Raw genomic sequence first — 144179 nt, 5'->3', positions numbered from 1 at the left:
CTTAATCCTCATTAGACCTACTGGCTAACCAGATAATACTCTATCTATACATGGGTTAGGAGAGGCCCAAGGGCACAAGCAGAACATGTGAGCCTTCAAAGCTTGCACTAAGATCCAGAACACTCACTTCCTCTTTATTTTTTATTCTTTTGATCAAATTCAAGCATCAGGAAAATATATTTTTCCCTTTAGTGGGAGAGACTGAAAAGTCACACGATGAAAGGAGGGGTGAAAAACTTAACCCAATAATGCAACCTACTACTCACACGATGGGCCAGCCTCCTTTGTTAGCATGTTACATAACATCATCTCATTTAGTTTTCAGAGCAATACCATGTATTATTATCATTATTTTACAAATAAGAAGTTGAGGTTCAGAATGATTGAGTAACTTGTGTAGGACCACACTGCTAGGAAATGATAAAGCAATGACTGACATCTAAGCAGATTTTAAACACTGCAATTTTCTCAAATGTTCTATTCTACCTGGTTTCAAAGAATATTTCTATATTTAGTATAAAGATTATAAAGATATGGGATATAATATTCAGTCATCATTATAATGATAATGACTAAGGATAGAACATAACAAAAATTCTGCTGGGATAATACTATTCATTTCTAAGTCAGTCTTAAAATTCATTTATACATGAGACAGAATAAAGATAATATATCCTCAGCAGGGAAGAACCACAGGCAAATTAATAAATTTACATTTATAGTTCTTCTGTGATCAATAATTATTTCTTAACACAAGAAAGACCCTCTTCTTTGACAATAAATACCACATATAAAAATTATAACTGGATCTATTTTATCAAAAAATGTGTACCACATAAGTATAGTTTTGTAGATTCAAATACCATTAATCAAAAGCCACAAATGGCTATAATAACCACAGAACTTTAGTGACTGGAAGTTAGCTGTTTTAGTGCCAGCAGAAATATAAGTATACTCCTAATTAAAGTATTTCCTAATTGCCTTCTTGGCAATTAATAACAATGCACTAGGTTCTTCATTTTGCAGATTTCCATTTTTTATTTAACAACATTTGTTTTCAAAAACCTCAAGAAGTTGGGCACCTGGGTGGCTCAGTGGTTGAGCATCTGCCTTCGGCTCAGATCAAGATCCTTGGGTCCTGGGATCGAGTTCCGCGTCAGGCTCCCCACAGGGAGCCTGCTCCTCCCTCTGCCTATATCTCTGCCTCTCTCTGTGTCTCTCATGAATAAATAAATAAAATCTTTTTAAAAAAACTGAAGGGCAGCCCCAGTGGCTCAGCGGTTTAGCACCGCCTTCGGCCTGGGGCGTGATCCTGGAGACCCAGGATCGAGTCCCATGTCGGGCTCCCTGCATGGAGCCTGCTTCTCCCTCTGCCTGTCTCTGCCTCTCTCTCTCTCTCTCTCTGTGTGTGTGTGTGTGTGTGTGTGTGTCTTTCATGAATAAATAAATAAAATCTTTAAAAAAAATCTGAAGAAGTTTAGTTGAATAAAAAAGTAAATGTGTACCATAGGACTTAATGATAATTCTATATTGTTTGCCTACTATTCCTTATTGTGTAAAGTTTGGCTTAGTAAATACCGCTAATTATTAACATTCTGGAATAACCATGAAAATAACATGGTAAAATTAAATAAGATGGGCTCTGACATAAATCCAACCTTCATGTCACAAGATTCCTCCCTAAGGTTAAGCCATGCACAAAGAAAAGATGGATTTTATTTGGGAGCAAGATTAGCATTCATAGAATTGGAATACCAATGCATTGAAATGAAAGTCTATGTGTAGAATGTGAAATAATACATAGACTCCATGACTTAGACACTATTATGTTTTTCAAGATTAATAATTGTACTGAATCTCACACTTGGTGTACTTCCCTCACTTCACACTAAAAACATCTCAGAATCTCATTAAATGCACACTAGAAGCTAGAAAGCTGAGAGCATTTCTGTGGGTTTGTTCTGCGGAGGAGAGTATATGGTATATAATAAATACTCAATAATTTTAAAGAAGCAGTATTATGAGCTTGTACACCAATAGACTGAAACAAAACTGGATTCTTAATAGTTGAATGATCCCAGTCAAGTTATTTAATACTACAAAGCCATGTTTTGTTTTGTTTGTATCCATAGACATGGTGATACAATCTAGGTCACAAAGTTATTTAGAGGAGGAAATGAAAGCATTTATTTACAATCAAATTTCCCCACCCTTCATCAACTTATGATGACTTAAAATGGAATCACACTATTAATTCAGAACTTAATAATTCTGGTCCCCACCTGCTGAGGTAGAACTTCAGTCCCTACCCCCTAAATTTCTCCCTGTCATATCTGAATGTCTGTGAAATGGGCTCATGAGAGGCCCTCTCTCATTTCTCCACCTCAAACCCTTCATTGATGCTCATGGCCTACTTGAGGATCCACTTTCTCCCAGCTGGCCGAAGCTGCCATTTGGCCCTCAGAGAAAGGCTGATACCAAATCCTATGCTGCTATTTCTTGTTCTGATGTTGCAACCTCTTGGAGTACCCAAACAATACTGTGTTCTCTGGAGTCCTCATTGAGTTGAAGCTCTTGTGTATCAATGCACAAGTAGAAGAATCATCCTTGTCTGTCAGCCTGTAGTCCCTCTTTCTCTAAAGTTGAATTACTAAAATAAATAAATAAATAAATAAATAAATAAATAAATAAATAAATTTCAATTACTTATCAAGTTGCTGAGATAGGGGAAGTCAATATCTGAGTCAGAAACTGTGCTCTCTCTCTCTCTCTCTCTCTATATATATATATATATATATATATAATCAGATGAATTATATAGTATATATAGAGTCACATATATATAGTCATATATATATAGTCAGATGAATTAATTCACACACACACACACACACACACACACACACACACACACACCACCTCCTAATCTCCCTAAGTTTCTCTCCTCAAGGTTGGATTTCAGCACACATGAGAAAAGGAAACTCACCTATATCTTGCTGCCAATCATAACCCTTTGCAATGGACTATTTGGAGGAAATAAGACTCTGTACTGCCAGGGGTTTGCACATCTGGTGCCTTGTGGCTCACCATTAATATAGACTCCATCACCTAGAATGGATCTTTTAAGATTTTTCTGAATATGGGCCCCTTAAGACATCCATTCCCATAGATCACTATTTGGTCTGGGATGAGTTGCTGGCATCAGTAATTTCTAAAAGTTCCTGAGAAACTACTAATGTGTAGCTCAAAGTTAAGAATAACTGGTTCAGAAAATCTGATGAAAACCTATTTAATCACATAGAATGTTTATTTGCTTTTGTTTATAGTTTTAGTAAAATGTCTGTGAACACCCTGAAATCTAGTTTAAGGATAATTGACTTAGAATCAATAAATTTGGTTGTTTCTCCAGAAGAGGGAGTAGTCATGGTGGGCAAGCTGCTAGAAGAGTTACTAATAAGGCTTTGTCTTAGAATGAAGCAATAATCAGCTTTATCTAATACAGTGGACTTTTCCTATTTATCTCTGTTTCCCCAGTGTTTCTGGTATTATGTGGTGTTCTTGTAGTAGGCAATTAATGTTATTAAAGCCCATATTACCATCAAAATTAAGGAGAATATTTAGATATGATAAATCAGAATGAGAATAATAAAAAGAGATTTGTAAGTACTTCACTTTGGGGAAATAGAAAGTTTCATTGACCAGTAAATTAACATTGAAAAAAAAATCTATCCTAAATCTAGAGAAAAGGTAATAACCATTCCCCATACAAGAGACGAAAGTATCAGTAACAAATGTTTCACTAATTGTGTGGCAAAAGGGTTAGAGAAATACTGTGAGGGTTTTTAGTAAATAACTACTTCCTAAGATGTCTGGAAATATACATGAGACTCAGTTTTTATTAATCTGTAATAAAATCAGGGACGCCTGGGTGGCTCAGCGGTTGAGTGCCTGCCTTTGGCCCAGGGAGTGATCCTGCGGTCCCGGGACTGAGTCTCACATCAGGCTCCCTGCGTGGAGCCTGCTTCTCTCTCTGTTTGTGTCTCTGCCTCTCTGTCTGTGTCTATCATGTATAAATAAATTTTAAAAAATCTTTAAAAAAACTAATAAAATCAGCAAGAGTGTTTTCTAGCTAAGTCAATGTGGGGAAATTAAATTGCAATTAAGACCAGTAATGGGAATGTTTAATTATACCAGAAATAGAATAAATGTTTTCAAATTCTGACAGCTCCAAAATGAAGTGTCAAGTGTAAGAAATATTTAGGATACTTGGAGCTAGATATTATGACCCATTTTGGGGATTTTGACTATTTTTATGATAGGCTGAAGAGAAGTACAGAAAGGGAAGAAAGATGAAAGGGAAAGGAAAAGAGGAAGAGTGGAAGGGAAGGAGAGGGAAAGTGTGTTTAAGGTCTGTGATTATTTGTCTCTGTAGGGAAAAAGATTTATAAACAATTTTATAAGGAACCCTATGGAGGAATATGAAATAAAATGGCCTTTATAAAATATCAAAACAAAAAAATTAGTCTATTGTCAGAAAGAATGGATATATACATATGCAATAAAATGTGGATAATTTTTCAATTTTTTATCAATATTACCATCTAAAGGTAACCACTTTGTTTTTTTTTTAATTGGAGTTCAATTTGCCAATATATAGCATACCACCCAGTGCTCATCCCGCCAAGTGCCCTCCTCAGTGCCCATCACCCAGTCACCCCAACCCCCTGCCCACCTCCCCTTCCACTACCCCTTGTTCATTTCCCAGAGTTAGGTGTCTTTCATATTTTGTCACCCTCACTGATATTTTCACTCCTTTCCCTTTATTCCCTTTCACTAATTTTTATATTCCCCAAATGAATGAGACCATATAATGTTTGTCCTTTTCCGATGGACTTATTTCATTCAGCATAATACCCTCCAGTTCCATCCACGTTGAAGCAAATGGTGGGTATTTGTCATTTCTAATGCCTGAGGAATATTCCATTGTATACATAGACCACAGCTTCTTTATCCATTCATCTTTTGATGGACACTGAGGCTCCTTCCACAGTTTGGCTATTGTGGACATTGCTGCTATAAACATTAGCAGGTGGGGTGCAGGTGTCCTGGCGTTTCACTGCATCTGTATCTTTGGGGTAAATCCCCAGCAGTGCAATTGCTGGGTCGGAGGGCAGATCTATTTTTAACTCTTTGAGGAACCTCCACACAGTTTTCCAGAGTGGCTGCACCAGTTCACATTCCCACCAACAGTGCAAGAGGGTTCCCCTTTCTCCACATCCTCTCCAACATTTGTGGTTTCCTCTCTTGTTCATTTTCCCCATTCTCACTGGTGTGAGGTGGTATCTCACTGTGGCTTTGATTTGTATTTCCCTGATGGCCAGTGATGCGGAGCATTTTCTCATGTGCTTGTTGGCCATGTCTATGTCTTCCTCTGTGAAATTTCTGTTCATGTCTTTTCCCCATTTCATGATTGGATTGTTTGTTTCTCGGCTGTTGAGTTTAATAAGTTCTTTATAGATCTTGGATACTAGCCCTTTATCTGATAGATCATTTGCAAATATCTTCTCCCATTCTGTAGGTTGTCTTTTAGTTTTGTTGACTGTTTCTTTTGCTGTGCAAAACTTCTTATCCTGATGAAGTCCCAATAATTCATTTTTGCTTTTGTTTCTCTTGCCTTCATGGATGTATCTTGCAAGAAGTTGCTGTGGCCAAGTTCAAAAAGGGTGTTGCCTGTGTGCTCCTCTAGGATTTTGATGGAATCTTGTCTCACATTTAGATGTTTCATCCATTTTGAGTTTATCTTTGTGTATGGTGTAAGAGAATGGTCTAGTTTCATTCTTCTGCATGTGGATGTCCAATTTTCCCAGCACCATTTATTGAAGAGACTGTCTTTTTTTTCCAGTGGATAGTCTTTCCTGCTTTGTCAAATATTAGTTGACCATAAGGTTGAGGGTCCACTTCTGGATTCTCTATTCTGTTCCATTGATCTATGTGTTTGTTTTTGTGCCAGTACCACACTGTCTTGATGACCACAGCTTTGTAGTACAACCTGAAATCTGGCATTGTGATGCCCCCAGCTATGGTTTTCTTTTTTAAAATTCCCCTGGCTATTCGGGGTTAAAGGTAACCACTTTGAATATATATATATACATATATATATGTATATGTATATATATATACATATATATATTCATATACACACACATAAACATGCATACACTGACACAGTTTGACATTTTCTGCACACGTACATCTTTTCTTTCAATATGATAATGTCCGTTTTAATTCGTAATTTTTTAATTTGATGTGTTATTTATATCTTTCATTGCTATTAAATATGTTTCACAGCATCATCTTAAAGGCAGAGTACTATCGTGTAGTTGTAGCATTGTCTCATTATCATAGCAGTACCTGAGCAAATATTCTTGTACATATATCTTTGTGTACACATTTGTTATCTAGGGAAATTCCTAGATGTGGAACTGCTGGTTTAAAACAAATGATTTAAACTGTCAATTCGAACCACTTGTGGTAATATGCCCCCACATCTTACAACATGGTTATATGAATTTATATACTCTCCGAACTGTGTACAAGTTTTAGAGATTACTCCTAACACTGTATTACAGAGAATAAGGAAAGAGAAATTGATCTGATGCATAGAATTTCAGTGTCTTCATGTGTTCCTTATTTGCTTATAATGATCTGAGGCTTCAGATTGGCAAGGGTGTTTTTCCAGTAACAATTGCATTTTTACTTGTCCTTCATCTCCAATTAGAGTCTGAGTTGTTGTGGATAGAGACCATATTTTATTTAGTACTGCACTTCCAATATAAAATCTACATTCTTTAAAAAAAACCCTACATTTTTCATGTATTAGGCATTCAAATATTTGTTGAAGGAATATTAGCAGATAGTATATGAAAATAATTCTGGTCACCTCAACTTTCCGGACCTAGGATAGGATAATGGCAATCATATTGATAGATTTATTTCACCATAAGGTGAAAGTAATGCAATTAAAGCAATATATTTGCTTTAATGAACAAAATTAATTAAAGGTAGGGATTCTCAGGAAATATGTACTATTAAGAAAAAAACATGTATTATGTGTTTAAAATAATTATATAAATAACAAAAGTGAGTGATACCTACTTTCATCAATAATTTTATATTTATTGTGATTTGACTCTAGTGTCCTTTTAAGCAAATATTAAAATTGTGAATGTTTACAAAATATGTATTAAAATTTGCAATAAAAAATCTTCTCTTGAGTATGTAACTTCTGTAGAGCCTGTAACATTTTAGACAAGAAGAATAAATACAATTTTTATTTAATAAAGACCTTCAAAAAAAACTGGTTGTTTTATTTTACAACTGTTTTTTCTGGAAAGGTCAGAATTATATTTGAATTCATTTGGTTGCTTTAACAGACACTACTTTATAAAATAGTATAAGAAGTAGCTACTTAACCTTACAAATAAACACCTTATCTGATTTTAGGTCATATCTATCCAGGTAACAGATATCATTTTTTTGCTTGGATGGAAAATATTCTACAGTGTGAAAGTGTCAAAACAGTCTGAATAATTTAGATCTTTCTAACTCAGACAAACCTTACTGGTAACACAGCATATTTGTTTTTCAGTATTATTTTGTGGAATATGCTTTGTGGGCAACTGAAAGATGAAAATCTTTTTTTGAATTCTGGTTTAAAAGATAATCTTGTTTTCTAGGCTTCTATGATATGAAGCAAAAATCCTATTCAATTTGTAACAGACATAGTTGTTTTCAGCATGCACCACCTTTTATCTCTACAGTGTATTTTTGCCTTAAATGAATGGCATTTTAGAAAGAATACAAGTCCAATGCTATTTCTTTTCATTGTAACGTACTACCCACACAGGAGATGAAAAGGGCTAATTGCTTTCAACAATAAACAGTATAGCCTGTTCTCTACACCACTGCTTCTCAAACTTTAATGTACATATGAATCTACTGGAGAGTCTTGTTAAAATTTAGATCCTGATTCAGTAAGTCTAGGGAAGGCACAATTGCCCAGCAGTTTCCTGATGATACTTCCAGATGCTACTGGTCCAAGGACTACACGTGGAGTAGCCAGCATCAGAGAAATACAAATACCATATGATTTCACTCATATGTGGAATTAAAGAAACAAAATAAACAAGCAAAGTGGAAAAATAAGAGTGAGAAAGAGAGACAAATCCAGAAACAGACTCTTAACTACAGAGAACAAACAATGGTCACCAGAGAAGAAGTGGGTGGGGGGAATGGGTAAAATAGTTGATGGGGACTAAGGAGGGCACTTGCTGTGAGAGCACAGGGTGTCATATGGAAGTGATGAATTACTATATTCTACACCTGAAACTAATATAATATTGTATGTTAACTAACTGGAATTAAAATAAAAACTTTAAAAAAAGGTCCATGATGGGGGAATTGGGGAGGAGAGGGGTAATAAAGGAAAGATACAAGGCAACTGAAAAAAAGTTATAACTTTCCCTTGAAAGGTACAGGTATTGATCTGATGATTTTTATGCTGTGAATCGTTGTTTGTTTGTTTTGTTTTAAATTATTTTATTACTAGGAATAAGCTGGTAAACTATGACTAGATTAAGTTATACATGAGGTTCAGTGAAAGAATGTGTAAGCAAGCCATCTTTTAAAAACCTTGAAAAAATAAACTAATGAACTGAGCAAAAAGAGAGGAACCAAGATTAATTATAAGGGAAAAAATGAGCCCAACAGTAGTTTCAAAGGTCTGTTTTATAATATAAAGGAGAGTCAGGCAGAGAAGGACACAGTACTAGATAGCTTATATGCAGCTCAGTCCTGAGAGAGCAAAGACAACACGGAGCTAGCAAAGTCTAGTTCATCTAAATCAAATTCTGACAAACTCAAATATTTGGGTAGTAAGTAGTTGTTTGGAGTTACGTTTTTTTTTTTAATACAAATAATAATGCAGTTTGAAAAGGAGGATATTAGCTTGTCAAAGTACTTAAAAATTATTTTTCTTTTTCTGTGAGCATTTTATGGTATGAAAGAGAATTCCCAAGAATTCTTTTCTTGAATAATCATTACCAAATTTGTTAATAAGTTTCGCTTCAAATATTCCTGTTTGGTTTATTTTACATATGAAAGATACAGACTTCTGTGGCACGAATTAGTGCTCCAGAGTATAAAATTGAATTGACAGAAATCAAGATGTTCTTTCACTGAAAAAGAATGGAGTTGCAAGACATATCTTATCAGTTTGGAGTAGTCTTTCTAAAGGTGATGACTGTGGCTCTCAAAGCTTTCAAGTTAAAGAAGTAGTTCCAATTGGTAAGGCTCCTTCCCAAGCAGAGAAAAAGGTCCTCATCTGTGTGATCAGTCATCGCATTTTTACCGATATAAAAATCACAAGATTACTGGACATGCGGAAAAAACATCTTTATTTGGGACAAATAGTTTCCATGAAATACTATCATAAGGAAAAAAAAACTACAACTGAATCTTGGATATGTCCTGACAGCTAACATATTGTCAGCCTGTAAGATGCATCCTGTCCTCAGTTTGATCTCCCAGAAGCAGACCCCCAAGATCGGATTTTCATGAAAGTGGTTTATTAGGAAGTCTTTTCAGTGGAAAAACAAATAAGCAAAGGAACAACGAAAAAAATGGTAAATGAATAGAAAAAAGTGGGGCAGGGAAAAACAAAAGACAAAAAAAAAAGTATCAAAAAGAAATATATCAAAGTCCCACAGAGGGTAACTGAATTAGTGTCAAAGTTACTGTCCTTGGGACACACTGTAGATCACACCTCCAGTTGTCTCAACCAGAGGGCAAAGAAGCTGGAGTATTTATACTCCTGTGACTAGCCGACTAGCCTTCAGTAGTTAAGGACTGTGCCTTGAGGATCATAAATTACCAGGAACTTCTGGCTGTCTCTGTGCAGGTAAAGCAGTTCTGAGGCTTGAAGGAAGTTTCCAGACAACACAGGGGCGGGTGCACAGGAGTGAAAGCTTACAAGGAAGCCATGTGCACACAAATAGTCAAAAGGGCAGATAGGACATGAGCAGAACACAGAATATTCTTCCCTTTCCAATTATACAAAATGAGACCATAAGAGAAATGCTTATTTTAAAAAATTAATATTTGTGTTGTCTTGGTCTATCAAAAGAAGGTGATATTGCTAAATGAAAAAGGGAAAATATATGCATGTGCCAAGTTAGTAAGGGGAACCCTTTACAGTTACTGTTTAACATAATTTTGTTTATCTACAGAGTTTTCTAGTAACAAGTTATCCCTGGTCTTGGACCTTCCCATCCCAAAAGTAATTTGTGTCTCTGTGTCAGAGTCTCTTTCAATGATGAGCTGCATTCAAAGCACTTTACTGTTTTATTTTTTTTTCTTGAAGAATGATTATTTAATGACCCAGGGTTGCTTAGTCTACATCACTTAACCAATATCTTTAAAAAGAAACCAAGAAGCATTTTGTCCCTCAATTCCATAACTCTTCCATCTTTGTTTCATAATGGTTTTTACAATTTTGCTGGCTTTATAGCTACCACACTTCCTGAGTTTGGTTTTGTTTCTTCGTCTAATGCTTCTTAACATCTTTCCCAATGTCTTAGACTGTTTCCAAATTGCTTGGTTTAGTCAGGACTTTGACTGCAAGTAACAAACACAGGACTGAACCATGCTTGTGCTCATGTTTATTGGCTAGACTATCTGGGGAAGGTGGAATTTGAGCTGGCTGGAGAGCACTAGAATTAGTAAGCAAAATGCCAATGGGCTTCCCCTCCATCTCTTATCTCTGCCAGTCTCCATCTGCTAAATTATCCTCTCCACACAATATCTCCACTTGAAGCAGGATGTTGCTGTAGGCTCTTCTGAGTTTACAGTCTGTTACTGCTGTGACCAGTGCTGAAAGGATTGCTTTCTTTTTCACAGCCCCAGTTTGAAGACTATCTGGGAAGGAATCTACGTTCCCAGCTTAGAGTGTTCTTTAGATCAGACACACTGGGGAGAGGGAGTTGTGAGTTTCTGAGATTGCTCAATGTTCTCAGTCATGAGTCCAGAGGTTTCTACTATATTAACATAGTCTCAGACACGACCACTTGGCAAACTAATCCAAGTGGGTCAGACTAATTTGGCTCACATCACAATAGCAGAGCAAACTCAACTATTTAGTTACTTTGGAGAATCTCACTAAATCTTATAACATTAAACAATAAATTTAAACCTCCCATTTTTTCTTTTTCTTTTTTTTTAAGATTTAATGTATTTATTCATGAGAGACACACAGAGAGAGGCAGAGACATAGGCAGAGGGAGAAGCAGACTCCTGGCTGGGAGCCAGATGTGGGACTCAATCCCTGGACTCCGGGATCACACCCTGAGCCAAAGGCAGATGCTCAACCATGGAGCCACCCAGGCATCCCAAACTTTCTATTTTTTTTCTGATAACTTTTATGTTTTCACTGAAATCATCCTCATCCTGCCCCAAACACTGCAATGTGTTTCCTATTTACTTACTAAATCCTTAGGTAACATTAAGTAACACTGCATGAGTCTTTAGTCAGAATTATCTACGAGAAATTTCTAGAATGCTTCCAAGTTTAGGCCTCTCTTCTTCTCGTCCATACTCCAAATTTGCAGCCCCAAAGGGGAAACACTCCTGAGTACACAAAAAAGAATCTGTTTCTAAACATTATAATGAACATTTTTATTTACCCAACATCTATTCCAAATCTATTCCATTTTATTTACCCAACATCTATCCATCTATTCCATCATATTTATATACCCAACATCTATTTACCCAACATCTTCCTTTGATTATAGTTTCTCATCCTCAGTGGGGTGAGAACCTACTTTCAATGAGGAAGGAGAACCAAGTGACTACAAGAGGGAATCCAAGGCCCAGAGATATTTCCAAGTCCCTGAAAAGCCATACTTGGTCTTTGCACTTTCTTGAGACTGTGCATTTCTCTTTGCTAAGGCCAATTTTGGCTCTTTTCTGTTACTTCCAAATGAAATAATTCTGAGATAGACAATTACTCAGTAGTGTTATATATTTAGGGTGCATCATTTTCAAAATGTCAGGAACCAAGTTTACTGAAACCTCAAAACTTGTCCATTTTTAGAGCAATGAACCCAGAATGAGGCAGTGAATTTTATGCTATGGTAAAGGAAGATTAGTGAGCTCATAAACTATCTATCTTAATATAAGACTAAAATCTTCAGAATGAAAGTAACTTCCAAAAGGAAAACAAAATTATGTATACAATGTTAGAAACTGTCATGACCTAGAAAAAAGCATGTTGAAATATTATATCAAAATAACTTTAACCTGTATAAAGATTCCATATTGGGGATCCCTGGGTGGCTCAGTGGTTTAGCGCCTGCCTTCGGCCGAGGGTGTGATCCCAGAGACTTGGGATTGAGTCCCACATCGGGCTCCCTGCATGGAGCCTGCTTCTCCCTCTGCCTGTGTCTCTGCCTCTCTCTCTCTCTCTCTCTGTGTCTCTCATGAATAAATAAATAAATAAATCTTAAAAAAAGATTCCATATCACATGGAGTGTTTGCTTTTGCTTGAATTGCTGTAAAATAATCTGTTATTATTGATGTGGAAACATTCTTTGAAAGCTCTAGTGTGTACAGATTAGCTTATCAAAAGTAGTAATGGAACTGAGGTAATGCAAACTACAGGGCCTGGGTTACTTGGGCAATCACTTTTAAAGATTGCCTTGGCTGGGGTTTCTAGCCTATTCTAATTAATTATTCAGTGACATTCACATCATTTTCCCTGGCTTGAGATCAGTAAAAATACAACATCTGCCAAGCAAACCACTCAAGAAGATGAAGAACACTACATTTTCTTAAAGACTCCTAACATTATGTTGGAGCAATTTCATTAGATCTCATACTTTCATTTTTAAGAAACTACAAATTCAAGTTTTCCCAGCTACTACTTATTTGTTGCTTCACAGAAAGGGGAAAGTAGTGCAATGCATTACAACAGGGGAGCCTAAGAAGGATAAATGGATTGAGTACTACTGCCAGTTAATTACTTTGAGAAAATGGCCTTCACCTATAGCAGGAATAACATGGTTGGCACAAAGGTACTTCTGACTAATGCAATCTGAAGACTTGAGGCCAAGACTACTACAGGATAAACCTTTATTTATTCATTTGGTTATTTATTTATTTATTTGGGATTTATTTTTTATTTACTTATTTTAGAGATAGTGCAGAGGGAGAGGGAAAGAATCTCAAGCAGATTCCCCACTGAGCACAGAGCCCAAGGCGGGGTTCAATCTCGGGATACTGAGATCATGATCTGAGCCAAAATCAAGATTGGCGCACTCAACTGATTGAACCACCCAGGTGTCCTCACGGTAAAATTTTATATTTGATAAATAAAATCCCTCAATTTCAGATGAAGTGTAATTCATGGTTATTTCCTCAAAATCTCTCAAGTTGCCTTTCCATTAATCAAATTTGGATTTCAAATTGGAGTGATAAGAAAAAAAAGTCTCTGCATATTATTTGAATCAGTTATAAAGCTAGCGACTGCTTTTATACTGTTTTAGTTTGAAGAGAATAGAAACTTCTTGTCAGGATATCTTGACTTAACTATACAATTGAGGCCTGTCAAGAATCCCCATAAGCCACGGAGAAATTTTGGGTAACTTTGTCCTCTCCTCTTGCCTCCACAGACACACACACACATATTCATGCCATTCCTTTTTTTTTTTTTTTTTTAAGATTTTTTATTTACTTATTTGAGAGTGAAAGAAAGCACAAGCAGAGGGAGGGGCAGAGGAAGAGGGAGGAGCAGACTCCCTGCTGAGCAGGGAGCCCAACTCTGGGCTCCATCTTAGGACCCTAGGATCATGACCTGAGCTAAAAGCAGACACTTAACCACCTGAGTCACCCAGGAACCCCACACATGGCATTCCTAAAGCAACACAGCTCAGAAGTATTCTCATATATATCAGTTATATTTATAGGACTATAATTTATTTTCTTGCAAGTTCTAAAGAATCCAAAGATCAACTTGAGCTTCAGATAAGACTTTGGCATAGGAGTAAGATTAGTAATCATAATAATGATGATGATGGTAGTAATAATAACAATATTTACTTTTACTGAATCCTTTCCATATGTCAAAGATTTCTGAACTACTCTATATGTATTACATCATTACTATATGTCAAGTATTTTTCTGAATGCATCACATGTAATTAACTAATTTATTTTTCATAACTAGCCTTTCAAGAGATACAATATTCTATTTTTATTCCTGTTTTTAAGAAAAGGTAGCTGAGGCATAGTGTTTAAAGGCCTTGCTGAGGATTGTACAATTAGAAAGTAGAAGACTTTAAATATCATCGCACACCCAAAATCACTTATCTTAACTCACAATTTTTTTTCCAAATGTTTCCAAATATGGTTGCTTATTAGAATCAAATTAGTTATTTACTTAATCAGTCTAGCATAGTAGTTAAAAGGATGGGCTTTGAGTCAGACATACTTTCCCACTTAGTATGTTGAGTGACATTCAGCAAGTTAACTTCTCTGTGCCTTGGTTTAATAATTTAATTTTCCATAAATTGGAATAAAATGTATTATTATGTAAGAGATTAATTAAAGAATATATATGTATATATGGGTATGTGTTTGTATGTCTGTATGTGTTTGTGTAACAGCACACTTCTAAGCATTTATTATTTTCAACATATGGTATGCATTTTATTTATTATGTCCTTTCTGCCAATTTCCAGAAGAATATAAGTTACATTAGTCAAAAATATTAATTATATCAGCTTTATCTGCTGAGGCAAAGTTAGAAAGAATATAATCCAAGAAAACTAGGTTCTTGGGTAGGGAACAGAGGCTGAAGAAATAGAATGTATCATGTCTGCCAAAGGAAAGACAAAGACCTAGCAGGAGCACTTCACACACATGGACTTTCTCACATTCAGGCTGAGAAAGCATGCAACCACTGTACAATAATGCCAGTCAGGAAAGACCTTTCTTATTTCCCTTACTGTTTATCTCTACCAATGCTTTGACACTGGCCGCTTTTAAGAAATCTGAGTAGTGCAAATGTTAGGCTATAGAAAGGTTTGAGAAGATTTTTCTACAAAATGAAATGGAAGGGCTAAATAATAATTTGGATTGGATGCTTTCAATTGCAGAATTGAGCCTTTGATTTTGACTTGGACCACAGAACTTTATGCCTCTGAAAAGCTGAGAGATCAAGAAACCTGTCCTTTTTAACATCCTGTGGTAAGAGGACCAACTACACTGAACAGGTTTGCGGGCAATGAAGAAGACAAACATGGAATTACTTTTATGAATATTTCATGTGATTCTTTCTTGTTCCAAATATTATTTTTCGGCCACTTAAAGTCTCAAAATGTAAAATGTAGGATATTGATCTGAAAAAGAGTAACATTTCAGTCAATGTAAAGGTAAGATTTAGGGATCCCTGGGTGGCGCAGCGGTTTGGCGCCTGCCTTTGGCCCAGGGCGCGATCCTGGAGACCCGGGATCAAATCCCACATCGGGCTCCCGGTGCATGGAGCCTGCTTCTCCCTCTGCCTGTGTCTCTGCCTCTCTCTCTCTGTGACTATCATAAAAAAAAAAAAATTAAAAAAAAATGTAAAGGTAAGATTTAGAAGATGTAGAAAACTCAGACTATCCAAAACACCCTCCCAAATCCCATTATCTAATCTTTGCCACAGGAAGCAGTCCTCTATCTCTTAGCAGAGGACATTAGCAAGTCCTCATTGTTACTTGCCTAGGTATTAACATCCATATTCAACATGGCCTGTGGGGGTGGGGGAAGAGACAGTGAAGTGTAGAGTAAAAATAGTGAAAAGAACCATTCAGTAAAAATATTTTAGGAAGTTTGTTAAAAACATCAATAATTTGTTAAATAATCGTGGAAATGAATTGTGACAATGCTAGACCAAGGAATGTATAATAAATCTTTAGATCAGACTGATTATTTTACATGTATTAATTTAGTTAGAGATGTATCCAATGTGCTAGTTGGGCAGATGGCTGAAGTTTTTAGTTTTCTAGGTGACTAATGCAATAGGATGCAATTATGTTAAACATCTTAAATGACATATATAGACAGCAGAGTATTTGTAGAATAGGAATGCTGAGTGGTACTCATACCATGTGACCCATACATCCATCCTCACACTCAAAGAGCCTTGCTTCACCAAGGTCTTGAAGAAGATAACAGATGATGACAATACACAAATATTTAAAGAGTGCTTTATTGGCTTTCGGCCAGGATCCTGGTAGGATGAAATGCAATTTTATTGGCTCCAGATTTCCATGGGATCAAAAGGTTGCAGAATGCAGTTAACCACCAGAAACAAAGTGGACATCATTAACACAACAGGCAGCAAAGAAAGTATGGCAATCACCTGTCAAAGGATGCCTTGACTTGCAAGGATCTCTAGTTATGCCTAATTAATCATAAAATACCTTAAGTCTGACTTAATTTGCATAATCAAATGCGGAACAAAATGAAACAAAACTTTAGTCCTGCCTTAAGACAACATGAGAGAGTGTCACATTTTATCATCCTATTTCCATCCTTGAGTTAGTTCCCAAGCCCAGAGCAGTATGGGATACCACTGAAGTCTCTCCCATAATGCCAGGAGTAGTCTCTGTCTCTTCCTAGGCTTCCCAAAGTGACTTACACTAATTAATCTGAGTCATTAGGTGCTAAGAAAGTGAAATTCAAATATTTCAGGTACACTTGTAGAAGATATTGATTAAAATTTATTTATTTTTTAAAGATTTTGTTTATTTATTCATGAGAGACACACACAGAGAGAGAGAGAGAGAGAGAGAGAGGCAGAGACACAGGCAGAGGGAGAAGCAGGCTCCATGCAGGGAGCCTGATGTGGGACTCGATTCCGGGACTCCAGGATCATGCCCGGACCGAAGGCAGGTGCTAGACCACTGAGCCCCCCAAGGATCCCTGATTAAAATTTATTTTTGAAGGCACAAATGTCACTGTACTCTGGAGTAGGATCTTTAGTGCTCAGATTTCAAAGGAAGTTTCAATTAAAGTTTAGTTTCATATAGAAGTATATATAAGTTTTTATGCACATATGTATATATGCATAAATGCACAACTACTTATACAATAGCAGAATTTTAACATCAATGCTTTGTTAGCTTAGGAAGTTTCAAGTAGAATCCTCTGAACCTCCTGGTTCCTGCTAAAATAGTGAATATAACATCCCCAGGGGAATGGCAGAGGTTAGAACTACCACGAATAAATCAAAAGAAGCAGAAGTGGTAATTGTCAGCACATCACCATTGTTTCTTCAGTTTGGTCAGCACAGAATGTTTATGGACTTGGAGAAGGATAATAGATTAACATGACCTTAATGAGGCAATGACTCCAAATGTACCTGCTGTTGCAAATGTGTTTTCTTAACTAGAAAGAAGCAGTATAGTTCTTGGCATTCAGCATTTATCTATTGATTTTGTGAATGCATTTTTCTCCATTTCAACAAATTGAGAAAACCAGAAATAGTTTCCATTCACACTGGGACAAGTTTGTCTAGACACTTTCTCTTTCCCAGCTCTCCCTAGGCTTTTTTTCACTGCTTGTCTTCATCTCCTGCCTAAACAAAATGCTGTACTCTTCCTCTAGGACAAGAAAAAGAGCCAACTACTCTACAAAAGAAAGGTGACATAGTTTATGGGATATTCTTAAAGAGAGGGGTAAAAACACAACTGTGGATAAGGGTATGCTTCTGGCTAATTCTAAAAGCTCTGTTGACCTTGGAATTGTGGTGTTCAGCTCAGCAAATATGACTGATCCCTAAATGCCCAAGATGCAGGGGATATCAACATGGATAAAGCAATGCCAGACCTTTACCTGGATAAGGAGCTTCAATTCTGATGAAGGACACAAAGGTGTAACTCGATTCATTTCTTGATCCCTCAAGTACTAAGTATCTACTCTGTGCCAGGAACTATGCTATCTATTAGATAGATAAAGGTTTGAAAAAGGAGACATGATGATGCACTACTGAGACTTATTTTCTAAGTAGATAGATTTCAATAAACAACCCAAACAAAAATTGGAAATGTTTCTATGATAAGTTGTTAGGAAAAAGAGAAATGTATTAGTGAGAGCCTATGAAAAGAAGTTTAACCTAATCTTAGAGATGAAGGAGAGCTTCCATATGGTGATGATAACAAATGGCAGGTTCCTAGTTAGAGTGAATATCATTTACCATGTCTCTGTTCTAGGTAGTGATGATTCATTAAAAACCCAAGTACATTCAGCATGATGGGAGATGAGAGAAAGAGGCAGACTTTGTCTGAGGTGAAGCTTAGGAAGTGGGGCTCAGATGATGCATGGCCTTGCCAGCCACATTAAGAATTGTGTTCTTTATCCTAAAAATGTGAAACTGTTGAATACTTTTCAGCAGATGGGTAACATGATTGTATATGAACTTTCTGACCATACTGTGGACAGTATATGTAAGGAGGTAAGACTGGATACAGGTAAACCAGTTAGGAGGCTATTCCAATAATCAAAATGATAATGAGAATTCTGTCTACAGAAATGGTAAATAGGAATAGAAAAAAATAAGTGGATTTAAGGAGTGTATCAGAGTTAAAACTGAGAAGACAATTATATGAAAGGTGAAGAAGAGAGTTATATTAAAGGTGATTTATTTTTTTTAGAGATTTTATTTATTTATTCATGAGAGACAAAGAGAGAGAGAGGCAGAAACACAGGAAGAGGGAGAAACTCGATCCCAGGACTCTGGAATCACGTCTGAGCCGAAGGCAGATGCTTAACCGCTGAGCCACCCAGGAGCCCCTTAAAGGTGATTTTTTATGGTCTGGTTTATATACCAGCCTGGTTGGTAGTTCTATTCTCTAAGGAAATACTTGCAAAGGACCATATTTTTGGGAAAAGATGAAATATTTTATTTTATTTTTAAGAGTCTATGTCACATGCAAATGAAGAAGGTATATCAAAGGTTTATATTATGGAAGTTCCTCAAAAAATTAAACAGGGAATTACCATGTGATCCAGCAATTTTACTTCTGAGTGTAACCCAGAAGAACTGAAAGCAGAAACCTTGAACAAATATTTATACACCAATGTTCATAGTAACATTTTTCACAATAGCCAAAAAGTGGAAACAATATAAATGTCCATTGACAGATGAACTGATAAACAAAATGTGTTATATATACATATATAATATTATTAGAATATTATTCAGCCTCAAAAATGAATAAAATTCTCACATGCCACAAAATGGATGGACACTGAAAACACTAGGCTAAGTGAAATAAGACAGGTACAAAAAGACAAATACTGTGTGATTCCACTTATATGAAGTACACAGAATGGGAAAATTCACAGAGACACAAAATTGGTGGTTTCCAGGGGCAAGAAGGAGAAAGTAGTGGGGGGTTATGGTTTAATAGGTCTGGAGTTTCTGTTTGGGAAGATGAAAATAAATTCTGGAAATGGATGGTGATGATGGCTGCACAATAATGTGAATGCATTTAATGCTACTGAACCCTACGTTTTAAAATAGTTAAAACAGTAAATTTTATGTCATGTATATTTTGTCAAAACCAAAAGATGCATATGAATCTAGAGCTCCAAGTCCTAGGCTAGTGATGTAAATGAAGGAGTCATTGAGGCATCTATGACAATTGAAGCCATGTAAAGTTGCCTGGTTTGAATGTAGGATGGAAAGAAAAGACAGTATATAATTAAATCTGATGAAACCATCCATTAATTCTACACAGAGAAGGATGGTCTTCAAAAGAGACAGAAACAGGGATCCCTGGGTGGCACAGCAGTTTGGCGGCCTGCCTTTGGCCCAGGGCGCGATCCTGGAGACCCGGGTTCGAATCCCATGTCGGGCTCCCGGTGCATGGAGCCTGCTTCTTCCTCTGCCTCTCTCTCTCTCTCTCTCTCTGGCTATCATAAATAAATAAAAATTAAAAAAATAAAAAAACAAAACAAAAACAAAAGAGACAGAAACAGGATGACTAGAAATTTGAGAGGAAGGCAAAAAGAGAATATCAGAGGAGTTAAGGGAGAAAATGTTTCTAGAAGCCAGTGATCAATACTGTTTTATCATTTCTCATGAATCTTAAAGGTTCCTTCTGGGGCTGTACTGCTATATAGTAGTTCATTTTTACTATATGGCAGAGGTCTCTATAATTCCGATTTGAGCTTTACTCTTGACTTAATATGTCATAGGGAAATCCCTATCAGGCCACCCAAATGTGGTTTGAAAAAGAAATAAAAAGAAGTAATTTGGTGGGATTAGGGGACTCTGAATATATGAATTATATCCTTATGAAAATTATGTCTTTAGAACCTGCTCAGCCACAGTGCCATATATAAATATTTTCATTTGGTATTTAAGTGCTTCTAAGTATACAAGACTTTATGGCTCGGTGCAACGATTGTATTTGGTTAATCATAGTGGCTGGGGTCAGATATTCCCATGTTTTCCTGGACCAGGAATTCAGCTTCTGTAAACTGATCCACGTGAGCTGTGAGCTGAGAACTGAGAGGTTCTTCTCAAGAAGGGAATAGTGCCATAGTAAAACACGCATAATTCTGCTCCAAAAGTCTTAGATATTCCTCCATGATTCTTCTTTCATAGATTACAATAGGCTTGATTGCACATCCCCATCTGCCTCTGACTGTTAAAGCACCACAGCATGTACTGTTTTATAATGGCCAGTTGACAAAATTACTTGTCCTGTACTTTGGACCAGCTAGGAAGTCCTTCCTCCTTGCTCCAGGACTCCAGGGCTCCACTAAAAATGAGAAGTTTTTGCTTTATCCAGTAAGAATATCTAATTAGAACAACATAATGTGGTATACTTTCTTAAATATCTCTAGAGATTGCTTAAGTATATTTAGTAGCAAGAAAATTAAGATGTATAAACATACCTTTTATTTTGCACCAGATCACTGAGACTCCCCCAAAATTTCCTAGGTAGTAAAAACCTATCCCTCTCAGTCTCTGGTGCCATACTCAGGCATTTAGGACATTGTTTTCTTCCTATTTCCTAGATCCTATTGCAAGAAGCCATCACTGTAGAGGTTTATCCTGACCTACAGGAAGATGAGTTATTTGAAGTCCCCATGGACTGAACAGTGGCACAGAACTTTAAGAGTGGACATATCTCTATGGCAAGATTATGAAAGTTTATTCCTGCTCTGCAGATCCCAAGATAATAAAACTGATCTACAACGAATGTGGTTGAGTTAGGAAAAATAAACTTCATAAAGTACCAATATCATTGTTGGCAGTCGTGCAGGGTCTTAGTAGTGGTAAACTAAGTATAAGTAAGAAAGTTTATGAGAAAAACCCATAATGACACTCTGTAAATCATGTCTTCCCTTTTGCACAGAGGTAAACAATAATGAAAAAAATCTCTTAAATACTGGAAATTGTATTCAATTTTTGTGACTCTTGGTCTTTCTTTTCAATATTTTTTTTCTACTCTTCACAGGCTGTCTACTGTCTACTCCCTTCTCTGTTTTTCTGTCCATCTAATCCCTAGTGTTTAGTTCCTCTCTGAAACAGAGAAGTATCAAAATTCAAGCATTTAGAGTAGTTGAACAATTGGCTAATTGACCTCCCTGCATTATCTCAGCCAAGAATGTGTACTTTAATGCTTTCAATTATAAAGTTCCATAATAGAGGAATTTCAGACATTGCCAAGCAAGTGGAAATACATTTTGAGTTAATACATTTAAAAACTCTTTATCTATGTAAATAAACTGATTTAGTCAGTTTCAGGTGACTGAATAGCTGGAATCGGAATGTGAAATCTGAATTCTCATTATCTACCTAGAAATACACCCTGGGGAGGTGAGGTCAGTAAAGTATGGCTGGAGGAGAAGCAACAGCTTCTGTGAGCCAAGTTTATTACGCAAAGATGGGGCCCTGTCTTCAAAGTCTATAAATTAACTAGTAATCTTGTACTCAATAGCACTAGCTTTTGTATTTACCAATGAATAAGCGAATCCTTTGTGTAAGTTTAAATGGGAATGACAGAGCTGTCACGGCAAAGGCAGAAACACACACACACACACACACACATACACACACTCTACACATGTCAGTTAGCAGAAGCAGTAGCTAGCAATGAAGAGTAGAAGCATAGAGTGGTGGCAAAAGCAGAGACAAAAAGTAGGAGTAGAGACAGAATTGTTCTGGCATAATGTTGTATCCCTAGATTGTGAAACACTACTTCTCCTCAATGGAGTGACAAGGCAACCTAATCATTAGAGCTGCACCATCCTGAATTACATGACTGTTCTTTGGAAGGTCCAGTCTAATAATTAAATCCTGTTAACTAAAGCAAACTGAAAAAAAATACAGTACATTGATTTCAGTCAGATCAATCCTTTATCATATGGCCTTTCACCATGTAAACAATCTCAGTCATTGGCAATTCACTACACTAAAAGAAGCTGTATATTTACCTTATGTGATTGAGTTAAAATCCTATAATCATAGCTGAAATGGTTTACCAATTCCCTGAACAATTTGCTGTTGAAATATCTTTCAGGCATGATCCACATTTTAAGCCTTTACTCTGAATCTTTCTTGAATTTAGTTTTCTTATTTTGTAAGATAAGTGGCTTATCTTATAAAATAAGAAATGATTGCTCAGACTCTAGATATTTTTTAATCTGAAACGCCCAGAGTCTATGATTATATTACAAAAATTAATTTTACGAAATAACTAACATAGAAATCCAAATAATTATTTCCAGTTATAGAATACCACAACAAAACCACATCGTTTTTGTTTTGTTTTGTTTTAACTTTAAAATGAGACTTGCCAGACCTTAATAATATTTTAATAAGGTCAAATTGCTGCTATGTATAGTAAAAAATTCCAAGAATTGTCTCTGAATATAGGAATTTCCTACAAAAATAGGGAAGGGAAAGGCCAGTATTGAGAAAAATACACAAGAAAGCAAAATACAATAATTTACTTAAAGAGTGTCCAATAAAAATGGATTATTGCCTTTTACTTTAGAATGACTTATTTTATATGAGAGATCTGCTTAAAATTTTTTCTGTCTTTGTTTAATGAGTAAACACCTTGTATTTATCACTAATTTCATTTGTATAATAGAATTTTATTGTTTGTAGTTGTGGATAATAGAGAGTAAATTTCCATGTGACAGAAGATTATGGGTCATTGTGATTCAGGTCAATGGAAGTTCACTATATTGGCAAAATGAGTATTTTTATATGTTGTTGAAGCTGCCAGGAGTCTTCCCAGAGTCCTTTATTTAAAGGAAGAAGACTGTATTTCTCAAGAAAAAAATCCTGTAAAGTTTTATGTACTTTATATTGACTCTTTGTCTTCCTGACATATTTAATAGTTCCTGTTAAAGCCACAAGAGATTGGTTGAGAGGCTCTGAGTTGAGCCACTGCTCCATTTGAATAACCTTTAAAGCTTTAGTCTTCACAAACTGGCAGTTATTACAATAAGACCCATCTCACATGCAAGTAACATCTAACAGTTTGTTCTAAGATCATTATAATCACATATGAGACTTCTTTGACACTAAAGTCTTAAAAAGGACTAATTACTAGCCAAAGATTGAGTCTTTCTAATTTTGTCACCCCAGTTTTAAGCATGCCTGATATTTTGATTTTATACTGGAAAACCTTTCTTTTTGGACCACACATCAAATGTAAAGGTGATTGGCTTTATCTGTGTTAATTTGCCAGTAGTGGCTGTTGAGAACATCAAATGGCCTTTCCACTGGCAGTCCCTGCTCTCCACCAAGGTGCTCCAGATTATTCATTCAACAGGCATGAAGTGGTGTGTGGCAACTGTGAGAGTCAAACTTTCCAACCAACAAGTTTTGGGAATTGAATAGCATTTGTTCACCATGAATTCAGTTTTAGTTTCACCTTCCTAATTAGGTTTCTATAAACTTCTTAAACTTGTATTTATTATTTCAGGTTTAGTGGCATATGCAATAGCAACAAAGCTTTCCAATAATCACTTTATAGATACCGTGTGGCTATTAATGTTCATGCTCTAACCAGCCTCATTCAAATCCCTATTTTTTTTTTTTTTGGCACACTTCATTTTCCTTTTCCTTCCAAGCATGAGTACTAGTATGCAACTCTTTTATCTTCAAGCTCCTGGAGCTGCTTTTGCCCACAGATTTTGAAGCATGTGGGAGTTAATGTGCCCAAACCTCAGGATGGCCCTAACCAATGACTGTACAGTGTAGCAGCATGAAAGACCAGCACCCTTGCTTGGGATAAGGATAAACCTGAGACATAACGTACTCTCTAGAGTTCCCCAGCAGGACCAGACTAAAGTTAACTTAACTTTAACAGTTAAATTAAAGTTAAGGGGTTTTTACCTGAAAATGCTCTCTTCTTTGGCTTCCACCATCTTATAACCCCCAACCCCAGGAACACTTCCTTAAATTATTTTTTTGTTAGCATAGATTTTTAGAAGTTTTGTTATTTTCCTTTTTATTTAAATTCATTTGTCAACATATAGTATAACACCCAGTGCTCATCCCATCAAGTGCCCTCCTTAGTGCCTGTCACCCAGTCATCCCATCCCCCCATCCTCCTCCCTTTCTGTGACTGTTTGTTTGTTTCCCAGAGTTAGAAGTCTCTCATGGTTTGTCTCCCTCTCTAATTTTTCCCCACTCAGGTTCCCTTCTTACCCTTATAATTCCTTTCACTATTTCTTATATTCCACATATGAGTGAAATCTTATGATGGCTGTCTTTCTCCAATTGACTTAATTCATTCAGCAATAATACCTTCTGTTTCCACTCACGTCGAAGCGAATGGTGGTTATTTGTCCTTTCTGATGGCTGAGTAATATTCCATTCTATATATATGCCACATCTTATTTATCCATTCATTTGTCGAAGGACATTGTGGCTCCTTCCACAATTTGGCTATTGTGAACATTGCTGCTATGAACATTGGGTTGCAGGTGTCCCAGTGCTTCACTACATCAGTATCTTTGGGGTAAATACCCATTAGTACAATTGCTGAGTCATGGGGTAGCTCTACTTTTAACTTCTTGAGGAACCTCCACACAGTTTTCCAGAGTCGCTGCACCAGTTCACATTCCCACCAACAGTGCAAGAGGGTTCCCCTTTCTCCACATCCTCTCCAACATTTGTTGTTTCCTGTCATGCTAGTTTTAGCCATTCTTACTGGTGTGAGGTGGTATCTCATTGTGGTTTTGATTTGTATTTCCCTGATGGGAAGTGATGCAGAGCATTTTTTCATGTGCTTGTTGGCCATGTGTAGGTCTTCTTCTTTGGTGAAATTTCTGTTCATGTCTTTTGCCCATTTTATGACTGGATTGTTTTTTTCTTGGGTGTCGAGTATAATAAGTTCCTTATAGATTGGATACTAGCCCTTTATCTGATACATCATTTGCAAATATCTTCTCCCATTCTGTAGGTTGTCTTTTAGTTTTGTTGATTGTTTCCTTTGCTGTGCAGAAGCTTTTTATCTTGATGAAGTTCCCATAGTTCATTTTTGCTTTTGTTTCCCTTGCCTTCATAGATGTATCTTGCAAGAAGTTGCTGTGGCCAAGTTCAAGAAGGTTGTTGCCTGTGTTCTCTAGGATTTTGATGAATTCTTGTCTTACATTTAGATCTTTCAACCATTTTGAGTTTATCTTTGTGTATAGTGTAAGAGAATGGTCTAGTTTCATTCTTCTGCATGTGGCTGTCCAATTATCCCAATAGCATATATTGAAGAGACTATCCTTTTTCCAGTGGATATTCTTTCCTGCTTTGTCAAAGATTAGTTGACCATGGGCAGCCCTGGTGGTCCCGTGGTTTAGCACAGCTTTCAGCCCAGGACGTGCTCCTGGAGACCCTGGATCGAGTCCCATGTCGGGCTCCCTGCATGGAGCTTGCTTCTCCCTCTGCCTGTGTCTCTGCCTCCCTCTCTCTGTGCCTCTCATGAATAAATAAATAAAATCTTTAAAAAAAGATTAGTTGAACATAGAGTTGAGGGTCCATTTCTGGGTTCTCTCTTCTGTTCCATTGATCTATGTGTCTGTTTTTGTGCCAGTACCATACTGTCTTGACGATCATAGCTTTGTAATACAACTTGAAGTCAGGCATTGTGATACCCCCAGCTTTGGTTTTCTTTTTCAACATTCCTCTGGCTAGTTGAGGTTTTTTTCTAGTTTCATAAAAATCATAAGATTATTTGTTCCAACTCTGTGAAGAAAGTCCATGGTATTTTGATAGGGATTGCATTGAATGTGTAAATTTCTCTGGGTATCATAGACATTTTCACAGTATTTTTTCTTCCAATCCATGAGCACGTAATGTTTTTTCCATCTCTTTATGTCTTCCTTGATTTCTTTCAGAAGCGTTCTGTAGTTTTTGGAGTATAGATCCTTTACCTCTTTGGCTAGGTTTATTCCTAGATCTCTTATGGTTTTTGATGCAATTGTAAATGGGACTGATTCCTTAATTTCTCTTTCTTCAGTCTCATTGTTTGTGTATAAAAATGCCACTGATTTCTGGGCATTGATTTTGTATCCTGCCACATTACTGAATTGATGTATAAGTTCTGGCAATTTTGGGGTGGAGTCTTTTGGGTTTTCTACGTACAGTTTCATGTCATCTGCAAAGAGGGACAGTTTGACTTCTTCTTTGTCAATTTGAATGCCTTTTATTTCTTTTTGCTGTCTGATTGCTGAGGCTAGGACTTCTAATACTATGTTGAATAACAATAGTGAGAGTGGACATCCCTGTTGTGGTCCTGATCTTAGGGGAAAGGTTCTCAGTTTTTTCCCATTGAGAATGATATTTGCTGTGGGCTTTTCATAAATGGCTTTTATGATATCCTTAAATTATTTTGACACACATCCTCATCTCAGAGTCTATGTCTAATTTAAGACACACCTACAATAGAGAGCTCACTGTCATGCCAAATATCTCCTCCTGGTGGCAACACTAAGTATCAGAGTTCCTTGCTTTCACTGCCTGAACTTTTCAATGAATACCTGCTCTATAAAGGTACTGACAGTGATTTAAAAAAAAAAAAAAGGCAGTGGCATGATCTCTACCTCAAATAGCTGACAATGCCTAGATCCAGAAGAGAAGAAATAACAACAAATGTGACCACAAGATCACATTTGGTAAGATCTGCACAGCTATCATTAGAAAAAAAGGAAGAAGCAGCATGGGAAGAAGACCAGTTTTCTGAGCATCAGATTCACGGAATCTCATCATTTGAGACAGATCAGACACTTACACGCTCTTTCTCAGTGTCTCATCACCAGAAGAGGCTACAGAAGAATTTTCGATGTATTAAAACTCAATAAATAGTTGCAAATTTGAATTACAAAGACTGGCTTATGCCCACTTAAAATAGGCCCCAGAATAGCAAAAATGAATGAAGTACACAGCTAGACAATAAAAGGAAGGTTGAAACACTAGTCCAGAGACTGCTTGCTAGCAAGTAAAATCCCCTTAAGGTCAGAGCCATAAATATGCTACTTATAGGACATTCAGAATTTAATAGTGAATCCTATTATGTTAGATGGGACTATGCATCATTAATGTAGGTCAAAATTATTAAAAAAGTAATCAATTTCATATGGTTCTAATACAATATTCTATGTGATAGCACATCTTTGATATGAGCTAAATGTACAGAATCGTATAGGTCATCTAGTATAAGCTATACATCTGAAACAAAGGTAAGAGTCCTTATACTTAATTCTACAGACTTGCTTTCAGCATTTCAGTGATGTAAGCTTACTTGCTTATGAGATTAGTGATCTATTGTAGGCATGATTAATTATAAACATTGTAACTTTCATCCATTAATCCTATGTATGATATTGGGAGTTAACAGCTGGATTCCTCTTTAATTTTCTTAAATTACAAAATCATGTTTCTTTAACATCCTTTTTTGATGGGACGCTCTGATCAATCTTCTCTGGAATCAATGTAGCTGATCAGTTTTAGAACAGGATGTAATTGCCCTATATTATCAGTGTTGTGCACTGAGCTTGTATGTCATGGTATTTTCCTTGCATTTGAGGGCATTGTAAAGCTACCTCATGCTTTCCAGTTGATGCCTCATGAATAAGTCAAGAATTTTTGTTTTCCAATTTCTAACTGAAGATAATATAACAAAATAATCTAGGTAGGAAGACAAAAGTGGTTAGTTAAGGAAGTTTGGTATTACTTCTATCGCTTTTAAGTAAGCAGAATGGGCAAAAGACATGAACAGAAATCTCACGGAGGAAGACATAGACATGGCCAATAAGCACATGAGAAAATGCTCTGCATCACTTGCCATCAGGGAAATACAAATCAAAACCACAATGAGATAGCACCTCACACCAGTGAGAATGGGGAAAATTAACAAGACAGGAAACAACAAATGTTGAAGAGGATGTGGAGGAAAGACGAACCCTCTTGCACTGTTGGTGGGAATGTGAACTGGTGCAGCCACTCTGGAAAACTGTGTGGAGGTTCCTCAAAGAGTTAAAAATAGACCTGCCCTACAACCCAGCAATTGCATTGCTGGGGATTTACCCCAAAGATACAGATGCAGTGAAACGCCGGGACACCTGCACCCCGATGTTTATAGCAGCAATGTCCACAGTAGCCAAACTGTGGAAGGAGCCTTGGTGTCCATCAAAAGATGAATGGATAAAGAAGATGTGGTTTATGTATACAATGGAATATTACTCAGCCATGAGAAATGACAAATACCCACCATTTGCTTCGACGGGGATGGAGCTGGAGGGTATTGTGCTGAGTGAAATAAGTCAATCGGAGAAGGACAAACATTATATGGGCTCATTTATTTGGGGAATATAAAAAATAGTGAAAGGGAATAAAGGGGAAAGGAGAGAAAATAAGTGAGAAATATCAGAAAGGGAGACAGAACATGAGAGACTCCTAACTCTGAGAAACGAACTAGGGGTGGTAGAAAGGGAGGTGGGCAGGGGGTGGGGGTGACTGGGTGACGGGCACTGAGAGGGCACTTGATGGGATGAGCACTGAGTGTTATTCTATATGTTGGCAAATTGAACACCAAAAATAAATAAATAAATAAATAAATTAATTAATTAATTAATTAATTAAAAGAAACTAAAGTAAGCAGAACACTAGGGGCAGGCCACACCAAGAGGATATCTGTCAAGAGTTTGACAATAATTTTTTTGACAAAAAATAAAATAATTTGTGGGTTACAAGACTTTGTCCCACAAGATGATTTCATTCAATGACTAAATTAAATAACTATATAAAGGAAATAAAATAGAACTGTCAAATTTCTTGATCACATCCTCATTTTTAGATTAAAACATACTTAAATAATTAGGGCAAAAACTTGTTTAAGTGGCTTTTTTTTAATGTATTTTTTATTGGTGTTCAATTTACTAACATACAGAATAACACCCAGAGCCCGTCACCCATTCACTCCCACCCCCCGCCCTCCTCCCCTTCTACCACCCCTAGTTCGTTTCCCAGAGTTAGCAGTCTTTACGTTCTGTCTCCCTTTCTGATATTTCCCACACATTTCTCTCCCTTCCCTTATATTCCCTTTCACTATTATTTATATTCCCCAAATGAATGAGAACATATAATGTTTGTCCTTCTCCGACTGACTTACTTCACTCAGCATAATACCCTCCAGTTCCATCCACGTTGAAGCAAATGGTGGGTATTTGTCATTTCTAATAGCTGAGTAATATTCCATTGTATACATAAACCACATCTTCTTTATCCATTCATCTTTCGTTGGACACCGAGGCTCCTTCCACAGTTTGGCTATCGTGGCCATTGCTGCTAGAAACATCGGGGTGCAGGTGTCCCGGCGTTTCATTGCATTTGTATCTTTGGGGTAAATCCCCAACAGTGCAATTGCTGGGTCGTAGGGCAGGTCTATTTTTAACTGTTTGAGACACCTCCACACAGTTTTCCAGAGTGGCTGCACCAGTTCACATTCCCACCAACAGTGTAAGAGGGTTCCCTTTTCTCCGCATCCTCTCCAACATTTGTTGTTTCCTGCCTTGTTAATTTTCCCCATTCTCACTGGAACAGGAAGAAATAGAAAACCTGAACAGGCCAATAACCAGGGAGGAAATTGAAGCAGTCATCAAAAACCTCCCAAGACACAAGAGTCCAGGGCCAGATGGCTTCCCAGGGGAATTTTATCAAACGTTTAAAGAAGAAATCATACCTATTCTCCTAAAGCTGTTTGGAAAGATAGAAAGAGATGGAGTACTTCCAAATTCGTTCTATGAAGCCAGCATCACCTTAATTCCAAAGCCAGACAAAGACCCCACCAAAAAGGAGAATTACAGACCAATATCCCTGATGAACATGGATGCAAAAATTCTCAACAAGATACTGGCCAATAGGATCCAACAGTACATTAAGAAAATTATTCACCATGACCAAGTAGGATTTATCCCTGGGACACAAGGCTGGTTCAACACCCGTAAAACAATCAATGTGATTCATCATATCAGCAAGAGAAAAACCAAGAACCATATGATCCTCTCATTGGATGCAGAGAAAGCATTTGACAAAATACAGCATCCATTCCTGATCAAAACTCTTCAGAGTGTAGGGATAGAGGGAACATTCCTCGACATCTTAAAAGCCATCTATGAAAAGCCCACAGCAAATATCATTCTCAATGGGGAAGCACTAGGAGCCTTTCCCCTAAGATCAGGAACAAGACAGGGATGTCCACTCTCACCACTGCTGTTCAACATAGTACTGGAAGTCCTAGCCTCAGCAATCAGACAACAAAAAGACATTAAAGGCATTCAAATTGGCAAAGAAGAAGTCAAACTCTCCCTCTTCGCCGATGACATGATACTCTACATAGAAAACCCAAAAGTCTCCACCCCAAGATTGCTAGAACTCATACAGCAATTCGGTAGCGTGGCAGGATACAAAATCAATGCCCAGAAGTCAGTGGCATTTCTATACACTAACAATGAGACTAAAGAAAGAGAAATGAAGGAGTCAATCCCATTTACAATTGCACCCAAAAGCATAAGATACCTAGGAATAAACCTAACCAAAGATGTAAAGGATCTATACCCTCAAAACTATAGAACACTTCTGAAAGAAATTGAGGAGGACACAAAGAGATGGAAAAATATTCCATGCTCATGGATTGGCAGAATTAATATTGTGAAAATGTCAATGTTACCCAGGGCAATATACACGTTTAATGCAATCCCTATCAAAATACCATGGACTTTCTTCAGAGAGTTAGAACAAATTATTTTAAGATTTGTGTGGAATCAGAAAAGACCCCGAATAGCCAGGGGAATTTTAAAAAAGAAAACCATATCTGGGGGCATCACAATGCCAGATTTCAGGTTGTACTACAAAGCTGTGGTCATCAAGACAGTGTGGTACTGGCACAAAAACAGACACATAGATCAGTGGAACAGAATAGAGAACCCAGAAGTGGACCCTGAACTTTATGGGCAACTAATATTCGATAAAGGAGGAAAGACTATCCATTGGAAGAAAGACAGTCTCTTCAATAAATGGTGCTGGGAAAATTGGACATCCACATGCATAAGAATGAAACTAGACCACTCTCTTTCACCATACACAAAGATAAACTCAAAATGGATGAAAGATCTAAATGTGAGACAAGATTCCATCAAAATCCTAGAGAAGAACACAGGCAACACCCTTTTTGAACTCGGCCATAGTAACTTCTTGCAAGATACATCCACGAAGGCAAAAGAAACAAAAGCAAAAATGAACTATTGGGACTTCATCAAGATAAGAAGCTTTTGCACAGCAAAGGATACAGTCAACAAAACTCAAAGACAACCTACAGAATGGGAGAAGATATTTGCCAATGACATATCAGATAAAGGGCTAGTTTCCAAGATCTATAAAGAACTTATTAAACTCAACACCAGGGATCCCTGGATGGCGCAGCGGTTTGGCGCCTGCCTTTGGCCCAGGGCGCGATCCTGGAGACCCGGGATCGAATCCCACGTCGGGCTCCCGGTGCATGGAGCCTGCTTCTCCCTCTGCCTGTGTCTCTGCCTCTCTCTCTCTCTCTGTGACTATCATAAATAAATAAAAATTAAAAAAAAAAATTAAAAAAATAAAGGCTAAATTTTTTGCCTACTCAGAAAATGTAATAAAAAGAATGAATTAGTTGTTTTTGAATGGAACACTGTTTTGTCTGAAGAACAAATAAAAGGAAAATTTGCTTAAATGAAATAGAGAAAGATTCAGTCATACATGAAGATGAACTTGTTAATTATCTAATTAATGAAGAGTAGAATGGGCTCATCATATAAGGTTTAGAATAGTTTTTTCATCAATTACATTTACAAATCTAGAACTTCAGGGGAACATATGACCACCCTCTCTCTCCTTTTTTTATATCAGGAAATATAAACATAGAAATTAAATTGCTCAATTCACTTCAGCAAATCAGCAAGGACTAGAACTCACAGTTTCTAACTTCTAGGCTAGCTCCATGACTTTGAATAAGGTACTTAATTAAAACTTTTGTGTATAAGTTTGTTTTGTTTTGTTTTTCATTTGTACATTGGAAATAATAATGTATAACTCAAAAGAAGAATTATGGGCATCAAATAAATATTTGGAAAGCACTTAGCATAATGATCATATATAGTAACCGCTCAAAAAGTAGGAGGTTGTTTTTGTTGATCACCTTGTACTTTTTCTTCTAAAAACAAAGCATCCAACAATAACAAATGATAATCTCGAACAATCTTATGAGCCATCTTTTATGTAAAAGTCCAGTTCAGGACACTTTAAAATGTCAAAAGTATATAATTTTCCCACAAGGGAAAATGTACTGTTTTAAATTATGCAAATGAAAAAACTGCTATTAAAATATTAGTATATTTAACATTAATTACATGAAGATCATTTTCTCATTTTCATTTATTATTTTTTTCAAATCCAAAGACAAGTTTCTATCTTTGAAACCACACTCAAGGTAGGTTTTTTTTTTTAAGGCAGGTTTTATTATCATCTCTACATTACAGATTAATAAACCCAAATCTCCAAGAAGTAAAATATCTCACTACTGTTCTCTCTGATGTGTTCCAGTTTACTCTTGGTGTATGAGGCCCCAAGATGATGATCAGAAAGGGTATCGAAAAACACACTGTTTTGCCAGATTCTAAATTAGCACCCTCTCTTAGGAGTACAATTTGGCCCTACCTAGCCAATTTAAAAGCACACACACTTTGAACAATTTTCCTTTTAAGGATTCATCTAATAAATGTACTCAAAATACATATATAACAGATGTACTCATAAACACATAAAGATAGCTGTACAAAAAATATGTTGCCACATTATAGTCTTTATAACCAGCAACTAAAAGATGGTAACATAAATGTTACTTGTATAGTGGAATACCATGTAATTATTAAGAAGAATGGATAGGAGAATATGGGCTGACATGGGACAATATAAATGATTCATTCATTAGTATATTTGGCAAATACTTGAGCTCATACTAAGTTCCTGGCACTAGTTATGCAGCCACGAACAAGCCACGAACAAGACAACATTCCTGCCTTTATAAATTTTACAATGTAGTGAGAAAAGCAGATGTTAAACAGAAAAACAAGCAAATATATAACATATGTCATGTAATGCAATGTAGGGATAAGTGTCATAAAGAAAAATTTAAAATATATACAAAAAGTATATATATTGCTCAGAAAAACAAATAAATAAGCAAAATACTCTATTATAGTCCTATTTGTGTTAAAAGTACAGGGAATATACATATGTAATTACATATATGCATATATGCCTGAGACTTTTTTGGGGAGATGCATAAGACACTGTTGATAGTGGATACTTCTGGAGATAGACTAAGGTACTAAATTATGACAGAAAAATATTAAAATATTAATGTTATTAACTTATAACTTTCTGTGGTATATATAAATTGTGTGCATATGACTTTTTATCATGTGGATATGTTATTTTCCCAATAATAAGACAAGATAGATGAGAGGAGGTCAGAAGCCTTGAATACAAGCTATGATCAATAGAATGGTCTTCATGGGTTTGAATATTTATCCGGTTGCAAGCTCAAATGCCACGAGCAAACTTCCAATAATATAAACATGTTAATCAAGCTGGAAAAAATGTATAGGGGATTATAGGCCACTTGATGATGTGAAGAATGCATGATCTAACTACAGACATTAAAATTTTTTTCAGACAAATTTAAAAATGTAGAAAGAGATACAAATTTTCAATTCTCTGACCTCATCTTACTAGAACTGTCAGTACTACTTGGCACCTTTGCCCACTAAGGTCCACCCATCAGGTTTTTGTAAGATGATCTGGCTGACATGTAAATTACATGGGATTTTTCACTGTTAAAAGAAAAATACTATTTGACAGTCTTTTACTGTAAGCACAATAAAATGCCAGGTTGTTATATTGGTTTACAAAATCCTCTGTGATATGGCCATGCCCACCTCTCTCTTCTCATTTTTTCCACTCTGCCCTTTACTGGTTATCATACAACAAATAGGAGTTTTGCTCTTTTTCTCTCTTGAACCTGCATATTAGCATCCTCTCTGATATAAACTATTTGCAACTCAGTTGAATTGATACAAAAAGTCATTCAATTTAGAACAACTAATATCCCTAAAATATAACTACTTTGAAGTTTTTCTTGACTTAGATGGGAACTACAAATTGAAAGCATAAAGGCTCATGCCATTTATATTCCCATGTGTCATCAAGTACCACTGAAATAAGCATTTTTTAAAATGAAGGACAAAAACACATTTTCCTGTGCCAAGCAATTTTTTCTGTGTTTCTTTGCACATTTACCTGAAACTTCTTTAGATATATGCACATTTATCATTCTATCTGAATGACATTTAATATATTAAGGAAAAAAGCTTTAAAAATCACATTTAAGATCCAAATCAAATTGTAGCAATTCATTAATTTTATGAATCTAACAAGGTTATACCTCTTTGTAAAGTAGCTGATTTTATACTATAAATTATTTGTATGTTAAAAGGATGTGGATTTTTTTGCTTCATTTACTTCTGGAAACTTATTTTAAGAGAAATATGGCTATGATATTCCAGGTTCCCTAAGCATTTATAGAGTGAATGTAAATCCATGTCAGAAAGAGGGAAAAAAAAGATATAATTGCAATTCACTAAAGTAAAATCAAACTTCAAATTTCTATATAACTCATTAATACATGCTGAAAGTAGAGTATTGGTTGTTGGAATAAAAAGATGTAGTATTTCTGTGACAAATAAAAAAATGAATAAGTAATGGTATAATCTTTGTTGAGACATCTATTTGTTTCTTTGTCCTGTTTCATTACAATTATAAATGTTATTATTAAGATACTGGGTAAGGGAAATTCCAAGGAATTTGCATGTGATAATCCTCAGAATAAGCTTATGATACAGGTACTATTAAAGACAATAGTCTTATTTATTTCATAAATAAGGAAGGTCTCAGGAAATTGTGTCTATAATTTGTCAAAAACAGCGTGCCAACAAATGACATAAATTGAACTCATTCTCAGATTGTCAAAATCTAAAACCCATGCTACTATGGGAACAGAGTGAGCAAGGGTAGGTAGTAAGAGAAAGTGAGCAAAATGCTCTTTTTAGACTTGAAACCTAGGAGATTAAAATATGGAGTTGTCACTAGTAGAAATAAGATAATTTTGAAAAAGAGAGGTTTGGATTTGAGTTTGGAGGAACATTAATTCCATTATCAACACGCTGATTGTAGTGAGCTTCTAAATCGAAGATATAGTTAATACAGTTGATATAGTTTAAGAATTTTCAAGTAGCTGGAAATGTAGAAGTACTGATTTAGAATATCATTCGGGGGGGGGGAAGGTGTGGTTTATTTTAAGAACTGACATCTTCCAAATATCTTCCAAATAGCATAGCTCTTCTCTTTGGTTTATTTGTATGGACATACCTAGGTTTACCACAAAATTGCTTGTCACTGAAGGTGTTACATTCAGATTTCTGGTTTCTGGGAGATAGATATTTAAAGTTGAACATTAATTTAATATGAATGTTGAGGGGAAAAAGTAACAGCCTGACATAGGGCTTTCAATGGTACTGTGAGAAAGACAAGATATACTTACCTAAAGACATGTAGGATGTGACTTGATTGGCAGCTAAAATGAATCCTTGATGTACCAAGGTGTTCTGTAAGAGGATTTAATGTGTGAGGTGCCTAAAAATATGCATTTTCTCAATTTGTTCTTTCTTTTCATTTAAATATATTATTTAGAAATATTGTCCAGACTAGATGTTTTAAACAAAAGAGCACGAATGGACCTGAAGAGTCCTTATCACCAAGACGTAATACAAAAAATCCTGTTTCTGCATGAAATTTTTTTAGCATGGTCAGTTAGACTCTTAAATGGGTCCATGACCTAAACAGTGAAGAATCAGAGGCACAGAGAAAAGTTTACTTTGGTGAGATATTTTATACCCAGTAGTCTCAACCAGAGGAGATTATATCCTCCAGGGGATATTCGGCAAATGTCTGTAGACACTCTTCAATTGTTATGACATCAGGAAGGGAAGGGGAGTTCCACTGGCATTTAGTGAGTGGAGGCCAGGGAGGCTGGCTAAACACCCCACATTGTACAGGATAGTCTCCAACAACAGAATTATCCAGTCTCAAATGTCCATAGTTTTGAGCCTGAGAAACCTTGCTTCATCCTATGCCAGGTCCTAGGATAATATATGAGATAGACTCCAATATTGTTATGTAACATATGTACCAATTGTAGGAAACAATTATTTTAACTAGATCATTGATAGCTATATTTCATGCATGAGTTGCATTATAAGCCATAAATGAGAAACCTATCACTTTACTAGAATTTTCTAGCCCCAAACAACCTTCTCCCTTTAAAAAAAAAAAAAAAACATACTAAGATATTTGAGAGAATCTTTTTGAATCTGTTTAAAATACATGGAAATTAAACTTCCATGTGCTTAGCTTCATCAGTAAAACTATAGAACCCATTAATAAATAGCTACAGAAACTTAGCTCTATAAATCAGGAAAGTTATCAAGTGTAGCTACTATTGCATGTCTGTGTCTGAATTAACTAAAAATCAAAGATTGGGGGAGGGGGAAGAAAGCCAGCTTTTCATAAATTATTCATTTCTTTCTCCCATCTTCATATTAGGATGACTTAGATTTTCACCTAATTTTTAAGTTTTATTTCCTTCTATTCTACCCTTGTTAAGAAATATAATTAAAAAATAATTATTTTTCCGTGTTTGTTATGCTCCTGTTCACACAAAAACTTGTCCTACAAGTTTATCATTATACTTTTAATAATTTCATTTTATGTTTAAATACCTCAATTTAATTATGCTTACATTTGTTTGAAAACTTTAAAAATGTTAACATTTCTCTCAAACTGATCTTTTTGTAAGATAAACTCAAATTTTAAAATAATATTCTACAGATAACTTTCAGGTATTCAAAGATATCAACTACACTGGCAATAGTTACATACATTATTTCTTGTCATGTATCTATGAGGTTTTAAGCCTCCCATGCTAGCCTTGTTTCTCATTATTATGACAACAGAAACATGACTGTACTTGAAATATAAACATGCCTAGTATAATAACACTTCAGCTACACTGAAGACATTTTTATTCAGGAAGAGCCACCTCACAGAGTTGAATTTTGCCTATACAATGGGTTTTAAATTGCTCTTTTTTTCTCTTTTCCTTCCTCAACCACACATTTGTACAGTACACACAGCAGACAGAAGAGTCTGGAGATGTCATTTTCCAGACCTTGCTTTCAGTGTGAGCACATACCCTTCTGAAATCTAAATGGCTTCATGATCCTTCATATTAATAGGTCTCAGTTTCCCCTTGTGAAAATTATTGGTTTATATTTGATAAACTCTAAGGATATCTCTTGCTATAAAATTCTGTGTTTACTTAAGAGCAGACTAAGGGATGACGTCACAATTTTGTTTTTTATGAAAATTACTATTATTTTTACAAGTTGGATTTACGTAATGCATAAACATTTATTTTATTTTATTTTATTTTTTTATTGGAGTTAGATTTGCCAACATATAGTATAACACCCAGTGTGCATAAAAGTTTAATGCAGAGCAACTTTACTTGCCAATAGAAAACAAAATTATATAAACACATTTTATTTTATTCTATTTTATTTTATTTTATTGTCTTTTATTTTATTTTATTATTATTTGTAAAGGAGATAGAAGTTTATTGAATACACTGTAAGGGGGAGGCAGGCAGAACAGCAGAGGAAAGGCTGTCTGCCCATATAAACTAATTCTAAATTACACAGAAGAGAAATAGTTTTGATTCATCATTGGAATGGGCTACAGAGAAAAACATTTTGGAGTTATCCAAATGGATAAGAGCTTATGCTTTGAAATCAAACAAATCTGTAATGGAATCAGTCCTATGTTGTTAATTAACTAGGTATCCTTGAGAAGTCCTTTACCTTTTTGAGTGCCAATGTCCTTATGTAAAATATGTGTACAACAGTGCCTACTCCTCAAGATCAAATATGTTTACTGTCTGGCATATAATATAATCGTAGTGAATAACTGAATAACACTTATAAATATTATAACTCTCTCTACAATTAAGACCGTAATCAACATTTATGTCCTCATTAATATAGATATTTTAATGTCTACACGTAAGACTTTATAAAGGAAGCTCTGCAGCTTATTTTCAGTGTACTGGGAAGTATTATTCAAATTTTAAATATTACATTTTAAAATTTACATTTGAATTTGCATGTAAATGTAAGTTTGTAATTCAATATAAGTAGGCTAGTGTTGCTATCCAAAATTAAAATGTAGGGCACTGGGTGGCATACTACAACGGATACAGCCAAGACTGGCTCTAGCTGTGGAGCCTTGAACAACAGGTTTCAGCTGCATATTTTTCAATAAAAGATGGTTTAGACTGGCTATCTAAACAGTCCTCTTTCTGTTGTAATTCCATCATCCCTAGTCTTATTTACTATGTGAGAAATAATGTCGGTTTACCAAAATTTATATGAAAATGTTTCCTTCACAATAAGAAATACTTTAAGGCACATAAGCATAGACAAGTTATGAGCAAATAGCTCTCAAGATTTGCCTTACTTTTATTTCTAGTTTTCCAAACAAAAGGCCTCCAGATGATTGATAACTCACTTCCTGTCAAGTGTAACAGCAAATCTTTCTGAGAGACTGTCAGTGGGTCTGATTCTTGAATCTCTCTTTAAATAGACTTCATAGGCCAGCCAACACAAAGAACACAATGGTAGGGAAGACATTTAGAGTCAAGTTGGGAAGCCTTGCATCCTTTAGAAGTAGTAGTATTTTTTTAGTATAAAATTAATAATATCCCAAAAGATTTCCATAACTACACTGAGAACCTCAATCTGGCATTATCAGTTTGTCAGGTCATGAAGGGTCGAGGAGGGCACCACTGCATGTGCTATGAAGAGTTTGAAATATTTTCTTTTAAAAAGTGTATACTATATTCTCTTAACCTGACCTAACCCCTGATACTTGGTTAAAAGCTGAATGGCACTCCTTTTCAGGTAAAAATTTCCATTAAAATAAACAGAGGTCATATCTTGCACTAGTCTGATTGACAGGAAAAGGCCTAGTAAGAACTTTATAGAGGTGAAAAAATAGGCAGTGGTTAAGTTATTAAATAAATGCTAAAGCAAATCTACTTATGTCAACTTTAATATTTGTACTGTGCAACATTTTCCACCATTAATATAATTCTCTCCCTGAAAACCAGAGGTCTGGATATATGTAGTCTTTATGTTTCCTGATAGCTTTTGGAGTTGAGAAAATGACAGTAATGTTCAATAATGTATGACAAAATTAGATACACACATATTCTATATACTTTTCAGTAAGAGTTCTTAGTGCTCACCTAAATGTTTATACTAACTGCAGATAGTATTTTTCACGAACTCTATAAAACTTGAATTGAAACAGAACAAAAGCAGGTAAATTTTACACTAGTTTACCAATTATTCTGTTTTTTACTTATCCTTTACTAAACATAATTAAATATTAGCTATTAATTTGTCAATTTCCACCAAAAAGAACCTGCTGGAATTTTTACTGGGATTTTATTGAATATTAGATACATTTTAATGCAATTAGTAGATTATCCATTTTGAGCCTTCCAATCCAGAATTATCCTATATTTCTTAATTAAATATTCTAATTTCCTTCTCAATGTTCTCTAGTTTTAATGGTTGTGTCTTACACATCTTTTATTGAATTTATTCCTAAATATATAGTGATTTGGGGCACCACTGTAAATACAATATTTTTTGAATTTTATTTTCTTTCAAGTTTTTACTTAAAGTCCAGTTAGTTAACATACAGTATAATATTAATTTCAGGTACAAAATTTAGTGATTCATTACTTACATACAATACTCAATGCTCATCACAAGTGCCCACCCAAAGGACAGAAAAATACTGATTTGAAGAAATACATGCACCCCGATGTTTATAGCAATGTTGTTAACAAAATAGCCAACCTATGGAAAGAGCCCAAATGCCCTTTGACTGATGAATGGTTAAAGAACATGCAGTATGTATATACAAAGGAATATTACTGAGCCATCAAAAATAATGAAATCTTGCCATTTGCAGTGATGTGGATGGAACTAGTGTTATATGCTAAGTGAAATAAATAAAAGAAAGACAATTACCATATGATTTTACTTATGTGTGAAATTTAAGTAAATATAATCTCTTAAATGTTATTGTTTGTGTACATATAATCTCTTAAATGTTATTGTTTGTGTACATTAACTTTCTACCCTGTGATCTTACTAAATTCACTTATGTTTTTTCCTACTAGTTTTTTGTGGACTCTCCATAATCTTAGGGGAAAGCACTCACTCCTTCACTATTAAGTATGATGTTAACTGCAGGATTTCTGTTTTTTGTAGATGCCCTTTATCAAATTGAGGCAGTTCTATTTCTAGTTTGAGGAGTATTTTTATCATGAACAAATATTTGTCTTTGTAATTTTTCTGTATGTCTTAAAGTGATGAAATTATTTTTCTCCCTTGTTCTTGTAGTGTGTTTTTGAATTACATGAATGAGTTATTTTAATATTAAACAAAACTTGCATTCTGGAGATAAATTCTATTTAGCCATGATATATTATCTTTTTCTATGTTGCTGGAACAGATGTGCTAATACTTTGTTTAGGATTTTGCATCTTATCTGGGGGCATCACAATGCCAGATTTCAGATTGTACTACAAAGCTCTGGTCATCAAGACAGTGTGGTACTGGCACAAAAACAGACACATAGATCAATGGAACAGAATAGAGAATCCAGAAGTGGACCCTCAACTTTATGGTCAACTAATATTCGATAAAGAAGGAAAGACTATCCACTGGAAGAAAGACAGTCTCTTCAATAGATGGTTCTGGGAAAATTGGACATCCACATGCATAAGAATGAAACTAGACCACTCTCTTTCACCATACACAAAGATGAACTCAAAATGGATGAAAGATCTAAATGTGAGACAAGAGTCCATCAAAATCCTAGAGGAGAACACAGGCAACACCCTTTTTGAACTTGGCCACAGCAACTTCTTGCAAGATACATCCACGAAAGCAAAAGAAACAAAAGCAAAAATGAACTATTGGGACTTCATCAAGATAAGAAGTTTTTGCACAGCAAAGGATACAGTCAACAAAACTAAAAGACAACCTACAGAATGGGAGAAGATATTTGCAAATGACGTATCAGATAAAGGGCTAGTTTCCAAGATCTATAAAGAACTTATTTAACTCAACACCAAAGAAACAAACAATCCATTCATGAAATGGGCAAAAGACATGAAGAGAAATTTCACAGAGGAAGACGTAGACATGGCCAACATGCACATGAGAAAATGCTCTGCATCACTTGCCATCAGGGAAATACAAATCAAAACCACAATGAGATACCACCTCACACCAGTGAGAATGGGGAAAATTAATAAGACAGGAAACCACAAATGTTGGCGAGGATGCGGAGAAAAGGGAACCCTCTTACACTGTTGGTGGGAATGTGAACTGGTGCAGCCACTCTGGAAAACTGTGTGGAGGTGCCTCAAAGAGTTAAAAATAGACCTGCCCTATGACCCAGCAATTGCACTGTTGGGGATTTACCCCAAAGATTCAGATGCAATGAAATGCCGGGACACCTGCACCCCGATCTTTATAGCAGCAATGTCCACAATAGCCAAACTGCGGAAGGAGCCTCGGTGTCCATCGAAAGATGAATGGAAAAAGAAGATGTGGTTTATCTATACAATGGAATATTACTCAGCCATTAGAAACGACAAATACCCACCATTTGCTTCGACGTGGATGGAACTGGAGGGTATTATGCTGAGTGAAATAAGTCAATCGGAGAAGGACAAACATTATATGGTCTCATTCATTTGGGGAATATAAATAATAGTGAAAGGGAATAGAGGGGAAGGGAGAAGAAATGGGTAGGAAATATCAGAAAGGGAGACAGAACATGGAAGACTCCTAACTCTGGGAAACGAACTAGGGGTGGTGGAAGGGGAGGAGGGCAGGGGGTGGGGGTGACTGGGTGGCAGGCACTGACGGGGGCACTTGACAGGATGAGCACTGGGTGTTATTCTGTATGTTGGAAAATTGAACACCAATAAAAAATAAATTTATTATTTAAAAAAAGGATTTTGCATCTAAATTCATAAGGGATATTGATCTGTAGTTTTCTCGTAATATCTTTGTTTGGTGTTGGCATCAGTATAATGCTGGCCTCATAAAATGAATATAAAAAGTGTTCCCTCTCCTATTTTCTGAAAGTGTTTGTAATTGCTATCACGTCTTTCTTTAATGTTGGTTTGGATTCAATAGTGAAACCATCAGAGCCCGGAGTTTTCTTTTGGGGAAGACTGTTAACTTTTTTTTTTGTTTTAATGTCTAAAGGATCTGTGGTGATATTCATTTTTGTATTTATGATATTGGTGATTTGCACTGGATCTTTTAAAATTCTTTATCATTGTAGCTACAGGTTGTTAATTTCGTTATTCTTTTCCAAGATCCAGATTTTGACCTTATTATCTCCAACTATTTAATCTGTTTTACTATCCTTTGATTGTTGCATATAACTTTATAATTTGTTTCTAACAGTTTTGGACTTTTTCTTAGTTTTCTGTCTTCTTGAGATGGAATCTTAGATCAAGGAATGTAAGTAAATTCGAGTTAAATTCTTTACTCATTTTCTTACTAAAAAATGTATATGTGGCTATCAAATTTCCTCTAAGCATTGTTGTGTGTGTGTATGTGTGTGCAGCTTACCTACATGTGCTCTCATTATTGATTTCTAATTTAATTCTGTTATGGTTAGAGAATATATTCAGTATGATTTCAATCTATTTGATTTGTATGAGGCTTATTTTATGGCTTACCATAGAGTTTACCTTTGTTAATTTATGTTGCACTTGAAAAAAAATGAGTATCCTGTAGCAGTCTGATATACTGTTCTATAGGTATAAGTTAGGTTACAGTGGTTTTTAGAGTATTGTTCCAAATATCCATGATTCAATTAAATTTTGGCTAGTTATTCTGTTTTTATTTTTTATTGACAAAAGGTATTAAAATACCCTTCCATTAATCTAGAATTGTCTTTTTTTCTCCCTAGTGCTCTCAACTTTTATTTTGAGGCTCTGTAATTAAGAATATACATGTTAATAATTTTTATGTCTTCCTGATAAATTGACCATTTTATATTTATAAAATGTACTTTTTTAATTTCTAGAAAAAGCTGTCTCATATTTTATCTAATATAAATATTATAGTTCCAGATATCCTAGATTTACTCTTTGCATGCTATATCTGTTCCTTTTTATTTAATTTAAATCTGTTTATTCATATTTAAGGCATCTCTTATATATATTTTTTTATTGCAGTTCAATTTGCCAACATATAGCATAATACCCAGTGCTCATCCTGCCAATTCCCCCACTCAGTGCCCATCACCCAGTCACCCCAACCCCCCACCCACTTCCCCTTCATTTCCCAGAGTTAGGTGTCTCTCATGTTTTGTCACAAGGCATCTCTTATAGATGGCATATAACTGGGTCTTACTTTTTACCTTATATCATACTATGTACTTTTATTTGGAGTATTTAATCCAATAGACATAATTCCATTATTGGGCCTGTTGATTGCCTTTTCCTTTGAGTAGTTAATTTGATTACATTCAAACTGAAAAGTGCCCTGACTAAAGAGTTAAGTGGCTCAGCCTTCAATTTTATTCTTTTAGCCTTAGCGGGGACCTGTTTCCACTTTGCCATACATGTGTATGTTTCACAGGTTTGGGCTGAGTTTAAACACAAAATTTAAGATTTTCTTTCTCTGGATCTCTCCAGGATTCCTTGCTTGCTTTTCTACCAGAAAAACATCATATTTACTGTAAGAGTTTTAGCTGACCCTATGCTGCCACAACTGCTATAAAAAATACGGAATTCACTTTGTGCTGTTCACTTGGTCCAAGTTTTGATCCTCCTTAACAAATATGGTTGTAATTGTGAAGTCCCCAGAGTTCCAGGTATTTTGGCTTGTTTGCTTGCTCTTGTCTAAAGTTCATAACTAGTATTTGGACTGGTATTCATACTAGGCCCTTACTCCTCCCTACTGGAAGCAGAAACCCTTAGCAGAAGCTTTAAAATAGATAATCATCTGTTTCTATAAAGGCAGACTGTGTTTACTTGGAATTTACCAAAGGCATGAGCCTCAGTAAAGTGGATTCTTCAGAAAATGTGCATAAAGAGTTCTGTCTTGGGCAAATTAACAGTAAGATGCCTATTTATGATCTAAGTATATCCAAATTATAGCAGAGGCAGTTAGGTGTCTGGAATTTGAGAATGAGGTCCTAAGTTAGAAACACGGTTTTGGGAATTATCAGTGTATAGAATATATGGTATTTAAATTAATGATACTGGATACAATTATGAAGGGGATAATTGTAGATAAAAGTCTAAGGACTGAATCTTGGCATACTTTGGAGTTCAGGAGCCATAAAATGAGGAACCAGTAAAGGTGACTGAGAAGAGAAAAACTGGTGTACAAGGTATTAGAAGAATCAACTAAATGTTCCCCCAAAATTGGGTGAAAATAATATGTCAAAAGCTGCTAATGAATAAGATGAGGACTGAAAATTGGCCAGTGAAATTGGAATCACATGTATTACTAATGACCTTAAAAGAGCAGTTTTAAAACATGGTTAAAAGAAACTCTTCATTGGATTCAAGTGAAAAATGGACAATGAAAAGTGGAAGAGCTAGGATATACACAGGCTTTTTGAGTATATTTTCTATAAGGGGGAAGGAATAGAGAAATGGGACAGTCATTGGAGGAAAGTAGCAAGTTACAACAGATATCACCTTTAATGAGAAATATTACAAATTTGTTAATTGTAATAATTGTAATAATCTAACCAAGAAGAAAAAAATATATTGAGGATGTTGGACATCAGCACGCATTTTCTCTAAATAACCAGATACTAAATATTTCAGACTTTCTGTGCCATGTGGTCTCTGTCACGGCTATTGAATTCTGTCACTGTAGTACATAAGCAGCCAGAGACAACATGTAAGTGAACAGGCGTAACTGTATTCCAATACGATTTATTTACTAATAGAGAAAAGGCAGGATTTGGATTGTGGGCCATCGTTTACTGGCCCTGGATGTAGAAAAAAAAAAAACAGGATAATGTAAACAATTAATTTCTTGAGTAGGCAATCCTTGAAAGGATCCAGTGTATAAGTATATAGATTATCATTTGATAAAAAAACAGGAAACTCATCCAATTTAATCAAATGTAAAGTAGAATATGGGTTCTGATGATAACAGAATGGAAGACCATGGTTGTAAAAGCATGTAGAACTTTTCTGATTGCTTCTATTTTCCCATGTACACAAAAGGTTAGGTCATCCACGTGACCTTAATTAACCATTCTATCTCTGGATTGAACATCTTCAGCTTTATCTCCCCCAATTCCATACACTGCTACCAGTAACATTATCACTACTTTCTCCTTAAAAATGTCTTTTCTCTACCTGTAAAGCTGTTAATCATGAGTATGGCTTTATCAAAATGATAAATGAATACCCTTTTCTCTACATCTAAGCTCTAATTTCCTTTGTATTAATTTCAATATTAGGCACAGAATAAATAGTGGCAAACATGGCCGCTGGCAAGTAGCTCTAACTTATATCATCGTTAAAGGAAGTGGTTTCAAAAATTAATGCCTTTTTCCTTTTACCTCAAAAATAAGTTTAGGATGGGGATGAGTGGCTTGTCCCAAGGGATGGTGATGGAATACGCATATTTCTTGTTTGGGTCCTGTGACCTCTAATTTTTTAACTGATATTAATTAATTGATGTTTTTTGGGTACATGCTTCACACATTGCTAATTATAATTAATGTATATGCTAAATTTAATTGATTAAGAGAATTTACAGGTGTGTACTTTGATATTGACACCTATTTGTATTTCAATAAAATGACAGTGACTTGGCCATTTCTGGCCTGGAAACCTATTTATGCGCCTGAGTAGTCAAGAGGAAATATTGATGGTGATCCAGTGACAGTATTTAATGCAATTAAAATGTGAAAACTAAATTTTCAATTTGTTACCTCCTAGAAAGCAAATTCATTTTATACCAGGGGAAAGACAGGAAAATGCAAAATAATGGCTTTCCATGGGTTTTCCTATAACCCTAATTCTGCTTTTTATTGATTAAATACTTAAAAAGATAGATTGGTCTAACAAATCAAGCTGTTAGAATTATTTTGAACTCTTAATTGTACCAAACCAGATTCTAAATATATGCTAATCCCTTGTTTTATTTTCCACTTGAGATTGTTCTAACAGCGTGCTTACCACTTCTTTCTCCTAAGTTTATATAGTCTAAGAGGACAAAGAAGCCTACCCAGGAGTTCCTTTCCTAGCCACTTGTTTTCAACTCCAAAGAACTGTTCTCTATGTATGCTTAGTTTAGTAGAGAAATATTTATTTCTATTGTATAAAATGACTGTATTTCAATATCACTAAGATTTAGGAAGTATTTTATTTTTGTAAAGGAGTACATTTTGGGCAGCCAACATCTTTACAGAAGATGCTGTGAACTATGGAGATTGTGAAACTAATAGCAGTGAGGATACAGATATTTGAGAAAATCATGTTTTCTGAGAGATTGAATATGTTGACAAATAATTTCCAACCTGCCCATCTCCCCTATTCCTCCAAATTTTGAAGTAATTCCAAATGTTGGTGCCCTGCATTCTATTGGGTTTGAGGCCATATTACCACAGTTTTATTGGTAAAAAGCCTTCAGCCACCTTACAAAGCATGTTTAAAGTAGAAAAACAGAGATTTAAAAAAACTTCAAAGGCATATGTTTCTGGATACAGACAGAATTTTCTGAAAATAGCTCCTCACCTGCATGTTAGTAGGGACTTAAAATATTTTTACCATGGCACCAATATTTTCCCCTCCCTAAGTTATGATGCTCCATAACGCCTAAGGAAAATAACATATATGGGGGGAAATGGGAGTCATAAGTAACTAATATCAGATCTATTCTTGGTGAAATTTGGAAAAAGTAATAAAACAATAATAAATTCTATCCCTTTCTACCAGGAAGGATAGAAAAATTTTTGCTTTTCTATCACAGAACTTTTCCTCTGTTATTGCTGGACATTTTAAAAATCACATATTGTATAACCTTAAATGTTATGTTAAACGTGTTATGTTCCTTCTTTATTGGTATCAGATAAACTGGAATGCCAATAAGTCAGTTACTTCTTATCTTCATTAAGAAATCTCATTAGACTTGCACTGAAACAATTTATTTTATCCTGTTAGGAAGTTGCACTATTCAAGAGGTCCATTAACTCTTTCATGATGTTGTGGAATCAGTGGGGAAATCTCTAATTGCTACAGGCACAGGTGAGTGCCATGAGTACCAAATTATGCATGGAAGCAGCAATTTCCTAAAAGATCCATGATTTCTTAGTGGTTAAAAGCTTTAATGCGCCTCCAGTGAGTGCCTAAGTCATTAAGAGAGAATGATTTAGGCACGGGAAGAATCTAACTAAAATGTAAAACTGTGAGGCCCTAAAAAAAAAAAAACCAAAACAGCAACAACAACAACAACAACAAAAACAAACTGTGAGGCCCTTACAAATAATAGTATACCCAATAAAAAGGCTTGAATAGTTGTGTCAGATGCAAGCATTTTTCCCATTAATTCTCATGTTGTGAGATATACAAAGCAACCAAAAAGCACAAAGAGAAATCTTGTCATAAAAATGGGACAAGAACAATCAGAAACAAACCAAAAATCTTTTTCTTTATATATTAGCATCTTCTTCACATTTATAAGATCTTCACTTTGGAAGAATTTAAAATAACCATAGCCTCTATATTATTTGCATTCCTCCCTTTACTATAAGCTCCTTTGGGAAATGTGTCATTCAGTTTTTAAAGTGGGGAAAACTGAGACTAGATGTATTTCTGTGGCTGTGGGACTTGTGATATTCAATTATTTTATTTTTCTTTAGACTGTATTTATTCTTATAAAAATATAAATAAAAATTTTAAATATTATATTTTTTTCTTAACTATTTCTAAATGTCCAAGTTCTCCTTTTAGTGTATATTGAAATGTGATTTTTAAATAGTTTCAGTCATAACATACCAGCCATGTATGATTCAAAATACATTTTCAATTCCACCCTTTTCACGAGTGCATAATATTTCATTCAATTGAAATGCTGTAACTTAATCATTTCTTTATTTTGAAATATTCTACTGAGTGCCTGAGTAGCTTAGTCAGTTAAGCATCTGCCTTCGGCTCAGGTCATGATTTCAGGCCCTGGGATCCAGCCCCATGATTTCAGGTCCTGGGATCCAGCCCTAAGCAGGGAGCCTGCTTCTCCCTCTGCCTCTGCCCCTCCCCCTGCTTACGCTGTGTGCTCTCTCAGTCAAATGAATAAAATCGTAAAAAACAAGAAATATTCTACTCCCATAAATAATGCTGTAATTAACATCCTCTTTTTCTCTGGCTTCACTGGGAAAAATTTACATACAATAAAATCAGTCCATATTAAGTGTACAGTTTGGTAAGTTTTGGCAATTGTTTGTATTTGTGTAGCCATCTCCATGAACATGTTTTAGAACTTCTAAATCAATCCCCCATATTTCTTAGTGACTCTTTGCATTTATTCCCCCCATCCTTTGCCCCAAGCAACCACAGCTTTGCTTTATGACACCATAATTTAACCTTTCCTAAATTTTATACAAACAGAATCATACATCATGTAGTCTTCTGTGTCTCACTTTCTAACTTAGTATCATGTTTTTGAGATTCACCCATGTTATTGTGTATATTAGTATTTTTTCCTTTTCATTACTGAGTAATATCCCATAATATGGATATACCAAATTTGTTTATTCATTCCCCAGTTATGGGAAACTTATTTCTTCCAATTTGGGGATGATATAAATAATGCTACTTTGGAAATGTGTATATAACTCTGTGTTAGTTAATTTTATGTGTCATCTTGACTGGGCCATGGGATGCCCAGATTTATGATGAAATGTTATCTTGGGTGTGTCTGTGAAGGTAGTTTTAGATGAGATTGACATTTGAATCAGCAGACTGAGTAAGGCAGATAGGTCTCCTTAATGTGGGTGGCCCTTATGTAATCACATGAAGGCCTTAATATAACAAAAAGCCTGACCCTTTTTCAAGTAAGAGGAAACTCTGCCTGCTTGGCTGTTTGAGCTGGAACATAGACCTCTACCATCCTTCAGATTCAGATGGAAACATCAGCTTTTCTTGGGTCTCAAGCCTGCCAACTTTCCAACTGAAACACACAGCATTGGCTTTCCTGTATCTCTAGCTTGCTGACTGAAGACATGGGGACTTTTCAGCCTCTGTAATACTCTGAGCCAATTCCTTATAATATCTTTATATAAACACATACACAGACATACACACATTCTAATGGCTCAGTTTCTCTGGAGAACCCTAATTAATACAAAGTCTTTGTATGGACCTATTTTTAAAATTTATCGTGAGTAAATACCTAGATGTGGGATTGCTGGGTATGAGATGAGAACATATTTAATGCTCATGTTTAAGTGACAAAATGCTTTTTCAAAATGGCAGCACCATTTTGCATCTCCACCAGCAATGTATAAGAAATGTAGTTGCTTCATATGCTTGTCAAAACTTAGTATTTCAGGGTTTTTATTTTTTTAGGTCTTAGCAATTCTAGTGTCTGTATTGATTGTGGTTTTAATTTGAATTACTCTGTTGACCAGTGATGTTGAGCATCTTTTCATGTGATTACTGGCTATACATGTTATCTTCTTTGGTTAAGTAAATCTTTAAATCTTTTGCCCAGCTAAAAAAAAAAACAGTTTTCTTAATATTGAATTAAATTTGTTCTGTATATTTTCTAGATACATGCCTTTTGTCAAATAGAAGACTTCCAAATATCTTTTCCCATTTTGTGGCTAGAGATTTCATTTTCTTAACCATGTTTATCAAAGAACAAGAGTTTTTTTTTTTTTATTTTCTTTTATGGATAATGCCTTTTTGTCCTGCTTTAGAAACTTTGTCAAAGACAATATGGCAAAAATTTTATCCTATGTTTTCTCCAAGAGGTTTTATATCTTTATCTAATAGGTCTATAATTCTCTTAATGCTAAATTTTGCATATGATATAAAGAGGCAGCTATATATATTTTTTTTAACCATACAAATGACCAATTATTCCAGTAACATTTATTGAAAAGAATATCTTTCCCTGATTCAGTTGCCTGAATTTTACCTACAGCAAAAACCAAGTGATCATATATATGTGGATCTATTACAGAAATCTTCATTTTGTTTAATTAAGTTTGATGTCTTCTATTATGCCAATACCACACTATATTAGTCATTTTAGCATTATATTAAGTCTTGAATCAGGTAATGTAAGTTTCTCAATGTCATTCTTTATCACGCTGTTTTGACTATTGAAGATTCTATTTTCATATATTGTTGTAATCAACCTATCAATTTTCTAGGATTTTATTGAATCTATAGATCAATCAAATTCAGCAGGCCAATTAAACTCAGCAATGAATGTTTTGCAATTTTTCAGTATTCAGACCTTGCATATCTATATTTAAACATATTTCTAAATAGTTTATATTTTCACATGATTTAAGATGGAATTTAAATATTATTTCTTGGGACACGTCCCAGCAGTTGAGCATCTATCTGCCTTTGGCTTAGGGTGTGATCCCGGGGTCTAGGAATCAAGTCCCACATGGGGTTTCCTGCATGGAGCCTGCTTCTCCTTCTGCCTGTGTCTCTGCCTCTCTCTCTCTATGTCTCTCATGAATAAGTAAACAAAACCTTTAAAAAATAGATTATTTCTTAAATATGCATTTCCATTTTTTAAAAGATTTTATTTATTTGAGAGAGAGACAGCGAGCATGCACACAAAAGCAGGGAGGGGGAGAGGGAGAAACAGCTCCCTCTGAGCAAGAAGCCCGATGTAGGACTCAATCCCAGAACCCCAAGATCATGACCTGAGCCAAAGGCAGACGCACTGATTGAGGCACCCAGTTGCCCTGAATTTCCATTTTATAGAAATAAAATTAATTTTTGTGTACTGGCCTCGTAAATTGCAACTTTGCTAAATGTACTATTTATAGTAACTTTTTTTTCAGTTATTTTCCCAAGTTTTCCATGTACATAATTAGATCTGCAAATACAGTTTTACTTCTTTATTTCCCAGTCAAAAGGTGTCCCTTTTTTCATCCAATCATTCAGTTTCATGTTTTTGCACTGTCTGGGTCTTTTAGTATAATGTTGAACATAATGGTGGTATTATAAAAGGTAATACTATTGAACAAACTGAACATAGGAGGAGAAGGAAAAGAAGGAAAATTTATAAGCTAATTAATTTTACTGTTGCTCATAATGAGGTACCAACAGATATTTTCTAAAGAGAAAGAAAACTAAGGATATTATGTAAATATATACGTTTAATGGTAACCACTAGAACAAAGTTTTTTTTTTTTTATTCCAAATACTAAGAGGGTCTATAAAACACTAAACATATGTAAATATGTTTTTTAAGTCAGACGAATCAGAGAGCAAAAAAAAAAAATCAGTGAAAGAAATCATTAGCATCCTTAGTAAAGACAAAAATAAAGAGTAAAACACAAGATGAGAAGTAATATAGATAAATAATCAAAGTCCCAAAAGGAATTTAAAAAGTCGTTTACAAACTACTTTAGGTAAGTAGGATTTTATTGAATCCTATGCAAAAAAAAAAAAAAAAAAAAAAATCTAAATGAAATAGATAATTATCTAGAAAAATAAAATCTACCAGAAGTATTACCAGAAGAGAAAGTGGAAATAGATTAATTTCTCTAGAGAACTAGAGAAATTTGTAAATGATATAATACCCCCTTCTCTGCAAATACCACTAAGCACAGATAGGTTAGCATGAAATTCTACCAAATCCATAAAGAACATAACATTTGGATAGCAAGTCCCCTATTCAAGAATATATACCAGAAGGAATTCTTAAAATTATTTTCATAAAATATAAGTAATATTTTATCCATAACTAGAAAAAAAAGGACAAAATGTGAAAACTATGGAGTAAATTCTCATTTATTTTTCACTAATGCATCTCATTGATGCAACTCGACGCAAATTCATATGATTGATTTTTTAAAATGCTGAAAGGGCATTTTTGACTTGATTTAAACTTGTTGCTTTTATTTTTTTAAGATTTTATTATTTATTCATGAGAGACACACGGAGAGAGAGAGGCAGAGACACAGGCAGAGGGAGAAGCAGTCTCCATGCAGGGAGCCCAAGGTGGGACTCAATCCCAGGTCTCCAGGATCACGCCCTGAGCTGAAGGCGGCGCTAAACCGCTGAGTCACCCAGGCTGCCCAAACCTGTTGCTTTTAAAACGAAACGAAAACACCTTGATAAAATAAGATTCAATAGATATTTCATTAAAATGAACACACAGATATAAATGTATTATTTTTTTGCAGTATCAGTGTCCTCCAGTATAATGTTAAACATATATATAATATATATGTAATATTTTATTTAATTAGGATACATTTCAGTTACAATCAGTAAGAGAAAATAATGCTCACCACCACCACTGATATTTAACATTATATAAAATGCATCAGCCAGTGAGATTAACAAGGGAAAGAAATTAGAGGTATAACAACGTAAAATGAAAATATGAATGTATTTCAGATGACAGAAGGTAATAAAGTGTTTTCTGTAGTTCCGGGAAAATGATCTGAAAATCTACTAAAAACAATGTTACTGGGATATAAAATTAGAACTGAGAAATCAATAGACACCTTCTGCATAAATAAAATCTATTTAATTAAAAAAAAACTCTGCTCATTAAAATAGCAACAAAAAATAATATATCTAGAAACAAAATCTAAAATGAAACCTATAGGGATGCCTGGGTGGCTTAGCAGCTGAGCATCTGCCTTGGCTCCAGTCGTGATCCCGCGGTCAAGGGATCGAGTCCTATATCGGGCTCTCTGTATGGAGCCTGCTTCTCCCTCTGACTCTGTCTCTGCCTCTCTCTGTGTCTCTCATAAAAAAAAATAAAATCTTTAAAAAACGAAAAATTTTAAAAATTAAAAAATGAAACCTATAAGTTTTCTGAAGAACCTACATAGAGTTGAACAGAAAACTGCATTATGCCTTAGCTAAGGAGAATCAATAATAAAAATGTTTATTCCTCCTTAAGTAAATATGTATATCATAAAATCTAAAAGTACCAAATTAATCCTTTCTATCAACAGTGTCGTTGCTACTATTGTTTTGTTCTCTAAAATTAAGCAAATATGGTTGAAAATTTATACAGGAAAGGAACCAGTCAAAAGTAGATACCAAAACATTGTTTTAAAAAGACAACTAAGGGGCACTAGCCAAACAAAATTTAAAGTATATCATAAGATTTTAATAATTGCTGAGGAGGGCATTTGATGGGATGAGCACTGTTGTTATACTACATGTTGGCAAACTGAATTTAAATGAAAAATATATAAAAAAAATTTAATAGTTAAAAGGATGTTATATTTGTATATAGAGACAAGAATGGAATAGGATGGAAAGTTCAAAAATAGAGTGGTATGAATATGGAAATTAGTATGTGATAATGGTGGATTCTAAAAATCAGTAGGTAAAACGGATTTTTTTTTAAATAAATCATTTGGGGGGTCAGGGCAAGAAGGCGGAAGAGTAGGGTCCCCAAGTCACCGGTCCCCACCAACTTACCTAGATAACTTTCAAATCATCCTGAAAACCTACGAATTCGGTCTGAGATTTAAAGAGAGAACAGCTGGAACCCTACAGTGAGAAGAGTTCGTGCTTCTACCAAGGTAGAAAGACGGAAAAAAATAAAGAAATAAAAAAGCATCCAACGGGGAGGGGCCCCCCAGGAGCCGGGCTAAGGCCGGGGCGAGTGTCCCCAGGACAGGAAAGCCCCGTCCCGGAGAAGCAGGAGCTGCACCAACCTTCCTGGACAGAAAGGCGCTCGGAGGGAGTTGGAGCAGGAACCCAGGAGGGCCCGGGGATGCCCTCAGGCTCCCGGGGTCACTACAGACACCTGCGCCCCGGGGGTGAGCCCCACAGCCCGCGGCCGAGCTCCCTGAAGGGCTGCAGCGCGCGCACGGCTGGACGCGGGAGCAGCTCAGGCGGCTCAGGTGGCGGCTCCCCGCGGAGGGGGCTGCACGGATCTGGGAGCGCGAGTCCAGCGGCGCAGGCCCCGGAGCCCAGGGCGCCAGGGGACACAGCCCGGGATCTGGCGCTCCCCCCGGGACAGGCAGACGCGGGGAGGACACAGGACAGCGAGGATGCTATCCCGAGCTGTGCAGATCGGCACCCCCGCCACCCCAGCATCCAGGCCCCTGCAGACTGGGAGCTGTGGTAGTTACTGCGGAGCTGACTCCAGAGCTCGACAGCTGGCCCCCGCCGATGTTGTTCCTCCTGGCGTCACCTTGTACCTGGGACTGAGCAGGGGTCTCACAGGATAAACAACTCCCACTGAGCCGTGCATGTAGCAGGGGGCTGGGCAGCTCCCCCAGGTGCACACACCTGAGAGTCAGCACAGCAGGCCCCTCCCCCAGAAGACCAGCAGGAAGGACAGGGGAAAAGCAAGTTATTGACCAAGCAGCGCTGGAAAGTTCCAGGGGAAGTCGAGGGATTTACAGTACATAGAATCAGAGGATATTCCCCCTTGTTTTTTGTTTTCTGTTTCTTTACCCCCCCCCCTTTTTTTTCTTTTTTTTTCTCTCTTTTTCTCCTTTTTCCAGTACAACTTGTTTTTGGCCACTCTGCACTGAGCAAAATGGCTAGAAGAAAAACTCACCTCAAAAGAAAGAATCAGAAACAGTCCTCTTTCCCACAGTTACAAAATTTGGATTACAATTCAGTGTCAGAAATCCAATCCAGAAGCACAATTATAAAGCTACTGGTGGCTCTAGAAAAAAGCCTAAAGGATTCAAGAGACTTCATGACTGCAGAATTTAGATCTAATCAGGCAGAAATTAAAAATCAATTAAATGAGATGCAATCCAAATTGGAGGTCCAAACGACGAGGGTTAACGAGGTAGAAGAACAAGTGAGTGACATAGAAGACAAGTTGATGGCAAGGAGGGAAACTGAAGAAAAAAATGAAAAACAATTAAAAGATCATGAGGATAGGTTAAGGGAAATAAATGACAGCCTCAGAAGGAAAAATCTACGTTTAATTGTGGTTCCCGAGGGCGCCGAAAGGGACAGAGGTCCAGAATATATTGAACAAATCATAGCTAAAAACTTCCCTAATTTGGGAAGGGAAGCAGGCATTCAGATCCAGGAGATAGAGAGATCCCCCCCTTAAATCAATAAAAACCGCTCAACACCTCGACATTTAATAGTGAAACTTGCAAATTCCAAAGATAAGGAGAAGATCCTTAAAGCAGCAAGAGACAAGAAATCTCTAGCTTTTATGGGGAGAAGCATTAGGATAACAGCAGACCTCTCCACAGAGACCTGGCAGCCAGAAAGGGATGGCAGGATATATTCAGGGTCTTAAATGAGAAGAACCTGCAGCCAACAATACTTTATCCAGCAAGGCTCTCATTCAGAATAGAAGAAGACATAAAGAGCTTCCAAGATAGGCAGAAACTGAAAGAATATGTGACCACCAAACCGGCTCTCCAAGAAATACTAAGGAGGACTCTGTAATAGAAAGAGGAAGTCCAAGGAAACAATCCACAAAAACAGGGACTGAATAGGTATCATGATGACACTAAATTCATATCTTTCAATAGTAACTCTGAACGTGAATGGGCTTAATGACCCCATCAAAAGGCGCAGGTTTTCAGACTGGATAAAAAGGCAAGACCCATCAATTTTCTGTTTACAAGAGACTCATTTTAGACATAAGGACACCTACAGTCTGAAAATAAAAGGTTGGAGAACCACTTACGATTCAAATGGTCTTAAAAAGAAAGCAGGGGTAGCCATCCTTATATCAGACAAATTGAACTTTATCCCAAAGACTGTAGTAAGAGGTGAAGAGGGATACTATATCATACTTAAAGGATCTATCCAACAAGAGGACCTAACAATCATGAGTATTTATGCCCCGAATGTGGGAGTTGCCAAATATATCAATCAATTAATAACCAAAGTTAGGACATACTTAGATAATAATACACTTATACTTGGTGACTTGAGTGTAGCACTTTCTACAATCGACAGATAATCTGAGCACAACATCTCTAAAGAAACAAGAGCTTTAAATGATACACTGGACCAGATGGATATCACAGATATTTACAGAACTTTACATCCAAACGCAACTGAATACACATTCTTCTCAAGTGCACATGGAACTTTCTCCAGAATAGACCACATACTGGGTCACAAATCAGCTCTTAACCGATACCAAAAGATTGGGATCGTCCCCGGCATATTTTAAGACCGTAATGCTTTGAAATTAGAACTAAATCACAAGAATAAGTTTGGAAGGATTCTAAGCACGTGGAGGTTAAGGACCATCCTGCTAAAAGATGAAAGGGTCAACCAGGAAATTAGGGAAGAATTAAAAAGATTTATAGAAACTAATGAGAATGAAGATACAACCGTTCAAAATCTTTGGGATACAACAAAAGCAGTCCTGAGGGGGAAATACATCGCAATACAAGCATCCATCCAAAAAACTGGAAATAACTCAAATACAAAAGCTAAACTTACACCCAAAGAAGCTGGAGAAAAAACAGCAAATAGATCCTACACCCAGCAGAAGAAGACAGTTAATAAAGATTCGAGCAGAACTCAATGAAATAGAGACCAAAAGAAGTGTGGAAGAGATCAACAAAACCAGGAGTTGGTTCTTTGATAGCATTCATGAGATAGATAAACCATTAGCCAGCCTTACTAAAAAGAAGAGATAAAAGACTCAATAAAATCATGAATGAAAAAGGAGAGATCACCACCAATACCAAGGAAATACAAAGGATCTTAAAAACTTATTATGAGCAGCTTTACGCCAATAAATTAGGCAATCTAAAAGAAATGGAGATATTTCTAGAAAACCACAAACTACCAAAACTGGAACAGGAAGAAACAGAAAACCTGAACAGGCCAATAACCAGAGAGGAAATTGAAGCAGTCATCAAAAACCTCCCAAGACACAAAAGTCCAGGGCCAGATGGCTTCCCAGGGGAATTCTGTCAAACGTTTAAAGAAGAAACCATATCTATTCTACTAAAGCTGTTCAGCAAGATAGAAAGAGATGGAATACTTCCAAACTTACTCTATGAGGCCAGCATCACCTTAATTGCAAAACCAGACAAAGACCCAACCAAAAAGGAGAATTATAGACCAATATCCCTGATGAACATGGATGCAAAAATTCTCAACAAGATACTAGCCAATAGGATCCAACAATACATTACGAAGATTATTCACCATGACCAAGTGGGATTTATCCCTGGGATGCAGGGCTGGTTCAACACTCATAAAGCAATCAATGTGATTGATCATAACAGCGAAAGAGAAAACAAGAATCATATGATCATCTCAATAGATGCAGAGAAAGCATTTGGCAAAATACAGAATCCATTCCTGATCAAAACTCTTGAGAGTGTAGAGATAGAGGGAACATTCCTCAGCATCTTAAAAGCCATCTACAAAAAGCCCACAGCAAATATCATTCTCAATGGGGAAACACTGGGAGCCTTTCCCCTAAGATCAGGAACAAGACAGGGATGTCCACTCTCACCACTGCTATTCAGCATAGTACGAGAAGTCCTAGCCTCAGCAGTCAGGCAACAAAAAGAAATAAAAGGCATCAAATTGGCAAAGAAGAAGTCAAACTCTCCCTCTTTGAGGATGGCATGATACTGGACATAGAGAACCCAAAAGACTCCACCCCAAGATTGCTAGAACTCATACAGCAATTCGGCAGTGTGGCAGGATACAAAATCAATGCCCAGAAGGCAGTGGCATTTCTATACAATAACAATGAGACTGAAGAAAGAGATATTAAGGAGTCAATCCCATTTACAATTGTACCCAAAGGCATAAGATACATAGGAATAAACCTAACCGAAGAGGTAAAGGATCTATACCTTAAAAACTACAGAACACTTCTGAAAGAAATTGAGGAAGACACAAAGAGATGGAAAAATATTCCATGCTTATGAATTGGAAGAATTAATATTGTGAAAATGTCAATGCTACCCAGGGCAATTTACTTATTTAATGCAATCCCTATCAAAATACCATGGACTTTCTTCAGAGAGTTTTAACAAATCATCTTAAGATTTGTGTGGAATCAGAAAAGACCCCAAATAGCCAGGGGAATATTAAAAAAGAAAACCATAGCTGGGGGCATCACAATGCCAGATTTCAGGTTGTACTACAAAGCTCTGGTCATCAAGACAGTGTGGTACTGGCACAAAAACAGACACATAGATCAATGGAACAGAATAGAGAATCCAGAAGTGGACCCTCAACTTTATGGTCAACTAATATTCGACAAAGCAGGAAAGACTATCCACTGGAAAAAAATGACAGTCTCTTCAATAAATGGTGCTGAGAAAATTGGACAGCCACATGCAGAAGAATGAAACTGGACCATTCTCTTACACCATACACAAAGATAAACTCAAAATGGATGAAACATCTAAATGTGAGACAGGATTCCATCAAAATCCTAGAGGAGCACACAGGCAACACCCTTTTTGAACTTGGCCACAGCAACTTCTTGCAAGATACATCCATGAAGGCAAGAGAGACAAAAGGAAAAATGAATTATTGGGACTTCGTCAAGATAAGAAGCTTCTGCACAGCAAAAGAAACAGTCAACCAAACTAAAAGACAACCTACAGAATGGGAGAAGATATTTGCAAATGATCTATCAGAGAAAGGGCTAGTATCCAAGATCTATAAAGAACTTATTAAACTCAACAGCAAAGAAACAATCTAATAATGAAATGGGCAAAAGACATGAATAGAAATTTCACAGAGGAAGACATAGACATGGCCAATAAGCACATGAGAAAATGCTCCGCATCACTGGCCATCAGGGAAATACACATCAAAACCACAGTGAGATACCACCTCACACCAGTGAAAATGGGGAAAATTAAGAAGACAGGAAACAACAACTGTTGGATAAGATGTGGAGAAAGAGGAACCCTCTTACACTGTTGGTGGGAATGTGAACTGGTGCGACTCTGGAAAACTGTGTGGAGGTTCCTCAAAGAGTTAAAAATAGATCTTCCCTACGACCCAGCAATTGCACTGCTGGGGATTTACCCCAAAGATACAGATGCAGTGAAATGCCGGGACACCTGAACCCCAATGTTTATAGCAGCAATGTCCACAATAGCCAAACTGTGGAAGGAGCCTCGGTGTCCATCGAAAGATGAATGGATAAAGAAGATGTGGTCTATGTATACAATGGAATATTACCTAGCCATGAGAAAGGACAAATACCCACCATTTGCTTCGACGTGGATGGAACTGGAGGGTATTATGCTGAGTGAAATAAGTCAATCGGAGAAGGACAAACATTATATGGTCTCATTCATTTGGGGTATATAAGAAATAGTGAAAGAGAATAAAGGGGAAAGGAGAGAAAATAAGTGGGAAATATCAGAGAGGGTGACAGAACATGAGAGACACCTAACTCTGGGAAAAGAACAAGGGGTAGTGGAAAGGTAGGTGGGCGAGAGGTTGGGGTGACTGGGTGACGGGCACTGAGGTGGGCACTTGATGGGATGAGAACTGGGTGTTATGCTGTATGTTGGCAAATTTAACTCCAATAAAAAGAAATTTAAAAAAATAAATCATTTGGACAGCTGGGAAGCATTTAGAATAAATAAGTTTTAGAACTCTCCCAGTATGCATCAGGGTTAATTTCAACTGGTTTAAAGATTAAAAAAAAGAAACCCCACAAATATTAGAAGTAAATATAAGTGTAGTTTTTAGAAGTCTGTTGTTGGGTAGTACTTGCTAAGAAAAGAGTCAAAATCCAGAAAGCTTAAATAAACAGAGTAATACATTTTACTAAATTATTTTTTAAGTCACAAGCAAAGTAAAAGACAAATGAAAAATAGTGAAACATCTTTACAGTTTGTACCACAGACAAACAGACAAAAGACTAGCCTTCTTAAGACATGTAGAGCTTTTCGAAATAGAGAATAATAAGATGAAGAATCCAATAGAAAAATTAGCAAGGAATATGAATTTGGCAATTCTCAGGAAGACATATACAAATGGCCTTTTTTTTTAAGAGAGAAAGAGAGAAAAAAAAAACAAAAGAGAGAAAGAGAGAGCAAAACAGCAGGGCTGGGGGAGGGGGTAAGCAGAGAGAATCTTAAGCAGGCTCCATGCCCAGCACAGAGCTTATGCAGGGTTTGATCTCATGACCCTGAGATCATGACCTGAGCCAAAATCAAGAGTCAGATGCTTAATTCACTGAGTCAAATGCCCCACAAATAGTCTTTAAAAATAGAAAATAATTTTCTGATTTTTCAATTATAATAAGAGAAATGGAAACACACTACAGAGATGCCTTTTCTCACCTATCATATTCCATTTTTTTAATGCATAGTTGGTGAGGCTGTGGGAAAACAACATTCCCATACATTGCTAGTGAGACTGATAAATGGTATAATTCCTATGCAGAGGAATCTGACATTATATATCAAAATACAAATACAATTATCCTTTAACCCATGATACCCACTTCTGTGTATTTGTCCTACAAAAATGCCTTCTACGTGAATTCTAAATGTCATATGAATGATCTTACTCATCAAGGGAGTGTAATAGTAAACAACTGGAAACAAACCATATGTATATCAATAGAAAATTGATTAAATAACTTAGGCTACACCTACACAATAAAATATTATGTATTTGTAAAAAGAATGAATATAGTCTTTATGTACCAAAATAGAGTGATCTTCAATAAAATTTTACTTTTTTACAATTAAATTTTAAAGTAAAAAAGAGATGAAATAGTATATACGCTATCAATTTTCTAAGAAATAAAGCTAGTGAATATATTTTTATATTTGTACATATTTGCATGAAATACTGAGGAGATAAGAAAATTCTAATAAAAATACTTGTCAGTACGATGGAGCAGAATGGGTTGGAGAGTGGTATGGTAAGAAGACTTCCAGAGCATGTATTTTATATTATTTTGATTTTTGAATCATATACATAATATTTAGTCAAAAATATTTAAATGTAAAAAATAATCAATAGGCGTATGTCTCTGATCTCTACATTTGAAGTACATTTTAAGTAACAGTTTAGGGCAGCCCCCATGGCCCAGCGGTTTGGCGCCACCTTCAGCCTGGTGTATGATCCTGGAGACCTGGGATCGAGTCCCATGTCAGGCTCCCTGCATAGAGCCTGCTTCTCCCTCTGCCTGTCTCTCTGCCTCTCTCTCTCTGTGTCTGTCATGAATAAATAAAATAATAAAATCTTAAAAAAATAAATAATAGTTTACATGGATTTTTGTACTTGATTTTAAGTCATATGATTATATGTGGAAAGAAGTTAGTGATAAATTTGATATTAGAGGATTTACATATCTCCCATATATAAGACAAGAGTGTTCTATTAATTATTGTTTCTATTTTTGTGAGGAACAGTGTCTCTTGTTTACTTTGCTGGGATAAACTGTTGGGAAACTGAGTTTGTAACAGGTTGGAAGATAGAAATTGTTTAAATGTCTGCTAGGAAGAACAAGGGGGAAATAAAAGTTTTTACTTCATCTATAATTGAAGTATAATTGAATAGGTTACTGGCCTACTAACTGCAAGAATATATGAAGTTAATCAGGAAACGGAAGCAGGTTATAAAAATTCACTGTGTTAATTCATTTTTAAAATCACAAAGGATATTTAATTCTTCACTGATACAAAATGGATTCTCCAAGTAACAGGACTATATTCATATTCATTAACAACATGATAGATCGTTGCCTAATTTTAACTAAATGCAGTTGATCTGCTTGCACATTCTAGGTATATTTCTTTTTTATATATTTCTTTTTTTGAAGATTTTATTTATTTATTTGACAGAGAGAGCACAAAAAGGGGAACAGCAGGTGAAGGGAGAAGGAGAATCAGGCTCCCTGCTCAGCAGGGAGTCCAACGCGGGGCTGGATTCCCGGACCTTGGGATCATGACCTCAGCTGAAAGCAGACGCTTAACTGACTGAGTCACTCAGGTGCCCTGCTATATTTCTATTTTAAATTAATCCATCTCACATACGGTATAAAATGGGAAAAAACAATAGTTTAGCCAGAAGGAACCATCTTGGAAATAAGTATATATACTCTGTTTCTGAGAAAATGGAATAACACCTTGTATATTTAAACATATTTAACATTAAATAATTATTAAGGGAAACAAAATATTAATGTTGTTATAGGATTCAAACCAAATACTGCATTTAGATTCCATGTTTGAAACTCCATGTTTTTAAAAATAAGAGTCATGGTAATAAGTTGTACCATATGCGAATTGCAGGACAGAAAGACTCTAGCCACAAGGACAAACTGCATGAATTGAGGTAGAATCCTTCGTTGTATCTTTCAGTAGCCCTGTAAGATTCATTCTGTGACAATTAAATTTGTAATATGTAGGAAAATGCAATCAAATACTAATCTAATTTCTAAAGGATGTGCAAACTGTTTAAGCAATGCATTCTCCTTCTAACATACTTAGAAATACTCTTTAGTATTAAAATAAAAGCTCAGATCAGCAATCCTCAAATGAAGACTACACTAAGAGTAAACAGCAGCCAGGACTGAAAATTTGTTTTTCTTCACCCAAGACCGAACTTATCTGCAATAATTATAAATAATAAATTTGACCTGCTGAATGCAGATGCTGGCATTTTAACAAGGTTAATATATTTACAATATCTTTATATTCAGATTTTATGTTTTATAAAGATCACACACTGCACTTTAAATGCCACTGAAAACCCACAGACACACGCGTACACACTGGCAGTGTTACAGATAGAATAATATAACTTGCCAATTAAAATTATCATAAATGAACTACATTTAATGTTAAATATAAATTTATAGGAATAATACAAAGTATATTATGAAATTGCTCAACAAAATGTCATTAATCCTTTAAGTATAAATATATAAGGTTAATATTTATATATAATAATAAATGTAAATCAGGACCTCTGTTGAAAAATAAAATACTGCAAATATAAATGTCCTTTCCACTTATTTCCCAACTATAATGTAGCTACTCTTGACAAGAACAAGAAGAAAGAGTTAGCAGCCTATCCTAGTGTTTTGTATTACCTACATCACTATAGTGTTAGCCTCTGCTTGTGTACTTTACTCAGTCTAACCAAAGCTTGATAACTTACAATCATCAAGAAACCAAAGACCACCCTCTACCATCCCATGCCAGTGGCCCTTAGGACATCCTTCTCTTCTATCTCTCTCCAAATAAATTTTCTCAGGGGCAGCTAAGTGATATTCTCTCTTTTATCAGTTCTCATAATCTCTTATTTTTAATCTGAATGAGACTTGGGGGATCAGTTCTTAACAGATTTTTCCAGACTAATTCACTAGCCCCTTCTTTTATGCCATTAGCTAATATCAATTATGTACTTCCTTCAAGCCAGTCATGAGACATATATCATCTCATGTATTTTGAAAAATGCATTTAGGTAGGCACAAATTTTAAAGAAAATTAAAATTTTTAACTATTTCTTAAAACTGAACTCCTATGTGAACAGTATTAGTTATTCACAAAATGAATATCTACCTAAAGCACACAGAGCCAGAAATAATGTTTCCATCACTCAGAGGCCATATTCCCTGACTTTTCCTAAAAAGACAATGAATATCTTGACTTTCAACAAAAGATTATTTGCTTGTTTTGGAACATTTTACAAATGGAATTACACAGTATGTATTCTTTTATATATGGCTTCTAATCTGCTCAAAGTGTTTGTTATATTTATCAGTGGTGTTTTGTGCAGTAGCAGTGCCTTTTTCTTTGTAATATAGCACGCCATTATCTGAATAGATGACTCATTTATCCATTTTATTGTTGAGTGGTATTTGGGTCGTTTCCAAGCTTGGGCATTGATCAGAGGATATGCATATCTGCAAATTTAGTGGATACTGCCAAATAACTTTTCAAAGTAATTCTATCAACATACACCCTAATAAGGAGTATATGAAAGCTCCATTTCTCCACATCCTTGTCAATAATATTGGACATTTTCAAGTCTTTTCAATTGTATTCATGCTAGTGAACATATATATATGGTAGATTTAATTTGAATTTCCCTGGTTACTAGTGAAATTGAGAATCTTTTCATAGATTATAAGCTACTTTTATATTCCCCTTTTCAAAGGTTATTAAAAAATCTCTTGTTCCTTTTGTTACTTGGATTTTCTATCTTTTTTTCATTTATTGATCTTCTTTGTGTATTGTGGATATGTTACTTTGTCAGTTACTACATAGATTGTATTATTTTTATTTTTCTTTCTTTTTTTAAATAAATTTATTTTTTTATTGGTGTTCAACTTGTCAACATACAGAATAACACCCAGGACTCATCCCGTCAAGTGCCCACCTCAGTGCCCGTCACCCAGTCACCCCAACCCCCCGCTCACCTCCACTTCCACCACCCCTAGTTCGTTTCCCAGAGTTAGGAGTCTTTCATGTTCTGTCTCCCTTTCTGATATTTCCCACTTATTTTTTCTCCTTTCTCCTTTCTCCTTTACTCCCTTTCACTATTTTTTATATTCTCCAAATGAATGAGACCATATAATGTTTGTCCTTCTCTGATTGACTTATTTTACTCAGCATAATACCCTCCAGTTCCATCCATGTCGAAGCAAATGGTGGGTATTCATCATTCCTAATGGCTGAGTAATATTCCATTGTATACATAAACCACATCTTCTTTATCCATTCATCTTTCGATGGACACCGAGGCTCCTTCCACAGTTTGGCTATTGTGGACATTGCTGCTATAAACATCGGGGTGCAGGTGTCCCGGCGTTTCACTGCATTTTTATCTTTGGGGTAAATCCCCAACAGTGCAATTGCTGGGTCGTAGGGCAGGTCTATTTTTAACTTTTTGAGGATCCTCCACACAGTTTTCCAGAGTGGCTGCACCAGTTCACATTCCCACCAACAGTGCAGGAGGGTTCCCTTTTCTCTGCGTCCTCTCCATATACTGGCTTCTTAAGTATTAAATGGTGTCTTTTGAGAAGAGAATTTCCTTCTTGTAAAATAGCCCAACATGTCGATCTTTTCCTTTATAGTTGGAACAATCTTCCCCTTTCCCCAAGCACATGAATATATTCTCCTATGACATATTTAGTGATAACTTTTTCATAATTTCAGCCCTTACTGTGTGGTTATGTTTCTGGCCTTTCTGTTTTGTTCCACTGATATATTTGTTTCCATACCAACACCACACTATCTTAATCATAATCTTAATATCTATCTTAATATCTAATCCAACTTTCTTCTTCAAAGTTTTTTAGCTATACTTGAATTCTTCATAAATTTTAGACTCATTCATCAATTTCCACATTCCCCTTAACCCCTACACACACACACACCCCTTGCTGGAATTTTATTTTGATTGTATTGATTTTATACATCAAATTTGGGAAAATTGACATATTTTTGATAATAAATTTTCCTATCTATGAACATGTGTTCTTTCATTTCACTTTCATCTCCCAGATGAACGCCTCTGGGGAACATTTGCTGCAGTTTTTCAGATGATACTATGGATGGAGCAGCCAGCCAGTCACTTGTAGTAATGGCCAGATCAATAATATATTTTTTTAAACTGTTTTTTTCCTCTCCTGTCTTCTCTGCTTGGATTCCTCTCTTCCTCACTGCTATTTCCTGAGGTACATTCCCTAATAAAGAACTCACACATAAGCCTTTTTTCCAAAGTCGGCTTTCTTGCCAAGAAATCTCAACATCATGTGTAAGGGAAAGCCACAGACTTTTCCAACAGGCCATGCAGTTCTAAATAGACTGGCATCTTGCTACCTGCCTGACCTCATCTTTCTCTCCTGCTTAATTTTTTGACGTAGCATATCACCTAATATTAATATATCAGGACATGGGTTTTTGTTTCCTCATTCTTTTATCTGTTGCATCTATAACACTGCCTGACATTTAGTGACATTTGGTAAATATTTTGTTGAGTGAAATATTTTGATAAACCTGTGAAGAACATGCTTCCATTTTTGTAAAGAGAGGAGATAAAGAGGGGAGAGTAAGAAAATGTCTGAGTTAATAACTATTGAAAGAGTAATTTTTTAAATTTAAATTAAAACATAAATTCTAAAATAGAATATTAAGCTACCTGGAGATAGAGAGTTCTATAACACACTTCAAGTTTAGCAAGATGAAAATGAGGAGTACTCAGGTCTCTAGGGTGAGAGAATAAAGGAGAATGGAAGGAAGCAGCTTTAGGGAGGTATAATTTATATGCAATACAAATCATCCATTTAAGTCTATGGTGTGATGAGTTTTAACAAATGTATTCAGTCATATAACTATCACAGAAATCATAATATAGATTATTTCCATCACCTTCCAAAATTTCCCTCATGCTACCTTGCACTCAATCCTCTCCCATGACCCTGGCTCTAGGCAAGAGAGGACTGGTATTTTTTTTATTATTATTTTTTCAATCACTGTCCTAAACCAATTTTGTGGCTGTACTCCTAGCTGGGTATGAGATGAAAAATACTGAGTCCTAAGAAGTATATCCACAGGTACCCAAAACAGAGGACTCCATGGTTGGGCTAAGCACTGCAGCCTTCCTTGAAGATTCTCACTGGTGACTTTTGTAGGGATTAGCTATAAGATTGTAAGATTAGTTGTCAAAAATGTCTCTATATGGTGGTGGGGAAACAAACACTAAGGAACTTATCGGATAATCCTTATTTGGATTTAGAAGTTGGACTGACCCTCTCTCCCCATGACACCTGCGAACATTTAGGTCTTTATAAGCCATATGTTTCTAATGAATTAGACATGGGAGTTGGTTAGGGCAAGGAGAAAGATAGAGTGTTCTGTTAATTTAGTCCTATGATATATAAAACTGCACATTTTACTTTTGAAAAAAAAAAACTTTAACTGTATTTGTAATTCATGCTGCAGAACATGATCACAAAATGATACATATTTAAAGTAAATTTATCATGATGATGGTGAATATTTGGGATGTAAACCTTTGATTTTGAACCTAAATATATTTCATTTCATTGGCTTTAACCTGGCATTCGATTTTAACTTTCAATTTTATATCACTAGTTTTTTTTTCTTTTTCTTTATTTTTTTTTAAGATTTTATTTATTTATTCACGAGAGACACACAGAGAGAGGCAGAGACATAGGCAGAGGGAGAAGCAGACTCCCAGCGGGGAGCCCGATGTGGGACTTGATCCCAGAACTCCAGGATCACGCCCTGAGCCAAAGGCATATGCTCAACCACTGAGCCACCCAGGTGCCCCTATATCACTGGTTTTTAATGTCATTATTCAATACATTGATACAAGTGCTGAAATGTGTTGAATCAAGTACAGAAGTTTGAAACTTGTGATCACAAAATTTACTTTAGGCTGGCACTAATAATAATGACAACTAACATTTACATAGGGCTCACTATGTACCATAGTGAGCAAACGTTCTGAGCATTTTTAAAGTATTAATTTATGTAATATTAATTGATGAATATCAATTGTATTAATTTTTAATCACATAATTCTTTGAGATAGTTGCAATAAATAATCCCATTTTTCATACAGGGTTGCAGAAGCACAGAAATGTCCAGTGGTTTGTCCAAGATTATATAACTAGAAAAAGGCAGGGCAGGACTCAAACTCATCCCTTGGATTCCATGTTTTTAAACATCATGTTTTGAGTTTATCTATTGTGACAGTTTCAAATCTGATAGCACACATTATTGCATAGTCTTAACTTCTCCACCTCAGCTCAGAAACATTTGAGAGGTGCTGTGAAGTACCTTGCAGAGATTAATATATACATGCATCCCTATATTACTTTCCTATTGCTGCTGTAATAAATTATCACAAATTTAGTGACTTAAAACAACATAAGTTTTATCTTACAGTTCTGAAAGTCAGAAGCCTAAAATGGGTAGGCAGGGGTTCATTTGTTCTGGAAGCTCCATATTTCTTTTCCTTTTCTAGCTTCTAGAGGCTACCTACATCTCTTGCCTCACGGCCCCACATTACTCCCACCTCTCCTTCAATCATCACATCTTTTTCTCTGACTCTGACCCTTCTGCCTTTCTTGTATAAGTATCCTTATGATTACATTGGGCCTATCTGGATAATCCAGGATAATCTTTCCATCTCAAGATCCTGAATTTAATCACATTTGCAAATTCCCTTTTGCCATGTAAATTAATATATTCACAGGTTTGGGGGAGGAATATTATTCTGTCTACCACAGTTCCCCTGTTCATACGAAGAGGAAACTCATCACTCAGAATAATCATGCTTCATGGTCACGCACTTACGACATTTGTGTTGAATAATGACAATGCACTGTCTCTCCACAGTTCAAGATTATTTAATAAGCCTTGGACAATCTCATCTTCAAATGATTTTTACTATTGTCCTTACACATAAATTATCAGCCTGATGAAAATGTGTCTGTTCATGTTCTGAAAGAAACAAGCTTTGTGTATTCTCAGTCCTGAAGCTTTTTAACCTTTTCCGGGAGGACTCTTCCTCTTCCTCTTACCAGTTTAGTCTCTGTTTTTCAATTCTTTTAAATTGTTTCCCCAGCTGCCCACCCTTTGGGACCCTTCTCTATTCTGTACCTCTTTGATTATAATCGTCTTTATAGCTCACTTGGTAATGAACACATGCTATTTGAGTGACTTCCTTTAGAATGTAAGTGGTGTAACTAAAATGAATGACAATATGTACTAATTGTTTTAAAGAAACTCACTAAACCTTTATGTTCCAAATGAGCACTACTTTTCAAAGTAGTCGCTGTGGAAGGTGATGCATTTGTTCCAAAGAATATGATATTCATCATATTTGTAGTCTCTTTTTTGACGCTGCCTTTAGGGTTTATTTAGAAGTCATATAAGAAAAGCACAGTTTCAGCTTGTATTTGACTAAAATTGGCTATAGAAATGTAGAGTCTAGTCGTCTCATTTGCATTTTTGAAAACCAAATGGAAGCAACCAAATACTACCATTCACCTCTTTTCCCGTCAAGTAAATTCACTTAAAATACTTTATAAACCACCATCTCCCCCAATCCCTCGCAACACCATTTACCAGTAAAAGTTGGACTAGTAGGAAAACATGGTTTTAATGTCAGAAGCTAAAGTGGGGCTCACCTAACTCACCCCAAATCTAAAGCTCGAAATTCAATATTCATGGAAAGTGGGCTGGGTGGGGAGGGTGATAAGAGAAAGAAAAAACAAACCATATAAACTGAGAGTTAATGTGAACTGCCCAGCAGTGAGTCTATATACCCCAACAGTGCATAGAAACTGATGGCAGGTCCAACAAACACACAGATTCAGTGGTGAAAGACAACACCAACAGGAAGGATGGCTAGCACTGCTATGAAAAGCAGGCCCTGATCACTGTCCGAGCATACTTACTGCATGTTAAAAGAAGCCCAAGCGTACTCACCATGTTTGAGCATCAAGACAAAAGCATGGGCAAGAAAGCAAGAGGGTATGTCACACATGAGCAGTGACTCTGCCCAACAATAAAATGTGGTCTGCCATCTATTTCAGAGACTTAAGTATACATTAGAAGTAAAGATTACTCCCAGTAATACATATTCAATAAAATATACCTTTGGTTACTTTTAAATCTAATGTGCATAATTCTCTATCATGGCAGAGGGCAAAAATTTCCATTAGATTATACCAGAATATTTTGTATCTTAGTTTTATAGCTTTATTTCACACATTATCATGAATATCTATCTTACATCCTCTTAGAAATAATGTTATGTTATTCATTTAAATTATATAAATACCTTCAGTGAGATGTATGAATATTCAGTTTTCTATGTTCATTATGTGCTTTATTAAATGTATAATTAATAATTGATGAAAATCAAAGATAATTTAGTTTTCAAAATTATATTTTTTACTTTCCTGAATGCCACAATTTCTATAACTCACTGAATTATGCAACTGATATAAATGTGTGGTATATATCAGGAGCTCAAACTTAGGCAAACCCAATTTGTTTTTCATTTGAAGCAAAGAAAATAATCAGAGTTGGGGGAGTCATATTCAGCTTTTATGACAGGTAGTAGTCATTTGTTCTTTGGAGATATTGATACATTTTTTTGGCATAAATGAAAGAGACAAATAGACTAATTATAATGAAATAGCTGCTATTTTCTATCTATGCAGATGCTTCTCTTTCTAACTTTAAAATTATTCACATCCTCCTGGGACAGGGCAACAATTAGGCTGACAGAATAGGTTGGAAACAAAAGGTAAGGATAGAATAATACTAAATAGAGAAGTACTGGATAAAACAGCAACTCTGGCCAGATGGAAAAATAAGTATCAATAAAGGACATGAGAACTGAGTCTCTTTAGTGTTTAAAGTATTCTTTTTGTCTGTTGGAGCTACTCTCTTGAAAACATGAAGCCTAACTGTTTGGTTATCTTCTGAACTCATTTTAAGTTGTTCACAACACATTTTTTGCACAACGTGTCTTTACTTTCAATCACATCATGTCTATTTAATGAATTTTGAATTACAAAAATGCATGCTTGCTGATAAACATACTTCTGATTGTGTCATCAACCCTAGCTGGGGCTTCAGAAGTAGGAGGATGTGACAGGAGATTTGGTCAGTTTCTATGAGTAAGTCAAAGACTGTGTCTCCCATTTTCTACCACACATTCATATTAAGAGTAGGGTCAGCAAATTCCTTCAGACTTGTGGAAGTAATTCAACTTTCCACATTATGGATGGAATTTAGAAGTAGTGAATTTGAAAACAAGCCACTGTGCAACAGCTAAATTAATCGCACTTGGTTGGCAGTTAATTGGCATCCACTAAAAGAACTGTACATTTAGGAGAGCAAAAATCCAAGAATTCTGATTAATTATTTAAAATACTAAGACATTAAAAATAAACACTAAAACATCAAAAGTATTAAAAAATAAATACTAAAATATTAAAGCATTGAAAACAAATATTAGAATATACTGTGATCTCAACTTAATTAGATAAGACACTATGTAACTTTAAAACCGCCAAAGGCACTAGGAAAGGCTCAAATCCCATAAGCATCTGAAATTTTTCATATTCATAATGCAAATAGAAATCACCCCTTCAAACCTCACCCCATTCTATCCTTCTCATCAACCCTGAATCAGGGTCACATAAGGTAGATGACCAAAGTAACGGTGTTCCTTACTCTTTCTTCCATAATCCTTGTCCAGTAAGTAGGTCAATGGCATTTTCAGTCAACAGTGAATTCAGTACACCTCTTGAATCTCCTCTGGGTTGCCATTGCCATTAAGTTCAAGATTAGATCATCATCTATCTGTAATATACTATGTTACTTCTTTCATTTATTTTCAACAAATCTTTACTGGGTGCCTATTCTGTATACTTTGCCAAAAGCTGTAGTTATAAAGAATCAAAAGCAATACCTACTTTCAAGCAACTTACTCTTGAGTAGAGGAAACTAGACACATAAAAAACTATTACTGGTATTATATATGTGTCTGCAAAACAGTCCTTCCAGAGAGAATGCAAGAAATTGTTCAAATTTAGTTAGTTTCCAAACATGTAATCTTTCTCCAACTTATTTTCCACTCTGAGATTAATGATTATAAAATGCAAATCCAATCCTCGCTTAAATTATTTAAGTATCTATGCATCACCTACTAGACGGAATCCAATCTGTTCCCTGTAAGCCTTTACAAGAAGTAGCAGTTGTCAAAGTGTGTTTGGGGAATCCATGGTGGGGAGGGGTGTCCCTGAGACCTTTTTAGTAGGCCTGAAAGGTCAAAATTATGTTCACAATAGTTCTAAAATCTGCCTTTTTTTCCCTCATTCTCTCACAAACATACAGTTGAGTTTTCCAGACACTGCATAACTTGTGATATTGCAATAGATTGCTTGAAGCAGCAGAAAGGAGAATGCAGATGTTTCCTATGAAACCAGACAATAAAAAAAATTTGACATTGTACAACAATTCCAATTGTCTCATTAAATTTGTTTTGCTTGGGAAAATTGATTATCTTTTATAAAAATATATTATTCATGTTAGCATGTAATGAATTTAAAATTCTTGTTTTAGTTACTTACATATTTCTGAGCTTTAATTTCTAGTATGGAAAATATCAGTAGATGTAAATCACGTAAATATAAGTACTTCAGGGGATGCCTGGGTGGCTCAGTGGTTTAGTGCCTGCCTTTGGCACAGGGCATGGTCCTGGCGTCCCGGGATCAAGTCCCACATCAGGCTGCTTCTCCCTGCAGCCTGTGGAGCCTGCTTCTCCCTCTGCCTATGTCTCTGCCTCTCTCTCTCTGTGTCTCTCATGAATAAATAAATAAAATATTAAAAAATATATATATAAGTACTTCAGGATTCTCAATAATTTTTAAGAACACAAAGAGGTCCTGAGGCCAAAAGGTTTGAGAACTGCTACAATAAAGCATCCCAAGTTACAGGCTGGCCTTGTCTCATACTGTTGTTAGCACTTACTTGGTGCTTCAATCAAAGCAAGACTTTCCATTTTCCAGAATCTATCATGCTGTCTCCTCCCTCCCATCACAGACCTTGTGTTAATCTTCAACTGCTTCCAGTAGCTTCCCACCTTGCAGCATCCCACACAGAAAAGGAATTCAGGCAGAATGAGGATGAGGCAGGGGTGTGGGCATGCATACACAAAGGCACAGAAGAAAATTCATGTTAGGTGGCAGTGTACTGTTCTGTTGCTCTTCCTTCGATGTTATGCTCAAATATCCTTCTTGGAAGCCCACTGAAGTCCTATGGCTACCCCAAAACATCCTCTCTTGTCACTCTACTTTCATGGGATCCTCTTTAATAATTTCATTAACACACATGTTGCTACTTTAATTATTATTAATTATTTGTTTATAATGAAAATTATTCCAGAATATAGAGGGTTTTTTTTTCCCTCTTTTGATTCCAAATGGCATCTCAAAGTTTCTGGGCTTCCTAAATATTTGAATAGGTATTTCTAAAATCTAGGAAGCACATATAAGTGTGGGTTTTGCCAACATTTTATGAAATCTTCACAGAAACATTTCTACTAATCTTAGTGTTCACTTCACTTTATGATACTAGTTTACAAGTCTGTCCCTCAATGGGATGTTATATCTATGAGCACAGAAAACAAGACAAGCTTATTACATGAGGGAGGTAATATAGCATTTTAGAAATGATTGTCCCTTGAATCCCCAAACTCACTGAGGTAATCAGATAAAGGCTCCTTTGACTGCCACTTTCAGAATCATATTGATTCTGACATATTGCTGGTCTCTAAGAGTAGTTATGGCAATGTTCTGGGATATTCAAATGGCTCTGGAAGGTTTCTTCTAAAAAATATTTCTCCTAGAATAGGAAGTCCTTTTAGATTAAGGAAAGAGTTTCTGGGAAAATTAAGCTTATCAGTCAGTCATGTCTTAGAGTGAGTCACTTTAATCTTTTAATCAAATTGCTTTTGCTTTAACAGCTTAGGTACAGATTACAGTGCTCTGGGTCATCCTGTCCTCCTAAGCTTCATGTATACTTGCAGGCTATAAAGTAGTGAAGCAAAAATGAACTCTAGTCCTCTCTAGTTGAACACACTTGCCGATCACAACAAAAATTGACTCCACTGGGGCCTCCAATCTGCTGATCCTATCAAATTTGTCTTCTTCATCTTCCCCATCTTATCCTTTATTCCCTTTTTTAAATAGTTAAATTCTGTGGTTCATTATAATTTCCCTATGTTGAATCTAACCTCCTTTCCCTCCCCCCAACTTCCCATTATCCTCAACTAGCAAAAGAATTCAGAATTTAGTTTGAATCCAAGTATTTGTCTACTCCACTCCTGTCCTCGAGTGTCTGAACTAGATAAAAACAAATAAACATGCTGTTTCTTTTTACTTTTATAGTATAAAACCATAAGTGAACCCTCTAAATTTACAGGCAACAATTCTCCATTTCCCTGCTGGACATTTCCCCATTTTCTGAGTTGACTATTCAGCACCTTCTTTGCCTCAAAGATCAATGCAGCTTTAATCTTCTTCATTCTTAGCTGATACCCTTCTTTCTTTATTCATTGGGAGAACAGAAGCAATTAGAAGAAAGTATGTTCTTCCAACACCAAATCTAACAACCTACTTGCCTCTGTGATACATATTTTGTCTCCCCTTCTGTTACAATTCCTCTACTTGAATCCTAGTCTTTCCCTCCTATTCAAGACTTCCCTCCTGAAAATTCTTCTATCTCTTCTGCATTGGCAGTTTTCACCCTTACTACTAAATCACTGTTACTAGCATATAACATTCTGTGATAACTAAGGTTTAAAAAAATGTTCTTGACTCGACTCCCCCTTGGAGCTCTGATTCTTTTCTCTGCTATGCAATAAAACTCCTATAGGAGCTGTCTTTACCCACTGTCTTCAATTCTTCCCTCTCTTTTCTCTCCCCAGACTTCCCCGGTCAAGTATTTGTTCTCACAAGTGCTATAAAACAGTTCTAACAGAGACCCTTGGGTGGCTTGGTGGTTGAGCATCTGCCTTCAGCTCAGGGTGATCCCAGAGTCCCTGGATTGAGTCCTGCATCGGGCTCCCCACAGGGAGCCTGTTTCTCCCTCTGCCTGTGTCTCTGCCTCTCTCTCTCTCTCCCTCTGCCTGTGTCTCTGCCTCTCTCTCTCTCTCTCTCTCTCTCTCTGTGTCTCTCGTGAATAAATAAATAAAATCTTTTTAAAAAAAAAAAAAAAGTTCCAACAAGTCACTTGTCACCACCCTGTTATCAAATCCAATGGTCAGTTCTCAGGCCTTATCTTAACTTTGCACAGTTGATCACTCCTCCCCCTGTGAAATAGTTTCTACACTTCCTTCATATTCTTATGTTTCTCTCCTGCATAACTGGCCACTCCTTGGGCTGATATGATTGGATTCTCTTTTTTTTACCCTAAAATAAATATTCCAGTGCCCAACCCTCAGATGTTTGCTCTTTCCACTGTCTACTCACTCCCTAGGTGATTTCCTTTATTCCCAGTGGCTAATGACTTCCAAATTTATTTTTATATTTATAAACTTTCCTATAAACGTCAGACATCTGTATCCAATTGTCAACTCACTTTTTCTTCTGTCTCAGTGTTTAGTGGGTATTTTTATACTTGATATAAACAAAACAGAACTCTTGATTCTTCCATTCCCATGTCTCTAGCCCTCATTTCAGCAAATTTTACCACCACTTACTGTTTCTCATAAACACTTGGGAGTTATTACTGATTCTTCTGCATCCTCCAGAAACTGGATATCTTATATGTGTCCATCCAGATTTATTCTCATCCCTTCTTTTCTATAAAAAATTTTATTGGGCAGCCCCGGTGACCCAGCGGTTTAGTGCTGCCTTCAGCCCAGGGCGTGATCCTGGAGACCCGGGATCGAGTCCCGCATCGGGTTCCCTGAATGGAGCCTGCTTCTCCCTCTGGCTGTTTCTGCTTCTCTCTGTGTGTGTCTCTCATGAATAGATAAATTTTAAAAATCTTTAAAAATTTTTATTAAAGAAATATTTTATATTTGTATTTTTTATTTTGGTAAGAACACCTAAGATCTACCCTTTTGACAAAATTTTAAGTGCACAATACAGCACTTTTAACTATAGGTCCCATGTTATACACCTGATCCCTAGAACTTCCCACTGCAGTTCCAAATGAATTTGAGCTTTGGCTTTCCCATTTCTGAAAAAAAAAAAAAAAAAAAAAGACTGTTGGAATTTTGATAGGGATTTCACTGAATCCATAGATCACTTTGAGTAGTACAGATATTTTAATATTAAATCTTTCAATCTATTGACATGGCATGTCTTTCCACTTATTTGTGTCTTTAAATTCTTTCATCAATGTTTTGTAGTTTTCATTGTACAAGTCTTTTACCTCCTTGGTTAAATTTATTCTTAAGCATTTTATTCTTTTTGGTGCTAATGTAAATGGGATTTCTTTTCTTTTTTGAAAAAAAATTATTTATTTATCTGAGAGAGAGAAGGTGTGAGTAGAAGGGAGGAGGCAGAGGGAGAGGGAGAAGCAGACTCCCCACTGAGCAGGAAGCCTGACCAACTGACCAACTAGGCCCGATTCCAAAACCTCAATATCATGACCTGAGTCAAAGGCAGACACTTAACTAACTGAGCCACCCAGGTTCCCCTAAATGGGATTATTTCCTTAATTTATTTTTTGAATAGTTGTTAATTGTTAGTATCCTGATAGCAAATACAACAAACTAGGAATAGAAGAAATTGGCTTCAACATAATAAAAGCCATATATGAAAGTCCCACAGCTAATGTCATACTCAATGGTGAAAAACTAAAAGATTTTCCTCTAAATCAGGAAAATGGCAAGGATGCACACTTTAGACACTTTGATTCAGCATAGGACTGGAACTCTTAGAGAAATTAGGTAAGAAAAAAGGAAATAAAAGGCAACCAAATTGGTTAGGAAGTAAAATGATCTGTTTGTAAATGACATGATCTAATATATGGAAAATTATTCAAAAAAGATTTTATTACTTATTCATGAGAGACACAGAGAGACAGGCAGAGACATAAGCAGAGGGAGAAGCAGGGAGCCCAATGTTAGACTCCATCCCAAGACCCCAGGATCACGACCTGAGCCAAAGGCAGATGCTCAACCACTGAGCCACCCAAATGCCCCTAGTGGAAAATTCTAAAGACTCCACACATACTGCCTCTGTCTCAGTCTCTGCCTCTCTCACATACATACACTTTTAAAACAAATACATTCAGGGACACCTGAGTGGCTCAGTGGTTGAGCATTTGCCTTCAGCTCAGGTTGTGATCCTGGGGTCCCGGAATCGAGTACCACATTGGGCTCCCTGCAGGGAGCCTGCTTCCTCCACTGCCTATGTCTCTGCCTCTGTGTGTGTGTGTGTGTCTCATGAATAAATAAATAAAATCTTTAAAAAAATAAAACAAATACATTCAGTGAAGTTACAGGATACAAAATCCTACCCTCTCCACATTACTCAGTGGGAAGTACCTGCAGGCAAGCAGAAAGAGGAGAATAAATTTGGAGAATTTGTTTCCCTGGCTCTCTCTTTATGGGTTCATAGAGGGATGGCTAATGATAGCTCCTTTCAGGTCACACTCTCCACATCGCTCTATCTCAGGTTTTTGACAACTGCTCTCTCCCCTTCCCACCTTTAGGCTTAGGGGGTATAATATCTTCCTGTTCATAATAGCCCTGAGGTCCTGATCCTTCCCTTGTGATTTCCCTACAGGCTTCTCTCACCTTTTTAAAAAGCTCACTTATTGAACTGCTTCAGATTGTTCAAATAATATGTATTTCTTGCCAGTGGCCTGACTAATTTCCCTCACATTCACATTCAACTAATCAGTAAATGCTGTAGATTCCATAAATCATATTTCAAAACTAACCAATTTTCACCACCTGCGCTATTCACCCTAGTTTAAGCCACCTTAATTTCTCACCTACATTATGACAGTTGAGTGCTTCTGCTCTCTCTTCCCACTCCATTCTATTCTCACAGTAGCCAGTAATATCTTTTTAAAAAGATAATGCCATTATACTGCTCACAAGCTTCTAAAGGCTTTCCAGTATGCATAAAATGAAATAAACATGAAAATTCTTTATGATGTTCAGCAAGGCTCTTTAGTTGGCCTTTGATTCTTCCAGTCCTATTGCTGACACTCTCCCTAATGCTTACTGATCCTGTTTCAGCCACAGTGACCTCCTTGAAGTTCCATAAGCATTCATATTATACTATTTTATTTATTTTTATGCTATGATTTTATAGCATTTGCACTCAAGTGTCATTCTATAGAGAATGTTATCTTAGATATTTGCATGTTCCATTTATCTTTGCATTCAGCCCTCTACTTAAATATCATCCCATAAAAAAAAGACTTTCCCTGTATGCACTTTCTAAAATAACAACAGGCAGTCTATGTCTTACATACCTTTATTTCTTTTCATAATATTCATCACTGCCTCATATGATGTATCTATGTATTGACTGTCTATTGTCACTTTTTTCTGCTATATTATATACTTCATGAGTGGAGGAATTACCACTTTTATTCACCACTTGTAATATTGGGACCTAGAACATTGCATTATGCATTGAAGTTCTAATAAATTTTTGGTGAATGAATAGGAGTGGACATAAACCTAAGGGATCAGTTAAATTAAAAACAAACTTAAGGGCAGCCCGGGTGGCCCAGCCATTTAGCGCCACCTTTGGCCAGGGTGTGATCCTGGAGACCCGGGATCGAGTCACGCGTCAGGCTCCCTGAATGGAGCCTGCTTCTGCCTGTGCCTGTACCTCTCTCTCTGTGTGTCTCTCATGAATAAATAAATAAAATCTTAAAAAAAAAGCAAACGTAAATGAAAAGCCAATACATAGTCAAAGTTCGCTTAATGAGCATAGAAAAAAAGTCAGATGAATACAACAGCATCAGGTTAAAATGACCTGATTCAACCTCTAACACTGGAACTGTTCCTTGCAACAGTACAAGGCATTTCCAAAACAAGTTAATAAGGTTTCCTCCCCTGGCCATTGCCAGGATGGGCATACTAGGGTTTGATGCTCTAGTTTTCCTGTTTTTGTGCTCCACGGCCAAGCAAGACCCCTTGCTTATCTCTTTAAAAAAACCTACTATGCAATACATCATACTTAGAAATACATCACACTTAGAAAAGGGCATATAAATGTATATGCCAGGCAATAAATAGTATATGTGCTGCCGAAGCGAGCGCATGTGCTGCCGAAGCGAGCACTGCCAGGTAATAAATAATAAAAAAAGAATAACAACATACCTATATTTGGGGCAAGACATAAATATTACCAAGAATTTTTTAATTTTTTTCATTTATTTATGATAGTCACAGAGAGAGAGAGAGAGAGAGAGAGGCAGAGACACAGGCCGAGGGAGAAGCAGGCTCCATGCACCCGGAGCCCGACGTGGGATTCGATCCCGGGTCTCCAGGATCGCGCCCTGGGCCAAAGGCAGGCGCCAAACCGCTGCACCACCCAGGGATCCCTACCAAGAATTTTTGAAGCTCCCTCTCTACCAGATTTTAACTTCCTCCCTCCTGTAAAGGTAATGATTACTCTGAAGTTTGAGTTAATTATTTCCTTGCCTTTTAAAATCGTTTTATTCAAAGGGTTGCAGAAAGGGAGGTGGGTGGGGGGATGGGGTAACCGGGGTTTGGGTAATGAGGAGGGTACTTGATGGGATGAGCACTGGGTGTTATACTAGATGTTGACAAATTGAATTTAAATTAAAAATGTACACTGAGGAGGGCACTTGACGGGATGGGCACTGGGTGTTATACTATATGTTGGCAAATCGAACTTCAAAAAAATATTTTTAAGATGTAAAAAAAATAAAAAAATAAAAGTTTTGTTAATATGAAAACTATAAAGATCTGCACAAAAATGAAATTACTGACTATTCTTTCACTTGTGTTTCCATTCACCATTCTGTTTTTAAGATTCATCCATGTTGATGTATTTAATTCATTAATCCTCATTTTTGTATATTATTCCATTATAAGGAAGATATACTGATTTATTTATGCACCTTACTCTTGATGGGCTTTCAGGTGGTTCTCAGGTTGTTGTGCTACTCTTTACAAATGACTGTGAATATTCTTTTATGTGTCCTTCCATTACTACCACCTTGGAACCATTCTCTTTCTTTAGAAGACTTTATACTTCTATGTTTAATCAATTTTGCATTGATCTTGCAATTGCTCTGAGGGAACTCTTGTTTTCCTCATTCCAGCATTCTTAGCAGTTTAAAGTAGCCCTTCAAAAATTTACTGACATTACCTTAGATAATTCACTTGGAGAATCTCTGAACTTAACAGAGCAGTTCCAATTAATTGTCTCTGAAGAGTTTTCTTTCCTAAAAGGCCCACAAGAAGCCTCTGAAATATTTTGGGAGATATTTAAAATATTTTGATAGTTCTATGACATCACAAAAGAAAGCTTTCTTTCATTAAATTGTGTTGATGTTCCCTAAGTATCCTAAATTGAATTAACCCCTGTGGTAGAAAAAGAAAAAGGCTGTACTTCTATCTCAAATTGGTGAAGCAGTGACTAATTTCAAGGTCTATTTTAAATTGACCAGTTGATTTCAGCCTTGATTACACTGAGGAACTAAATTACTCTTCTCACTAAGAAAGTGTGCCAGATGTAACAAATAAATGTACAGGACACACGGTTACATTTGCATGTTAGATAAAAAAGGAGTATTTTTTGGTAGAAGTATGTCCAACTCAATATTAGGGATCTACTCATACTAAAAAGTATTGTTTAAATCTAAAATGCAATTAGCTAGGCAATGTGTATTTTATTTATGACATCTCTACCATCAAGGTTTCCCTAAGGTATCTGATTTCCTTAAGATATTTTTTAGATATCATAAACTCACTAGCTGTGGGGACCTCAGCAATCTTTCATTGTGTTTGCGTATCCATTTCGTACTGTACAGTACCTTCAAGCGAAGCACCGAGAGTCTCCGATAACAGTTCTGCCCAAGAAGTATCAACTTTTGCTGATGGTTCTCTAAGAATGTTTTCCAAAGTGCAACATGTTCCCATCTTCAAAAGAACAGAATGTACAGCGGCCAACAAGTGTAAGACAGATCCGGGGTGGGGCTGAGCGCCTGGAAAAGTCTGAGCAGTGCTGAGATACCGCGAGATGCTAGAAGGGACAAAGTCTTGTGAACCTCACCAGCTCCCATACTTCCAATTGCCTCAGCCGGCTGAGCACCCCTTCCATTTTCCTCCCGCGTTGGCGTCTTGCCGCTTGCCCCAGCCAATTTTCTCTGGACTGTCCGGAGCCCGGCCAGGCCCGCTCTCCTCCCCAGACTTCTGGGGGCTTTTTCCCACTCCCGACCGGCTACAGGAAGCATCATTTTAAAATGTCTGACAACGAGAGCAGCGCAGATAGCCCACAAAGAAGCCTGCTGAATAGCCCCGAGGAGCAGTCCGAAATGGACGCCAGGAGAGAGACATCTTCAGACACGGAGCTGAGCTTGAATTTGCCCGGAGATGGCGGCATCCTCAGCCAGGTCGGCCCAGAAGACGAAGGCACAGACGCAGACGTTTCGGGTGAATACATCAACTTTGAAGGCACGGAAGATTCTGACCAATTCTTCGTCTGTGAGGAAAACCTGTCCCCTTACCGCCCAGAAGGAGAGGAGGCGCGAGGCGCGGAAGCGGAGGAGAGAGGAGCGGCAGAAGAACAGCCGCAGGTACAGTGCAATGAGGCTAATTATGATCAGTATTTATCAGATGAGGATCGGGCCCTGGAGGAGTGGGTGACCTCCGAAACATCTACCCTGCCCCGCCCTCGCTGGCAAATCGTTTCCGCTCTTCGAGAGCGGCAGCTGGGTTCCAGTGCCCGCTTCGTATATGAGGCCTGTGGGGCAAGGCTGTTTGTGCAGCGTTTCCACCTGCTCCATGAGCTTGAAGGCCACCATGGTTGTGTCAATACAGTGCACTTTAATCAGCGTGGCACCTGGCTGGCCAGTAGCAGCGACGACCTTAAAGTGATAGTGTGGGACTGGGTGCGTAAGCACCCAGTACTGGAGTTTATGAGTGGCCACAAAAATAATGTCTTTCAAGCCAAGTTCCTTCCCAATTGTGGTGATTCCACCTTGGCGATGTGTGCCCGTGATGGGCAGGTACGCATAGCGGAGCTATCTGCTATACCACACTGTAAGAATACTAAGCGCGTGGCCCAGCATAGGGGAGCCTCCCACAAGCTGGCTCTGGAGCCAGACTCCCCTTTTAAGTTCCTAACTTCGGGCGAAGATGCAGTTGTTTTCGCCATTGACCTCAGACAAGGCCGGCCAGCTTCCAGAGTGGTGGTAACCAAAGAGAGGGAGAAGAAAGTGGGGCTGTATACAATCCATGTGAATCCTGCCAATACTTACCAGTTTGCAGTGGGAGGAAGAGATCAGTTCGTAAGAATTTATGACCAGAGGAAGATTGATGAGAATGAGAATAATGGGGTACTCAAAAAATTCTGTCCCCATCACCTAGTCAATTGTGAGTCCAAAGCAAACATCACCTGCCTGGTGTACAGCCATGATGGCACAGAGCTCCTGGCCAGTTATAATGATGAAGATATTTATCTCTTCAACTCCTCTGATGGAGATGGAGCCCAGTATGTTAAGAAATACAAGGGGCACAGAAATAATGCCACGATCAAAGGCGTCAATTTCTATGGCCCCAGAAGTGAGTTTGTGGTGAGTGGCAGTGATTGTGGCCACATCTTCCTCTGGGAAAAATCATCCTGCCAGATCGTTCAGTTCATGGAGGGGGACAAGGGAGGCACCATAAACTGTCTTGAACCCCATCCTTACCTACCTGTGATGGCAACCAGTGGCCTTGATCATAATGCCAAGATCTGGGCACCCACAGCTGAAGCTACCACTGAGCTGACTGGGTTAAAGAATATGATTAAGAGAAACAAGCAAGAACGGGATGAAGATCGCATGCACCACACCGACCTTTTTGACAGCCACATGCTTTGGTTCCTGATGCGTCACCTAACACAGAGAGGTCATCACCAGCGCCAGAGAGCTCCTGGAGTTGGAGTCATGGATGCAGAGTCCGATGAGTCTTCCACTACTTCCAGTTCATCTGAGGAGGAAGAGAACCAAGACCATGTGCAGTGCCTACCGTCCTGAATGCCTCATGCCTGTTCCAGCTAGCTGTCACTTCAGTAGGCTGGACTTTAAGTTTAAAATTCAGTTTAACTAATAAGTTTGTTTTTGTCTTCTATCTAGTTTCCATAATAAAAACTATCTCTTCCATCTCTTTACTCTCCCTTCTTTTACATTCTTCCTCTCCCATTCCTTTCCTCTCCCTTGGTTTCTTTACTCCTCTCTCTTTACCCATTATATCTCTGTAAGACAATATGTAAGGTTTTTTAATTTGGTGTTTTTTTTTTTAACCTCTTTTCATTTATTTTCCATAGGGGGAAAAAATCCATTTTCCTTTGGCTCAGCTCTTATAGCTGACTTCTAAAGGTTTCTAGTTCTGGTGAAAAAAAATTAATAGCCTTATTGAATCTTTCTTTTCATTTCTGACACCCTGAAAACTATCACCTTTTTTTCATCTTTAGCAGTTTAAAGTTAATTTCTCTAATTGACTTGAAAATTTCAGAAATGTGTTTATTCTTTAAAAGTAAAGTAAAATAAAGCAAACCATGGTCTTGTTCCTTGAATGCGGACACTTGGCCATACACACACACCCACGCACACACACACAGACTCTCTCTCACTGCCTCTCAAAAGGAAAAGAAGGGAAGGGGTGCATAATACCAACAGGATAATTCATGCTTCTTGAATAATTAGAGATTGTTGACATTTTCTGAATCCGTATATTAATATTGATTAATTTGAGCAGACAGAGACTGGTAAAAATTAAACCACTCTCAATTCTCTTGAAGTTTCATGGCAAGAACTCACAGGACTGCCTTCCAGGAAGTCCTCTTGGGACAACCATCAGGGATATAGGAATTCCTAATATTTGAGAATATATATTTGAACTGACTTTAAGAATGACTTAGTGTTGCAATAAAGAGTTGTTTATCCTTCTAGATAACTGATACCATTGGAAAAAATTCCCATTAGACATCCATGTATTGCTAAAAATTCTCTTCACCTGCTTATAAAAGGTTAAATTAGTTTTAAAAAAAACTTTGTTTTAAACCGTATTTAATGTAAATTTTGTGTGCTGGATGTTCAATTCGTGTACAAAAATAATACTCATTTTTGTTTTATACCTGTCACTTGTGTAAGTGAATGCAGAGGACTTCCCTTACTCCAATACCCCTGCTTTCCTTTGATAATACTCCTTAAAGTGGATATTATCTCTAGCACCTTGAGAGCAAGTTGAGACATTTACATAATGAAATTAGGCTTTGGAATGGAAAATAACTTGACCAAATTTCCTGTTCACTGAGATTCAAAGTCAGCAAAAACTGCCTGGGAATCTGGGAGGCTAGGGCAGCCCCTACCAAGGCCTGCTGTTAGGAAATAACCTAAACGCCCAAAGGAACCCATGAGTCTGAACTAAGCACTGTGGTTTAAAATGGACACAAAGAGCACAAAATCATAAACTTGCACCTAAGTTTGGGGCAACCCTGCACAGTTGGGTGAGATGTATACTAGCAACAGCAACAAAACATTGAAAAAACACTTTTGGAATTTCTAGTGACACTGGGTGGCAGTGAGAACAATGACAAGAGCAGATTAATTATCCAAGTTTTTTTTCACCTGCTGTTTGGAAGCAGTTCTGAGTGGGAGTGTGGGGGAGGGAAGTGGGGGGGCAGGGTGGAGGTATAGGTGGTACTATGAACTGAAACTTTGCTTCAGAATTCCCTGCATGCTTCTGAAATTTTATTTTTTTTGAGGTTTATTTCATTTAGATAAAGTGGGTGCATAAGCAGGGCGGGAGGGGTGGGCAGAGGGAGGGAGAGAAAGAATCCCAAGTAAACTCCCCACTGAACCTGGAGCCAGCCATGGGGCTCGATCCCACAATGGCTGAGATGACCTGAGCCGAAACCAAGAGTTGGAAGCTTAACCGAATGAGCCACCCAGGAGTCCTGGTTCTGAGATTTCTTGTGCTGTATGAGACATTTGAGAGATCTGCAAGGCAAAGGTAAAGTAGTAGCTTTTTTTTTTAATGCTCAGGAAGTAGAGGAAGGGGCACATTGTCACTGATCTGCTGGCTTTACTGTGAGGCAGCAAAAAAGACTGACTACTTCTCCTGCAGGGCACTCACTCATCAAAGTTGGAGGTTTGGAGGCAGTGAAAGATCAACATGGGTTCCAGTCTGTCCTTGTAAGTTCCAGCTACTCATGGATTCTAATGTATCCTGGTTTCCCCCTATTTCACACCCATCTCTTCCTGAATGGTGTACTGACTTTAGGCTCCAGCACCTGAAGCAGACAAAAACCTTATGAAGACTGCTTAACAGCTCCCAAAATTACATACTATGAGGTCTCTGTTATAGAAGTCACTTGTTACCTGTGTATCTATCACCCCAGTGTTTCTGTTTCTCTGAACTGTGATAAGTACAACTGCCTCCACCTAATTTGAACTGAGTAAGTCTCTAGATTACTTAAACAATTTGCCATTGGAGGAGTAAAAGTCCTCCAAAGAGAGGTTGGATTTGAGTAAGATAGGTGATAGATGATAGCTAGCTAGCTAGCTAGCTAGATAGGACTCAAGTTGTTAATTTGAAAAATAAAGTTATGATTACAGGTAAAAGCCAAACAGATAAAGTAAGTCCCAGAAAATGAAGGTAATTGTTACAATTTTAATTTATGCAAATATTGGTCCTACTGATGTATAGAAGAGATCAATACGATATCACTACCAGCCTTCCATGAGATGGCAGGCAAAGCTAACAATCCTATCAAATAAGCAGACAAAACTGCACTTTTAAATTTAAATTTTCAACACCAATTATTTTCATTCCAATATGGAATTTCTACAGGACAGTTCTGTGTAAGCCCTCATGGCCTTTATGCAGTATTATAATTGTCTCCTAATTATGTACAAAATTTAACTGCATAAAATTGTGACAGATGCCAAACTATACTTTTAAAAAGACATCTTCTGGCAGCCACTCCTTAAGACAGGTATAGAAAAGAATACACATGAAAAAAAATATATAATGGGGCCTAATTGCTGAATAGCAGGCCAAAAAAATTTGGGTGAATTTTGTTAGTCTAACAACAACCTTCAGCAGTGCTCATTCTATCATGTGAGCCAAAAGCATAATGCAATAAAGTTACAATAGACTGGATCTTAGCCATCCTGTGATCAACTTCTATGAACTTCACTATCTTAATTTGCTTTGACTTTAGTCTCTTCAATGGTAAAGTGAGAGGTTAGATTTCTATATTTAGTTTTCGAGCCTTATGGAGCACTTAATATATATTCCTTTACTGGATAGTGAAAGTTCAAAGATGGATGTATGATAATCCAGGTTCACAAGGAGCTTAAGGTACATGAAAGCTGTGTTCTAGGGAGAACTAGAGATTTTTGGATATTTTCATTGGGGGGAGGTTAGGTAGTTTCCTAACCTGCGCTTTATTTAAAGTATAATGTTTATTCTTATTCTTCCTTCCTAGCTTTAGCAGCTTCTTTATCTTTAACTCCATTATATAAGCAACCACCTAAGGAAATTACATATACATATGCTATTAAGTATATTCAAGTGTAATTTCTCTTAAAAAGCATATTAAAATGAAGGACAGGAAACATAAGCTCTGAAAAATTAACCTTCCAAAGTCATTGAGCTAATAATATACAGAGTAGGGACTCAAATAGAATTTACAACTAAATCCAACTTAATAATGGTGCAGAGTGTCATTGTTTTGGTGCATAGTGATTTGGTTTGGTTGACAATAGAAATTGAGAACCCACATCTCAAGATTCTTTCATGACATATAAAAGGCTCCTTTCATCTATTAAGGTGGCCATAGTCTCACTTTGGATTTCTGCCAGCTATATGGCAGGTGTATTAGCAGCCCAAACCCCTGAAATTGAATTGTAGGTCACTGAAGAGAACAAACAGAACAACCATAACAATGAACCAATGAAAAACAAAAATGAATATGCAAAATGTAAAAATACTGCATGCTGGAGTAGGGACAGTACTTCTAGCCTCTGCTACACATTGATCGGGATGACATTAACTGGAAAAGTTGTTCCTCATGAATCTCTGTTTAGAATCAAATGCAAATCAAGGCCAATTTTGCATGATTGGTTCTTTTGATTATTCTGCTAAAAAGCTATAACAACCCAGATATTCTAGAAACTCTTCCTCAGCTGACAGGGATTATGAACACTGTGAGGGACCAAGAGCCATAATCAGTAACCATAAGATCTTCAGTCAAATGAAGAAGCCTCTCTTTTCTACAATGAGTTGTTCTCTAAGAGACAGGATTTGGGCCTTAACTGTCATCTTCTTAAGACTAATTAATGATAATTGATAATCCCCATCATAAATATTTTTAAAAGATTTTATTTATTTATTCATGAGAGACAGAGAGAAAGAGAGAGAGAGAGAGAGAGAGAGAGAGAGAGGCAGAGACACAGGCAGAGAGAGAAGCCTGCTCCATGCAGGGAGCCCAATGTGGGGCTCGATTCTGGGACCCGAGGATCATGCCCTGGGCGGAAGGCAGGTGCTCAACTGCTGAGCCACCCAGGCATCCTATAAATATTTTTTAAAAAGCTTGCAATGATAAATTCTTGAATGAATACAGGTATCCTTACAATTTTTTAAAAGATGTCTTTAGATATATGGAAATACACTTACTTTAACATTATCAGATAGAACCAAATATTTTTAGGGACAGATTTTTCTTTGCACATGCTTTTTCATAGAAGATTCCTCTCCAGAAACATCTCTGTAGAATTTTAGGGTGATGGAACTACTCTGTATGGCACTGGAGAGGTGTATATATGATTCAATGCATTTGTCAAAATTCATAGAATTGTACATCACAAAGAGTAAACTTTAAGATATGCAAAGTACAAGAATTTCAGCCAGGATGTCAGGAAGTCTCAGAATGTAGTACACATGATGACAAATGATTCTAACTCTATTACAAATTTATGACAACACCTCACTGAAGCACGTGGGAGAAAAGAAGCCGGCTAAACAACTTTGTCAAAACTAAAGACAAAAAGAACTGTACATAAAAACTGTACTCCAGGTGGCAAATTTGTTTCTCGTGATGATTCAGGTTAAATAATTCTCAACCTACTTTACAAATATATCTCATGTTTAATAATCAAGTAAATGGATGGTAAGAACTAGATTTCTTACTGTCAGAGAGGGAAATTATGGATAAGCAAGGAAGGAAGGCTAGATGAACTCTGTGGTACTGAATTTGAGTTGGGAAATACCAGTATGAATTCATAATTAAGTTAGCATAATATATATACAGATGGCTAAATGCTGAAATAATGATACAAATGTGTGTATACATAGGTTATTAGGTCATTATACTGATATATATATTTCATAGCTCTCTTCACTGAGAGGCCTTGTGACCCCTGACACCCCTGTAGTAATGAGCACTACCAGCACCTGGATTTTATTTCTTTTTTTTTAATTTTGATTTCTAATCCCATTTTCCAATGAAAGGAACCAGAGATCCTTGGAAAACTGTCTGATTCCAATGCTAGGGCAGGGAATATACAAGATAACCCTGGAGCACCTTGTAGGGCTGGAGAGTAAGGAAGTGGGATGAAGGTATATCAAAGTGGCAAATGGAATAATAGAGTTCCCAATGACCAAAGCTAGAAGAGTTTGATTTAAAAAATAATAATGTGGTATTACATTATGACCTAAAGTATAAGACAAATATTCATGAGTCCATCCTGATATAAAATTAAAACAACAATTTGGGGATAAAGGATAAATGTCCCTACAGAATAATTCCAAATAGCATAAATAGAGATGGATATTGATTTCCCTCCTGCTTTTAAGTATCTTGTATCCAAAAGAACAGAGTATAAAAAGAGAAAAAAGAGTAACTTTACAGTAAATAAATCCTACAAACACCACTTAAACAAGTGATAGTGACTATCACCAGTGATAAAGTCACATCAGTATTACATGCCTCCAATATGATACAGGAAGGGCATTCACCTCCATGGTTGTTCTTCCCCAGAGCCCAATAACTTCAGTCTAGCCATGAAGAAAATATCAGACAACCCCAAATTAAGGAACATTCTACAAAATACTTGGCCAGTATGCTTCAAAAATTCCAAGGTCATAGCAAAGAAAAAAAGGCTGAGAGTCTAAGGAGACTTGGTGACTAAATGCATAGTGGTATCCTAGATAGGACCCTGTAACAGAAAAAGTATATTAGAGGACAAAGTTGGGAAAACATGAATAAATTCTGCAGTTTACTTAATAGTCACAAACCAATATTGATTTCTTAGTTTTAACAAATATATTAAGGTAATATAGATGTTAACATTAGGGGAAACTGAGTAAGGGGTGTGTGAGAACTCTCAGTATTAACTTTGGAACTCTTTTTGTATAAATCTAAAATTCTTTCAAAGTAAAAAAAAATTAAATGTCAAAAACCCCATGAAAAAAATCTCTAACTTTAGTAGTCATAATAATTGTGGTAATGTTTATCATATCAGCAGAAATAATTCAGTTCCCTTGGTTTTTGAAGTCTCTGCTTATTTTGTGATTCATGCTGAGTAACTTTCATTACTTGTGACCTTTTGAAAATGTTCTTTCTTTCATCATTTCTCTATTTTGTTTGATGATCTGCTTCTGGTAAGTTGTTGCTAATAAAAGTGCAATAAAAAATGTAAATTCAAATAAAGATGAAATTTTAAAGGACAGCATTTAGTAAATTCTTAAAAGAAAGAAATGTGCTTAAAGAGAGACATTTTACCAAACTAAATTGTAAAGTACTTAGTATTTAGGAACTGCACAAAATATGCATGAATAGTTGCTTTCTTTAAACCACTGATAATTTAATAGAAAACTTATCTCTGCAGTAACATTTTTCGGATCTTTTTAGAACAAAGACGGAATGGAAGCCAGATTTGCCTTGGTTGAAAGTATACAGGAGGAGAGTAAGTAGATAGTGAGCATAGGCAAATCTTTCCAGAAGTTTTGCTATGAAGAGGAAAAGAACAATGGAGTGATAGCCGGAATAAGATGTATATTTAAGGGATCATTGTTATACTTTATATTTAAGGTGAAGGAAATTAGAAAAATTTATATTGACAATAAAACATGAGAAAGAAATGAATGATATGGGAAATTGTGGAAAACTCCAGGATTCAAGCACTGAGGGAGATGTTATTTAGAAACAAGTGGAGGAATGCCCTTTCCTAGGATCAGACCATATGTTATGGATTTGGTCAAAGAAAAAACTGACAAATTTGGGGGCAGGAAGGGGTGGGGGAGACTGATGTTATTGCTTTGACTCTCTGTCCTATAAAATATGAAGTAAGGCCATCAGTTTAGATTCCTGGGGAGGGAATTTTGTAGTTCTGAAGAGAGAAGACCACTGAACTTAATTTTCTCAGAAAGTAGGGAATAAACTTCCTAGAGAAATTTTTTTCAAGAAATTTAGAATTTTTGAATAAAACTGTTAACTAAAGGAATTTTCCTTGGCAATTACAGCAATGGCATTTTATTTGAAATTCAAATCTAGCTTGAAAGTACATAAAAAATAATGTGTGGCAAAACCTCACTCCACTGGAGACAAAGGCAGTGCCTCTATCTCATTTAGATAGCAGGCATTATCATGGCATCTATTATTTCTGTGCAGTGTCACACTAACTTGATTTAAGATCCAAACTGAAATTTATACTTTCCACCAAAATGCTTATAAAACTTTCTCTTGATTATACCAACACATGTATATAGAAAGAGTGCCTACTCTTCTATATATAGAAGAGTAGGCACTTTAGTGCCACTTAAATCTAGGTCCTTCCTAGAGTTATCAAGTAAGAAGCCTTCTACAGAATACCACAGTGGAGATCCATGCTCTACTACTTTTAATATTTTTATTTTTTACTTTTTAAAATATTTATTTATTTATTTGAGAGAGAGAGAGCACACGCAAGTGGGTGGTGGTGCTGAGGCAGAGAGAGAGAAATCCTCCAGCAGATTCCCTGCTGAGTACAGAGTCCAATGTGGGGCCTGATCCCAGGACCCTGAGATCATGACCTGAGCCAAAAATCAAGAGCTGGACACACTTAACTGACTAAGCCACCCAGGCACTCCTCTAATACCTTTTTAGGACCACAGTTTCTATAACCTGGACTAAAACTTGAGAAATCTCTGCAATGAGTATTAGAAGTCCAGACATGAGAAAACGACCACTTCAACATAGTCCAGAATGATGTATAAAGAAAAAAATCAGTGAAACAGTTCCCTCAGTTTCTAAGTGGGTACAGACAGATTGTAAAGTACAGAGTGGGGTCTAATGGGATTGTCCTTAAAGGCTGAAATTGTCCATTGAAATCAAAAGCCACTTTAGGGCAATTGGTATATTAGAGCAAAGACAATAAACTATTTACTCTTAAGTGAGTGCAGGAATCACATATGAGCTATTTGAAAATGGTCACTTTGTTAAACTCTCATATTAGTTCTAATTATTAATGAGATTATCTCAGATAGTCCATATGTGCTATCATATCATCGACATTCAGTCTTCAATATATTTTGCATTTCTTATACTTCTTATTTCTCCTTCACTGTTTCTGGCATTTGCTGGGATCTCCTAAGCAAAGCTGAATGATAGGGGTATTGGGGTACATCCGTGTTTGTTCCATTAACGAAAATGTTTTTAATCTGTAATCATGTTTTTGTTTTTTTTTTTTTTTTTTTTTTACTTTTGGCATATATCTGTGCCTTGACTCTTTTTCTTATTTATATTAGCCAATTTTTAAATGTATTTTACCTAATTTTTCAATGTCAGGTTTTGGTTTTAGTGTAAATGAGATTACTAGTGTGTGTTTGTTTTGAATGGTTTTTCTACCTCATTAATTTCTGCACATATACATGTTTTATTTCAATTTATTTGGGGTTTTATTCATTTTTATTTTTTTTATTCTTAAAGAGAAAATTTTCATCCTTTTAATTTCGATTTTTCAAGTAAAATCCATTTAATTCTATAAAATTTCTTCTGAGTATGATTTAGGCCACTTCCCATAGGTTTTTCTTATAAAGATTTTATTTATTTATGTATTTATTTATTGAGAGAGAGAGAGAGAGCGCATGCAAGCAGGGGGAGGGAGAAGGACAAGCCAACTCCTTGCTGAGCCTGGAGTCCAACATGGGGCTCGATCTTATGACCCCGAGATCATGACCTGACCCAAAATTAAGAGTTGGACACTTAACCGACTGAGCCACCCAGGCCTCCCCATAGGTTTTAATATATAGTGTCCTCATTCTTCTCTAAATACATTGTGATGCTGGCTATGATTTTCTCATTAAAACAAAACTAAAAACTAAACTAGACAACACTAGCACTTTTAGTTATTTTATTATGATGATTAAGAAATAACCCATTTTCATAATAAAATATCCAAACAGTGGAGAACAGTATAAAATAAAATGAATTCCCCATGTCTTCATACTCTGTTATTGGAGGTTAGTAATATTAACAATTTCTTCAATCTTTTTGCAAAACATACTTTATACATATAAGAGCACATGTATCTTTTTTTTTTTTTTACACAAAAGGGAATCTAAACTAGTTATCCATCACTGTGAAACACATTAACCCAAAATTTGGTGACTTAAGACAGTCAACTTATTTTTATTTCATATTTTCTGTGCATTAGGAATCTGCATGTGACTTAACTGGGTCATCTAACTCCAGGTATCCCACAAGGTTTCAATCAATGTGTCAGCCAGGACTGCAGTCACCTCAAAGCTCAAGAGGGAAAGGAGCAATGCCTCTGAGGTCACTCATGTGGCTCTCCGCAGGCCTTTAGTCCCTGCTAGCTATTGGTCAGAGACAACAATTCGTTGTCAAGTTGGCCTTTCCATAGGGCAGTTTACAAAAAGGTAGCTGACTTTCCTCAGAGAAAACAAGTGAGTGCAGGAGGGTACAAAAAAGATACTACAGTCTTGTAACCTAATCTTTGTCACCTCTGCTACATTCTTTTCACTAAAGTGAATCATGAAACCCAGCCCACTGGGATGCTTGGGTGGCTCAGTGGTTTGCCGCCTGCCTTTGGCCCAGAGTATGATCCTGGAGACCTGGGACTGAGTCATACGTGGGGCTCCCTGCATGGAGAGATCTCTGCCTATGTCTCTGCCTCTCTCTGTCTCTCATGAATAAATAAATAAAATCTTTATACAATAAATGAAACCCAACCCATTTTCAAAGGATAATACCAGGAGGGCAATGATTGAAGGTAGTTTTAGAGACTGCTTACCTCAGGATCATATTATGCCTTTATCCCCTGAAAAATATCTTTTACATCCTTTCGTGTTGTTAATTTACCTAATGCTTTCCAATCACTGCCAGTGTGATGGGGGGAAAAGCAGTGAACAAGCAAGCAAGCAAAAAATAAATACATAAAGAAACACATAAATGAGAACTCAATTTAGTAAATATATTTAGGTATGATTACTAAGCATATGTGAAAACTTCATGGTTAGTGGCGTACCCCTCAATACTGTAAACTCATTTCAAACTTGGCCAAGTAGTATAATGGACTAGCAGGATCCTCTTGAGAATGGAATCAAGGGTCACAGAGAAAAATAGAGAAGAGAATTCCTTCTGGGAAAGCAGAAGAGTCCAAATGGATAATCAGTGATCACAACTGTAGAATAGACTTAGAAGACATTGGTCTTCCTTTTTACACAAAATATTTGGAATCATAATGGGGCAAATTCTCCTGTTCCCTAATTCCTCAGCTGAAGCTGAGAGATGAGGACTTAGACGAGGGAGAATATAGGTTCAAAAGGCAGCTTCTACTGTACTGTGTCAAATAATCACCTTATTGGTTTTTCCAGGGCTTTTTCCTGGTCCCTATCAACCCCTTCCAGTCATGGAGTACCCTTGGACTAGTTTTAATCATTTGTAGCATTCTTCCTTGTACATATGATCTATTTCACCTTATGTATTCCAGTATTCCTTTATCAACTTTGTTCCAACATGGGAACTCCATATGTTTTCCAGTAGAATTATAGATTTTGGGGATATTTTTTGTTCATTATTTTCTAATCCAGAGCATTTTAAATCCAGTAGACCCATATTATAACATTTTTCTAGTTTGCTATACCAACATTGCAAATCCTTTCCTCCATTACATGGAATAATTAACATGAGAGGCTGAAGACTTCTTACCTGTCATGGAATAACCATTCATATTTTTTTAACCATTCATATTTTTATCTCCTTCTAGGGTTTTTAGAAGTTTCATGATTAGCAATGCTATCACTTTAAATTGTGAAGTTCTACATATTTCATGCAACTGCCCTCTTCCCAGTGTTCATCAAGATACTTTGAAATTCCACCATCCTTTCATGAAAATAGCCAAAGATATACAAATGATTCACTTGATTAATACTTTTTAATTTTATGAATATTTTTCCTATTCTGATTTTTTAATGAAGAAAATATATAGGTTTCTAAGGTATGTGATGGTCAAAAATAGGCATAGCCCTTCCCTACTATTGTTAAATAGGAAACTGTAGCAGTAGTGAGGAAGAAAAAATAGGTTAACATTTGCTCTACATAGATAATTTGGCTTCAATGTGTCCAATAACAGATTAGATTTACTAACTATGAGACAACTCAATGAGAATCTTCACTTGGTGTTTTTTTTTTAGTTTAGAGTCTCTTTTTACTGATTACGGTATGATGGTCAAAAGAACAAGCTAAAACTATTTTTTAAACTTTACTTATTTATTTTAAAGAGAAAAAACGTGCACGTGTGAGTGGGGGTTGGGAGAGAAGGAGAGAATCTTCAAGCCGACTTTCTGGTGAGTGCAGACCCCAAGGTGGAGCTCATTCCTACTACCCATGAGATCACTAATCATAAGATCATGACCTGAGCTGAAACCAAGAGTCAGACACTTAACTGACTGAGCCACACAGGTCCCCAAGCTAAAACTATTTTTTGAAAAGATAACTGTCTGAGGATATTTAATCTGTAAAAAATGAAGCGTAAAATTACCTCTTAAGTATAAAATGAGAGGAGTGAGTCAAGTGGAAGCAGGTCCAAAAAGTGAGATAGATGTGTTTTATCAATGCAAACAAGAAACATGTCAGAAAGAGTACTGGATTTGTTTGGGGCTCTAAAAAATTACCTGAAGTGGCCGAGGCTGGGCATCTTATGTTTAGAAAGTTCTGGGGAATTCTGATCTCCTAGATTAGTTACAATGAGTGTGGTGCTAATTCACACTGAGACATCATCCTTATTTAAAGACCTTAAGATGTTTGAAAAAAGAAGAGAATAGTGCAGAAAAATTGAAATTCTTAGAGAGTTACACTGTTCAGATGTTAGGAAACCTGCTGAATCTTACAGCCTTCAGCAAGACTGTAGCCTCTGTTTTTGAGGGTGATAGAACTTCTCTGAAGAACTTCAGAAGATTATGTGGAGGAAGCTTGCTTAGTGTCTATAAATAATGGCTTTTTGGAATAAACGTCTGCATATACTTTCATTACACAAGACAAAAGATATCCCAGGTCATGCTGTGCTCCAAAATTTCTTACTTGGTTTCTTGCAAAATATTGAAGGTAAATAAGCTTAATTGTTTTCAGAAGTATCATTCACAAAAATGATTAGTTTAAAATACATTAAAAATATTTATAAGATTGATGAGAACTTATTTTAAGGAAACCTTTGCATGCCCTCAAAATTATTATTTCTTTGAGTGATTTTATGAAACATAAAAAAACCCTGCAATTTCATTTCAAATACTTCTTTTGGCCTAATTATGGGTAGCTGCTTTTCTCATATAATTAATAAAAATCAGGTTTCAGATTTATTGGATTTTGGATTTTAAAAAATTTCCTAGGAAAATTAGAAGTCATTCTAATAATGCCTATATTGCATATACGAAGAAATCTATTCCTTCTCTTAATTATTAAAGTAGGTCATAGACAAGTCAATTTGTGGTAAATACAGAGGAAAAATATAAACTATAGCTAAGGGTTTTTAACTATTCTAAAAACTTTTAATTGTGAAAACAGGGTATCTGTTGAGTCTGTGGAAAGGAAGTGCTATTATCCTTTCTCCTTAATTCACTGTCCAGTTGGTATGCAAGAATGAGAGCTAAGCAAGATTTTAACTTTCATACAAGTTTCCACTCCAAATAGGCTTCAGCGAAATTGTTATTTTAGAATAAATTTACAGAAACAGCATTGCTGGGAAAATGGTATATAAAAGACAAGCTTTTTGTTGTCCCTAAATTGCTCTTCATGCATTTGTTTCAGTTTTGGCTCCCATCAACAGTTTTAGACAATACTGGCTTTCTCATACTATAAACAAAAAAAGCCATATTTTAAAACTTTTCTTACAATGTTTAGTTACTCTCTTTCTTCTTTTGTTTCTATTTGATATTTTTATAGTAGCTACAATACATTATTTCACTGGATTTAAAACAATGAAGAGTCTATATAACGAAGTGAGAAAAATGAGGATTGCTCTTCTCTTTCAGTCATCCCATATATGTTCTTTTGGGCTTATTTATGATTCCCAGAAAGAGAGAAAAAGGGGGAGGGTAGGGAAGGAAAGGAGAGAGTGATGGAATAAGGAAGAAAGGAAGGAAAGAAGGAAGGAGGGTTGGCTGGTTGTAGCTCTAAAAAGAATTTTATCCTAGTATCTTGCATAGCCAAAGAATATTTTTCCCCCAGGGTCATAACCATAATATGCAAATGGTACCTTTGATTTTCTAAACAAATCTGTTTATTGGCATAGCACATGGGTTTGTCCTTATGCAAGGAACTGTAGTCCATAGAATCCATGCTCTCCCAGACAGTTAACTACTAGATTTGTACAAAAAAAGCACCGAACCTACCTTGTCTGAGACAAAAGTGAATGTCATATAAGAGGACAGTGTCAGAGATATGATGAGTTCATCATATCACATCCTCCGTCTTTCTTTACAAAGACTCTTCCAGATAGCACCATTACCCATAGCCTCAAAATAAGAGAAGCTATCTAAGCTATTTTAGTTATTGATTGCAATTGGATGTTGGTAAGAGAAACCCATATTATCCGGGGCTTAAACACAATGCAAGTTTGTTTCCTCTTAAACAAGTCCAAAGATGGGCAGTTCGTGGCCCTCAATATCCCAACCAACTCTTACCTTTATGCCTTGCCATTTATATCATGGTGGGGAGATGCTCTACCCAACATAATTTTTTAAAGATTTATTTATTCATGAGAGACACAGACTGAGAGAGACAGGCAGAGACACAGGCAGAGGGAGAAGCAGGCTCCTCACAGGAAGCCTGATGCGGGACTTGATGCCAGGATCTTGGCATCACACCCTGAGTCGAAGGCAGGCGCCCAACCGCTGAGCCACCCAGGCGTCCCTCCACAAAACTTTAATAAGCAATTGTGTTCCAGGCAGAAAGGGCAAAGTGGGGGAAGCAAAAAGAGATAACCTCTATATAGAGAATCAAAATCTTTCCCAGAAGTGCCTAGCCAACTTCTTACATCTTATCACCTCCTCCCAAATGTAAGTGACCTTGATAATTTCTATTATTTTAGCTGATCATATGGTCACATGTAACCTACAGAGTTTCTATTCATAAGGAGAAAGGAAAGAGAAGGACAGATACTGGGTAGATTTCCTGCTACAGGAATGCCAAAAGTATTTCATAAAGAAAGGAATTCCCAACAGTGCCAAGGATAGCTGAAAATCAAGTAAGTTAAAAGTGAAGAAATATCCATTAATTCTAAGAATAAGGTTATTTAGTGACCATGGCAAGGAAAGTTTCAATGATTGATGCAGGAGAAATCAAAAGGAGTGAGGGAGGGCTAGCACTAAGTGGACTACTAAAGACAAGGGTTCATAAGCAAAAACAGATTTTAAAAAAGAATCATTTTATAAACTGCACATGTGCACAAGGGAATTTTGGAGGGTGATGAGAATGTTTCTGGATTTTGGTGCTGGTTGCACGCATTCATAAATTCACTAAAAACATCACTGAGTTGACACAACCTGTGAATTTTATGACATGTAAATTATAATTCAATAAAACCTAAAAATAAAACAAATGATATTAACCTCTACAGATATTTGGCTGTGAAGGAAACAAGAAAGATGTAGCAATTTTCCCCATTATTAAGAAATCCCAACACTTGGTTTCATTCTTGTTAAAGATTTTTTTTAATTTTTTAAAGATTTATTTATTTGAGAGAGAGAGAGAGCACACTCGCCCATGCATGAGCAGGGGGAGGGGCAGTGAAGGATGGAGAAGGAGAAACTAAAAAAAAAAAAAAAAAAGAGAGAAGGAGAAACTGACTTCCCACTGAGCATGGGGCTCATGCAGGGCTCAATCTCATGACCCTGATATCACGACCTGAGCTGAAATCAAGAAGGGGACATTTAACTGACTGAACCACCCAGGTGCCCTTACTTGGTTTCATTTTTATTTTGTTTTGTTTTAGTTTTTTGGCAGGGTGTGGGGGCAGGCAGATTTTATCAAAATCTAAGTTATTTTGAAGAAATGAGAATTTTGTTTCTTTTTTGTCAGGAATTAAGAAAAAAATACAAAACACAATAGAGCAAAAGCTTATAAAGTTATGTGAGGTTAAATTTAAAAAATCTTTCCCTACTTGGTCTGCCATCACTACTTCTCAAAGGTCAATGCACTTATTAGCCTGGTGGTCTATCTTTTTAAAGTTATATGTATATACAAACATATACAAAGGTGGGCCCAGGCTAAGTGGAGCCCAAAGTCTATACAATACGATGGCTAATAAAAAAATACAAAAATTAAGAAAAATAATACAAAATTATATATTTATAATTAGGTTCAAATATATATATATGTTTTTTTAATTTCAGTTAAGTAATAAACAGCATAATAACACTTTTGTGTGTCAGCGTAATATTAGTTTCAGGTGCAGAATTTAGTGATTCAGCACTTCTGTACATCACCCAGTGCTCATCACAAGTGTCCTCCTTAATCCCCATCACCTTTTTCACCCATCCCCAACTCACCTCCTCTCTGGTAACTATGTTTATTCTCTATGGTTAAGAGTCTGTATTTTTTCAGCCATAAAAAAGAATGAAATCTTGCCATTTGCAACGACATGGTTGGAGCTACAGGATATTATGCTAAGCAAAATAAAGCAGTCAGAGAAATACGAATACCATATGATTTCACTCACATAGGGAATTTAAGAAACAAAACAAATGAGCAAAGAAAAAAGAGACAAAAGTGTACATATATTTTAATGAAAAGAGAAATCACAAGGAATTTCTGGAGCTTTAACAATTGAGATTCATTTCTTCTGAGGTCTCTTTACACAATTTTGTAGAAATGCTTATAGAGAAATACTTTCTGTGCAAACTGGTTTCCAGAATGTACTACAACTCCAAGCACTCCTACAAACCTAGGGACTTGTATAAGAGAGAGAGAGACCCTGAAGTTTAAGTTTCTTTACTCTCAGAAAATTTGCCACCATATATATATTTTATATATCATAAACATTAATAAATATATTAAAATTGATAAATAAATGTCAATTTATTAATAATTGATATTAATCTATTAATAAATAATATATTAATGTATGACATATTATATGGTGGGTAGCCAGCATATGGAGCTTAGTTGTGCAAAAGATACAATTCTTTTTATTTTCTCATATCCACTTTATTTTTATTGAAGATCTCTACTGGAGTAGTGGAAAGTTGTTCTCAGTTCAATAGGGTTTTATCCTATTCCTTAGAGATTTGGTCAAAGTTCCTGGAGACTTAAAGGTGCAAAGGAATGAGAACAGATAATTCTTTTTATTTTATTTTATTTTATTTTATTTTATTTTATTTTATTTTATTTTATATTTTTGTATATTTTTTATTGGAACCGATATTTTGGTTGGAGCCAATATTTTATTGAACCAATATTTTTATTGGTTCGATTTGCCAACATATAGCATAACACCCAGTGCTCATCCTGTCAAGTGCCTCCCTTAGTGCCCGTCACCCAGTCACCCCATACCCCCGCCCTCCTCCCCTTCCACTACCCCCTGTTCGTTTCCCAGAGTTAGGAGTCTCTCATGCTCTGTCACCCTCTCTAATATTTCCCACTCATTTTCTCTCCTTTCCTCTTTAATCCCTTTCATGATTTTTTTATATTCCCTGTATGAATGAAAGCATATAATGTTTGTCCTTCTCTGATTGACTTACTTCACTCAGAATATACCCTCCAGTTCTATCCATGTTGAAGCAAATGGTGGGTATTTGTCGTTTCTAATGGCTGAGTAATATTCCATTGTATATATACATAGACCACATCTTCTTTATCCATTCATCTTTCGATGGACACCGAGGCTCCTTCCATAATTTGGCTATTGTGGACCAACTGTGGAAGGAGCCTCGGTGTCCATCGAAAGATAATTCTTGATAAGGTCATTGAAGAACCAGCGTATCTAGGGCCATTGTATAGCCATTTTTTCCCTTGGTTCTTTTGTTACCAGGGCTTGCCCCCTTTCCCTCCCCTTCCTGGGACACTACAATACTTAGACTCTTACCTGGCAGGTTATCTCCAGAATAGCTCATCCAAGTTGTTTACAACCAACATATGTGCCTGATAGGTCGACAGCAGACCAGTACAGATCATTCTCTATTTTGAATACCAGTCTATTATTTTCTCCCCACCCCGTAAATAAACTTCTAAGATTTTTTGGGTAGAGACATTTTTAAAAATGAAGAAATTCTCATTCTTGATTTTTCCCCCATTTTCAATCAATTCTCAACATTCTCTAAGGACTTTAGATTTTAGGTGTCTATATCCAGAAGAAACATGAAAGCTCTTTTCTTTCTCATTCCTCCCCTGAAGCTATGAACTTAGGAATTTGAGTGGGGTGGGTTGGGGGACAGAGTGGAAATGGTATGAAAAGTAGTGAATAATTGCTAGGAAAACAATTAGTTAAAATTTATTAAATAATCTAACTGTACATTTTCCAACATATAAAAGATGTCATCAATGATTATTACATTAAATATATGCAATTTAGTTTTAAAATTTTACTTGATTACATTAATCTATGAAATATCTTACTGATTTTTTTCCTTATAGTTAAAGTTTGAATATTAGCTGGCTTCACATGGAGAATATAAAGATTCTGCTGCACCACTTTTGGACCCCAACAGTGAATGTATCATATTACTCTTTTGATATATACTGAAAACCAATTATATGACAATGTTCCAGCGTTGGGAGTGTAGTGGCTCACAAAAAAAGCCTCTGTCCTAATGAAGCTTTGACTTTACTGGGAATAAGGATAATAAAGATGTATACACATTTATAATGTCACCAAAGTACAGGTAAAGGCTATGGGGAAAAAAAGGGGGGGGGAGGCAGGTGAAGGCTTAGAAACTGAATATGGTAATCAGGGACAGTCTTTTACAAGAGCTTTGAAAAAATTAAGAGTGAGCCCTGTGAGTATCTGGAAGAAGTTCCCTGACAAAAGGAGCAAGTGATGGAGGCACTGTGAGAAGGCAGAGTCCCTGGGAAGAGGAGGAGCAGCCTAGAGTGATGGGAGATGGAGAAAAGTTTCAGAGCCAGATCCTGTGGTCAAGTACAGTGATATAGGCCTGGATAAGAACTTTGTATTTTATTCTCAATAAGTGTGATGGGCTTCTGAGAGTTCTTTTTGCTTTCGTTCCTTAGCTTTGTTTCTTAACCAGAGTGTCATGTGTTTCATAAACAGTGCACAATGTCACTACTTTTAGGACTGACAACTTAATTTCAAGGCATATATATTGAAGTATAACCAGGTCTCATTTGCATTCTAAATTTAATAAAAATAGGATGATATATAAATAAAGTGTATAATTTTATTTTTAAGACTAGCAGTTTATAGCACATGAATTTGGTCACAAACATGTATTTAGCTTAGAATATGCTGCACTCTATATCAAGCAAATAGGCTATTTTTCCTCCCTTTAATCACAATGCCTGACAGGTGACAGACATGTTCTATAAAAAATGTAATAAAAAAAACTTTAGAAAACATATTTTTCTTAAAAAAGAAATTTTCAAGTCAGTGTAGTTAGTGCTGGCATCATAGAAAAATATTTGTGAAGATTTTTCTAATGTAAATTGCAAACTTAACCATGTAAGGGTTTCTAAGCTAAATGACTCAACTGGAGACACAAACAGAATACCAGAATTTTTTTGCATGATTAAGTTGTATACTTCAAAAAATGATAACTATGTCAAAACTTATTCCTTGAACTGGCCACTATACATTACTTTTACATCATCTATTTTAAGTATCCCAATAAATCCCTTAGGCTGTATCCTAAGGAAATAATCAGAGATACGAAGAAAAAATTTAGGTTCTAAGATATTTATCCTAGTATGATAAAAGCAAATTTGACAAAATATAAATTCCCAGCAATAAGGTAATAATCAATAGATTGTGGTATTTTGTATCATGAAGTATTACCATGATAATGAATGTTCACTATTCTAAGTATAAAATAAAGGACCGAGCTCTGTGGTTTTTGTGTTCCCATTCAGGTATATCAAGCTGTCAAATTTGATTCTTCAAGAAGTTCCTCTTTTAATATGACAAGTCTAACATTTGTCTTTTCCACTGTTACTATTATTAATCTTAATTTCAGAAATGCAAACACTATTCATTGATTTGCTTGAGGTCTTTTGGGATACTTCCTGGATTACTTTTGTCTACATATACTTCATTTTATTTTAACACTTAGAAAGCTGAATAAGCAGTCACAAGGACTTCTTGTCCCTGTTAAAGCAAAATGTACTATTAGTCTCATCTTTCCCTCAAAGTTTATAGATATATGATTATCTATCTATCTATCTATTATCTATCTATCTATCTATCTATCTATCTATCTATCTATCTATCTAATCTATCTATCAACTATCTATATCATAGAGCTTGTCAAGGTCGTATATTTCTGAGTTTACTTCCTTCTGATTAAACAATAGTATATCTTTTCAATAGCTCATTTTGAACAGAGAAGATCTCACTTGTTATCAGTTTTATTTGATCTTACCTAATTTTTCCATTTTTCTCATATGTGCAGATTATATTGAAGTATGATAGTCAGTCTCTGGAAGTATTGCTCCACTTTATCACTTCACTTCAACCGTATTTTATCTTCCTCTCTGTATTAAAATTAAAATTACCAGGCAGCCGGGGTGGCTCAACGGTTTAGCGCCGCCTTCAGCCCAGGGCCTAATCCTGGAGACCTGGGATCGAGTCCCACCATCGGGCTCCCTGCATGGAGCCTGCTTCTCCCTCTGCCTGTGTCTCTGCCTCTCTCTCTCTGTCTCTCATGAATGAATGAATGAATGAATGAATGAATAAATAAATAAATAAATAAATAAATTTACCAAACATTAGTTTCTTAAATTACCAGTATACTTAACCATTGATAAATTTATAACTTAATGATAATTTATAGGGCAGCCCCGGTGGCGCAGCGGTTTAGCACCTGCAGCCTGGGGTGTGATCCTGGAGATCCGGGATCGAGTCCCACGTCGGGCTCCCTGCAGGGAGCCTGCTTCTCCCTCTGCCTGTGTCTCTGTCTCTCTCTGTGTTGTACATAGATAAATAAATAAATTAAAAAAACAATTTAAAAATGATAATTTATAACTATAAACTTATAATGATATTTATTGCATAAACAAGTGACATATTTTATTAGATGTTTGCATGTTATTGGTAGTAGAATGTATGACATTAAGAAAAACAAATGATAAATTTTAAGTTTTCCTTCTCTGAAATGAATAGTTAACTGAAAATTCAGTATCTGTGTAAACTGTGAATGTGTTTTTGCTAAATTTGCCTACATTAGTGTCATATGTTCTGGCTTTAAATCTCGGAATGGTAAAGTTAGAAGACTAAAGGTTATCATATTTAGTAGCATTACCTATGAGAAATGTACTAAGAAATGAAACCGTAATGAGGCAAATCAACATAATTACTTCTTTTTCATGGTTTGGGTAGCACTTCACAGAAAGAAGGACTATAAAGTAGATGTGAGATATCAGCTCCATAGCATATCTATATAAAGAGTTAGCTGTCATTTGACATCTGCACCAGAGAAAAGTCAGAGAGATTCTTCAAGACAGAATATTTTCTATGTAATGTAAAATTTTGATCTTCCAACAACTGCCTAAACTATGATGAAAGATAATATGTGTTGTAATGGTTACTGGAACAGCCTTTGAAGCCAGCCTTCCTTAGTTCAAATCTTGGATCTGCCATTCACTGTTTAACCCGTCTGCCTCAGTTTCTCTTCGGTAAAATGGGAATAAGAATAATATTATTTATTCACTTCACAGAATTTTCTCAATGTCAAATGAGTGACTAATGTGTATAAAACACTGGGAACTATAGCTGATAATTATACAGTGTTCTTTAAATATGTGCTACTATTATTTTGATCCCTCTTATTATTACCCATTCACTTTTCTCATATTTCAGAAGTATTACCTATGGCTTGTGAGGTGCTGGCAAACATTTCAGAAAAACAAATCAAATAGGAAAACAAACAAAATCAACTCCTGTAGCCAGACTTTAGGAGATTTTACTGACATTTGAAAACTATTTTTGCCATCTAATTCTAAATGCATCTAAGCAAAAGGCTAGCTTTTGTTGTGTTTTAAAAGCTAAGTTTTATGTAAATCTGATCAGAATAAAGAAGGGAGAATATACATTTGGTTAAACTACAAAAATGCTAAAATGTTTAGTCTCCTTTTCCATTCATCATCTAGAAGTAAATTATGGCATGATACACCTTTATAAAATGCTCTTAAATTTTCTCCAGTCTTTTTACATAATCTAAATCCAAAGAACCAGGGATTATTTGAATACAAGCATAACTACAACTGACAAATAATCTTATTTTGTTTTTAAAAGTTCTTGGGACCACAAATGTAAAATAACTTCTTATCAGTTAATATGCCAAACCAACCAGAATGAGTTGTTTAGTGACCTTTATTAAAAAAAATACTTCGGGCAGCCCAGGTGGCCCAGTGGTTTAGCGCCGCCTTCAGCCCGGGGTGTGATCCTGGAGACCCGGGATCGAGTCCTGCATGGGCCTCCCTGCATAGAGCCTGCTTCTCCCTCTGCCTGTGTCTCTGCCTCTCTCTCTGTGTCTGTCATGAATAAATAAATAAAATCTTTAAAAAAATACTTCCTAAAAAGGCATAATATTACTTTAATCTGACAGGATGGAAAGGGAACATCTGCCACATAAACTGTTTTTTTAAACCCTATATTGTATGCATAACCATTGAATCTTTATTCAGATGTCCAAAGTTTCCAGAAATTTTATATGTATACTGAAAAATAATTTATTAAAATTGAATAAAACCAGATCTTATTATAACAACTTTAATTACTTCTTTTTATAAATTCGTTCACTCTAATTATAAAATTAATACACAGTTATAGTAAAATTTTTGAACATTGCAGGCACTCGTTGAGAAAAAAATGACCCTAAACTAAAAATGGCCTTACACAGAAAGCAGCTTATTGGTAGTAAATTTCTTTTTTTCTTTTTTTAAAGATTTTATTTATTTATTCATGAGAGACACAGATTGAGAGAGAGGCAGAGATACAGGCAGAGGGAGAAGCAGGCTCCATGCAGGGAGGCCGATGCGGGACTCGATCCCGGGTGTCCAGGATCACACCCTGGGCCGAAGGCGGCACTAAACCATTGGGCCACCAGAGCTGCCCAGTAAATTTATTTCTAGATTGCTCAGTCTTTGTATATATTCATATAGCTATCTCATCTTGGGTTCCTACCAGATATATAGCCATTTCCTCCTGCTTTTCTAAAATTAAACATTATTCCATGGATATTTCTGTGCTACTCTTTATTTTCAGAAAACCCGATTATAAGGGTTCCATGATAATTATTCATCTAGATTTTATTGGGACTCCAACCTTGTGTGCCTTTTCATATTTCCTTAACTATCTCCTTCTTTCACTTTCTTAGGTGGTAGGCAAACTATTCTAGGTCATGCCTCCCTTTTTTGAACTTGGATGAAACAGTACATTGTGAAGAGCAAAATCCAACTTCCAGAAGGGTCACCAAATTAGCAGGGGATTAGCTACCCTGAGGTCAACTTTGACCAATAGGAAATAAGAAACGGAAGAGATCAGGGCATATAAGTATCCCTCTTTTCTTTCTTCTGTGGACTACTCCCAGGACTGGCTACCTTCAGGAACAGGTCTCATACGCTAAGTCAACATGGCTTCAGAGTTATCTAATCTGTCTTTTTTGTGGCTTAGTTGAACCAGTAGCAAATGTGGCTATTTATTGCTTGACGTTGCTTTGCATCTTAACGCATTTCCTTTTTATCCTTACCCCCACTACACTGGGCTAACAACTCCCAAGTGAAATTTAAGCAAATTAATCCTTCAGGTTTCCACTTTCTTAAGAAAATTAATTTTTCTTAATTTATTTAACAATTTTCATTTCTTGAAGAAGCTATTGCCATTGTTTTGCTATTATAAATATTTAGCATAATAATATATAGCCATTTTGTGCATGTCTTTGACTGCATTTCTTTCTATTTCACAGGACCGATGAGAAATGCCCTTGTTAAGGCTCTTAAAATATTCATTGTAAATGGATTTTTCAGAAAGGTTATGCATATATTTATATATATATATATATATACACATATATACAAACACACACACATAAATATCCCCACAAAAAAGTGAAAAGAATGCTCATTGCCAAAAATGTGTTTATAACTTTAAAATTTGCCAATCCAATGATCTTAAGTGGCATTTAAAAAAATATGTAGGCATTACTGAGATTGAATATTTTTTCATGTATTTACTGGTCATCCATATTCTTTTATAAATTGTCAGTTTGTGTTCCAATTATTTATAGGAAAGTAAGTTTCTGTTGCTTTATAAGTATTCTTTAATAATAACAGCATCCCTTACTGATTTTTTAAGAAATATATTTTATATATCTATATATGCTCTTTTTATGATATTTTAAAAATTATTACATTTAACCATATATACCATTCTGTCACCTACCATTGTGTTCATGTATAGAAAATTATTCCTCATATAAAAAATGGAAATATTCACATATGTTTCATGAAAAATAGCTTTCTGTTTATCACTTATCTAAGTATCCTGGAAACTCTTACTTAATAATATTTCCTTTCCCTATAACTCTTCTAGACTCTGTGCTGGGAACTCTTTACTAATCATAGTCCATTTTTTTTTTTACCATTGGACTGGTATCATACAATTTTAATTAAGGTAGTTTTAGATATATCTAAGTTCAAGCTTTATCAAATTATGTTTTATTATGAGGATAATAAATGTACATGTTAAATAAAAAAATATTACTGAACTGACTAAAATTAAAAAGTGAAAGTGTCTTCCTTTTTCACACACACACACACACACACACACACAATTTAGTCATCTGCAGTTAATGGTTTTTGAGTTTAGGCTCATGGTAATTACCATTATTACTTCAAAAACAGTTTTATGTACCAAATATAAAATGTGTACAGTTTCTTTTCTTAAGATTTTAATTATTTATTCATGAGAGACACAGAGAGAGGCAGAAACATAGGTGGAGGGAGAAGCAGGCTCCCCACAGGAAGCCTGATGCAGGACTCAATCTCAGGATCCCAGGATCACGACCTGAGCTGAAGGTGCCCAATGTGTACAGTTTCTATATACAACATTTACATTACTTCCCTCCTGTTTTCACAGTATTCTTTTTACTTCTGGTAGTTTTATCTATTTTTTTTTATTTAAATGATGTACTTGAATTTGCATTTCTTAATATCTCACCTCTAGAAAATAACTCCCTGTTTTTATTTTTTTTAAGATTTATTTATTTATTTTAGAGAGGAGAGGCAGAGGGACAGAGAGAATCCTGAAGCATACATTTACATTTACAGTCATTTCTCTATAATTTCTTTATAATTTTAAAAGATTTTCTCTATATGTTGATGTTAAAGCCTGAAAAGCAATAAACAGCACTTCTCATTCAACTATCCAAATGTATGCCATACAATTAAGTAGTACAACTGATTAGTCTTTGAATCATTATTTTCTGCAAAGGGGAAAAATACTGTGTATATATATATATATATATATATATATATATATAATGGGTCTTCTTTAAATTTATTTTTTAATTTTCTTGAATTTCCTAGGTCATACTTTGATATCAGTGTTTTTTATATTACATGTTGCCATCTTTCTTTTATGTCTTTGATGTCTTTTCTTTGCCTTTTAAGCAACTTTTTCATAGATATTAGACTTCTCTGTTCTTAAGTGTCTGAAAATACATTTATACATGAATTTGACATTCATGGATGATGAATGATATGACTGGGTACAGAATTCTAGTTTCAAAATATTTATTTTTCATAAAAATTTAAAGATATTGCTTATGTTTTTTTTGTGAAAAATTACCTCCCCACACTTCTCCTTTCATTGCAAATAAAATTTATTTTCCTCTACGAAATCTGTAGGATTTTTATTTTAATGTTGATGATGAAATTTACTTATTCTACTGGGCAGTGAATGGACCCTTTAAATCTGAATATTTACATCTTTCCATAATTCAGGGACTCTTTTTTTCAGTTGATTAGTTCCTCCTTTCTCTGGGGTTACCTGAATCTACACACCATGAATTTACACACTTATCCTTGACTTTGCCTCAACTATTTCGAGAGATTTCTAGATCTGCAATTCAAGCATAAGTTATGTACATTTGTAATTTAGTCCATTGAATTTTAAATATCCAAGAATGTAGTTTACATGTCAGATCTTTTTTGCTTTCATGGTTGATTATTCTTATGTCATGGAAGTAATATTCATCTCAGTTCTCTCAGGATGTGAATTAGATTCAATTTATTTCATTTTTCCTTTGCATGTTTTGATTCCTTAATTCTGTTATTGTTTGTTCTTCTTTGACCATCTCCTTAACACTTTGTGTTTTTCCTCAAGTGCACTGTCATATGTGTTGATTTATTTATATTTTTAAATGAAGTAATTGATTACTTAACATTGGTACACAGCATGCTGGGTTCCACACTAGTGCTGGTTGTGCTTCTCCGATAGAACTTTTCCATAATTAAGGCTGACCACTGATTCTGTGTAAGTAAACAAATATTACTCTGTAGCAGTTATCGACTTTTGTATGGATGGTGAATAGGCAAAGAGGCATACCCAAGGTCTTCATAATTGCTAAACCAAAGAATTTTACTCTGAGAATCAAAATCTCTAATATATTTATCTTTTTTGTCCAACACTTTCCTTTTTATAATCCCTTGAGGCTTGTCTCAACTTCAGTTTAGCTTCCTCGCCAAGACACAATACACTTACTAGTAACCTTGTCCCAGAACAGAATATTTTATCTAGAAAATTTTCTTGGACTTCAGTCTGAGGGAAAAATTCAATACAGCCAGCTGTTCTGTTTATGACTGTAGACAGAGAAGCACAAACATCCCAGGTGTTATCAATAAAGTTTCTTAAAATAATTATCTTGAAGATGACCTACAGCTCAGTCTGTCTTTGATAGTTGTTGACTCTTAGCCTTCTCAGAGTTTCCTTGAGAACATCTGCTTACTTGCCGTGTTAGCTTCACGTTTGGCACTTCTGAATCTGCTATCAGTCTAAACTCATTGGCTTTCTACCTACCAATAATCATCTTATCTAAAAATACAAAGTTGTTTTAATTGACAATTCTATTATAGTTTATATATAATACTTGTACAAATAATAAATATATTAAACATATAATAAAGAAAGAGAGAATTCTTTATGAAGAATTGGCTCCCATAATGATGGAGGTTGAGAACTCCCATGATCTGCCATCTGCAAGCTAGCAGAAATCCCGGGAAATGGTGGTGTAATTAAATCAGTCTTGAGGCCTGAAAACCAAGGGAGCAGATGCTATAAATCCCAGTCCAAGGGCCAGAGAAAATGAGATGAGATGTCCCAGATCATGCAGTGAGGCAATGTTGAGGAGAGGGGTGGTTAAAAAAGCCAAATTCCTAATTCCTCTGCTTTTTGTTCTAATTAGGCCTTCAACTGATTAGCTGATGCCCACCCACATTGGACAGGACAACTACTTTACTGAGTCCATCAATTTAAATGCAAATATCATTCAGAAACATTCTCATAGACATACCCAGAAATTATAATTAATCTGGTCAGATAACTTGACAATTAAACTTAACCATCAAAACTTGATACAAGTCTCTATTCAAATCCTTAGGTCTCAACATAAAGTTGTATAGAATTCTTCATGAAGTTCACATTCAACTTTTATAGTTACACCAAAATTCTACTAGTTTATTATTATTATTATTGATGGGGTATATTTTTCATTATATTTCTACATTATCTTTGATGGTATATAGAATTTTTCATATTTACTTATTTTTTGTTCTCAGCAATAAAATAGATTTTTAGTTGTGATCATTTTTTTCAGATAATTTTCTGAGTTTTCACGTAGATAATATCTTTTACAAATAACAGTAATTTTCTTTACTACTTTCCAACAGCTACATGTCATTTTGTTTTTCCACATTCTTCCATAGGCTAGGAATAGCAGAGAAATACCAAAAAGCATGATAGGAACATCATCTTTCTATGATTTCAGAATGAGAGATGCCAATTCAGTATTTGGTAATACAGATAATACAAAGGTATTCATTATTATGTGAAGCAAGGATCTTTATATTTTCCATCCATTCATTTTTAATTAGAGTTAATATGTCCTTTTATTAATGCCTTTTTGGTACATTGTTCCATTTTTATATTTTTAAATCTCCCACTACTTCAAAAACTGTAAGTATTGAAAGTTTGTCATCTGTAGTCTGATGATTTTCTAACCTTCTACAAGTCTGGGAATGTGATGCTATGCTAGAAAAGAACAACATTAAACTACTATTTAGAATATATTGATCTGTTTACTGGCCAATATGCTCTTAGGGCCATTTCTTACTTTCCTCTTACTATACTCTGCTCAGGGGACTTAGCCCCACAACTGCAAAGCCCATGCTCCTTTACCAATTAGCATCTGACTAATGCTGTCAGATCAATCCTGTCAATGGGAGCCACTAGCAGGAGAGGGTGAATGGAGAGTGGAGACCAGATTCTAGGTTATTTCTCCCACCTATCTGCTTCAGATTACCTTTTTGGTGTGGCTCCATCTCCTTGTGGTTGTAACTTCTAGCAGCATTCCTCCTTCCCAAGTCCCAGTTCCTTACAGAAAGCCCCTACTCCTGTTTCTTTGTACCACTACTTCCTATCCTTGCTCCTCTAGTACTAGGTTTAGCCGTGGCTTCCTCCTGTGCTAATAGCCAAATTGCCTCATGGTCCCTTGTTTGCCCTTTCAGTTCTTCTAATACTTTTTGGACATAATATTCCCAATATTAAATTTTCTCTACTGAACTCTATAGCTTAAATTCTCTCTGCCTGGCTTCTGACTGATATATGCTTTTAAATTAAAATTGTTATTTAATAATCAGCTGAACAGGTGATGGGGCAAAAATCAAGCAAGACATAATTACAAGAAAAAATTAAAATATAATTTGAAAATAGAGACTTTGACATTTCCTTCTGCTCCTCTTTATATCTAATAATTCTATCATCCAACTAAAAAAGTACTTTAATACCTAGTAAATGAAATAATATTATAAAAAGGGAGATTCACCAGCTCATATATATTGACTTGTGTACCTTAATTCTCAGCCCAAATCTATAAGCTGGATTGCCTCATATGTACCAGAAAAATCATTTAGCTTAATTCTGTTTATGTTTGATAAATAATATACAATCAGTGTACCAGAAGAACATTTTCTTAGAGTATTAGAAAGAGTATTAGAAAAGCTTTCCTACTTTATTTTTTTAAAATATTTTATTTATTTATTCATAATAGTCACAGAGAGAGAGAGAGAGAGAGGCAGAGACACAGGCAGAGGGAGAAGCAGGCTCCATGCAGGGAGCCCGATGTGGGATTTGACCCCGGGTCTCCAGGATCGCGCCCTGGGCCAAAGGCAGGCGCTAAACTGCTGCACCACCCAGGGATCCCGCTTTCCTACTTTAAAAGTATACTTTCATCAAAAGTCTTCAGGATACATAAGTAAACACAGAAATATCATATAATAAAAAAGTAACTCTCAACCATATTGGGTTTGCACTTTTAATATATGATCCTATATTTTTAACATACTTTTCTTAGATTAGTCATGTTAAATTCTTAAAAGGCCTATTTTTATATTTTATGGGGAAGGCAGAATGAAATTAACAAATACAAGTATATTTTAAAATTGGATTAATTTGCTAATACTTTTAGATGAGAGAATGGAAAGAAATTAATATGGAAGAATACATGGATAGCACAGAAATAATTTGGTTTCATATCCCTTTATTTATTGAACTAGATTTATTTTACATCTATACTTTCCTTCAAATGTTAGCCTTTATTTAAATAATCAAAGGCTTTTGCTAATACATTCAACTCATATAGGATTTAATCTCATTTAATTAATTAAAACTATTCTAACGACATACTTCATACACCTTTGAATAAAGGTAATACCATGACTTAGCTAACTTCAGAAAACTACCTTTATCCGAAGGTCTAATTTTGAGAGAATTTGGATTTATGGTATTATGTGTTATAATAATAAACTCAATATCAAGAATTAGAATTATCAGAAAATTTTTAAATGGGGTCAGCATGTAAGTTTTCATAATGCATAGAAGGAGATAAAATCTGAAGTATTTCAGAGGTGTATTTGAAAGTTATTTTGAAGACTGTAAGATTGCCATAAAAAAGAAACAATTGCTGCATCTCCTTAATATATTCTTCTTTCTTTAATGAGTTTTCAAAAGTGATATATTGGTTACTTTCACCTCCTTCACCTCTTTTTTCCACATCTGTACATGCCATTTCTGCCCAAGACATTTATTTGAATTATTTAAGGATTCCATTTAAAAATGAGGCTTGCGGTAGTGGAGAAAGCCTAGGAACGATGCATTCTTCCCTGGAAAACAGAGTGGAGGGGAAAGGTGGGATTGGACATGGAGTTGGCTTATAAGCATATCCTTAGCTGGGATGAGGAGAAAGAAACACCAATTTCTCAAATCAATCCTTTCCATCCTCAGGACTTTGAGTACTTAATGTCATTGTCTCTACCAGATAACTCACCACACTGCTACACAAGTATCTCTTTGTTGCACAGTTATCATCATGGGACCCTGGTATCTCTGAGAACAGGGACAGCATGTTCTGTATCCCCAGTACAGAGGATGGTGCTTGCCACATAACATATATTTAATAAAAGTTGTTAGGTAAAAAAAAAAAAAAAAAAAAGTTGTTAGGTAAAGTAATTAAATGCCCAGCTAAGAAGTGTAGCATAGTGCAGGATTTCCACTATGTCAGTGCTTTTTTTTTTGAGTTCTTTCTAGAATGGTTTCTAGTATTGATTTTTTAGAGACACACATGGATAACCATCTACTTTGCCAGCAGCCAAGTATGTTTAGCTTTCTGCTTAGCCTTTATATTAAGTTATATATTTTAATAGTTACATTTAAAAGGACCTGTAAGTAATTTTTTCACAACCAAAATCAAAGCAAACAGAATTTAAGGGCTATTAGAAACTTACAAAGAGCTTTTAGCATATTATCAAATATTTAATTCTTGTTAAACCTACACCAATTTCTGTATTTTCTAGATAAAGTTTCATATATAGTCTTTGCCCTGGAAAATTTACAGGCAAAGGAAGCCTAAACAGAAATGGGACACGCACTTTTTGTCAACACTTAACAATATTATAAGATGTCAATACTATAAGATGATGACTAAGAAAGGCCTATAAAGTACACTGAAATGGTAGACCGCATAATTGAGAACCTGAAATGGTACCACATAATCTAGAACCTGCATCCTAATATACATAAATAAAAAATCTGAAGAAGAAAAAAACATATAATCAGAAAGCTAACAACATGATGAGGAAATAGAAACACCATATCTTGGAGAAGACAGAAATTAATAGGTGAAAGCAGTACTTGCAATGCTATATGCTACCCTTTGCAGGTGGCTAAGAGGGCAACAATAGCTGTGATAGGCTCAAAGGCTAAGTGAGCAAAAGATAAATTTCAGGTCCTGCCAAGATGGAGAACAGTTTTGTAACCTACCTGTCATTTAGGATAGTTCCTGGGATCCTGGAAACTAGGAGCAATTATGAACCAGAAAGAAATCTGTCCTTGCATGGACTGAAGCATAGTTTTAGGTCATCTAGTTTCTAAAAAATCTCAAACTCTAAAATTGGATTACGGTGATCTTAGATTGCTAAAGCCTCCAAACACTTGGCAGTAGGGGGGAAAATCTCCCTGGAAGCTATTAGCACAAATACATGAAATCATCATATTCATGTACAGAATACAATAAAATGTCTAAATAAGTGTAATCAAACAACGGATCTATACACAACAAAAAATAACCCAGTACATGATGAGACAAGATGATTGACAGTCCTACAATTAGTACAGATACTATATATAACACACAGAAACTATAAATCAACTATGCTATCCATGATCACAGAGCTAAGTGCTGAACTTAAAATATTCAGCAAGAAACAGCAAAGTATAAAAAGTAACAATACAATTTCAAAAAGAACCAATCAGAAATTCTAGAACAGCAAGATACAATGATCAAAATTAAGAAGGTAAAGGATGGATTTTATAGCATACTTAATTTAGCTGGAAAAGAAAAAAAAAACTATTGTGATTTGTAAGATGGGTCAGAAAAAAACACCCAGAATGAATCAGGAAGAGAAAAAAGTAAATGAAATATAGAAGAAAGGCTAAGAGACAGAGAATACAATTAAAAGTTTTAAAATACATCTAATGGGAGTTCAAAAGAAGAGAGAAAGAAAATGAGACTTAAAAAATGGCTATAAATTTTCTAAAACTAGGGACGCCTGGGTGGCTCAGTGGGTAAGCCTCTGCCTTTGGCTCAGGGCATGATCCCGGGATCCAAGGATCAAGTCCCACATCAGGCTTCCTGTATGGAGCCTGCTTCTCCCTCTGCCTATGTCTCTGCCTCTCTGTCTCTGTGCCTTTCATGAATATATAAATAAATAAAATCCTTAAAATTTTTTTCTAAAACTAATAGAACATATCAACCCATACATTCAAGAATCCCAATGAATCCCACAAAAGATAAAAGAAATTCAGACATATGTACAATATATCTGTGGGAAATCAAAGCAAAAAATAAGTAACATCTTTAAAAAAACTCACGGGAGAATCACATTTAGAGGATCAACAAAGGGCAGCTTCCTTTGTAACATCAACAATGAAAGCCAGGAGCCAATGGGATTATAGCTTCAAAGTATTAAAATGATCACAAACACAGAATTACATATTCTACAAAAATATCTTTCAAAAATTAACAGAAAATAAAGACACCGACTGGCAAACAGAATCATGAGACTCCATCACCAATTGTCTTATAATAAAGGAAATAACAAAAAGTGTTTCTAAGGTAAAAAAAAAATCCTAAATATAAAGTCTGAGATGCAGGAAGGAAACAAAACTATAAATATGAGGAAATCTAAATCAACATAGAGTACATGAAATAAAAAATAATAATAGCTGTCAGTGCTTAACATTAAAGAATTAAACCCCATAGGAATAACATATACATAAGTCAAAATGGAGGTAATTGTAGTTAAAGTAAACTACATTGCCCACATTTTCTAAGAAGAGGGTAAAAATCAACAAATACTAGTCTTTGGTACTTCAGGGTTGCATGCTGTAATTTCTAGAGAAAAAGGAATTGAAGAAATAAAGAATATCATACTATAAATATCATAGAAAGGGAAAAATACATAATACCATGTTCAATGCAAAAAAAATATAAGGAAGGTGAGAAAGCCTAATAAAAAATGTAGGACAATATGAATGCAAGTAATAATTTAGTATTTATAAACCTCAATACATTCGTTTATTTAAGAAATGTAATGAATGCACTAATTAAAGGAAAAGAGATTCAGACTTGACTTAAAAAATCAATCATGTGCTGGGGTGCTGGGTAGCTCAGTTGATTAGGCATCTGACTTTTGATTTTGCCTCAGGTCATCATCTCAGGATTGTGAGATGGAGCCCCATGTTGAGCTCCACTCTGGACATGGAGCCTGCTTAAGATTTTCTCTCTCTCTCTTTATTTCTCTCCCTCTTTCCTTTTCTCACCCCCAAAGATCAACCACATGCTATTTACAAGGGAGTTATCTGAAACAAGCGGATATAATAATATTGAAAAAGCATGGAAAAAGTAAATGTACTATGTAAATCCCAATCAAAATAACTCAAGTATATTAGTATTATTATTTTTTTATAAATCTTTTTTTAAAGATTTTTTATTTATTTATTCATAGAGACAGAGAGAGAGAGAGAGGCAGAGACACAGGCAGAGGGAGAAGCAGGCTCCATGCAGGGAGCCTGACATGGGACTCGATCCAGGGTCTCCAGGATCATGCCCTGGGCCACAGGCGGTGCTAAACCGCTGCACCACCGGGGCTGCCCAGTATATTAGTATTAGATAAAATATATTTTAAAGCAAAAAAGCAATATTAGATATAAATATTATTTCTGAATGATCAAAAATTTGATTTGATGGGAAGAAGAATCATTATACCTCAAATAAAATGTACTCTGCATACACAGGCAAAATTTGACAAAATTACAGAAGGTGTAGAAAAATCTATAAAAACAGTGAAAGATTTTAGTATATGTCCCTGAACTGATAGATCAAGCAGGAAAAACATTTATAAAATATAGAATATATTAAGAGTTTTAAATTTGATGTAAAGGATATACAGATAATATTTTATCCAGTGAATTCATCACGCACATTTTTTTTCAGGCACACCGGGAACACTTAAAATAACTAACTATACATACCAGGCCACAAAATAACTTTAAGAAAATTTCAGAGAATTAAAATAATGAAAGGCATAGTCACTAATCTTTGTAATTAAATGAAAATATCAATAATAAATAAATCAGGGCAGCCCCGGTGGCACAGCGGTTTAGTGCCACCTGCAGCCCAGGGTGTGATACTGGAGACTCAGGATCGAGTCCCACATCAGGCTCCCTGCATGGAGCCTGCTTCTTCCTCTGCCTGTGTCTCTGCCTCTCTCTCTCTCTCTGTCGCTCATGAATAAATAAATAAAATCTTAAAAAATAATAATAAATCAGAATCTCCTCTAACTTTAGAAATTATAAATACAGTGTTAAATAAACCATGGAAAAAAAGAAAAAAAAACAAAACAGAAATTAGAATGTATCTTGAAATAAATGAAAATAAAAATACAGCATGACATTTAGAGAATACTCAATGTATACTTAAAGGGAATGTTACAGTTTTAAAGCCAAATTTCAGAGATGAGGAGAGGGTGAAAATTGATAAGCTAACAAAAAATAGCATCCATCTCAAGGAAATAGCAAAAGAAAAGCAAAATAAACCCAAAGAATATAAAACAAAACATGTCATAGATAAGAAGATAAAAATCAATGAAATAGAGTTCAAATAAATAAAGTACCAACAAACCAAAAGTTAATTCCCTAAAAAGACTAATTAAATGGATAAACTCTTGAAGAGAAATCAAGAAAAAGTGAAAGCATAAGAAAGCCACTGTTAGAATGAAAAAAGAATATCAGATCCAACACATATCAAAAATACTGTATTACAAAAAACTTCTTAAACTAGATGAATTCCTAGAGAAATGCATCTTCCTAAAATTGACATAAAAAGAAATAGAAAATCTGAATAGTAATGAAATTAAACAGAATCCATAATTTAATTTCCCTCAAAGCAAATTCCAGAACCAAGCAGCTTCATTAAGGATGAAAAAAACATTACATAAAAACATTTCCAAAAAAAAAAAAACCACATTTCCAAAGAATAGAAAAATAGGGGACATCTCAACTCATTTTATGAGAGCAGCATAAATGTAACACCAAACCTTGGCAAGGACATTATGAAAAATAATATTATAGCTAATTTCTTTCATAAGTACAGATGCAACAATCTTAAAATATCAGAAAATTAAATACAATGATAAAAAGATAGTAAATAATAATAATTATTATTATTGTATTATAATAATAAAATGAATATACATCATTATCAGATGAGGTTTATTCCAAGAATGCAAGATTTCTTTAACATTAAAAATACCAAAAATTTTAACTCAAAAACATGAACAGGACCAAAAGGAGAAAATCACATATATCAATGAAGAAAATGTATTTGAGAAAAGTTACTATCCATTTTTAAAAAAGATTTATTTATGTATTTGACAGAGAGAAAAAGAAAAAAGAGATAGTGTGGAAGGGTAGGGACAGAGGGTGAGGGAGAGAAAATCGTGAGCAGACTCCCCACTGAGGATGGAGCCTGACAGGGTGCTTGATTTCATGATCTGAGGTCACCGCCTGAGCCAAAACCAAGAGTCAGGTGCTTAGCCAATTGCACCACCCAAGCATCCCAGTTAATAGTTATTATTAACAAACACTTATTAATCTAGAAAAGGAAATTTCCTGAATTGAATAAAAAGGGTCTAAATTTCTAGAGCAAACATTGTAGTTATCGTGAAATATTTTAAGTTTTTCCCTTGAACTCAGAAACAAGACAAATGTGCCTATTTATAACACTGTCATCACTTATATCTAAGATTTTGAAGGTTATCCCAGCCACTATAAGGAGCAGGAACACATACATATATACATAAAGACATAAGGATTCAACAAAACAATTAAATGTTTATTAACTTTTATTAATAACCATATAAAGTCCTGCATACAATTTTAAAAGGATCTACACACGAAATATTTAAAATGAATAAGGAACGTTATCAAGTTTGTGGGATACAAGTTGTTATAAACAAATTAATTGTATCATTATATTATGGTTTGTAAACAAAAATGAGATTAATAAAAGCATGTACAAAGTCACCTAGGGGGCACCTGGATGGCTCAGATAGTTAAGCATCCAAATTTGATTTCATCTAAGTCATGATCTCAGGGTCGTGGGAGGAAGCCCTGTGCCAGGCTCTGGGATCAGCATGAAGTCTAATTGAGATTCTCTTTCCCTCTGCCTCGGGCCTTCCCCCCACTCATGCTCTCTCTCTTTCAAAATAAATAAATAAAATATTTTTAAAAACATAAAATACTCAGAAATAAGTTTAAGAAATATACACAAGATGACATCACAAAATATAGCTGAGAGAAATTAAATAAGAGCTAAATACAAAAAAAGATGAACTAAATAATTATTCACTGATTGCAGAACTGAATGATTTAAAGATGTCAAATCTCCTTCAACTGAATATTAGATTCAATGCACTCCCAATCAAAATTTCTGCAGTTTTCTTTTTTAAAAATGGAAATTGACACACTGATTCTAAATGTGTATGGAAGCACAAAAGGCCAAGTACAGTCAAGGCAATCTTGAAGAAGAATAAAACTTAGTAACTTACACTACCAGATATCAAAAATGATTTAAAAACTACATAATTAGACAATGTGTTATTTACAAAAGAACAATAAAATAGGCCAACAGAAAAAACTAGAGAGTTCTAAAATGACCCACATATGCACAACAACTTGATTTATGACAACTGAATGCAGCAGGGAAAGAAGTGTCTATTTGTAAAAGGTCCTGGAACAATTAAACATTTATGAGAAAAAATAACTCATAATTTCTAACTCACACAATAAAAAAATCAGTTCTAGATGTACTGTGTATCTGCAAAAGTTAAAACAATGTAGTGTTTAGAAGAAAATGTCCCAGAATAAGCAACAGTTTCTCAAACAGGACACAAAAAACAATAATCACAATGAGAAAAACTAATAAAATAGAGTACATCAAGATTGATATACTTTTGGTATCAAAATGCCCTATTAAAAGAATGAAAAAAGAAGCCAAGAATTGGGAAAAGATAAGTATAGCACGAACTTCCAACAAAGTTCTTATGTTTAAAGTACAGAGAACTTCCATAAAACAATAGAAAAAAGAGAGATAACCCAATAGAAAAAATAGACAAAAGACTCAAATCAGCACTTTGAACAGAGGATATCCAAATGGTCAATAACCATATGAAAAACAGTCATTTTCATTGATTCAATTTACATAAAGTTCAAAAACTTGGCAAACTTATTTTTTAGAACTTTTAAAACAAGGTAGTAATGTTTTAGAAGGCATAGCAATTGGAAAGAGCTATGTTGGGGGCTTTTGAGTTTTAGAAACAGATCGTCATGTCTGCAGTAATTTTTTTTTTCACATTACTGTCTCTGCTGTAGTTCTTTTTCTTGATCTGGATGATGGTTACATGGATGTGTTCACTTTGTGAAAATACACTGAGCTATAACTATAGTTAGCTCACTTTTTTGTTTTTATATACATTATACTTCAAAAATAAGTGTATAAACACGCTAACAAACTAAAGCAACAACAACAAAGACTTCACTGTGTGAATAAGAATAATTTCAGGCAAAATCCAAATTGTAGACCAGCTGTTTATGATTTGGCCTAGTAGATATATCCTAAATTTAAGGGTTAAAAAAACACGGGAGGGCAGCCCGGGTGGCTCAGTGGTTTAGCACCGCCTTCAGCCCAGGGCATGATCCTGGAGACCCGGGATCGAGTCCCACGTTGGGCTCCCTGCATGGAGCCTGCTTCTCCCTCTGCCTTTCCCTCTGTCTCTGCCTTTCTCTCTTTCTCTCTCATGAATAAATAAATAAAATCTTTTAAAAAAATAAAAATTAAAAAATAAAAAAAACACTGGAAGAATACTAAAGGTCATTCAGGAGAAAGAGCAACCTTTATAATATGACCTCAAATTCAGAAAATATATATAAATGATAAATATGACAGATTTAACTACAAAATATTAAAATTCTGTATGTAAAATAAATGAACAAAGTAAAAATATAAATTGGGAAAGTGTTTGCAACAGATACTATAAAAAGTCTAAAATACTGTAAACAAAATATATCTAATAGGCTCTTTTTTATAGTTAATACTTTTTGTCTTTTATTCAACATGTTCCACTTATGAAAATGTAATGGCTTTTTTTTTTGTATATTTTTATTTAACTATCAGTTACTTAACATACAATGTAATATCAGTTTCAGGTGCAGAATTTATGGATTCATCACTTACATACAATACCCAGGGGTCATTACAAATGCTCTCCTTAATCCCCATCACCTATTTAACCCATCCCCCCACCCACCTCCCTCCAGCAACCCTCAGTTTGTTCTCCGTAATTAAGAGACTGTTTCTTGGTTTGCCTCTCTTTATTCTCCCTTATGTTTGTCTGTTTTGTTTCTTAAATTCCACATGAGTGAAATCATATGGTATTCTAAGGGATACATGTAGCCCAATGTTTATAGCAGCATTACCAACAATAACCAAATTATGGAAAGAGCCCAAACGTACACCGATAGATGAGTGAAATAAGATGTGAATATATATATATACACACACATATATATACATATATATGAATATTACTCAGCCATTAAGAAGAATGAAATCTTGACATTTGTAATGACATGGATAGAGCTAAAGAGTATTATGCTAAGCGAAATAACTCAGTCAGAGATAGGCTACGTCTTGATAGGAAATTATGGATGATTTTTATTTCTTCTTTAGACAGCTCCCTACTTTCAAAAATAAGGATGCCTTGTTTTAATATCTGAACAGTATACAATGAATTTTTCTAAAATATGTTTTAAAAATATATTCATAAATCAAGAAATCGCAACTTCCTCTCAGAAGTATTCTTATTTCCTAATACCAGGTAATTTTTATTTCATAAATTAGCACTTTGGTTTACCTATTATTATCACCCATTATTTCATGCTACCATACTCATTCTGGGTGAGCATATCTCTTGATATTCTTATTACTGCATATCTCTTATCAAGCATATCTCTTGATATTCTTATTCTTATTACTTATTACTGTCTTCTCAAATATTTTGTGTATCCTTGAAATCTTAAATATATACATAACTAACATCTTACTAAAAATACTACTTCTTATAGTCAACAAATGAACAGCAGACTTTCTTGTAAAAAAAACATCTTTTAAAGTGATAAAAATCAGTTACCTTAACCACATGCTATAGTAAAAATCAAGAAAAAGGTGTGCACTCCTGGGAAATTGCCATTTTGATAATTTTTGTGAAACAAATTTGACTGAAAAAGTCTAGTTTTCTTAACTATTAATATCATAGAGGGATAATAATTTTCTACCTTACAGTCTCTTCCAATCTTGTGAGCTTTGCTTCATTGTGACTGTCATCAACTGAAATATTGACACTTCTTATTGCAGTATTTAATTGTCCCACCATTCAAATATTAAACCATGAGCTCTCACTATTTGTTTCTATACCAACTTAAAGACTGTTTCCTCAAAAAGTTTTCAAGTTATTTTCATAATACACCCTCATTATGATTGTTATATTTCATGAGCCAATACGATTTATGTACCCATAACAGGGTTTGTGGCCTTCTTCCAATGTCCCTTGAGACATAATCACCTACACACGAGTTGTGTTTACGATTTGTAAACAAGGAAATCATTACTAGCTTGAAAATTTTAATGCAAAGTTCTAAATACCTGAAATTAAAGATTAACATTTTTGTTTGGGAATTGATATGGGGGGAACCACACAGATCTTGAGTTCAAACTAGGTATTCATATATCAAATTAACCATGAAAACCACAAAAGATAAGCATTTTAGAAATAGACGGTATGTCTGCAACATTTTTCTTACAGAACTATGTCTGCTGTGGTTTCTTCCTCAGTTATTAATGTTACCATGACACTCAGTTGACATTTTAAAGTTATTAATAACAGAGCCACATGTCAATGAACATCTTTTTGTCAGGGTATCAACCAAAACTATGAATGTGAATGACTGGATTCTAACCTGGCTTTTTCTTCTGTAGTTCATTCTACCTTCTTTTCCAGGATCTGAGATTAAGTCCTCTAATTCGCTGGATGAAAGCTAGGCCATTCAGTTTTGTCTTTCAGTTGACTCTAGTTCCCAATAAGTAAACAACTCAAAAAAGAAAATTAATGTGAGAGTAAAATATTGGAGTTTCATAAGCTAATAAACATCATTCAAGTATGTAGTCTATGTAATGTATGAGGGTTATTCCCCAATGTATTCTAGAAGTTCTAAATAAACTTAAAGACTCGAGGGTCTGCCGGTGGCATTTATAATTCATTTTTTCTAACAATGTTCTATTCAGCAAATATTTATTACATGTTTACTGTTTACTATGTGCAAGACACAGCTATAGATATTGCAAACAATATGAAGGTGAGTGAGGTACAATTCTTACAGAATGTGAGTATATATGTTGATTTGGTTCTTACATGAAATACCTCTTCTAATTATTTTTTCTTCTAAATTAATGGTATAGTACCTTCAACATATTAATAGTTTTGGAACTTGTAGATAGAAATGAGAACCAGCTCCCCTACCACATTCCCATCACCCAATTAATGTATTATTTAAATAATACCTTTAATTAGCAAATGAATATTATGTCTACATTACATCAAATATTTTGTCATTTCCAAAATTTTAATTCTTAATCAGTGAGTTGTTAACTTGTTTCCAAACTACAAGCTGTTAAGAAACGTAAGTACTTAGAGGATAAAAGGACAGATTAACTATTAATGTAATGTGCCTGCAATAGTTGACACCCTACTTAGCATGACCATTATGTACTACAGCCTACAAAATTATTCTTCATGCTCCCACAGCAGAGCTAGAGTGCCATATGGCCATGCTTGTTTTTCGTCAAATAATTTTTACATAAACAGCTGGTGAACTGTTTTTATTGTAACAGTGCACATATTTTTTGAGACAGTTGGGAAGGATTGATGCAACTCTAGTCACTGCCTGTTTTTATGTCCACATTAAGGAGAAATTCAAATTTATATTTTTAAAAATGTGGACTTTTGTATTCTTGTCACCATGGTCAGTTCACAAGAAAGATTTTTAATGTAGTGCAGGAATTATTGGCATGTTTATAAACTTGCATCAAGAAACAGAAATTAATCATAAGGGATCTTCAACTTAGATGGCATATTCAGTATTTTTATTTTTACACCCTCATGAATTTTTAGAGGCAGAGCTGATATGTTTTGGACTATTTTATAGGCAGTTTTAATATGACTATATTTGGTTTTGAAACATAGCTTCAACACATTTTGATAAGTGATATAATAACCAGAAGATTTTTAGCAGTTTTGTGTGTATCTGTGATTTGAGTTGATTTAAAGACTATCTGATCCAAAAGTACCCCCCATCCTCTTCAACAAGAAACTTTATCTGTTAAAACACTAGTGGTTTCAAAAATGCAACTAGAGCATTTTCTTTTGAAATCTAAGGTAATGATAACCACTCTGCACGTTTTTGTAAGGGGATTATCATAGTGCCTAGAATGTTAAATACCAGTTTATATTTAATACTTTAAATATTTCCCTGTAACCAGAAGCTACTCCCATTAGAACACTGGTAAGGATTCATCTCACTAATTCCTTATTCACAGGATATTAGAGACCATAAAATATGTTTCATTAAAGAAGGAAATGCATGCTTATCATTGTGCCACTAAAAAGCTTAGGACCTTGGGGTCAGAACAATAACATACTAATGGTAAGTGTGTGTATAATGTAAGAGGAAGGAAGATTTTTTCAAACCCTACAGGTTTATTATTTATTTATTATATTTACCTATCTTCCCTTTATATCTTTGATTAATTCCACTTAGGGACACATAGAAATTTTAACAGAATATTTTATTTTGATATACAAAATAGCAAAACAAAGGATCTTTTATTTTGTCTAAGCCTTAACTTTCCATTGAAGAAACTCACCTGGAATAAGTTTTATAATAAAAAGTACGTTTTGTGAGTAAGTTGTCATTTAAACATATAATACTTGAAATCCAGTTGTTTAAGTGGATCTTAATTTACGTCCTACTGTTTACTTTCTCCCAATAAAATATACACCAGATGGATGTTAACAAAATGGATTGAGTGAGACAATATATTTTTGTAAAGATGTTTCTTTTCCCCAAGTGAATCAATTCATATTACTTCACCAAAAGTTTAGGTCTAAGAGGGAGGAAATCAACTATACAAATGACTTTACCTATTAACTGGAATATGTAATGGCTAGGAGACAATTCTCTATGGATCACCTGCATTTCTGTGTATCTTGTGAGGCCGCGGTTGCCCCTTGTTCCAGACAATTTTTTCAAGAAAGTCTGAAGCAAACAGCCTTAGAAGATATCGATCTATCTATAGATATAGATAGACATAGATATATGTCTTCAGAGCAAGGGGAAGGCATCCTCACTGCCTATTATATAAGATGCAGGTTACCTAAGCACAGAGCTCCTCTCCTGCAATGCAACTCACTGCATGTGTTGGTATTACTTGGCCCTCTTCATGTCAGTCTGTGGTTACTGGGGTTTGGGTTACAACTGTAAGAAAATGCAGGTACTCTGGCGACTAGAACTGTTATGAGAATAAAGTTCTTTGTCTCTTACCCAAGAGCCTCATGCTTTTTGCCAGCATCCAAGAAGTGACAGGCTAACTTGTTAGCTTGCAAGAAGGATAAAAATCTTAGCCTCTTCACAGTTCATGACAGCTGCTACGTATCTCCATTTTTTCCTATTTGCAAAGAAAAAGCAAACAAAATTAGCTTGTAAAATAGCCATTAGGGTAGCCTGGGTGGCTCAGCGGTTTAGCGTCGCCTTCAGCCCAGGGTGTGATCCTGGAGACCCAGGATTGAGTCTCATGTCAGGCTCCCTGCATGGAGCCTGCTTCTCCCTCTGCCTGTGTCTCTGCCTCTCTCTCTCTCTCTCTCTCTCTCCCTCTCTCTCATGAATAAATAAATAAAATCTTAGAAAAATAAAAGTCATTAAAAGGTATAAAAATAGCATTTAAATTTTCCATTTTGCTCCTGTTTTGTTCTATGATAAATTTTAATATGTATCACCAATTTGAACTTATTCAAATCACTTAACTAGCTTCACATATATCATTAAAAAAGTGAGATACATAATATGATGAGGCATGGAAATACATCAAGGAATGTACTTTTGATATTATTTATTGAAGTGAATCTACAGCCATTTTAACTTATCTACTTGGGGTATTGTCTTCGTTTTTTAGCAGAATAACAAACTCACTGAGGTTAAATAATGATGATAAAAATAAACTCCATATTGTTACATATACATTATTTTTACTTTAAGTGTTGTCAAGACTGTAAGAATAATATATACATGGATATATATTATTCTTATATAATATATATCAATATAAACTAACATGTATTTCAATATTATTTATATATTTGTGTTATACATAAACATATATTTTACTCACTGATCTATTTCACTCACATATTGAGGAATACATGTGAATATTTAAACCACATCACTATAAGCTCCTTCACTAATTACTTAACTGAATTTCTTCTATGTTTAAGCAACACAAACAAAAAAGTAGAAAACAAATTCATTCTACCCATAACTTGCATATTTATCTTATATAAATATATAAAATAGTTGTATACAATGTTTGCATGGGATTATATGAGATAATATGGGGGAAACAAAAGTATTTAGTGAAAAATTTTATGACTCTGTGATAGGCTAATGTCTGATCTCCTTCCTCACATCTTTTTTTATTTGTTTTTATTGAAGCATAATTAACAAACAATGTTATATACTAACAGATGTGCAATACAATGATTCAAAAATTATATCTTGCCATTTGCAACTCATGAGTTTTTTCCTTTAAATTTTAACTGCTGCACAATTTCTCAACACCCAAGAAACAAATAATCCAATCATGAAATGAGCAGAAGACATGAATAGAAATTTCACCAAAGAAGACATACACATGGCCAACAAGCACATGAAAAAATGCTCCGCAGCACTTGCCATCAGGGAAATACAAATCAAGACCACAATGATACCACCTCACAGGAAATAACAAATGTTGGAGAGGATGTGGAGAAAGGGGAACTCTCTTGCATTGCTGATGGGAATGCAAACTGGTACAGTCACTCTGAAAAACAGTGTGGAGGTTCCTCAAGAAGTTAAAAATAGAGCTACCCTATGACCCAGCAGTTGCACCATTGGGTATTTACTGTAGTGAAACGCTGGGACACCTGCACCCCAATGTTCATAGGAAAAATGTAAAAAAAAAATTCAAACATGTATACGATACACAATTCTACATTCAGGTGTGATGCTGCAGATACCATCACTGAGTCATGCAGACACATGGGCAGCAGTATTACTAACTCCGTGTCATAGTTAGCTTGTGAGAGCACCTATTATCTTCTCCCTAAATTTTGTCAGCATCAAGATTAATTTGTTGGCCCTAGTGTTGATCAGAATACTGGTGCTGGTGGGGTGAGAGTTCTGAACAACATTCATGAGGTTATTTCTCTCACCAAAGGACAAGGACTAGCCTGAGGAATAGGTACAGTTTTAGTCAATCATTTTTATGCAGTTGCAAAAGTCACTGTGGAAAACTTGGAGACCAAAATTAGAGTACATTTTTTATCTTTTAAGAAACTTTTCTAGCTCAGTAGACTGTGAATACTGTCCTTCAGATACAGTATCAGCATGGCTCCATGCTTAGGATTAAGCCCTAAAAAACCCAGATATAAGTAGATATAAGAAAGAGACTTCTGGAAATTCACCAGGTTACTATTAATTTGAGGATGTTTGAAGTCTGTGCTTCCTCTTCTGTTATTCCTGTTTACAGAACTAGAAACTCCTAAAAGGCAAAGTTACTATTTGTCCCTACTTCCTAAGCAGTATGTTAAAAAAATAAATAAGTAAAAAATTAAAAGAAAAAGGTTGATGGTTGTTATATCCAAGTTATATGATGATAGAAGTATTTACTTGTTCTTTGAAACTCATTCAATATTGCCAAAAATCTCAACTCATCCTCAAGCCTAATAACCATAAATAGATAATGGAAAAAGGGTCAGTAACTGGATAAAGCTTAAAGAAAGGGGTCAGAGATCAAGAATGTGGTGAATATTAGCATACGAGATATTGTCAATAAAGTAGTGACCATAAAGTGTTGGATTGTGGCTGATGGGTCACTGATCAGGTATGGAGTTAGGAATGATAGAAGTAGTAGAAAAGGGGTAACAATGCCTGTTGCATAAATTACTTACCAAAATAATAAATTATATCTTAAGAGCTGGTTTATGGTTTAAAAAAATCAAGATGAATATCAAAATACGATCTGCATGAGAATGACCATATACAATGCTTAAGTAAAGCACAGTTATCAATGCGGTGACCAATCTCAAAGAGAAGTAGCCTATTTTGAACAAAGTACCAGCTGCCTGTGAAATAAACAGTAAAAAAGCTTATCCTTCTAAACAAGGTCTAGGTAATATACAAATTTCTTACACACCACATCTTACTCTTTTCTTTGGAGCTTATGCCTTTAGGTCACATAAACGTGTTTGTCATAAGTTAGTTCGTTATTCTCTTTTGTTTAAAATAATTTATTGAATTTTCCTCTACTTTATGATAATCATATAGTAATGTGCCTCCATTATGATAATAATGATTGTTGATGGGGCACCTGGGTGGCTCAGTGGTTGAGCATCTGCCTTTGGCTCAGGACGTGATCTCGGGATCTTGGGATCGAGTCGCGCATCGGGCTCCCCTAAGGGAACCTGCCTCTGCCTATGTCTCTGCCTTTCTCTCTGCATCTCTTATGAATAAATAAATAAAATCTTAAAAAAATAATGATTGTTTATTAGTGACATTGGACATGGTTAACTACTTGTTTTTTTAGCGACACTGTACATGGTTGACTACATACATATAATAAAGATTTTATTTATTTCTCTATAAAAATGTTTATTAGCAACATTGTACATGGTTAACTACATACATATATATATATAAGATTTTATTTATTTATTTATTTATTTATTTATTTATTTATTTATTTATGAGAGATGCAGAAAGAGAGGCATATATATATATAAATATCACAGCCATGGTGAAAAGTGAAGATACATGTAAAATTATTGAAATATTTGGTGTATACAAAGTTAAGAAGGATTATTATTTATTTTATTTTTTATTTTTATTTTTTTAAGATTTATTTATTTATTTATTCATGATAGACATAGAGAGAGAGAGAGAGAGAGGCAGAGACACAGGCAGAGGGAGAAGCAGGCTCCACGCTGGGAGCCCGACGTGGGACTCGATCCCGGGACTCCAGGATCGGGCCCTGGGCCGAAGGCTGGCGCTAAACCGCTGAGCCACGCAGGGATCCCAAAGGATTATTATTTAACTTATGTTTTATTATTAGATGAAATAAAGTGGATAATTAAGCATTACCAATGAAAATTGAATATTCATGTTTCCTTGAAGAAATATTTGCATTCTTATTATTTTTATATAATATTCATAGAATATATGGACAAAACCTAGGTGTACAAATGCATACACACATGTAAACCATTCTCTATCATAATGCATTATTATTCTACCACCCCATAAAGATCATTCATGCCTTTTCTAGCCAGTTCCAGTAGACCACCTCTACACCTCCCACAGTTCTGATGTCAACTATAAATTAGATTGGCTTGTTCTAGAGTTTTTAACAGCTTTTTAAAGGTGTAACTGACATACAATAAACTACATATATTTAAAGCACACAATTTGTTAAGTTTTGGTGTATGCATACATTAATGTAACTACAACCAAAATCAACATAATGAATATATCCATTATCTCCAAAAGATTCCTCATGCTCCTTTGTAACCTCCTTGGCATTCTTCCCAGTCTATAGGCAACCACTGAATAATATATTTTTTAAAGATTAATAATATTAAATAATATTAAATAATATATTTATATATTTAATTTATAAATAATATATTTATATATTTAATTAATTATATTTAATAATATTAAATAAAGTAAATAATATATTTTTTAAAGATTCGTTTATTTAAGAGAGAAAGAGAGAGACAGAGATAGCAACAGAGATAGCAAGAGAAAGCAGGAGCAGGAATAGAGTGAGTAGCAGGCTACCCGCTGATCAGGGAGCCTGAGGAGGAGCTCAGGCTCATCTGACCTGAGCCAAAGGCAGATGCTTAACTGAGCCACCCAGGCGCCCCCGAATAATATTCTTTATATCAGTATACATTCATTTTCACTTCCTAGACTGTTATAAAAATGGAATCATACAGTATGTGCTATTTAGCCTGCCTTCCTTCATTAAAAGTAATTATTTAGAGATTCATGCATGCTACAGCATTTATCAATAGTTAATTCCTTTTACTGCTGAATAATATTCTATTGTATGTATATACTACACTTTATCTGTTCACCTGATGGTGGATATTTTAAGGTATTTTCAGTTCTTCACTACTACAAATTAAGATGATATGAACTTTCAGGGCACCTGGGTGGCTCAGTAGGTTAAGCATCCAGCTCTTGGTTTTGGCTCAGGTTATGATCTCAGGGTTGTAGGATCCAGCCTCATGTTGGGCTATGCGTTCAGCACAGAGTTGGCTTGAGATTCTCTCTCTCCCTTTCCTCTCTGTCTCTCTTCCCACTCGGGCTCTCTGGCTCTCTCTAAATAAATAAACAAAATCTTAAAAAAAAAGATGCTATGAACTTTCATATATACATCTTTGCATGGATATAAGCTTTCATTTCTCTCAGGTAAATGTCTGGTAATATAATAGCTAGATTATACCGCAGATGCATGGTTCACTTTTTAAGAGATTGCTAAACTGTTTTCCCAAAGTGGCTGTACCAATTTACATCCCCACCAACAATGTACAAGAGTTCCTTCACAATTTTGACAGTACTCGATATGATCAGTCTTTTTACTGTGTATATTCTAGTATATGTGTAATGGTATCTCATTGGGATTTTAATTTTATTGCTCTAATGATTAATGATGTTGAGAATCTTTTCATGTGCTTTGTTATCACTCACATGCTTCTTTGACTCCAAGGTCAAACCTTTTGACCCTTTATATTGGGTTGTTTTCTTATTATTGAGTTTTGAAAGTTCCTTATAAATATTGCATACAAGTTGTTTATCACGTTGAAATCAGATAGTTAGTCCTCCAAATTTCCTTTTCTTTTTCAAAGTCATTTCAGCTATTATTGGCCCATTGTATTTCCATATAAACTTTACAATGTATAAATTTCTTTTTTTAAAAAGTCCTGTTGGGATTTTGGTGGGAATTTTACTAAACCTACAGATCATTTTAGGGAGAACTGACAAGTGAAGCATCTGATTTTCCAGTTCCTAACTCTTATTTCATTTGTTTGCTTTTATGTGCTAGCATGTATTATAGTATTATAATGTGGGATAATAATGGTGATGGTAGCTATTCTTATCTAATTCCCAATTTCCATTCTTTCTCCACTGAGTATAATGCCTTTTTTTAAAAAAATGTATTTATTTATTTTTGTTAGCGAAACAGAGTGTATGAGTGCACGAAGTGGGAGGGGGCAGAGGGAGAAGCAGACTCATTACTGAGCAGGGAGCCTGATGCAGGGCTCCATCCCAGGACCCTGGGACCATGACCTGAGCTTAAGGCAGATGCTTAACCAACTGAGCCACCCAGGTGCCCAAAATTTATTTATTTATTTATTTATTTATTTATTTATTTGTTTATTTATTTACTTAGAGAGGGGGAGGGAGATTGAGGAGCAGAGGGAGGAGAGAGAATCTTAAGCAGGGTCTATGCCCAGCATGGAGCCAGATGCACGTCTTGATTTCACAACCTTGAGATCATGACCTAAGCTGAAATCAAGAGTCTGTCGCCTAAATAGCTGAGCCACCCAGGTGTCCCTATGATACTTGATAGAGAGTTTGTTTATTTGCTTTTTGGGTTAGCCATTATCTAGTTTGATAACATCTCTTTTTATCATGGATTACTACTGATTTTTACAGAGCAGATATTTAACAATTTAGATATTCTTCTTATTTAATGTGTCTGTATGGTATGTCTGTCCTGTACTTATTTGCCTTCACATCATTCTTTCCTCTTTTTTGCTCTGCTCTCTAGTGTTCAGGAAATAACTCCTGCAGGCTCCAATTCCTAGGTTCTCCAATATTTGGCTGTTCTCAAGGTTCATGCAACAAGGACACCAGCAGATTACAGCCCAGGAGGACAGAAACAGCCTTCTTTCTCTTCATCAGGTGGCTTCTATTTTGATGGCTATAGCTTCTCCACGGCTCTAGCTCTAGCTCCCATCATACTGGTTAACCATGGTTTTAGATTCTGTTGACATCAACTCCCAATCTCCTGCAACACTACCGCCTTCTTCAATTTGTCCCTCTACACTAGAAATGGGAGTGACTTCCTCAAGTTAAGTATTGGTTTGCCTGACTACCTGGTTTGGCCTCTCCATCACTTGAATAACCAATATCTTGCATTAAATTCTGTCCAAGTTATAGAATCAGAGTAGTTTCTGTTTTCCTGAAGTATCTCTGACAGTTGCTCTTAGCTAATTATATTGTTGATTTTCTAGCTGTGAATCCCTCTTTTCAGTCCTAGGAAAAACTTAACTCAGTTATAAGCAATTAAATGAGCTCAAGTCTCTTAGATCACATATAACCAAAACAAAACAAAGCAGAACACCCCAGGGACACTAACACTTCCTCTAAGTAATTCTATTTCTCTCCTCTTCTTCACAAAGGATCCTTTTCAATAATAATTTTCTGCACTCTAGTATGTATATCTATATATTCAAAAATTCTAAGAAGAAATACAGAGACATATTCAGCTTGTAAAAAAATTCCAGTACTACATATAAAACTCTATAGAGCTACTTGTGGAAAATAGCCCAAGTGGTACTCAGAAGGATATTTGCAGTCGTAAGAAGATTTATTAATAAAATAGTGCAGCCACTATAAGAAACAGTATGGAGGTTACTGGAAGAATTCAAAACAGAACGACCATATGGTCCAGCAATTCCATTTCTGGGATTTTGCTGGAAGAAAACAAAAACACAAATTCAAGAAGATATATGCCCTATGTTCACTGTAGCATTATTTACAATACACAACATATGGAAACAACCTAAGTGTCCACCAATGGGTGAAGGTACAAGGATGTGAAACACACACACACACACACACACACACACACCCCACAAATATACATACATATATTCACAGTGGAATATTACTCAGTCATTAAAAAGAATAAAATATTTTCATTTGCAACAACATGGATGGATCTTGAGGGGAATTACATTAGATGAAATAAGTCAGAGAAATAAAATACTATATGGTCTGATTTATATGTGGAATCTATTAAAAAAAGCTCATAGATACAGATAACTGATTAGTGGTTGCCAGAAGCAGGGGCTAGAGGGTGGGCAAAATGGGTGAAAGTGGTCAAAAGGTACAAATTTCTAGTTACAAAATAATTAAGTCTTGGATAAGTAATGTACAGCATGGAGACTATAGTTTTTTTTTTTAATTTTTATTTATTTATGATAGTCACAGAGAGAGAGAGAGAGGCAGAGACACAGGCAGAGGGAGAAGCAGGCTCCATGCACCAGGAGCCCGACGTGGGATTCGATCCCGGGTCTCCAGGATCACACCCTGGGCCAAAGGCAGGCGCCAAACTGCTGCGCCACCCAGGGATCCCGAGACTATAGTTATTAATACTCTACTGTATATTTGAAAATTGCTAAGAAGACGGATCTTAAAAGTTATCATCACAAGAAAAAATTATATTACTGTGTAGTGATGGATGTTAACTAGACTTACTGCGGTGATTATTTCACATTATATATACTATCATATCATTATGCTGTACATCTAAAACTAATATTATGTTGTATGTTGATTATATCTCAATAAAAAATAAAGTCCATTAATGAGAAAAGAAAGCATGGAGATCATAACAAGAAATTAGAAAAAAAGAATGAGCTAATTTGAAAAAGAGCTAAACTGATATCTAGAAATAAAAATATAGTTATTGAAATTAAAATCCCAATGGACAAAAAATGGTAATATTTACAGCATGCAAAAATTTCAAGAAATTAGAGAAAGAATACCATATTGAACCCAAAGAAATAGAATATAGAAAATAATGAAATGCAGAAATGATGAATTAGAAGACAAAGGAACCAACTAACAAAAGCCTATACTTTGAAAAGACTCATATAACTGACAGTTTTATAAGTATAATCAATTAAGAAAAAAAAAACAGAAGTAAGTAGTATTAGTTAAATTATATTGTGCAAAATATAGGGGCAGAAGGAATTTAAAAATTATAAGAGAATACTATATATATCATTACCAAATGGTGAACAAGGATAGGTTTTTACATAAAAATATATTTCATCTTGGACACCTGGGAGGGATCACCAGGTTGTGATCCCAGGGTCCTGGGATCGAGTCCTGCATCAGGCTCCCCACAGGAAGCCTGCTTCTCCCTCTGCCTATGTGTCTACCTCTCTCTCTGTCTCTCATGAATAAATAAATCTTTTAAAAAAATTCATCTAATAAACTCAGAAAAATGATAGAAATAACAAATTAACATTGTGTAACCCTTAAATAATGGATAAATATGCTAATATTCAAAGTTTGCAAACATGAACACAAAGGAAGACCGACATTTGTTTCCTAGTGATAAAAATTCACAATATCAACTTTGGGTAGTCTTTCCAAACAAAAAAAGAGAGAGTAAAAAATTATACTTTAATCTGATGAAACTTCTACCGATTTAAAGAAATACAGACGGAGGACACCAGTGTTGCAATCAGTAAAACCTATGCCATATGAAACTGGACAAAACACGAGTTCTTTTTCAACAGAAAAATGACAAGGAAAATAGGTAATAAATGTATGTGGGGAGGTGTAGGATCTATAAATTAATGGGAATAAGAGCAATGACAATGAATAGACTGGATTTGACCCTAGTTCAAGAAAAAAATATATTTTTAAGAAGTCAGGCAAATGTGAAAAATAACTGGACACTTGATGATATTAATTTTAAAGTAGGATATGTGTAATTGACTATTTATGTTTCATAAAGGATTCCTATCTTTTAGAAATAGACACTTAAGGGGTGCCTGGATGGCTCAGTGGTTGAGGGTCTGCCTTTGGCCCAGGTTATGATCCCAGGGTCCTGGGATCGAGTCCCACCTCAGGCTCCCCGCAAGGAGCCTGCTTCTCTGCCTATGTCTCTGCCTCTCTCTCTGTATGTCTGTCATGAATAAATAAACAAAATTAAAAAAAAGGGAATAGATACTTAAATATTCAAAGATGAAATGGCATGATATCTATGATTTTTTCTCATTATTTCAGTGGCAGAGATGGGAGTAGATATGGGTATAAATGTAACAGGTAGGCTGTGTATTGATGATTGTGGATTCTGATGTCAAGTATATTGGTTTTATTATACTATTCTCTCTACTGTTGTATATGTTTGAAATTTTCTACAATAAATAGAATTAACAAATATATGTAGCCATTAAATTTTAAGCCCCAAGTGATAATAGACCATTATTTAGAGAAGATATTAATTACTCAGTAGGTTCAAGCAGAAGTAGAAAACTGTTATTGAGAAATACAAACTGAAACTATCCTCAAAGCTTCAGTCACATTCAAATGTTTCAGGACAAGGCAGTCAGGAACCAGTTCTATCAAATAACAAGCAAAAAGTTAACCACCATGTCATGTAAACACATCCAAGGCTTACAGAAAGATGGGCAATTTTCACCTTATTTTGCAATCTAGATCTGCATAATAAGAAAACCAGCTAAGGACACTTTAAAAACAGAACGCTTAAGCCAAGGTCACCCACATATAGGCAAAGATTCTAAATAAATTCATAGAAATTTAAATATAGCACTGAATTAAGTGGAAAAATGAGGCTGAATCCAGGAAATATAATGATATAATATTAGAAAAAACTGCCTAAAATACTAATAAGATTTAAAAGGCATTTGATCATGTATTGAAGTAAAGAAAAACTTTGGAAAAAAATTCAATGTGAATGCATAATATCATTTAGCTAGCTAATATTAGAAGGGAACTTCCATTTCCTAAAATCTATAGCAAACAAATTTAAACGTGAAATATGAAATGTTAGTAGCATTCCCATTATTATAAAGAGCAAGGCACAGCAGTGTGCTACCAACTGTAACTGTTCAAAACTAGATTAGAACGCATAGCCAGAGGATAAGAATACAAAAATAAATAACAGTTAGGAATAGTAAAAAGAAATATAAATTATTTATTGCAAATATGATCATCATTTAGAAAATCCAGAGGAAAAGGCTACAGATTATTTAAGTAAATAAGTAACTTCAGAAAACTGGTGTATATAGATAACTATTGTAAACTCAAGACCCTTGTCGTACAAAGCAATAATTATTAGAACATGTATATATGTATTATAAATGAGAATCAAAATTAAAATTAATTTCACCACAATGTTCAATGTTGGATAAAGTCAAAATACCTGAGTCTCCTAAAATTATGCAGATCTGCCTCTTTCCTGTAGGAAGTAGATCTTTTCGAACAGAAAGTTCCTGAAAGTCTGTTTGACTAGTGAAGAGATCCCATCAACACTAAGTATTTTCTCTGACATCTCAGAACCTGTCCTGCACCCCACCCCGACCCCCACCCACCTCGCTGTGCGGCTTCTGGATCTCACCCCACGGCTGGGATGTGGAGCCACCGTCTGCAAGGGTTTAAGCTGAGAAACTGTCCAGAGCTTGGGAGAGGAGGTGATATTTCCCAAGGAGCTTTTAATCAAAGAACCAGGAGCCGAAATAAGAACCTACTTCCCGAGAGGACTTTGGATACTACTCACATTATAACAGAGGGGGAACCACAAGAGTCATTCTCCTGGGACCCCAGCCGGCCCCCCATGAGTGGCCGGATGTGCGTAACAGTGACTTCCGTTTCTGGGGTCTGTGGGAGGTGAGCCGGTGGAGCAGCTGAGGGAGGGATCCAAGCGCTGCCCAGGTAAAATACGAATATCGAGTAAAGTTCGAGGGAATCCCTCCCTAGGTGGTTCCAGGCAGGGATGACCCAACGTAGTACTCTCCGAATTCTTCGAAGAACTCAAAGAAATAGCTTTGGACCCAGGATGGGGGTATCGGAGGAGTCGGTGAGGGCCCTCGTGTGTATTCAGTAGAACTTCTCGTCTCCCATGACAGAGGCGTCCGTGTGGAGCCGGGCCCCTGCTGCCAGCCATGGGAAACCCCGAAGGGTGAGGATGTCTGACTAGGGCGTCTGCCTCCGGCCAGCAGAGGAAGGAGTCCTAGGCTCTGCCAGGAGCCAACAAACACCCCTATTTATCTTTTAGGAGAAGCCGCCTCCCTAGAACAGTGGAGGCCGTAAAGAGCCCCACTCCTGCTGTTAGCCCTTGGAAGCCCCTGGTATGGCCGTAAGGCTCAGGTGCCTCCTCGCTTCACCTTTTGGTTAGTTGGAGGAGGAGGGGTGCATAAGAGCCTTGGTCTAAGGCTGTATGATTCAGGTTAGCAGAGGCTGCCCTAGGGGTCGCTTCGAGTGAAATTCAGAACCTTATTAAACAAGGACTGAGCGGAATTTGTCCTCAGGACAAAAGGGGCCGGAAGAGTACATCCCCTACTATAAGCCCTGGTGGATCCTCAGCAGGGCTAAGAGGCTAAGATGTCTCTCATTCTCAGTGGTCCCAGGGAGACAAGAGCCCTATTAGAAGGAGATGACTCAGGCCATTCTGGAAGTCAAAGTGAGACAGAGGTGGGGAGGATACACAGAGTTAGGACCTTCCTCTGTAGTCAGCCCTGGAAAACCCTGGGAAAATTGCATTCTGAGTATCCTCTCACCCCCACACCTTACCCCCACCCCCACCCCACTGCATATTCCAGGATATCAGGTGGATGAGAGCCTTGGTGTGATTGTTAAAGCCCTCAGGTCTGCACAAAGGAGAATACCTGGCAGTCAAGGGGAGGAGGCATGATAAGGAAACTGAGCATTGAGCAGACCACTCATCACAGAAGAAGCTGTTTCATAGAGCCCTCCATGTGACATCATCCCTCAAAAGGGTCCCTGGGGAAGAGATATTAAACTGAGTCCTCCCTAAACTCTTCCTCAAACCTTTCAAAAATATGAGATTCTTGCTTTGTGGGGATAGGTCTAAGGTCAGCCAAGAGAGGAGTCCTAGGCTCTGCAAGAAGCCAAGGTGAGAATTCTAAGTGAGGAGTGAGAACCCTTATTATCCCAGGATGGAGAAGGTCCCGCATAGCTTTGCCATTGCTGTCATCTCAGGGCACCCCTGAGCAGATGTGCTGAGATGTGATTTCCCTTCAGTTCCTCCTCCAGGATGTCAGGGAGGTGAGGGCTTTGAGTCAGCCTCAAATCAGTTAAGCAGAGGCCCTCAGGTCCTGCAAGAAGTCAAGGTAATGGTGCTGAATGTAAATGGAAACACCTACTACTCCAAAACAGGGGAGGCACCCTAGAGCCTGGACCTGCCAAACCCTGTGTCAGCTCCAGCAGGACTCAGGTGAACTCTAGTTACTTCCAGAGTCCTCAGAGGGAAAGGCTACTCCAAGAAAGGAAGCCTTGTGGGTTCCTAGAGCAGTGTCCTCAAGGAAACCTAGAGAGATGGCTGTTGATAAAGCCCAAGATGGTATCTCCCTGCCAGAGGTATCATGCCATTTCATCCCCTTTCCTCCAGGTCACTGAATCATCTATCCTCTTTTCCACACTTGTGCCTGCTATCCCTGACCAGAATCATCATGCCTCGGGGCCAGAAGAGTAAGCTTCGTGCCCGTGAAAAACGCCGTCAGGCTCGAGAAGGGCCAGGGCATCTGGTAGCTGCTCAGGCCACTGTACCAGAGGAGGAAGAGTCCCACCCTTCCCCATCTCATGTTGAAGATGCTCCCCAGAGCTCACCTGCCACTGAAACACCAGGAAATCCTCAAGTTACTGGGAAAGTCTCTACCAGCACTACTGCTGCTGCAGCTGCTCCAAATACAAAATTTAATGAAGGTGCCAGCAATCAAATGGAGGAAAAGCCAAATGCCTCACAGGCCAAGGATACCACTGAGCAATGGCGCAAAGGCCCGGTAGACAAGAAGGTTGCTATGTTGGTGTACTACCTGCTGTACAAGTATCAAATGAAAGAGCCCATTACCAAGGCAGATATGTTGAGAAATGTAATCCAGATGTACAAGAATCAATTCCACGAGATCCTCAGGAAAGCCTCTGAGCACTTGGAGCTGGTTTTCGGCCTTGATGTGAAGGAAGTGGATCCCAACAGGAATACCTATGTCCTTGTCAACAAATTAGAATCCAGCTGTGATGATAAAGTAAATTATAATTCAGGTGTGCCCAAGACTGGCCTGTTGATGACTGTCCTGGGCGTGATCTTCACAAAGGGCAACTGTGCCACTGAGGAGCAAGTCTGGGAAGTGCTGAATATGATGGGGTTATATGATGGAATTAAGAACTTCATCTATGGGGAGCCCAGGAAGCTCATCACCAATGATTGGGTGAAAGAAGAGTACCTGGAGTACCGGCAGGTGGCCAATAGTGATCCTCCACGCTATGAGTTCCTCTGGGGCCCCAGAGCTTATGCTGAGACCAGCAAGATGAAAGTCCTAGAGTTTGTGGCCAAGATCCACGATACAGTCCCCACTGCCTTCCCAGTCTGGTATGAAGAGGCTCTGAAAGATGAAGAAGAGCGAGCCCGAGCCAGAGTTGTAGCCAAGGCTTGCACTGCTGCTGTGGCCAGTGCACGTGGCAAGGCCATGGCCAGCAGCTTCTCCTGCCCCAAGTAAAAGATGAGGAAGGTTATTAATATGTGTTTGAAGAGAACAACTAATGTTCTCATTAGTGGAAGGTCAGGGGTGGAGCTGGAGACTAGAGTACATAACATGTTTGTTTTCCTGTTCTGTGTAGTAATCTGAATATTTATTTAAATGTTGATTTTTTTTTCTTTTATTAGAGAGAGAGTGTGTGAGCATAGCAGGGAAGGGCAGAGGGAGAGAGAGAATCTTAAACAGGCTCTGTGCCTAGGGCAGAGCCCAATGTGGGGCTTGCCTTCAAAACCGTGAACCTGAGCCAAAATCGAGTCAGATATTTCACTGACTGTGCCACCCAGGCTCCTCAGTGTTGCTCCTTTTAATAGAAGGTTTAACTAGCTTCAGAATCTGAGTTTGTAGATGATGTAAATCACACATTTATTGATGTTTATGAATTTTAAGAGAGTTTTACTATTTTATAGAACAAACTGGGAAATTTCCCATTTTATTTAGTTACTTTGGAATAAGATAAAGTAGTAGTGGATTAGGCATTCCCTTGGAAATGTGAATGAACTCAGCAGTAAAATTCAGGGAACAAGAAATAGAGAATAAAGTGAAAGATGATACATTCTTGCATTCCTTTATCACTATTTGGTCTGTTCTGTAAAATTAAGAGATAAATATATATGCTTAGATGTGCTTCACTTATTCAAGAATGTAGAATTAATTGCAGCATAATAAATTAGACCTCTTGAACATTGTCTCATTTATTTCTTACATTCCTTCAGCATCTGCTCTTTGGGAGGTTCCTGCTAGTACTGGGAGTGTCAGGATAAACAAGACCCACCCACTGTGCCCATAAAATTTTAGAGTGTAGTAACAGCTGTTAAGTAGGAAAGAGGATGGAATACACCCTAAGCCCTAAGGACAAGTCAAAAGAAGAGGATATGGAAGGATCCAGTCGTGAGAAGCCAAGGGTTATCGCCCTGAGGCCAATGGGTGTAGGGCCTTAGAAAACTGCAAGTCCTTTGGTGTGAGTCAGTTTTACCTGAAGCTGGGTGGTGGATCAGATGAGCTGTGGGAGTGGTGGGCAGGAGCCAGACCCTCAGAAGTATTACATGATCGCAATAAAGGCAATTCACTAATGGGGAAAAAAAAAAAAAAAAAAGCAGCTGTGTCCAGAGTTGAGAGGCTAAAGCCTGGAATGAAAAACTGTTTCTAGCAATTACTTTTTAAGACCATGAATTAATCAGAGAGAAATCTCCACTTGGGACAGGAATGGAAGGTATCCTGAATTCTTTCCCACTTCCTTTCCAGTGCAGTTGAGCATAGCACACAAACTATGCTTTATGCATGCCATTGCCACAGAGTTTCTGAGAAATAGGAGTGATACACAACATGGATATGCTCAGAAGCCACTATGCTAGCAGTTTTTGTTCTGGTATGGAAGAGACACAGCCCACTACATTAAAGCTCATTTTATTAAGTTGTGTGTAATTTGGCAAACTCCCAAGTGGGGGCTATTTTTTTTCTTTTCTTTTTTTTGAGGGCTATATTTTTAATGTAATTGAAATAAATGAAAAAATAGAGGTGGTTTGGATGTAAGGACAATTGGAGGGAGGTGGTTCTTGACACATAGGACCTTTAAGTTCCACCTAACTGGGGAAGACTCCCTCAACACACAATAAGTAGCATATCCTAAAAACTTGCAGAGTAAATAATTTAGCTTTACTTGCTATGCATGATGTTGGCTGATGTGTTGTGCTGTCCCATAGAATGCTGCATATTCTCTGATACCTCTTGGATAAAAAAATAACAGCAGATTTTAGTAGAGTCAGGGGTCAAAAAAGTAATAGTAATAACTGAAAATTATTAAAGAATACATGCCAGACACTGTGCCAAGTGCTTTTATACATTATATACATGCCAGGACATCATCTGGCTCATAAATGTCAGAAGTGGGGGCTGGACTTCTGGTCTGAATTCGTTTAGAGTCCCTCACTGTTCCATGTCTTTTTGAATTAAGCAAAAGTTTTTTTTTCTCTTAATTAATTTCTATTCTCACTACTCCACAATATCTTTCAGGCAATTGAGATGAAGGACCCTGTTGCCAACGTATTAAGCCCAGGCATAACAAATAAAAAAGAAAATGATAATTAAAAACAATTTCAGGATAGTCCGTGGGCTTAATTAACCTCGGCTCCTCCTGCTTCTACCCCCAGAGCTCCTTGAGAGCTACTCAACCCAGGTCCCAGCACTTGGGACCAGTTCTAGCACTTCTGAATTACATCACTCTTGCCCTGGGTCTTCCTAGTATGCCCTCATGTCAAAATTTGGATCCTGACCAGCTGTCTAGCTCCTTTCATCAGGCTGTACTCTGTTCCCAATGAAACAGAAAGCCCAGAATCACCTGCCTTTCCCCTAATTTAGAGCATTCCAAACACTGAAGGTTGTCTGTCCTATTCCTGACCATGGAACCACCATGAAATAAGAACAGTCCCATCCAGGTGGCTGTTTATTTCGACAGTAAAGTTTAGACTGCTCATCTGCTCTGGGTGCTTCTTTCGCACTCAAAGTTTTTTCCAAGCCAGCTTGTGAGCAGTAGGATTGGGCACAGGATCTACTGATTCTTGTAAGATAATCCTGAAGTTAGGGAAGAGATTTCAGAAAGCAGATGAGATTCTTAAGGAATTTAATCTGATAAATTATTGAGACTGACCACTGAATTCATAATATACTGAAAAGTGAGCTTAAGTAAGTGGCCAGGAACCAGAACCTCCCTCCTAAGTGGTAGATGAGGAAAGCCCGAAGAAATCACTATATAGCAACCATTGGCAGAGGCTGGATTCCTAAAATCATGGGTGTCTTTCCAGGAGGGTGTAGTAATTTTCTACTGCTGACAAACAAATTACTACAAATCAGGATACTTATAACAACACACATGTATTATTTCATATTTCTGTAGGTAATATATATGGGTTGGCTGTGCAGTTTTCTTTGTTCAGGGTTACACAAAGCCCAAATCAAACTGTCAGTCTGAGTTCTTGAGAGATACTTAGAAGAAACTCATTCCACACATACACAGATTGCTCTCAGAATCCAGTTCTAGGAGGAATTCAGTGCTTTGTGATGATAAGGCCTCATTTCCTTGCTGCCTGTCAGCTGGAGCTGCCATCACTCCTCAAGGTCTCTCTCCACTTTTTGCATATAGGCTCCTGCTTCAGAAACTGCACTTGACTCAGTCTCCTCTGGAAACTCTCCTACCCTCATTCTGCTGTATCTTTCTTCTGCCTCCAGTCAACGAAAGTCCTCTGCTTATAAGGGCTCATGTCATCGGATTGGGCCCACTCAGATAATAATCTCCCTGTTTTAAGGTCCATTCCAAAATTTTAATTACATATGCAAAGTGCCTTTGACCATGTAACATAACATATTGACAAGTTTTAGAGATAAGGGTA

At 35.9% G+C, this 144179-nt stretch overlaps 1 protein-coding gene, 1 long non-coding RNA gene and 1 pseudogene across 8 annotated transcripts; 2 read left to right on the top strand and 1 right to left on the bottom strand.

The window, feature by feature from the left end:
• The first annotated feature begins 81813 nt into the window (after positions 1 to 81813).
• On the top strand, positions 81814 to 84787 carry LOC144309129 (DDB1- and CUL4-associated factor 8 pseudogene; annotated as a pseudogene).
• A 10678-nt stretch (positions 84788 to 95465) lies between these two features.
• LOC144309130 (melanoma-associated antigen B10-like) lies at positions 95466 to 141477 on the top strand. Of its 6 annotated transcripts, none has more exons than XM_077890279.1 (2): positions 95466 to 95618; positions 139653 to 141477. In XM_077890279.1, the coding sequence occupies exon 2, from the start codon at positions 139714 to 139716 to the stop codon at positions 140755 to 140757; it is 1044 nt and encodes a 347-aa protein (XP_077746405.1). In that variant the 5' UTR covers positions 95466 to 95618; positions 139653 to 139713; the 3' UTR covers positions 140758 to 141477. The 6 variants fall into 6 exon arrangements, with proteins under 6 accessions (XP_077746405.1, XP_077746406.1, XP_077746404.1 ...); XM_077890280.1 differs by having other exon boundaries at positions 95467 to 95618; positions 139707 to 141477; XM_077890278.1 differs by lacking the exon at positions 95466 to 95618 and adding an exon at positions 137840 to 137956.
• LOC144309132 (uncharacterized) lies at positions 104225 to 138789 on the bottom strand. Of its 2 annotated transcripts, none has more exons than XR_013375230.1 (4): positions 137617 to 138789; positions 126482 to 126605; positions 123842 to 123973; positions 104225 to 104397 (listed from the first exon to the last, which is right to left on the bottom strand). It is a non-coding gene; the product is annotated as an uncharacterized LOC144309132 (long non-coding RNA). The 2 variants fall into 2 exon arrangements; XR_013375232.1 differs by having other exon boundaries at positions 137802 to 138789.
• Positions 141478 to 144179: the final 2702 nt, after the last annotated feature.

Source organism: Canis aureus, chromosome X, assembly GCF_053574225.1.
Source record: "Canis aureus isolate CA01 chromosome X, VMU_Caureus_v.1.0, whole genome shotgun sequence".
NCBI classification, from domain to species: domain Eukaryota; kingdom Metazoa; phylum Chordata; class Mammalia; order Carnivora; family Canidae; genus Canis; species Canis aureus.
The sequence above is the reverse complement of the archived record's forward strand: the minus strand, read 5'-3'. Positions and strand labels throughout refer to the sequence as shown.

Excerpts from the sequence above, each read along its gene's own strand:
- LOC144309130 (XM_077890276.1), top strand. The coding sequence starts at position 139,084 with ATGAGATTCTTGCTTTGTGGGGATAGGTCTAAGGTCAGCCAAGAGAGG. Across the intron at positions 139,158-139,652 it reads AGGCTCTGCAAGAAGCCAAG|GTCACTGAATCATCTATCCT; the intron begins GTGAGAATTCTA and ends CCTTTCCTCCAG.